This window comes from Malaclemys terrapin, chromosome 1 (genome assembly GCF_027887155.1).
Source record: "Malaclemys terrapin pileata isolate rMalTer1 chromosome 1, rMalTer1.hap1, whole genome shotgun sequence".
Classification (NCBI taxonomy): domain Eukaryota; kingdom Metazoa; phylum Chordata; order Testudines; family Emydidae; genus Malaclemys; species Malaclemys terrapin.
This window is the reverse complement of record NC_071505.1, coordinates 139,085,202-139,229,380: the sequence shown is the minus strand read 5'-3', so window position 1 is coordinate 139,229,380 and position 144,179 is coordinate 139,085,202. Positions and strand designations below refer to the sequence as shown.

Below are 144,179 nucleotides of genomic sequence, written 5' to 3'. Positions count from 1 at the left end.
TACACAGCTGTGTCAGTGCACTTTGTCATACCAGCATGGTCTTAGGAGTAAGCATGCTATTCTTTGGGGGAGTTCCTGGGTATGTTGCTGTGGATTTCCAGTGCTGGAGGATGATTCCATCAGGTCTTAGGGCTTGGCTACACTTGCAGATGTAGAGCACTGGGAGTTAAACTAGCCTTCAGAGACCGCAGCAGGGAAAACGCTGCCGTGTGTTTACACTGTCAACTGCCAGCGCACTGGCATAGTCATATTAGCAGCTCTTGCAATGCCACAAAGAGCAGTGCATTGTGGTAGCTATCCTAGTATGCAAGTGGCTGCAACGTACTTTTCAAATGGGTGGTGGTGGAGTGTGACAGTGTTGTGTGTATGTGGGGGGAGAGACAGTGTATTTTGGGGGGCTGAGAGTGTGTAAGCATGCTGTCTTGTAAGTTCAGACAGCAGCAGTCCCCCCCTCCCCCCCCCCCCCCGCAGCCCTCTCTCACACACACTCACAACAGCAGCATTCCACACTAATGGTTTGTTTTGTCCCGGAGCAGCTAAGCATGCCATCTGTCAGAAACAGAGCTTTGAAAGGGGATATCCACATGCCTGCAGCCAATTTCAAAACAATGAGAAGAGTGCCCACTTGACTTCAGGGAATTATGGGATATTTTCAGAGGCCAGTCACAGAGCAGTAATGCAACACCTCATCCACACTGATGCCGGCGCAGCAAGCTTTATGGAGGTGGATTTCCAGGAGGCATTCCAGCTGCAGAGCCCAGGCGCTCTACATGCCTTGCCAGTGTGGACACCTCAGGAGTTAGGGTGCCCTGGGCTGCTTTAATGCACTCTAACTTGCAAGTGTAGCCAAGCCCTTAGTTACACATTTAGGTCCGGAAACATCCTTCTAGAAGTTTAAACCTCATTTTGTCACCTTCAAGATCTTTCACAATCTCACTCCAGCCTACTTCCTTCCTTTCATCTCTTACTACATTGCCTTCCCACCCCATGCAGCCACCAATTCCAATCTCAATGCCATGTTCATTTCATTGTCCCACTTCTGTTTCTGTCAACGCTGTGTTGTATGAAAGGAACACCTCCATCCTGGTCCAACAAGCTACCATCCTTCTTGCATTTAAGTGCCTCCTCTGACTTCTGTGACAGCTCCAAAAGTGAACCAAACTAAACTTTAAAAAATATTTTAAATTCTTCCTTCTTTGTGGCTTCTGAGTGAATGCCTACTTCTCTGCTTCTGTTTATTAAATTGTGTACTGTTTGGTGCATGGACTATCTTCATTTTCTGTCTTGTACATCCCTTGGCAGAAGGCTGCTGCACCCAACTGCTCTCCTGCTTGGCCAGCCCTGACTGAACTCAGCCTTTTGAATGCTCCCATCACTGGGAGCAGAAGCAAATGGGGCGTGGCTTCCTGCATCCCCAGCAGCTACTTAACCGTCGCCTCACCAGTGTGGGGTTGGCACATCCCATCACACTCCCTCCCGCTCAGGCTCTGATCTGGTAGTGGTCCATCCTCTAGACTCCCCCTAATGCTTGTGAGAAGAAATTGGCATTGACATGCACCTACCCTGGCCGGTGAAGTACCTGAAAGTCATACGGTTGCAGGGAGAGGTACCATCGCATGATCCGGGCATTGGTGTTTTTTACTGAATTGAACCAGAGAAGGGGGTGTGTGTGGTCCATGATAAGCTGAAAGAGGTTTCAGATAGTAATGCAAGGCCTCAACTGCCCACTTCACAGCCAATGCCTCATTCTCAATGGTAGAGTATTCGTATTCCTGGCAGAACAGCTTCCTGCTCAAGTACAGCACTGGATGTTCCTTGCCATCCACAGCCTGGGACACTACAGCCCCAAGGCCCACCTTGGAGCTATCCATCAGGAGGATGAACTGCCTTGCAAAATTGGGATTGTAGCCAATGATTTTAGTTTAGTATCTACTTTCTTGTGATGTTATGATTAATCTACATGTTATATTACATATATTCACTGTATATTAATCAGAGTTGATTTGTAGGATTATCAAAGTATAAGGTTGATCAGCATTTAGAGGAACTATGTAGTAGACATAAGTAAGACAAGCTGAAATGCAAGAACCTGTGGGCTGAGGCCTGCAAGACTTTAGCTTAGCTATTTTAGGCCTTGGAGACATGAAATAATGGTGCAAGTCAATGACTGAGAAATAACCTGAAAGATTATGGGAAAGAGGTACTAATCGGTAATATTGCAAAAGTATAGTTGGGAAGATTAAATTTAAATTATAAAATGCTGTAACCAGAAATATTTTCTCTAACACATGCCTTAACCGCAAGATAAAGGTAGTATGTCAATATTAACAAGAATCTACCCAACCTATAGAATTCGGGGTCCCTTGTGTTTCCAGGGGACACAGAACAACAAGAAAGGGAGGGTTGACACTTTCATGTACATGTGCAGAATGTAGGTATAGACAAACTCACGGTATAAGAAAGGGTGCCCAGAGCAGGAAAATTGAGCTTCCTATGGGAAACTCCAGCAGGAACCACTCCCATATTGATGATCAATCCATAAGAGGGCCAACAGACTCTAACACCATCTAGGAGGATATGAGAATGTCTCTAGGTATAACTGGTACATTATACTTATCTTTAGGAATTGTATATGCTGTGACATTTATAGCTTTGTAGGTAATTTTAATAAAACTACTAAAAGATAGATGCTCTTGTAATTGTATGTGCTATTTGCCTATGGTTTCATGTGTTCCTATGAACTCCAGATGGAGAACGAACAGAGATAACTCTGTTGAACTTGAGACTGTAGCCGCCAGAGCCAAACCCACTGAAGTATGATTAACATTAAATAGAATAAAAGGCTACAGGATGGAAGAGAATAGGCCCCCGATTTAGTCAGTCCTTCAAGGCCTGGAAAGCTCTTTCACAGTCCTCCGACCATGGCATTTTCCTCAGGCTGGTACTTTTTTACAAGGTCTGAGAGGGGGCAGTTATTGTGGCAAAAAATGGCACAAAAAGCCTAAAATAGACCACCAGTCTGGGAAACTGCTGTACTTGTTTCTTGTTGGGGGGACTGGGCAGTTGCTTAAGGCTTGAACCTTGTTAACAAGGGAACGTAGCTGTCCCTACTCCACAGTGTACCCAAGGTACATCACCTCTCTTTATCCCAGGTGACGTTTGGCAGGGTTTGTGGTCACTCTTGCCTTCCTGCATCCAGAGCAGCTCCTTAACACTCACCTCACCAGTGTGGGGTTGATACACCACATCAGGAGTGGCATACTATGGATTTACATAGTGGCATTATGATAGGTTCTTTTTATTATCTATTCCTTTCGCAATGTCCTGTTAGCTTTTTTTGACTGCTGTTGAACACTGGGCAGACTTTTTTCAGAGAACTAGCCATGGTGACTCTAAGATCTTTTTTTGGAGCGGTAACAGCTAATTTATACCCCATCATTTTGCATGGATAGTTGGGATTATGCTTTCCAATGTGCATTACTTTGCATTTATCAAACTTCAATTTCTTCTGCCATTTTGTTGCCCAGTGACCCAGTATTATGCGATCCCTTTGTGACTCTTCACAGTCAGCTGGACTTAACTATCTTGAGTAATTTTGTATCATCTGCAAACTTTGCCACTTCACTGTTTACCCCCCTTACCAGATCATTTATGAATATGGTGAACAGCACTGGTCACAGTACAAATCCTGCTGTTCATCTCTCTCCACTGTGAAAACTGACCATTTATCCCTACCCTTTGTTTACTATCTTTTAACCAGTTACTGATCTATGAAAGGACCTTCCCTCTTATCCCATGACTCCTTACTTTGCTTAAGAGCCTTTGGTGAAAGGCTTTCTGAAAGTCCAAGTACACTGTATTCACTGGATCACCCTTGTCCACATGTTTGTTGACCCCCTCAAAGAATTCTAATAGATGGGTGAGGCATGATTTCCCCTTACTACAAAGGCCGTGTTGACTCTTCCCCAACAAATCTTGTTCATCTATGTGTCTGATAATTCTGTTCTTTACTATAGTTTGAACCAATTTGCCTGATACTGAAATTAGGCTTCTAGTTTAGTATTCTTTTTTGGCCTGCCTAATTATACATTTATACTTGGCTTGCCAGAGTTTATGTTCCTTTCAATTTTCCTCAGTAGGATTTGATTTCTAGTTTTTAAAGAATGTCTTTTTGTCTCCAACAGCTTCTTTTACTCTATTTAGCCATGGTGACATGTTTTGGGTCTTCTGTTTTTTTTTTCCTTAAAAACAAATATTGGGGATATGCATTTAGTTTATGTCTCTATTCTAACAGAATATGGTTCTGTGAAAGTTTCTCCAACCAGCTCTGAGTAAAATGTATCTGCTTATTACCAGCTTGGGAGAGAACTGAATCCATTACAATATATATAGATTATTTTGGCTGATGTTTATGTTACTGCTTATAGTTAGTGATATATGAGAAAAGGATTGAAGGCTTAGTTTGGATAAGCAGGAAAAAGTTGAACTTTTCATGTCTGCAAATCTTGTGAGAAAGCGGGCTTTCAACATTAGATTTCCAGTGCTTTCTGCTTCTGGTTGGGCTGGAAACACTCCAGGAACTATCTGTCTCTTGTATTATTTTGGCATTTCAGGCTAGGATGAAAAAACACAGAGACTGCTGGTGCAAATGATAAATACACTTAATTCAAATGCTGTTTTGCTCTTAGAAATGATAGCACCAATGTCATTGTGGAGTCCCATATTTATTGTGTCTGTGTGATTTCAGAGCAAATTTGCTCTATCTACAAGTACAAATATGCCTTTTTTTTAACTACCAGTCCTGGAATTTCCCCTTGGGATCTGACAGCCAAGCTACATTAATGGACTGAAGTGAATGACAAAATTAAGTTAGAGATAATTATAACATAGGTCAACATTTTCACAAAAAATTATCCAAATTTTTAATTAAAATATGAAATTTTTACAAAAACATCAACATTTTCAATTTCAAAATGTTTCAATCAGCTATAGAGCTGGTTGAAAAAATAGGATAAATTTTTCTAGAGAATGTCAAAAAATCTAACTTGTTTTTTCATTGACATTTGCAAGGACAAGGGGAAAAAAAGAAAGTTGTGAATCTTTAAAAATTTCATCCACCTCTATTTTTAATGATTGTGCTGTTTGAGGATCTGATCCATAACTCCCATTGACTTCAATGGGGTTTGGATCAGGCTCTGAAAGAGTCATTGCAGAAGATGGAGCATATCAGGACCTTCCAATTAAGAGTTTTATGTGATAGTAGTAATTTGTTATAGGCAAAAAACTGCACCTTAGTCTAGGAAAATAAGAATGTTTCTGTGGGTAGATAAGGATTCAGCAGACATTTTCAAATGCATCTTTGAATGCAAAGTGTGAGAGAGATAACAATATCCTGGACAAACCTTATTGAACTAAGTTTGCCATTGTGGATGAGGGATTGTATGTAATTCCATGGAGGAGTGGGACCACAGCTTCCGGGAACTAAGAACAGTGGGAGATAATTAAACAGATTTACCGAGGTTGTAGCACCTCCAGAGAGATACCACCACCTGGATAGTCTAGCAAATACCGATTCAAACTATTTCCGGGGACCAATCGACAAAGAAAGGACTTTTAAATAAATAGTCTCACTTTAAACTGACTTAAAATTTTCTTTCACTCTAGGAAGCAGACAGGGAATTCAGTTCAAGGGATGCCCCAATCCTTAGGGAAAGGCTGGAAGGACTTTGACCTACTGAGGCCCCATAAGACTGGGTGGGCTAGTTCTGAGCAAAAATTGTGATGACCTTGTGACCACAGGAGAAACCTCTGTGTAGTGTTTAAAGAACTGTTCACTGGCCAGAGCCCTTGTTGGAGTTGGGGGTAATAGCTGGTAAGCTTATTAGCAAGCTGTCATAACTATAAAGGGAAGAGTAACAGCTGTCCTGTGTACAGTACTATAAAATCCCTCCTGGCCAGAGACTCCAAAATCCTTTTCCCTGTAAAGGGTTAAGAAGCTCAGGTAACTTGGCTGGCATCTGACCTAAAGGACCAATAAGGGGACAAGATACTTTCAAATCTTGGGGGGGGGGGGGGTGGAAGGCTTTTGTTTGTTTCTTTGTTTGGGAGTGTGTTCGCTCTCGGGACTGAGAGGGACCAGACATCAATCCAGGTTCTCCACATCTTTCTAAACAAGTCTCTCCTATTTCAGACTTGTAAGTAAATAGCCAGGCAAGGCGTGTTAGTTTTCCTTTGTTTTTCTCAACTTGTAAATGTACCTTTTACTAGAGTGTTTATCTTTGTTTGCTGTACTTTGAACCTAAGACTAGAAGGGAGTCCTCTGAGCTCTTTAAGTTTGATTACCCTGTAAGGTTAATTTCCATACTGATTTTACAGAGATGATTTTTACTTTTGTCTTTAATTAAAAGCCTTCTTTTTAAGAACCTGATTGATTTTTCCTTGTTTTTAAGATCCAAGGGGTTTGGATCTTGATTCACCAGGAGTTGGTGGAAGGAAGGAGGGGGGATGGTTAATTTCTCCTTGTTTTAAGATCCAAGGGGTTTGGATCTGTATTCACTAGGGAATTGGTGAAAGGTTTCTCAGGGCTTCCCAGGAAGGGAATCTAATTGGGAAATGGTGGCAGCGGAACCAAAGCTAAGCTGGTAGTTAAGCTTAGAAGTTTTCATGCAGGCCCCTACATTTGTACCCTAAAGTTCAAAGTGGGGATCCAGCCTTGACACAAGCATATAGGTTCTTTTATTGTTTTTAATGTTTTCTCTGAAATGCTTTCACCTTAAGAATGTGTTTGCTTAGAAAGAGCTGTGTGGTAACTTAACTGTGGGCAATTAGACTGTTTACTATCTCTGAGGATAAAAGTAAAGCAGGCTGGCTTAGGCAGTCTGACTTTGCTGGGGAGGTCGCAGTATATGCACAGAACTGTGCAATCCAGAAATATTCCAGTCAGGAGGGAAAAAGATGCACATCTCCATCCAAGAGAGGTGATGGCTGAGGAGACAGGAGCTTAGAGTGGGTGCCCTTGCTGAACCATAGAGGAGGTATACAGGTCCAGTTGCTCTGAACAGTGACACAAAGATCTTGAAGAAATTGCTATGTATTTCTGTACATCGTGACCCTTTACTGTAGATTCTGCTATGTATATTTATTAACTTACAAAGCTCAATTTTGTAGTAAATTTTAGACTCTTTTTGCACTTCTCTAGCACAGAAGAGATTATGTGGCCCTAAGTTGTTATAACCAATCACTGAAGTTTTTCCTTAAATATAAAAATAAAAAAAGTAGTTCAAAGTTCATGTCAAGCTTATCTCTGCTTATCTCCAGAGGAAGTTATGGAATCTTGTAACTAGTTGGATTTAGTGTGCTGGAGGAAGATAACTAATTTCATCCTCTTTTTTTTTTCCCCCCTCAGACTGTCTTATATATGCTCCTCCCCACGCCGTGTCCCACTTTATGACAGCATTATAATAGAAAACTAGGACACTTTTTTAAACAACAAAAATATGATCAGTTTAATCAGGACTAGTAAGACCGGCCCACAAAATGGTGACTTCTATGCACATCTCTAGGTAACAAGCACCATATATATACAATTACTAATTTTCAGCTGGGAATTTTCAGCTGGGAAGAAAATCTGTCAGAAAATGGAGATGATTTATTATGGACAAGATTTTTTATCAGTTTCTGCATGAGCGTGAAGGCAGGGAAGGGTGCATGCAAGGAATGGCCATTGTAGTTCTTGCTCTTCCTTGCAAGCAGCTAGCTGCACTAATCACCTCAAAAGGGGTGGGGAGGAAACAGGTCCATGGTCAGCCAAGGAGGGGAGCACATGTCGCACCTTGTTAAAGGGCAGCATAAAAGCTCCAGTTACCAGGAGCTCCATGAATTTTTGTGCCTCAGTGAGGCACTGAAGGCCACTGAAGAAGCCTCAGTGTCTTTCTCCAGTCTTTCTTATGCTGCTATAACAGGCTTCATCTAAGCAGCCCTCTGCTCACAGATATAGGGTTTTGATTGTTCACAGCCATAGGAGTGGGCTTCTCCAATTCTGAAAGCAGCACAGTCACCGCTATTAAAATCTGGATGTTCTGCAAACCTGAAAATGAAACATACATGTACTGTTGACTATGTAAGTCACATGGCAAAGTCAGAAGTTGTTATTAATGCCCCTAACTGTGCATGCCAGTGACTTACAGGTTAAGGGTTAGAGATGTGCCATCCTCCCAAACCCAGGATTCGTTGATCCCATTACGGAATAATCCGATCCAGTGATAAGAAAATGCTAGAGGCTTTATGAAATCCTGTATGGGTACAATCAAAAATTGTCTTAGTCTCACATCGGTATTTGGACCTTTTACTCTATCATTTTATCGTCTGCTCTTTCTGAGTAAGTGGGCCTCTCGGGGGCGGGGGGGGGAGGGGGAAGAGGGTGCAAACAGTGCCTCTTTATACTTGATGACAGTCATTGCAGACAGAGATATGTGAGGACCTGCTTTTCTAAGCATCAGCTGAACTGTAATTGCAATGTTCCCAGACCCGCGCAACCTGGAAATTGAGATGTTAGAATGGAGTCAAACCAGCTTCTTCCATGCAACACTACAGACATGAAATCAAATATTGTTCTCCTGGTCTCTGACTAATCTGCTGTTTGTAGTCTGAAAAGTCCCCACAATTGAATTCTACCTGTTTTTTCTTGCTGTGTATCTTCAAAAGTCTGGAGCCCTGAGAAGAGCAATAATCTTTACTCTCTTGCCAAGTTCTCCATTCAGTAGAAAAATGGTAACAGTCCTCCTCATGCTGTATCCAGTTTTCTGGGCAAAGGCTGCAGTTGTCTCCTTCAACAGGAAATACATTTTATAGATTGATTTTATTAATGTATTGCTCATGATCATGCCATTTGATAGTGGCTTTAGACCACACCCAAGCCACTCTGAAACCTGCAAGATATTTGCCTGGGGAAGACTTTCATAAAAGTGGTATTGGTAGAAAAAGAAATTGAGCTGATCGGAGATCACTCAAGTCACCTGAAATTTGTCAGTAACACTGACCTCTTTGCTGAAATTACTGACACTCTGGAATCTTTTCTTTGCCTTTCCTGAAAATACTTACGTTTGACACTCTGGAACCCCACAGCTCCCAACAATGTTACACAGAGGATCCCCAGAATCACTGCAACATATCGCCATGGGGAAGATGGAGAAGGAAAATCTAACAGAAAAGAAAGGCAGGCAATAAACAAAAAGACATTCAAGGAATCCAGTGTCACAGTGGAATTCACTGTATCTAGGCTCCATCAGGCTTAACTAACAGCCCCAAAATAACAGGCATTGACAGTATGCAATTATTTTTCTTTCACTGGAGATACTGAGTTGATCCTTTTTACCTTCTCCTTTCACTACACCTCATTTGGGTGAATGAATTGTCAGTTATTCCCAGAGCTATGAGGGCCATAACATTCTCCCCTCAATTCTACAGCAGGAGTGAGTTTGCTGACATTTTAATGATCATCTGAATAGGTCAAACAGATATTTTACACCAATATTTCTGGGGAGGGTGGTTATTCAGAAAGGACAGTTCAAGTTTCACAGCTGTTTGGAATACACAACTGGAATTTAGATGTGTCTTCAGACAAGGTCTGAAATTCTTCCATTATTTTTTGTTCTTTTGGTAAAATAGAAATCCCATTGAAATTACTCGAATATGCAGTAACCATGCAATTTCTCCTGTTATGCTGAGATTGTAGTGAAATGAATCAAAGGTGAACAAAAAAATCCAGAGCAAGAGAGGCCCTAGCTGCTACAGTACCATGAGAGATTTCTGCACGGTTAGGAAGATAGAAATATGCATAATTTTATTTAATAAAGAACAGGAAAGGCACATTTATTCCTCTATTACAGCCTTCCTATATATTTCAATTATACCTGCTTATATTAAATTTGCTTGGGAAAAATAAAAGCTTTTATGAAATGCAAAGGCTTATATTAATTTAATGTTAATGGTTAAAGTTAGAAATTTAAATACCTTGGAGCTATTACATTTTACACCACCTGAAGATCTGCCCCTCAAAATTTTGGAAACAAGGAAGTTAAGATTCACCTACTTCTGCCGATTCACTGACGTTGCAACTACTTTTTAATAAGATAAAAATCTACCTGCATGACTCGTAATCCAAATATTCAATGACCAAATTCCTGAACTGTACCTGAAGACCTCTCAGCACAGATTCTGTAAAGATGGTTTAAAAACTTTTTTTTACTTCTCTGGTCATGGGGCTGTCAGGGCACAGGGCTGGTCCCCAACATAAATAAGAGCAGGCTGCCTCTAATTTTTGCCATCTGCCATTGGGTTATAGAGATGTCCCAGCTATGCCCACACTACTGGAGCCAGGATGTGGATGGAATAGGAGCCACTAGAATTTCTACACCACCACCTGGGAATCCAATTATGCAAGGGAATCTGCCAGGATCTGTATCTATTGGGTTTGGGGTTGATTTGCACTTGTTTGATGCAAAGTAACCCAAACTCACCATAGTGTTGTGCCCTATACAGTATGTGCAATGAGTGAACTTTTCCCTGCCGTAACTTTTCAGTAATTAAACTTTTAACTTTAACATTATATTAACATAATTTTTATATTTAATTTCCCTGATTGGGTGGTGGGGAGGCAGAAGTAAAAAAGAGGGTAGAAAAGAGTGAAAAAAACTGGTTGGGGAAAAAAGATGAAGATCCTAATTTCTCTCACAATTTTTACTGTATATTTCCAAAGTTACATAGATAAAAGTATGCACAACTGTGGAACCCCTTGTGTACACTGCTGCAATTTACTGTATCGCACCCGAGCACTCAATATCCCCAGAGTTACCAGCAAAGGCAGGCACAAGATCCCAAGAGGCAGTGCAATGAGCCTCCACTGTGGTTATGAAGAGGGAGAATCTAACAGAAAGGAGAAGGGATCAAGACAGGCAAAGTGAACACTGTCTCCGATGGTGATCAATAACAGATTACTTCAGCGGAGAATTTAACATAATGGATAGTTATAGAATAGCCTGCCCACTGTGGAAGCTTTTTCCTGACCACAGACAGTTGGTGGTTGGACCGGTAACATGAGGGCTTTTACAGAGAAAAGAAAGAAAACAAGTTAATCCAGACCAGTAATAGCTGACTGGTGGGATACTTAGCCAGGCAGCCAATGAGCATGACTAGAGCAGACAGACATTTTTGTTAGCTTCCGAGTCTGTGACCTCTCCCTCCTATGCATGACTAGTTCATGCATTTTGCATGCTGGGCTATGATCAGCTTCCAGTAACATGCCATTGGCAGGTACATCAGAGGAAAATACTTCAAACTTTCTGAATGCTGACATGTAATATCAAGAACATAAGAACGACCATACTGGGTCAGGCCAGAGGTCCATCTAGCCCAGTATCCTGTCTTCTGACAGTGGCCAATGCCATGTGCCCCAGAAGGAATGAACAGAACAGGGAATCATCAAGTGATCCAACCCCTGTCGCTCATTCCCAGCTTCTGGCAAACAGAGGCTAGGGACACCATCCCTGTCCATCCTGGCTAATAGCCATTGATGGACCTATACTCCATGAATTTATCTAGTTCTTTTTTGAACCCTGTTATAGTCTTGGCCTTCACAACATCCTCTGAAAAGGAGTTCCACAGGTTGACTGTGTGTTGTGTGAAAAAATACTTCCTTTTGTTTGTTTTAAACCTGCTGCCTATTAATTTCATTTGGTGACACTAGTTCTTGTGTTATGAGAAGGAGTAAATAACACTTCCTTATTTATTTTCTCCACACCAGTCCTGACTTTATAGACCTCTGTCATATCCCCTTAGTCGTCTTTTTTTCCAAGCTGAAAAGTCCCAGTCTCATTAATCTCTCCTAATATGGCAGCCATTCCATACTACTAATCATTTTTGTTGCCCTTTTCTGAACCTTTTCCAATTCCAGTATATCATTTTTTGAGATGTGGTGACCACATCTGCACGCAGTATTCAAGATGTGAGTTTACCATGGATTTCTTTGGAGGCAATATGGGATATTTTCTGTCTATTATCTATCCCTTTCTTAATGATTCCCAACATTCTGTTTGCTTTTTTGACTGCCACTGCACATTGAGTGGATGTTTTCAGAGGACTATCCACAATGACTCCAAGATCTCTTTCATGAGTGATAAAAGCTAATGTAGACCCCATCATTTTATATGTATAGTTGGGATTACGTTTTCCAATGTGCATTACTTTGCATTTATCAACACTGAATTTCACCTGCCATTTTGTTGTCCACTCATCCAGTTCTGTGAGATCCTTTTGTAGCTCTTTGCAGTCTGCACTCTATCCCATGACTGCTAACTTTGCTTAAGAGCCATTGGTAAGGGACCTTGTCAAAGACTTTCTGAAAATCTAAGTACACTATATCCACTGGATCCCCCTTGTCCACATGCTTGTTGACCCCCTCAAAGAATTCTAGTAGATTGGTGAGGTTACAAAAACCATGTTGACTCTTCCCCAACAAATGATATTCATTTATGTGTCTGACAATTCTATTCTTTATTATAGTTTCAACCAGTTTGCCCGGTACTGAAGTCAGGCTTACTGGCCTTTAATTGCCGGGGTCACCTCTGGAGCCCTTTTTAAAAATTGGCATCACATTAGCTATCCTCCAGTCATTTGGTACAGAAGCTGATTTAAATGATAGGTTACAGACTACAGTTAGTAGTCGTGCAATTTCACAGTTGAGTTCCTTCAGAACTCTTGGGTGAATGCCATCTGGTCCTGGTCACTTACTGCTGTTTAGTTTATCAATTTGTTCCAAAACCTCTTCTAATGACACCTCAATCTGGGACAATTCCTCAGATTTGTTACCTAAAAAGAATGGCTCAGGTTTGGGAATCTCCCTCAAATCCTCAACCATGAAGACCGATGCAAAGAATTCATTTCTCCGCAATCACCTTATCGTCCTTGAGTGCTCCTTTAGCATCTTGACTGTTCAGTGGCCGCACTGATTGTTTAGCAGGCTTCCTGCTTCTGATGTACTTAAATTTTTTTTTGCTATAACTTTGAGTCTTTGGCTAGCTGTTCTTCAAATTCTTTTTTGGCCTTCCTAATTATATTTTTACACTTCATTTGCAGAGGTTATGCTCCTTCCTATTTTCCTCACTAGTATTTAACTTCCACTTTTAAAGGATGCCTTTTTGCCTCTCACTGCTTCTCCTACTTTGTTATTTAGCCACGGTGGCTCTTTTTTGGTTCTCTATTATTTTTTTTATTTGGGGTATATACTTTTTAGTTGAGCCTCTATTATGGTGTCTAAAAGGCTTCCATGCAGCTTGCAGGGATTTCACTTTTTGCACTGTACCTTTTAATTTCTGTTTAACTAACTTCATCATTTTTGTGTAGTTCCCCATTCTGAAATTAAATGCCACAGTGTTGGGCCACTGTGGTGTTCTCCCCACCACAGGGATGTTAAATTTAATTATATTATGGTCACTAATACCAAGTGGTCCAGCTATATTCATCTCTTGGACCAGATACTGTGCTCCACTTAGGACTAAATCAAGAATTCTCTCTCCTCTTGTGGGCTCCAGGACTAGCTACTCCAAGAAGCAGTCATTTAAGGTGTCAAGAAACTTTATCTCTGCAACCTGTCCTGTGGTGATATGTATGTGCTAGAAGTCTAAATAATAAGATGGGTGAACTAGAATGCCTCGTGTTAAAGGAGGATATTGATATAATAGGCATCACAGAAATCTGGTGGACTGAGAACAATCAATGGGACACAATCATTCTGGGGTACAAAACAGGTCGTGTGGGGGAGGGTGGCACTATATGTGAAAGAAAATGTAGAATCTAATGAAGTAAAAATCTTAAGTGAATCCACATGTTCCATAGAATCGCTATGGATAGTAATTTCATGCTCTAATAAGAATATAACATTAGGGATCTATTATTGACCACCTGACCAGGACAGTGATAGTGACGATGAAATGCTAAGGGAGATTAGAGAGGCTATCAAAATTAAGAACTCAATAATAGTGTGGGATTTCAATTATCCCCATATTGACTGGGAACATGTCACCTCAGGATGAAATGCAGAAACAAAACTTCTCGATACTTTAAAAGACTGCTTCTTGGAGCAGCTGGTACGGGAACCCACAAGGGGAGAGGAAACTCTCAATTTAGTCCTGAGTGGAGCGCAGGAGCTGGTCCAAGAGGTAACTATAACAGGACCGCTTGGAAATAGTGACCATAATATAAGAACACCTCAACAGCCCAACACTGTGGCATTTAATTTCAGAAAGGGGAACTATGCAAAAATTAGGGTGTTAGTTAAACAGAAATTAAAAGGTACAGTGACTAGAGTGAAATCCCTGCAAGCTGCATGGATGCTTTTCAAAGATACCATAATAGAGGCCCAACTTAAATGTATACCCCAAATTAAAAAACACAGTAAAAGAACTAAAAAAGAGCCACTGTGGCTTAACAACCATGTAAAAGAAGCAGTGAGAGATAAAAAGGCATCTTTTAAAAAGTGGAAGTCAAATCCTAGTGAGGTAAATAGAAAGGAGCATAAACACTGCCAAATTAAGTGTAAAAATGTAATAAGAAAAGCCAAAGAGGAGTTTGAAGAATGGCTAGCCAAAAACTCGAAAGGTAATAAAATGTTTTTTAAGTACATCAGAAGCAGGAAGCCTGCTAAACAACCAGTGGGGCCCCTGGACGATCGAGATACAGAAGGAGCACTTAAAGACGATAAAGTCATTGTGGAGAAACTAAACAAATTCTTTGCTTCAGTCTTCATGGCTGAGGATGTTAGGAAGATTCCCAGACCTGAGCCGGCTTTTGTAGGTGACAAATCTGAGGAATTGTCACAGATTGAGGTGTAACTAGAGGAGGTTTTGGAATTAATAGATAAACTTAACAGTAACAAGTCACTGGGACCAGATGGCATTCACCCAAGAGTTCTGAAAGAACTCAAATGTGAAGTTGCAGAACTATTAACTATGGTTTGTAACCTGTCCTTTAAATCAGCTTCTGTACCCAATGACTGGAAGATAGCTAATGTAACGCCAATATTTAAAAAGGGTTCTAGAGGTGATCCCGGCAATTACAGACCGGAAATTCTAACGTCAATACCGGGCAAATTAGTTGAAACAATAATAAAGAATAAAATTGTCAGACACATAGAAGAACATAAATTGTTGGGCAAAAGTCAACATAGTTTCTGTAAAGGGAAATCATGTCTTACTAATCTATTAGAGTTCTTTGAAGGGGTCAACAAACATGTGGACAAGGGGGATCCAGGGGACATATAGTGTACTTAGATTTCCAGAAAGCTTTTGACAAGGTCCCTCACCAAAGTACGTAAATTAAGTTGTCATGGGATAAGAGGGAAGATCCTTTCATGGATTGAGAACTGGTTAAAAGATAGGGAACAAAGGGTAGGAATAAATGGTAAATTCTCAGAATGGAGAAGGGTAACTAGTGGTGTTCCCCAAGGGTCAGTCCTAGGACCAATCCGATTCAACTTATTTATAAATGATCTGGAGAAAGGGGTAAAAAGTGAGTTTGTAGATGATACTAAACTGGTCAAGATAGTTAAGACCAAAGCAGACTGTGAAGAACTTCAAAAAGATCTCACAAAACTAAGTGATTGGGCAATAAAATGGCAAATTACATTTATCCACATTAAATTTCAAGTAATGGACACTGGAAAAAATAACCCCAGTGTGCAGCGGCGGTCAAAAAAGCAAACAGGATGTTAGGAATCATTAAAAAGGGGATAGAGAATAAGATGGAGAATATCTTATTGCCCTTATATAAATCCATGGTACGCCCACATCTTGAATACTGCGTACAGTTGTGGTCTCCTCATCTCAAAAAAGATATACTGGCACTAGCAAAGGTTCAGAGAAGGGCAACTAAAATGATTAGGGGTTTGGAACGGGTCCCATATGAGGAAAGATTAAAGAGGCTAGGACTTTTCAGCTTGGAAAAGAGGAGACTAAGCGGGGATATGATAGAGGTATATAAAATCATGAGTGATGTGGAGAAAGTAAATAAGAAAAAGTTATTTATTTGTTGCCTTAATATAAGAACTAGGGGCCACCAAATGAAATTAATGGGCAGCAGGTTTAAAACAAATAAAAGGAAGTTCTTCTTCACACAGCGCACAGTCAACTTATGGAACTCCTTGCCTGAGGAGGTTATGAAGGCCAGGACTATAACAGGGTTTAAAAAGAGAACTGGATAAATTCATAAAGATTGAGTCCATTAATGGCTATTAGCCAGAATGGGTAAGGAATGGTATCCCTAGCCTCTGTTTGTCAGAGGGTGGAGATGGATGGCAGGAGAGAGATCACTTGCTCATTACCTGTTAGGTTCACTCCCTCTGGGGCACCTGGTATTGGCCACTGTTGGTAGACAGGATACTGGGCTAGATGGACCTTTGGTCTGACCCAGTACGGCCATTCTTATGTACCCAGTCAATATGGAGATAGTTGAAATCCCTAATTATTATTGAGTTTTTTGTTGTAATGTCAGGGTTAAGTTAAGGAAAGTTATTGGACCAAGAGGTTTGACTCTGGACAGTAAAATAACAGCATGTACAGAGTTAGCAGCTTGTTATGTACAGTACCTTTGTTCTTGGTCTTCTCAGCTCTTTGCCCCATTTTCTGTTGAGTAGGAGTGTGAAATTTCAGTTCAGTGTAGTTTGTTTCCTGCTCACTCATTTCTGGTGGACTACAGGATATAATGTTTACACTCTGATTTAGTGGATGGAAGTGGCTGACAACATATCTGTGGGCCTGATTCTCCCCTTTGCTACACCTGTTTCATGTTGGTGTAGCTCCAGTTACATCAAGAATCAGACTCTATTTATTGATCATCAGAGCAGACAAATAATATCAAGACCTATTTCATACCACAATAGGTTGGTTGAGAGAAGCCAGGCATCAGAGAGATGCATTTATCACCTTTTAAAATGTCTGACCTCTGTTTAATGTTCCAAGAGAAAATAATTAACTGAACTGAAATTAAAGTTGTCCATGAATTTCAATAACTTAAGTAAAAACAACACAACTTACAAAATTACAAATCAAAAGATGGAAATTTTACAAAAACATTAGGACAAGAAGAAATTGTAAACAAAGGCAAAACTTTGTTTTAAAAATGCTGAAAAATATATAAATGCAAAGTTAAGGTACCATATTCTGAAGAACTTTGAGTGTAGCTCTATTCTGACAAATTGCAGTGTAAAAATGACACTTTCTCCCTAAAGAGAGAATTTTGCATGTACAGGCTGAGTCATATCTGCTGACTTTAGTAACTAAAATAATGCTGTCTACTTTTTACTCCTGAACCTCAGTGGGTTTAATGCCTGAATATCACATGCTTAAGTGCTTTCCCGAATCCCTTTTCGGAAGCTCTTTAATGACTTAGAAACTTATGGCCCATTGAAAAATCAATTTCAGTGTTTTGAACATTTTACCCAGGGACCCTAATTAATTTAAAGAATCATAGTACTATTAAAGGGAGAAAAGCTGAAAACATCTCATCTAACCCCATTCCTGGATAAGACTCTCCTTAAGAAATTGCAGTAATAAAATGATGAGCCTTGCATCATGCCTTGAAGATCAAAAACCTCACAGAATAGCAGAACAGCAAGGGAAGTTAGAATTTAAGATCTTCCACTGAAACCCTCCCCCCCCCTCCGACTCCCAATGAGTCCATATCTAGGGCTATTAACATAAGCTTCTCAGATGTATGTTGTCTCAGTTTCATTTTGTTGGATCCTGTCCATATTTCTACCCTCTAACTTCTGTTGCACTATTTCTCTGACATCTCTAGGGCTCCAAATGCCTTCCAATTCAATATGAGATGGAAATTTTATTAATATATTGCTTGCATTTTCTTTCAGGTGATTTCATCAGACCTTGAATAAGTGAGGAACTATCATTGATTCTCAGCGGCACTTCACTAGAAACCCACCCCTGATTCAATAAGCTGATGTTTACCATTAGCCTTATTTTTATGGCCCCCTCAGCAAATTCTAGATCAATGGATTTATGATCATTTCTAAATTAACTTGAATGATTTTTTTAAAAACAAGATTTCTTCAAGCTGTGTACCAAAGACTTTACTAATAACTTGATATCCTGATTTTTGGTGGTCTTGTAGATATGGTGGATATGGCAAAAAAAACAAAACAAAAAAACCCAGAACCATTAGCTACCAATACATCCAATACATCATACATCCAAAACCCACTTTTGTGCTGCTTAGATTAAGGGGGTGGGGGGGAAATACAAAAGTTAGAAATAAAGAGAATCCTTTTAAATAAAAATAACGGTTCAGATTTTCAAGAGAGACCAAGAGATTTAGGAGCATAAGTCCCTGTAACAGTGTACTGCCCTTGAGCATGTCCTCTTCTGGTCCTGCATGACTCTGCAGATGAGCTACTCAGCTTTCTCTTGGTGCCTGCAATCATTTTCTCAGACTCAAGTAATCCAAGCAGATACCCCCTGTGTGGGGTCTCCTTTATTAACCTTTTCTACAGAATACAAAACCTCTTCTTTAGCCCCTTGAGTCTAACCTTTCTTCTGGCCCTGGATACTAATTCAGAGAAGTGTCCTCTCCCCAGGTTCAGGAGACCCCAGCCCTTCTTCCTGGAGCCTGGTGAAAATTCAAACAGTCACACTCTCCTGAGATGAGGATTCCACAGCTATTGTCCTGGAGCTGGGTTCTGATACAGGCCAGCTGCAGTTCTTAGTCAGTTTCTCCCCAGCTGGCCCTTTTTTACTGAGTCCTTTCACCTGCTGGCTTGGAGAGGTCAGCAGGCAGCAGTCCTCCTCCTGCTAGAGTCTGCCTTTCATGAGGGAGCAGGCAGTATATATGATGCCCTCCCTCCCAAGGCTGATCCCGGTTGGCTGTGAGAGAGGGGAGTTTTGCCCCACACGGCATTACAAAGCTTCTGCTCCTGGGCCCTTAAAGGAACAGAGGAACTATGGATTTCCCCAAACACTAACTATTTCCCCGGGAGTGCTTCCTTCCTCCCAGTATCTCCCTCTGACACTTCCTAGGCCCTTGTGTATATCCAAACTCCCCAAACCTTGAAGGGCCATACCAAAGAACAAGGGTTGGCTGACCTCTAGTCCCTACTGCCCTTAAAGGGGGCAGACCGTCCCTGCTAGAGTCCCATTGACTTCCAACAAGAATTATGTTCATAAGTCACTTAGGGCCAGATTTTAAAAAGTTATTTAGGCTCCTAAATCCCACTGATTTCAATCTGGTTCTCAGGCACTTTTGAAAACATAGCCCATTAACACTCACTTCCTGAGTTAGTCTGAAGAGAAAAATCCTACAGCAGTTACATTCCCTAACAATGAAAGACCCCACAAGCACTCGGAGATGATACCTGTGGAGGTGTCTTCTGGTCAGTGAGCAGGAGTCCTGGAACAGAACTTTAGGATGTGTACTTGTCTAATCCTGTCTCAAAATTATCGGTGGAGCCAGAGAGCGGCAGTGGGTCAGCATGAACTGAGAGAGGAAAATTATTTGCTCTGCGATGTTCCAGCTTAAACCGCAAAGGAAGTTCTCGCTCTGCTAGTTCGACGGATGTTGCACCTACACAATGTGCTCAGAGAAAAGGATCTTTCATCTTATTGGTTAAAGCATTACTGAGTAGGCCTCAGGCATTAACTATAGAGCTTGGTTTGGACACATACTTGAATTACTGCATTAAACAACTGTGACTAAGAAAAAAATGCTCAGCTTGTGTGCAAGGACTTAAAAAACCTGGTCTTACTCCTCTTCCCTGCTTTACCTCCAGGATGGGCTCTTTGCCAACCAGTTCTCCAAAGCAGGAGCTTCCTGTCTCATTGCCTGGACTGGAGGGAGATTGGGGGTCTCTCTGCTCCATTGAACTTGAAATGTTCTTTTATTTTCATTGGTTTACTTTACCATCAGTGCCACCAGTATCATCACCAGAAAGAGGAGAGGATACAAAACGACTGGGTGCAAGTAGCATTGGCATGAGCAATGTGTGCATGCATGACACTGCATCACGAGCACCAACGTCGCGAGAGACACTGGATCTATTAGCTTCCACTTCAGCAGCCCTAGAAGCTCCTGTATGCATTTTTGACTAGACACTGCAATATTTGAGTCAAGAATGGAAACAGTCACATGACAAAGATTTTAATTTGGGTCAATTGGCAGATTCTGGGAAATGCTGATCATGTGTGACACTGAAATCAAAGCAGGACCCCAAATATATCCCCATACAGCTCTCAAAATGGGGGAAGCCATCTAAAATGATGGCGTCTGGTGGACTCTTGAGACATGTGGATGTGACTTTGGGAAAGGATGGTTTTTTGAGGGAAAAAATTACAATCTTATATCAGTCAATCTGGTTACTGGAGCTCATTAAACATTTTCTGACAAAAATGTGGTTTTATCAAAATGGTGATTTTTTCATGGGAAAATATTGATTTAAACATTTTTTGTTTCAGTTTTCTGAAGTGATATTTCAAAATTATCATTTTGAATTACAGTGTCAGTGGAAGTGTCAGTTCTAAACACAAGGTTTTATTTCTAATTGACATTTTGTTTCCACAGTTTGGGGATGTCAGAATATTTCATTTTTATCCAAAATGTCAACAATTTTCATTTCAATATTTCTGAATCAAAATTTTTTGGAACTTTTCATTTTCTGAAAATTATCAAAATTTCAATTTTTTCTCCCAATTCAGGAAAAAAAAAGAAGTCTAAATATTGGAATATCCCAAGGGATGGAAATTACATTTTCCAGCCAGCTCTACTGGTAACACAAGGTGGGTGCTGAATTCATTTGAAGTAGCATTTGCAATCTCATAGATTGTTCAAAATCCTTGCATTTGTAAGGCAGGTCTGAATGAGCTCTCCCCTGATATCTAGTGATGAGTTGGGGGTGGCGTGGTGGGTGGGTGGCTGGTGGAGTGATTTCAGGAACAGACTGAAGCCTGGTCTACACTATAAACTTAGGTTGATGGAAACTGCCTTAGTTTGACCTAATAATGTATGTATCTACACTGCCAGGTCCCTTCCACCGACCTAACTCACCTGTAACATCACACTACTTACTCCACCTCCATGAGAGGCACAGCACTTGATTAAATGTTGATGGGTCAACAAAGAATCAGTTTAGACGCAGTGTTGTGTAAGTTGTCTGAATTGGCATCTAGGTGTCCCACAGTGCTCTGCTGTGACTGCTCTGGAGATCGTTTTAAACTCCACTGCACAGTAGCCAGGTACACAGGAAACAGCCCCTCCTTGGTTAAAGCCCTGGAAACTTTGAATTCCCATTTCCTGTTTGATTAGCGTGGAGAGCTTGCTAACCCAGGTGATCATGGTGACTCAACACCCCAAACATGCTCCAGCTGGAGTACATAGAAGGTGGTGGGATTTATTGGTCTGTGGGGAGAAGAGTCTGTGCAAGCACAGCTCCGATCCAGCTGAAGAAATGTAGATTTTTATGAAAAGATCATGCAGGGCATAGGGGACAAGGGCTACACCAGGGACACGCAGCAGTACTGTGTCAAAATGAAAGAACTTTGACAGGCAGACCAGACGACAAGGGAGGCGAACAGTCATTCTGGTTCTGCACCACAGACATGCTGCTTCTACAATGAGCTGCATGAGATTCTCAGCGGCAACCTCACAACGACCCCCAAGAGCAGTGTGGATATCTCCTAGATGTCTGAGTCCCTGGCCCCCTCAGGCAACAATGAGGAGGACATAATGGATGAGGAAGAGGAGGAGAAGGAGGAGAATGGGTGACAGGTGAATAGTGGATCCATTTTCCCCAAAAGCCAGGAGCTATTTTTAACGTTGGTCACAGGACAGCCTAGTGGCTGAGCATGATGCCGGGGAAGCAGGCTGGCCTTAGGGAAAATGGCGCCCTGGGCAAACTTGTAGTTTGGACCTTGTGGTTGTGGCTTCCCCCCATTGTCCCTGGCCCCCTTGGGCACGGTGCCCCCCAGTGCCCCTGGTCCCTGTGTGTGCCCCCACATTTCCCATGGCCCCCGTGAACTCCCCAGGTTCCCCATCCCCAGTTTGTCCCTAACCCCTGCACTATGCCCCCTTCACCCCAACCCTGCACTCCCTCCTGCACCCCAATATCTGCACTCCCTTCACTCCTAACCCTTGCATCCCCCCTTCACCCCTAATCCCTGCACCTCCCTCCTGCGCCCATGTGGGGAAACTGACCTAGATGCACGGAGCAGCTGGCATTGCTGCTCATCCCCCCCACAGACTGCTACTCCTCCGCTCTGCACACCCGGGGCGGGGGGGAGGGAGCAAGGAGCGATGTCAGGGTTCCCTGCATCCAGGTCACTTTCCCCACCTGGGCTGCATAAGGAGAGGGCAGGGAAGTGTGTGTGTGTTGAGGGAAGTGTGTTTGTGCCTGAGCGAGTGTGTCGGCGCACTGTTTCTTTAAGAAACCACTCAGGATCAGGAACCTGAAGGCTTGTTCAGACACCAGCACCATCAGCAGCTGCCACTGTGGGCCCAGAGAGGTAGGAGCACAGACAGATTTCCCCCCATCCCACCACCCCAGCTCAGTGGAGACCGGGTACATTGGTGGGGGGAAGGGAAAACCCTGACATCAGCCTCCCCTTTCCCACCCACTCTGCACAGCAGACAGGATACTCCCAGTCTCCTGCAGCGTGGCCAGGGGTGGCTCCGGGGGAGAGGGGGAAGCAGGAGCAGCAGCGGCTGCGCACAGCAGTGGAGCAGGGGAAGGAGGGGCACCCCTGCTTTGGAGGAATCACCTGGCTGATTATCGAACTGCTCCCCTGCAGCTCGGGTCCCTCCGCCCTTGCCAAATGCTGCTGCTTACCTGCATGGCTGCCTCTGTCAGCCCCGCTGTCTCTCAGTAGGTCAGGTGGGAGTCAGGTACCAAACTCTGCACACGACACCCTCTTTGGCGGGCCTCCCTGTACCGCCGCCCAGGCCGTCCACCACCAAAGCTGGCCCTGCAGGGAAGGCAACTTTGGTGAATATGCAATTCCAATCAAACTGTAGGGGTTACATGCTCTTATATTTTATGTTTAATCTGAAGAAAAAGTGAGGTTTGGTGGGTATCTGCTTCCCAGTGACCGTTCCAGCTACGCAAAGGTTGCTCCACGAAAAGACTGTTTATGTGCAGAGGAATGGTCTGGGAATCCTCCATGGAGATCTCCAGGAAACTCTCATGGAGGTACTCTGTAATCCTTTGCAGAAGATTTCTGGGGAGGTCTGCCTTATTTCTTCCACCACAGTAGGACACTTTTCCGCGCCACACCAGTATTAACTATTCTGGCATCATTGTGGTACACAGCATAGCAGCATAAAGACCAGGTCTGTACCCAGATGTTTGCAGCATATGCTCTGTTGCCACCTCTGTTACCCTCAGGAGACTGATATCAGCCAGGGTCACCTAGGGAAAACAGTGGAATTTTTCATTACAAGTGCTCGTACCGCAAACATCAGAGCATGTGATCCACCACCCATGGTGACTTCTGAGTCCCTCAACCATGCTTTTCCTAACATGCTGGTGGTTCGGTTGGCAGGGATTGGCATTGATCTCAGATTCTCCAAATCCAGGGTGACTACTACCAGCAGTGTTAAGGGAAGGGGGGATGGACTTCCTGCGTTATCTTATGGCCGCAAACCCTTGGACAAAGACTGTAATTTGGGAGGCTTAATGCTGGTCCCTGGTCTCAAAGCTAAGTCCATATTGTTAGTCAGAGGGGACATTGTCCACCTGCCCATCAGTGCTCCCAACTCAGGTTTGCCACAAGTTGCAGTACAAAGCCCATTGCCCATGCCCCTGGGCCATACTCACCATGGCAGGAACAGCAAACTGGTTCACTGAATAGCTAGGGATTCTGATTATGTTCTGGCTTGCACCTGAGTGTAATAAGGGGCATGTTTTTTAAATAGCAACCTTGCACTAGACCCGGGCATGCACTGACAATGGTTACCTTGTGCTTTGCATGCCTTACCAGTGGAAAGCTTGGCCTTCAGCATTCTTGTTGTGAGCATTACAAACATCTCGCTCCTTATCCTGCAGTATTTCCAGAACTGAGACAGGAGCTGGTGCATGGAACATTCAAGCAGCTCTGCTGCAAGCCATAGAATGAAACAATTCCCAGTTGCTGCTGGCAGTCGCTCAGAAGCTGAACATGGTGAAGCACCATTTCTGATCCCGAGAAACAAGCACTGACTGGTGGAATCGAATTGTTATACAGTTATGGAATGACGATCAGTGGTAGCAGAACTTTCGTATGTGCAAGATGACTTTCCAGGAAATGTGTGCACTAAAATGAGATAGCTGCAGGGCTGGGGAGAGCACTGCACACATTTTTTTGATTGCTGTGTGGAAGATTGCAATGCCAGACTGCTACCATCAGTGGGGAATAAATTTGGATTTGGTAAATCCATTGTGGGGGGCTGCTGTGATCCAAATATGCAGGGCCATTAATCACCATTTGCTAAGAAGGGTGTGGCACCTTAGAGACTAACAAATTTATTAGAGCATAAGCTTTCGTGGACTACAGCCCACTTCTTCGGATGTAGTCCACGAAAGCTTATGCTCTAATAAATTTGTTAGTCTCTAAGGTGCCACAAGTACTCCTGTTCTTCTTTTTGCGGATACAGACTAACACGGCTGCTACTCTGAAACTTGCCAAATAGTACATCAACCATAAGAGATACTTTTCAATGGTGTTGCAAGCGGTGGTGGATCATGGGGGGCATTTTACTGACATCAACATGGGATGGTCAGGGAAAGTGTATGATGCCCACACCATTAAGGACACTGGTCTGTTTAGAAAGCTGCAAGTAAGGACTTTCTTTCCAGAATGTAAAATAACCACAGGTGACGTTGAAATGCCAATAGTGATCCTGAGAGACCCAGCCTACCCCTTGCTCCCATGGCTCATGAAGCTGTACACTGGCCACGTGGTCAGCAGTGAAGAATGGTTCAACAATAGGCTGAGCAGATGCAGAATGGTGGTTGAATGGGCCTTTGACTGTTTAAAGGAACGCTGGTGCAGTTTGCTTACTAGGTTAGACCTCAGTGAAAACAATATCCCCATGGTTATCACTTCATGCGGTGTGCTCCATAATATCTGTGAGGCAAAGGGTGAGAAGTTTCTACAATGGTGGAGGTGGATAGGCTGTCTGCTAATTTGAGCTGCCAGATACCAGGGCAATATGAAGAGCTCAGCATGAAGCATTGCATCTCAGGGAGGCTTTGAAAACCCATTTCAATAATGAGCCACAGTAATGTGTGCTTCTTCTTGAGTTGTAGCTTCCCGTACTGTTAACCTTGCTGTACCTGCTGGGTATCAGTCTCCAGCTAATTCCCTCCATTTCCTCAGTTTCCCTGTACCTCCCCTTCCCCCCCAGTGTGAAGTAATAAAGGACCTAGACTTTTATTGTACAAACATATTGGAAGTGAAAGATTAAAAAAAAGCATATAACTTTGCACAGTCAATAGAATAAAATTGGGAGGGGAAAATCACAGTTATCTTGTGTGTTAAATACAGTGGCCTTGCCTATCAAAGATCATCGCATGTGTGCCTTTTATTGCGAGTACCCTCCCACCCCGTGTTGAGTGGAAGGGATACAGCATTTTCCCTCTCACCTCCTGGAATATTTCGGAGAGAGGTAGGGGGGAATATGGTGATGCAGGAATGACATTCTCCATGGGCTGCAGTTTAGCCTCAAGGTGTTTCTCCTGAAGGTCAACCAGACACCTCAACATGTCTGTTTGTTCCTTCAGAATCCCCAGCATCTCCTGCTGTATGCCACACTCACTCTCTTGGGCTTCTCTCCTGCTAGCAATATCCATGTCCAGTTTTTCAGAGAGAGAAATTCTCCACACTCTCTACTCGGTGTTGGCTGCCCCAGAGATGTTCATAATTTCATTAAATATGTCATCACACATTCTCTTTCACCTTCTTCTAATCTGGGACAGCCTCTCTGCCGGTGTGGATGATGAGCTGAAGGCTACATTTTCAGCTGTAATACATGCAACCATTGTCAGTAGAGACCCAGGGTCTAGTGCACAGTTGATATATAAAAATCACTCCCCTTATTCCACCGAATTACAAGGCAGAAAATTTTCATTTACACAACATATTCATTGAACTGGCTTGTTGTACCAGCCATGGTGAGTGTGTCCTAGGGACATGGGTGCTGGACAATCTGCATCATTGGATGGGCAACCTGCGGCAGGAGCACAGGTGGGCGGGGGCTAGTGCCACCTCCCCTTTGTAATATGGACATTGTGTGCCGATCAGGGACAATGGTAGACCCTCCCAAATTACAAGCCTTGGCAGAGGCAGCATTGGGGGTGGAGGTGAGGGTGGGAGGGTTGCAGTAGTGAGAGTGAACAAGCAAATTTCCCTTCCTCTCAACACCCCACCCCTGCCACTGTTGGTAGCCATGGCCCAAGGCTTGAAGCGTCTACCCATGCCACCCAAACCACCGACATGTCTGGGAAACCGTGAAGGAGCAGAAAAGTACAATGGGGGTGGGATTACATACACTATTGTTTGCAGTCCGAGCAATTGAAATGAAAACTGCCACCGTCTTCCCTAGGTGACCCTAGCTGATATCACTATCCTGAGGGTAACAGAGGCAGCAAGGGACCAGCTGCTGCAAATCTCTGGGTACAGATCGGGTTCTTATGCTGCTATGCTGTATACTGCGATGATGCCAGCAGAATTGATACTGGAGTGGGGAGAGAAAGTGCCCTACTGAGGTGGAAGAAATAAGACAGCCCTTCGCAGAAACGTTCTGCAATGGATTGCAGAGTACCACCATGAAACTTTCCTGGAGATCTCTATGGAGGATTCCTGGGCCATCCCTGTGCACATAAACAGTCTTTTCCATGGGGCATCCTCTGCTTAGTTGATGTGGCCACTGGGAAGCAGATACCCATGGCACCTCATCATTTTTTATAAAATTAAACATAGAGTATAAGAACATGTGACCCCAAATATTAATTGGAATTGCATACTCACCAGAGGTGCCTTCTCCAGCATCATGGTCAGCCACGATGCTGTTCTGCAACTGGCTGGACTGCTCCGGGGTTTCAAACAGCTCCTGACTCTCCAGGAGAATGGATCCCCCATTCTCCTCTTCCTCCTCCTCATCCAAGTCCTTCTCCTCACTGTTGCGTGTGGTGCCCCAGGACTCCACCTCCTTAGAGGTATCCATGCTGTTCTTGGAAGTTGTTGAGGGGTCACCGCTGAGAATCGCATGCAGCTTATTGCAGAAGCAGCATGTCTGTGTTGCAGAACCAGAAAAACTGTTCACCTCCCTTGTCTTCTGGTTCACTTGCTGAAGTTCTTTCATTTTCACGCACCACTGCTGTGTATCCCTGCTCTAGCCCTACTCCCCCATACCCTCTGTGATCTTTTTGTAGATAGAACAGGAGTACTTGTGGCACCTTAGAGACTAACAAATTTATTTGAGCATAAGCTTTCGTGGGCTATAGCCCACTTCATCAGATGCATGGAATGGATGCATCTGATGAAGTGGGCTGTAGCCCACAAAAGCTTATGCTCAAATAAATTTGTTAGTCTCTAAGGCACCACAAGTACTCCTGTTCTTTTTGCAGATACGGACTAAAACGGCTGCTACTCTGAAACCTGACTTTTTGTAGATGTCTACGTTTCTTCGGCTGGCTTGGAGCTCTGTCTGCACAGACTCTTCTCCCCATGGACCAATAAGATCTACCACCTCCTGTGTACTCTAGGCTGGAACACGTTTGGGGTGTTGAGTGGCCATGATCAGCTGGGCTGGTGAGCTCTCCATGCTGAAAAAACAGGAAATGGGAATTAAAAAGTTCCCAGGGATTTAACAGGGGAGGGGGTTCTTCCTGTGTACCTGCCTGCTGAGCAACGGAGTTGAAAACATTCATCAGAGCAGTCACAGTGGAGCACTGTGGGAGAGATCCTGGAGGCCAGTAAAGTCGACATAAGCAATCACTGTCTACACTGCCTCTTTGTTGACCTAACATCAATTTAAGTAGAGGTAGGGTAATTAAACTGATGCGGCAGGAGAGTTACATTGGCGGAATGGACCTGGTATTTGTAGACACAGACATTATAAGCTGCCTTATGTTGACCTAACTGTGTAGTGTAGACCAGGTCTTAGACCTGGTATAGGGCAGTGTTGCAGTGAAATAGACTGAACAGCCTGCACTAGCAGTGAGGTTCCCCACTACTTGCTGAAATCACTGAGAGCTGGATTAAGTGGTGGAACCTCAGACTGTGAAGTCACAGCAGAGAGAGACAGAGTTAGTGGAGGATGGCAGCTGTGGGATGGCGGTGACAGAGTGAATGGTGATGGCAATGGGCAGTGATGGCAGAGTGAATGATTGCAACTGTGAGCCAGTTGTAATGGTGGCCACAGAAGCTGAGGCATTGTTTGACGCCTTTCCCTTGTTCTCCCCCACCCTGAAGTGGGAGGTGAACTCATATGAACGCACCTCTGAACTCTTGTCTTCGCTGACCAAACAGCAGCTGTGAGTGGGGTGCAACAGAGGGAGAGGTGAGTGGTATGTGACAGGAACATTTATTTATCAGACTTTCACACCACAAGGTGAGAAACTGAGGCAAAAGACACTGCCCAACATACTCTGGGGTTCGTGTTTGCTCATGGTTATATGCTCTCGAATCATGGTTGTGGTGTTTTCCCAAATTAATGCTGTGTTCCTTTTCCCATTTTATTAAAAGTTTTCTTTGCTATACACAGACTCAGAGCTTGTGAGAGGGGAAGTATTGCCTCTTAGAGGTGCCCAGAGGTGGTGTTTAATTTTCCCAGATTACTGGGTGGGGGCTTGAGGTGGTTCTGTATTGTATTGTTAAGAGGAACCTCTGGATATTGAAGTTGGTCCTTGTTGCTGCCACCTCCACCTGGCAGAAAGGTTACACATTTACCTACTCCACCCGCCTGAAAAGGTTTCTTGGGGCTTGTCTATACTTACCGCGCTGGTTAGGCGGCAGGCAATCGAACTTCTGGGTTCGATTTATCGCGTCTAGTCTGGACGCGATAAATCGAACTCAGAAGTGCTCCCCGTCGACTCCGGTAATCCTGCTCGCCGCGAGGAGTACGTGGAGTCGACGGGGGAGCCTGCCTGCCGCGTCTGGACGGCGGTAAGTTCGAACTAAGGTATGTCGACTTCAGCTACGTTATTCACATAGCTGAAGTTGCGTACCTTAGTTCGATTTGGGGGTTTAGTGTAGACCAAGCCTTGGTTTCTTACTCAGACATATTTCTTTGGTGTTAAAGGCAAATCCCTATTTTCCTTTAAAAATGTCCTTGCTCACACTTTCAGAATGTCGACAGTGATTGTACTGGAATGTGAGTAGACCTATCAAATAAGAGTCAATGTAGACACTGCATATAACTATTTTCTTCCCTATATAACAAACCTGCATAATTCTTCTGGATTTCTATATAGCTAATCTAAATTGATTAATCTATCAGCCTCAGTCCTCTTGAGCTGCTGAAAAATAACATGAACAATTCATTTAAGAAAACATACTAAAACTAATAGAATACAAAATACAAAACCATACGATTTCACACTTACCTAACTCTCACATCCCATCATTATTGCACATAGACAAATACAATTATGTTTGGATACGGATTTCAAATTCCTTCAAATTTAAGATTTTTAGTTCAAACCAAATTATAGAGTAGGGCAACTACTGAAATATGGATCTGACCACAGGCCCAGATTTTGAATCTTTCCAAAATACAATCAACCAATTTGCAGAATATATATTTATTCTCATGAAAAAAGTTGACTTTTCCAAAAATGTTTTGAATTCTGGAACATTTTTCATTCTAGGTCAAAACATTTTTGTGGAAGTTTTTGTGTTTTCATTGAAAAAAGATCCCAAAAAAACTTTAAACAAGAACAGAGGTTTTTCCTACAAATTTCCATTTCACAACATTTTCAGTGCAAAAAAAGTTTGACTAAAATTTTTGACCCGCTCTACTACTTTGTGTTTGACTGCCACAAATCATATGCTCCAAATAAAGGGACTTGCATCTTTAGCATTAATCTAACACAGCCATTTCCATGAGTTCCCAAATCTGATCTGCTATTCCTCTCATACCTGCTTGCAAAGTATTTTTTTTTACTTTTTCTTGTGTTGTCTAAATTTATTATTTCCTGATAAAGCACATGTAATACTTATTTACAAAAAACAGTACATAGAGACAGTCAGACAGACAGACACTCCAGAATTTATGAGCTGGGATGCTGTGGAAAAAATGTAACCTTGTTGGTCCCAGGGAGCAGGAGAGTAGGTCCCAACCATGGCAAAACTGACTTAGTCCTATGCTAATGGCCCACACCCAGTATCACCTCCTTTAATCAGTGTTTATTCTAAATTTCTCCATGATTCTAGTGTTTCAGGGCTACCAGGGATCCTTTAGCCCTACATGGGGTTTAGGGTGTCACTTTATCCTGCCAATGTTAATCTTATCTACCTTCCCCGATTTCTGCTGGGTGGTGAGTTAATGGTCTTGAGGAACTAGGGGAATTTTATGGCTGATGTCAGACAAAATTGAATTTCTGATTTTGTTTTGATTGTTTTTTAAATTACAACTTTGCTTTTAGATGTACCCCAAAAAGAAAACAAATAATTAAGTCACTGTTTCTTCTCTCATCTGCACCAAATCTGCCATTTATAATTTGGAAAATATAGGAATACAAAGGAAAAAGAAAAAACAGACTTTATTAGCTCTTCCATGTTGTCTGGAGCCCAGGGAACAGCAAATCTCTTCACGCAAAGGCCAAGTTTTTATTTCAGATGTTAATTGGTCCTTTTCAAGCTGTGCCCGGTTCTTTGGGCCAATGGTGAATTTGTTTCCTGCATGAGAAAATACACATCTAGATTGATCAAATTTCTGTGTAGCTAAGTGTGATTCATTTAGAGACTAGAGTGCTCCGATCCTCAAATCATCCTGAGAAGTCCAGGTAGCATTGCAAAGTCTGATACCCTCTGAATGTTTAGCAAGGAGGGTAATTACTAGAGCTGGTAGAAACATGGGATTTCTGGTTCATGGGAAATTTTGTGGTTTCAAAATTTGTTTTAATTCCAAATCCAAATTATTTGAAATGTACTGCAAAGAGAAATGTTCCCCCCATCCCACAAATGTATTAAAGAGAAACTTTACTTTGCAAAAAGTAACACTCCTTCCAAGTGGGCAGACAGAGAGCCGTCATTTCAATTTTCTGAAGCGAACAATATTTTTTTTTAAGCAAAACTGAATTTTTTTCATGGAATATTTCAGTTTTGCAAAAAAGGAATTTTTTTTCTGGAAAATCATTCTGATGAAATTTTTTTAAACAGCTCTAGCACTTACTACTCTTGAAGAGTTGAGTGACAGTCTTTGTTTTGTTTTGTTACAGTTTTGTTATGTTCTGGCCTTTAGGGATAAAAATGAGGCAGACAGTACCTGATGCAGGGCTCAGAACTTTATTAATTTGCTCATTTCTATATATATTATAAAGAGGATAGCAAACAAATTGTTCCTGACAATGTGAGTTCCCTTGTGATGAGTAACTGTAAAATCTTTTTACTGTGACCCCATCCATTCCTTGAGTTGGTGTATTAGCAGTAGAGCTGTAGAACAGGTAGACCCTGTCCATCATTCTGCTGTGATGTGCTGGGAATTTCAATCTAGAATGGTGGGAGTGAAATCAATGAAAGGACATAGACCAGCCCCTTTTCAGGGACATATCTGGTGGGATATCTCTGTAGAGCTCTAAAGGAGACAAACACACATGATACTTTTCTTTATACAGACCCTGCAGTTGTCAGCTAAAAGGAGCAACTTCCCTTAAACAGCAAAAGGAAATGACATGCACAATACAAACACACACACACACACACACACACACACGATTGCATGCAGATTAGCCATTCTCACCCTGAAGTCACACACACACACATACATGCGCACACACACACACGCACACACACATCTGCTGGTGCTGGGGGTATGCTTTAGGGCACCCATTGGTACTGGGGGGCCTTTGGGGGCACTCACTAGTGCTCCAGGGTGCCCGCTGGTGTTCTGGGGGGGACCACTGCCACTGCTCGGGGGATTGCCCAGGACTGCTGCCACCACTGCTGACGGGGGACAGCCAGGACCGCTGCCACTGCTGGCTGCTCCGGTGGCCCTGGGGTCAGTCGCACCTGCTAGCTGCAGAAGGCACAGACGTTCTGGAAAGTCACAGAATCCATGACTTCCCTGACCTACGTGACAGACTCACAGCCTTACTGATGGGTTTGCCGGTGCAGATACTCCACTAATGTCACTAGTGCAAGGCTACTCTGACCTATTCCAGGCACACAAGTCTGGATCACTTTTCCTCACATCACCACAGGATTCATACATTCACAGATCAGACCATTTAATCTGCTGTGTAATACATACAGGCCATAGGATTTCACCTAGTTACCCCTATATTGAGCCCATTTACTTGTGTTTGGTTAAAGCTTATCTTCCAGCAAGGCATCGGGGCTGATTTGCAGACATCACAAGATGGAGAATCCCCCACTCAACTGGGGCAGGTAGAAGAAGCAGATGGGCAGCTCCAGCAGAAGCTCATCGGTGTCCACAAAGAGCGGATGAGAGAATTAGTAGCTGCTACGAGAGCACAGCTTCAGCAGCAGCCAATACAGCAACCAAATGGCTACAGTGTGTCACTTCCAGAGATGGGGCAGAAGCAGAGAGTGTCCTTCCCTGTAGGATTCTAGAGCAGCCAAGCAGATGATTTAGTTGGGGTTGGTCCTGCTTTGAGCAGGGGGTTGGACTAGATGACCTCCCAAAGTCTCTTCCAACCCTAATCTTCTATGATTCTATGTCAGTTCCAGGAGTGAAACCAGGCCTGAGGGCAGCAGCAGAGCTAGGAGCTCCTTTCAGAGCTATAGAGCAGCAGGGCTAGGAGCTCAGGTCTAGGTGTAAAGCCAGGCTGTGGTGTCTCCCCAGAAGCAGTGGGTCTCACCCTGAAGGACTATGGAGCAGCCCAGCAGCTTTGTCATTTCTGGAGCGGAGCCTGGCCTCAGCTTTTCACAGCAGCAGCAGCCCTGAGATGCCATAATTCTGGCTTTGGAGCTGTGTCATGGCTCCAGCAGCAGTGGAACTCCCAGCCCCCTGTCTGAAGGACTACAGCATAACCCAGTAGTTGTCTTAATTTTGAGAGTGGAGCCAGGCCTCAGTGTCTTGGCAGGAGAGGGAACAACACCATAAAGAGTAGCAGCAGAGCATCCCTCCCTTCAGGGCTGTAGAGAAGCCTGACAATGATTTTAAGTTGGGGGGAAGAAGCCAGACCTCAGGTGTTCCCAGCAGCAGAGTGTATCCCCATGTGGAGCTCTACAGCAGCTTGGTGATGGTGTTAGTGGCGGGGCTAGAGTTGGATCTGGAGTCAGGATCTCTGATGTACATTGGCTGAAGTTACTGGGGGTGCAACATGGAGGCAGGTTTTATGCGCCTTATGAAAGAACCTTATGAAAAAGACTTTCAACAGTGGGGATGATTTGTATCAAACTTTATTGGTTCATCAAAGTACATCTCTGGAGAATGGCTCTTCTCCAGCTCCGCTGTTAATGGGTAGAAGGATCAGATCTAATTTACCAATCAGTGAAGATGAAAGAAAGAAAATCAGATGTGGAAGCAGAAATATTGTTTTGATAAAAGGACCCGTGATCTCCTTATGAAGGGATCCCCAGGATGCAGCCTGGGACTGTGGGACCGCTGTGCCCCCTTAACTCTTTCCAGCCTGGGATCTCTCTCACAATGCCTTGCAAGTGACCAGCAGCAAATACCTCTAAGCACTGTGATCACTCAGCACAACAGCATGTGTAGCCCCACACCCAGCTAGATTGCATGAATGCTCCTAGAGACACTCATGAATCACACAGAGAATTGCACCAGAGCCAAATTCCCCCAGCTCCCAGCACTGTACCTCAGGAATATACTGTCTTTCACTGTTCAAGATGGGCAGTGCAAATTTATTAATTGGTTCACCATTTCAACAATGGAAAGTGGACATACACCAGCCTTTGTCAAACCTGAGCAGATTTGCCACACACTTCATACAAACTCGCTGGTAAAGATAAACAATTAAACAAATTTATTGACTACAAAAATACATTTTAAGTGATATTAAGTGATATGCAAAAAGTCAGAGTTAATTGCCAAAAGAAATAAAATATAAGCACGCAGTCTAAACTCTCAACCCTATGAGACTGGGCAACATCTAGATTAAGCAGTTTTTCTCACCCCACTGGATTAAGGACTGCCTTAATATATAGGTTTGTTCCTTAAACCTGGGCTAGTCTCCTCTGTTGGAGTCTTCAGTCTTCTTCTCAGTGTCTTTGTTGCTTGCAGCATAGGTGGGGGCAGAAGAAAAGTCCCAGTATGTGTTCACTCTGTCTGTTTTATACCCTCAGTCCATGTGCTTGGAAAACACAAGTCCAGACATGTCTGGGGGCATTGCTCAGTCTCCAGGCAACGTTAAGCAATTCCCCTGGTGTGGCCTCATGCAGGAGAATCATTAAATTATAGCTTCCTTGCTGGACAATGGTTGTTGATGGGTTGTTTGAAACTCTGCCCAGGTGTTGGTTACTTTCTTGGCTGTTTCCTCTAGGGAGCTAATGTTTGGCTGATTCCCCAATTTACAGCATGTTTTAGTGACAACCATATAACACAATTCTCATAACTTCATATGCATTAATGATATACATATATGGATAGAGAAATGACTTTCAGCAGATCATAACCTTTCCCCTGATACCTTACAAGGCATGTTTAATATGTAAGATCACAATCATATATAAATGAAGAATATGGGAGTTACAGAGCACTCCCCCAAGATACAGACTGTCACACCTCCCCTCTCTTAACCCAGGTGATAGAGTGTGCCTGAGAAATCACACCTCTGATACTTGGGGCCAACAGGTACCATTAAAGAACAGCTGCATCCAAGATATTATGTAGTGCAGACAGACCAAAGGGACACATTTCAGCATAATCGAAGGGATCTAACAGTAATCCCAGAAAGTTCCAACACATTGACAGTCGATGTAGACTCTGGCATTTCCCAACAGAATGATCATTTATCATCAACAGACAAAGGAGAAACTGGAAAGGACAAGAGATCAACTCAGACACTAATGAAAGGCTGATACTGAGAAGTTCAGAGAGGGAGATTACTCATACAGACTTGGTAACCTTCCTGGAGAAGGAGTATTTGACAACAAGAAGTCTGGTGGCACCTTAAAGACTAACAGATTTATTTGAGCATAAGCTTTCATGGGTTAAAAAACCCACTTCTTCAGATGCATTTGACGAAAATGAGTGCTAAAGACTCACTACAGAGTGATGTGTTGGTAACCTCTCCTCTCTAGATAGTTGACACGTTGGGTTTATGTAAATGTACCAGATGGGTTGAGAATGTAATGTATGTTATTAGATAGCTGTTAGCTGTTTATATAAATATATATAAGAGCTAATTGGTGTTTTTAGGAGGGAAGATGTAGAGATATGTTTGTGGAATATTATAATTTAGAGACGCTCTCTCATAAAGGACGGTATTATGAATATAGGAATTTTGAGATGTGCCCTGGAAGCAGAGGTGGAAAACAGTGTAGCTGTGCACAGCAGTTCACCACAGAAGTTCTCTAGTTTGTTTTATTAAAAGTTTTATTCCGTTTTCATTCACTGGTTTGCTGTTTAGTGAACCCCAAGATCATAACAGGCAGGAGTCACTAAGTGGGTCTGCTGAGAGGGACTGGTGGTGGGGAAGGAGACACTAAGGAAGCCATTATTAGGATGGGGCTGTGTTTGGGGAGGAGGCAGTGAGGAGGTCTGCAGTTACAGGCTGGGGTTTGGGAGGAGACTCTGTGGGTGTTTAATGTCTCCTCCTGGAAGTTCTTCCCAGCCTGTGACAATGCCCATTGGAACCTGCACCATGTGAGGTGAGCTTCTCTCAGGCTCCAGATCAGGCTCCACCCAAGCTGAAAATCCCTGTAGAGGAGTGGTTCTCAAACTTGGGCCACCGCTTGCTCAGGGAAAGCCCCTGGTGGGCCGGGTCGGTTTGTTTACCTGCCACGTATGCAGGTTCGGCCGATCACAGCTCCCACTGGCTGCAGTTCGCCGCTCCAGGCCAATGGGGGCTGCAGGAAGCGGCACAGGCCGAGGGACGTGCTGGCTGCCCATGTCTGCTGGAAAGCAATGCCTTGTATACCATCTGTTACCACCCCGGCTTCAGAAAACAAGAGTCACGTACATTTTGTAAATTAAAAAAATTACACCAAGAAAGTACCTGTGCTGCTGAGTTCTGCTCCAAACAGGAAACTGACCTGCAAGGCTCTGAAACTCTGATAACACTTTGCAAAATGTCAGCATCCCCTAAGTTAGAATAATGCCCCCCAAACCCTGGCAGTATGGAGGGAGTGGCCACCCTGGAGCACTGGTTCTGAGCCCCAGAGCAAACTGTATAAAATGAATGAAATCCAGCCCTGTTGAGGAGCTCAGAAGTTGTTCTGAAACAGGTACAAAGTAGTTTAATTCTTTTATCTGGGTCAATCCCATTTCTACACAAGTATTTGTTTTTGTAAGTATGATGAAATATATTTATAGCCTGCAGTCACAAAAGTCATTTATAGCCTGCCCACAGTCAAAACAGGTATTCATCTTTGTTTAATTTCAGCAGATCAGGACACTTTCCTAACATGATAAAAATAGGAATTTGGGGGCCATAGATCTCTGAAATAACCCTTACATTTTCTATCAGACCAGAAACTTTACAATTTGGGACAGTCATAAGCCTTGTCTACACTAGAAAGAGTTTGCCAAGTGGAGGATCTCCTAGTGGAGACCCAGCTTATACCAGAAAAAGATTTTTTCAGCACCCAAGTGTAAACTAGTCCATCAAACGAACTCTTTTGCTGGTATAAGTTGGGTCTACATGATTTTGTTTTCGCCAGCATAGCTATCAAGCTGTGTCAGTTAGGAGTGTGATTTTCGCCCCCACACTCCTAACCATTATAAGTATACCAGCAAAACTTGTAAATGCAGACCAGGCCTTAGAATGTATGAAAATGATTCATGTCGGCATTTTGCTGTGAATTTTGTGTCTGGTTAGTTTGCAAGACTAAGCCCACAACAGGGGGTAACATTTTCCCAATTTCTAATTTTGGCATCTAAGTGCAGTTCTATCCAGACAACTGACAACATGGGGTCCCATGTCCATTGTCTTACCACTTTCCATAGTGAATTTTTGCAAATAAGATATTTTTCTAATTTCCAAACCTCATAGTGATGTGACACTTATCAAGCTGGGTTCTTACCATCTCACCCATCACGAGTAATGGAGTTCCTCCAGGCCAAACTAGGTCCTCGTTTACACCTGTACATCCCACTGAAGGGAACTAAGAATCTGGAGCACCTCATTTTAAAATGTTTCAGAGTGGTAGCCATGTTAGTCTGTATCAGCAAAAATGAGGTCCTTGTGGCATCTTTGAGAAGTCTCAAAATATGCCCAAATAAACTTGTTAGTTTCATTTTAAAATGGAAACTATCAGTGTGAGAGGGGAATCAGCCAAAAGGAGTGTCTCTGTCTTCTAGTTTCCATTTTAGGGAGGGATTTGAGGGTAGCAGGATAGTGGTGTGGTCAGGGACAGCGGTGGCTCCAGGCACCAGCGCACCAAGCGCGTGTTTGGGGCAGCAAGCCGTGGGGGGCGCCCTGCCGGTCCCTGCGAGGGTGGCAGTCAGGCAGCCTTCGGCGACATGCCTGCGGGAGGTCCACCGGTCCCACGGATTCAGCAGCCATTCAGTGGCGGGTACGCCAAAGCCGCGGGACCGGCGGACCTCCTGCAGGTATGCCTCCGAATCCACGGGACCGGGGACCGCCTGCAGGCAGGCTGCCACAGGCAGCCTGCCTGCCATGCTTGGGGCAGCAAAAAAGCTAGAGCTGCCTCTGGTCAGGGAGCAGGGGTTGAGCACTAATTTTAATCTCATAAAACTGTGCTGTTGAGAATCTGTCTGATTAACCCACACACCCTTCCTCACCCCCAAGACTGCCCTCACTGGGACCTCCCTGAAGTCCTAAGGGCATCTCTCAGTGACACTATTGCAAACTGGAACTCCTCAAGCTTTCTCTGTCACAGCTTTGCCAATGCTCCTCGGTCCTGCCCTACAACCCCCCTGCTATTCAAGTTCTCAGTTCCCCACACAGCTCTGCCAATGCCCCTGAGTCCTGCCCTGCAGCCCTCTCTCCCCAATTCCAGTCCTAAGGTATGATGCGCCAAGTAGACAGCAATTGTGGCATTTTGTGTTTTGTTGGTATGAGGTAGAGAAGAGGAGGATAGGAAGACAGCATGTTATTCTCTTCTGTGTGAAAGGAGAGAAAAGTCTGAGAAGTAGATGAACTCTGATGAAAGAGATCCATTTCACATACAAATGCCACATATTAATTATGAAGGAGGTGAAAGAAGGTACAGGACAGTGTACAACAGCAGTGCAAGTTCACCTGACTAGGATTTTAAAAGTTTCAATGTAGTGACAGTAGCTCTAATTTTGTCTTAATTATTGAAGGTATATTTTACTATCTTCCACCCTTTCCCACCTGGTGACAACAGTGATGTGGGGAATATTGGCTCAAATGAAGGCTCTGACAAATACAAACACGTGCATTTCTGAGTTCAGGCCTAGGTGTCTCTTTGTATTTGCCTCATCTATGATACAGAGCATTCCAGAAATTCACACAGAAATGAAGAGTTTCATGATGTATCAGACACTTACAGTTCATTGGAAGGTGCTGCACCATCCTCCCCAACCCAGGCCCTGTTTGCTCCATTACAGGATAGTCCAATCCAAAAAGAAGGAAGTGTTTGTAAAGTTAGAAAATCCTTACGGGAACCAAAACAAACAAGCGTAACTCAGCTGATAAAAACGGGGAATATTGTTGGCTGGACTTAAGAACACTACTACACTGAATGCAGTTGCTCAAGGAATCAGAGCACATCTTCTGCCTTTAAGTCCTATGTTAAGTTTACCTGCCTGCTGTGTCTAGTCCGGTAGGACAGGATTATATGTTCCATCCTGGTTGACAGGAGTGAAGCATTCCTTTGTGCCTCCAATATGTTTGCAGTGTGAAGTTCAGAAATGGCATGACTGAGGGGAACTATGCGATAGGTCAGAGGGAATTCTGGGCATTTGCCTCCCACACATCCACATTTCCCAATGACATCAGCAAGTATTCCAAAATTGCCATAAGACAATGAATGTGCAGGAGGTTTCAGAGGACACTGGGATATGAACCCACAGTGCAACTTGCTTTTAGTGACATAAAAATGCTTCTGTGTGGGCACAAACACTGACACAGGCACCACAGTGTGAATGCACTCCAAAATATTTTTTTTGGTAGAATTGTGCTGACAAAGCTTATACTGGTGTGACTTTTATGTCTAGACAAATCCTTAGTTCCTTTGAAAACCCTAGCCTATAAGCCCTATTGTTAACTCACATCTAACTTGGTCCACTAAAGCCTTTTGGTCTGTTCTGAGCTCAGAAAAGAACTGTTTTGAACAGCTTTATGCAATTCAGGTCTAGAATGTGTGTTAGGCATGAATGACTATAATTAAACCACTGTAGCTTGCACAGTGTTCATTGGCAATATGAGCTCTGTTGAAGATGAAGGTAGTTGCCAGCAATATGTGCACTCCCATTCTCATCTCCCCTTTCTCTTCCTACTATCAGAAGATTGCCTGGCCTTTTTACAAGGTATCACCCTGTTCCTGTTGTCAAAGTGAGCTATAGGCAGAGGAAGTGGCAGCCCTTCTCAGCTGCTGCGAGATGAAGCAGTAACTGACAGCATTGAGACAATCTTTAGTAACACCACAGGAACAGAAATGGACCTTTAAAACCAATTGTATTATTATGTTTCTAAATCTGAGTTTGACTAAATATTTTCTTAAAGTTTTCCCATTATAGCAGCCATTAACAAATCAATCGTCAACCAGCTCTAATAGAAACAAACTCTGTTAAGTGATTATAAACATAGGACTGGAAGGGACCTCTTGGGTTATCAAATCCAGTTCCTTCCTACCACAGGCAACCCCCCACTCCACATTCATATAATCCTGTTCATCAGTGTATCAAGCTCCATCTTAAAACCAGTTAAGTTCTTTGCCCCCCCACTGCTTCTACAGGGAGGCTGTTCTAGAACCTCACTCCTCTGATGGCTAGAAACCTAATTTCCAGGCTAAATTTATTTCTAGCCACTTTATACCCATTTGTTTATACCCTTGACAATATTTATTCTCTTGTTTAGTGACCGGTTCACAAATCGATTCTGATTTCTGTTGATCTATTTGTTGTTCATAAGTATATGCAAATTAGTTTCATAAGTATTTCTTATCTTGTGGCTTAGTTCAAAAACTGTTGTCAGAGCAGTTGTTCAGCTAATTCAGTATCTTGTCCTTGGCAGCGACCAGGTCCAGATGTTTTAGAGATAGGTGCAAGAAGCCTTTTACTAGATAAACCTGCCTACAGGGAGAATTGCTTCCTAACCCCACCAGGTAATGCAGGATTTATGCCCTGAAGCATGATGATTTTTAATCCTTCCAAAATATATTCCCAATTTGTTTCCCTATGTAATGTCTCTGTGGATGTTCTCATTATCCATGTATAAATCGAATCCTTTTTTGACTCCTCCACTAGGGATGGATTTGGCTCATTGGGTTTGATTGAATCCAGATTTAGTTGTTTTAAATGTGCCTGGATATGACTGAAATGTTCACTTTGTAGATTTCATTTCCTAATATCTTTCAGCCTTCAAATAGTCTGGTTAAATGTTGAAGTTAACACCTCGAGGTAGCTGAGCTGAGCTGAGCTGTGGTCTCTGTTTTTTACAGCTGCTGGCTTTCTTCCAGGCATAGGGTAGAGATTAGCAACTTCCGTTTCACTGTTAAAGCTATTTGCAATGGCCTATACATTTCAAGATTCAATTTACCATTTTCAGAGTTCTGTTATAGTAAACAAATGTTTAGATTCTGTGCAAAACAGAAGAAATTGTGAGAAGAGCCTAAAATTTCAGGTGCTATTGTTTTTGTGTCTTCTACTCTTTTTGCAGCTGGGACTATGACTTGTATATAGTGTATCTTCCCTGCAGGACTGAGCCAAAGATCCAGGAATGACCCAAAAGCCATCACAATGAGCTAAGTGAGTTGCATGGCTAATAGGGAATCTGGTTACCCTGAGGGCCTTCACAGGATTGATCCCAGAGAACATTCAGTCATTTTAGAGCCTAGCAGCTACTCTGGGAAAGGACTCTCCCTTACCTTACCTGAAAGCTTATAGTAGGCCCACAAGTCCCTAAGGCCCTGGACGAGTGAGAGGCAGGAAAGGGCAGGAGAATGCAGCTTGCAGGAAGCAATAGCAAATATCCCAGGAAACATGCTGTCAGGAGATGAAGAGTGTGGTCTGCAGAAGCCAGAGGAAGTTGCTACGAGGTTGCAGGAGAGGGGAGGACTAGGAGTCTCAGCAAGGAGAGGAAAAGAAAGGTGGATCCAGAAATTAAGCCTGAGCAGAGGCAGGAAGGAAAACTGTGCTGGGGAAAGCTTGCAAGGAGAGGAGGAGACTGGCACTGCAGCCAACAGGAACCACATCAGGAGGTGTAGAGATTGCTAGCTCAAAGTTATCGATAAACTAGGCAAATACAATTTAGATGGGGCTACTATAAGGTGGGTGCATAACTGGCTGGATAACCGTACTCAGAGAGTTGTTATTAATGGTTCCCAATCCTGCTGGAAAGGCATAACAAGTGGGGTTCCGCAAGGGTCTGTTTTGGGATCGGCTCTGTTCAATACCTTCATTAACGACTTAGATATTGGCATAGAAAGTACGCTTATTAAGTTTGCGGATGATACCAAACTGGGAGGGATTGCAACTGCTTTGGAGGACAGGGTCATAATTCAAAATGATCTGGACAATTTGGAGAAATGGTCTGAGTTAAACAGGATGAAGTTTAACAAAGACAAATGCAAAGTGCTCCACTTAGGAAGAAAAAATCAGTTTCACACATACAGAATGGGAAGAGACTGTCTAGGAAGGAGTATGGCAGAAAGGGATCTAGGGGTTATAGTGGACCACCAGCTAAATATGAGTCAACAGTGTGATGCTGTTGCAAAAAAAGCAAACATGATTCTGGGATGTATTAACACGTGTGTTGTGAGCAAGACACGAGAAGTCATTCTTCCGCTCTACTCTGTGCTTGTTAGGCCTCAACTGGAGTATTGTGTCCAGTTCTGGGCACCACATTTCAAGAAAGATGTGGAGAAATTGGAAAGGGTCCAGAAAGAGCAACAAGAATGATTCAAGGTCTTGAGAACATGACCTATGAAGGAAGGCTGAAAGAATTGGGTTTGTTTAGTTTGGAAAAGAGAAGACTGAGAGGGGAAATGATAGCAGTTTTCAGGTATCTAAAAGGGTGTCATAAGGAGGAGGGAGAAAACTTGTTCACCTTAGCCTCTAAGGATAAAACAAGAAGCAATGGGCTTAAACTGCAGCAAGGGAGGTTTAGGTTGGACATTAGGAAAAAGTTCCTAACTGTCAGGGTGGTTAAACACTGGAATAATTGCCTAGGGAGGTTGTGGAATCTCCATCTCTGGAGATATTTAAGAATAGGTTAGATAAATGCCTATCAGGGATGGTCTAGACAGTATTTGGTCCTGCCATGCGGGCAGGGGACTGGACTCAATGACCTCTCGAGGTCCCTTCCAGTCCTAGAATCTATGAATCTATGAAAGTTTGCTGCTCAGGCATTTCCACTTCTTGTCCCAGCTGAAACTAAGAAATGCAAAAATTAAACACAAAGTCACACCGATTTTTATGAACCTCAGTAAAACATTTGTATTTTGGATCGAATCTGGGTGAAATCTGGGTGAAAGTTCATGTATGTATTGTACCCAAACTGATTTGTCCTGGGCCCAGTTTCAGTGATGTTGTTTTCATGATGCTTTGTCCCTGGGATCTGGAAATTCACTCTCCATGGATTCTATCAGGAAAAATGCAGGGCCAAATTCTGCTCTCAGTCATAATGTAAATAAGGAGTAACTTCACGGAGAAAGGTGGAGATACTACTGATTTGCACCAGTGTAAATGAGGGCAGAATTTGGCCCAGTGTTTTTCCCTCCAGAAAGATTCTCTAAATCTCCAAGATAAAACTTTCCTCTAGGCCTCCCTGTGAATGCTATGTCTGATTTGAGTTCTCACTCTCTTGAGATTGTGAGCACCTTGGGGCAGGTCTTGTACTCAGCTGTGCACACTGTCAGCACTTAATAAATCATCATCTATCACTGCCCCTATTCCAGATGTGAACAGCTGTTTTGCATTTTCTTGCACATTCTCAGAGCTGAGAGATGTAGCAGAGACCACAATCCATACCGCTAGAGACCCAGAAATGTCATCAATGAAAGGCTTCATCCAAAGTTCTTCTTGTGTCTTTCCCATTCTAAGGGTTGTATACGGAGAAGGCTGGATTCCTGACTTTGATGCAATGTCACTCATAGACAGCACATCCCAGAATCTAACCATTCAGCCAAGCTAAATGCTTTCTCCATCTTCTCACTTTCCACACTTGACTGCCAAATAGGAATGAAGGTGCTTATGGGGTTGAAGATGCTGAAGCCACAAGTGCTGATGTTGATGATGATGCTCATTCCGCCAGTGCTGCTGGTAGTGGGGAGTCCTGTTTGGGCCCCAGCCCAAATACCATTGAAGTCAGTGGGAATCTTTTTGTTGACTTCTATGGCCATTGGAGAGTAAACATGAAAAGTCCCATCCAAGAACTAAAGCAAGGAGGGTATGTGCTTGGACTTCAGTTGAGTATTTGTTTCTGACAGTTACTTAGCTTCAGAATTTAAATAACACCAAGTAGCTTTTGAAGTTAAAACAACAGGTGTTGTCAGTGCTGGTTCAGTCCTCTGAAGAGGAAAGTCTCTTTGTTCTCAGTGCTTTTGGACAAGGGCCGTGCCTCTCTAATCAGCAATATGAGCGCTTCCTTTGCGGTTTCAGCCGGAACATTGCAGAACAAATAATTATCCCTCTCTTGGCTTGTGCTGTTCCACTTATAACAGGACACTCGAACGGTGATATCACACTTCCCATCTCTCTCCCTGTGGGCAAAGACAAGGGAAGTACAGGATTTAAAGTTGTAGTCCAGGACTTGGAGGCCGAGGCTGTGGACCCTCGGACACAAACAAAGCTAATACCAGTTTTTCTCCAGGGACTTTCCTTTTTACTAAGGTAATTGCTATAGATTACATTCGTTGTGTCTGTTTGTACATTAATTTTTTTATTTCCTTGGATAAAGATTAATACAAACTATATTGGGAAGTCTTGCAATTGTAGTCTAGTATTTATTTAATGTCTGAGGTGACATTTTCCCTCCCTTATGGATGGAGGCTAGCTAGTATCAAACAGCACTGGACAAAGCACTTGGAAGGAAAACCAAGTATTGTGAGGTGATGAGGTGAATGGGAGTTGACAGTACTCAGAACATTGCAGAATTGGACTCTGTGGTTCTGATACAGCGACGTACAATGCCTGGGTGGACTGCAGAACACTCACACAGCGAAGCTGAATTTAATGGTGCTCCATGCGAGCATAGTGGTTCACCTGTGCGCTGTACATTGTAGGATAAGGCCATATAAATATAGCTACTAGAGCTGGTCCCCAAAATGGGACAGGGAGGGGGTGTAAAATATTTTTGTGAAAAGATTTTTTTTTTCTTGTTTTGAACATTTTTTAATATAATTAAAACTTCAAAATGTAAAACTGTAACTTTCTTTATAGTTGATGGGAAAATGGGAGAGGGGGAAATGTGTAGGAAAGTTTACAGAGAGAAAAAGAGTTTGCTTCCCTTTAGTCCATACAGTCTAATTAGAGAACACACAGGAGAAAAAGAGGGAAGTGTTCATATGAGATGTTTCTTCTTTGCCTTCATTCCTTTCCTGTGTACTATTTATTTCTAAGATTTTCCTATTTATTTCTGTATTTTCAATGGGTTTGTAAGCCTTAACTATTTGCATGGTTTTGGTCTCCGTTTACCCTGCTTTCTTTTTAATTGCTCTTTCTTTCTTTCTTTCTTTCTTTCTTTCTTTCTTTCTTTCTTTCTTTCTTTCTTTCTTTCTTTCTTTCTTTCTTTCTATTAATTTTATTTTAATCCTACCTCACATACCATAGAGAACAATCTTATCTTGGCCAGAGGATTGGACTCGGGGTAATATTTTCAAAAGTCCCTAAGGACCAGATTTTCAAAAGTGTTTAGACATCTAAAGATGCAGATAGTTGCCCAGTGACATTTTGAAGGTACCTAAGTCCCATGGGAATTAGGTGCTTGTCAAAATCCTATTAGGTGCCCATTTTCAAAGTGACTTAGGCACTTAGGAACCTAAATCTCATTGATTTTCAATGCCAAACTCACCCTTTAAAATGTTACCCTAAATGAATTACAATTAGATTGTAGTCTGTTACACCTCAAATGTCTGAGTCAATGATTTGCTGAACTCTAGCATAGCCATGAAATGTGCATTAAATCAAATTCTAAAAAATTACAGAACTGTGAATACTAGTGATTGGATCCTGTGAGGTGCTGAATGCCCCTTAATCTACTCTGAAATGCCTATGAAGTCAGCAGGAGTTGAAGGAGATCTGCAATTCATCGGACTGGCTATTAAAGCTGCAATTATATGCAATGGAAAACTGGGGATGCAGATTTTTGTTTCATAGCCTCCAGCTTGTGCCTCTTAGGGACTAAGACCAAAGGATCTCTGTAAATAATCATTCTGAATTATTATTCTTTAATGAAATATAGAAAGGAGAGATGGAAAAGACATAGCAATGAAGAACTGTACTCTACAGTCTACTTTACAAGGCTTTGTCCAGTTCAGTTTTAAATTACTCAGGTTTTAACAGGGCTTGCCATGCTACAGAGGAACACTTTATGATATTCAGCATTAATTTTCCCTTTACGCAATTTCTTCTCATTATTGTTAATAGTACCTAAGAAAATGCTAGAGAATTTCTCTTCAGCTTTCTTGCATTCACCCTTCAAATACTTGTCATATGAAGGGACATAGAAATTTTCACACTGGATCAGACTAGTTCTAGCTCAATATCCAGCCCCTGACAATGGCTAGCATCAGATGCTATCCAATGAAGTTTTAAACCATTACATTAGTCATATGTGGAATAATCTGCCCCCAGCACTAGGCTTCATTCTGAGTTCTAACAGAGGTTGGCTTAAACACTGATTCATGAGGTCTAATATCCCTTCCCTAACTTTTGTTGTATGCAGTGTTGTTGTAGCCATGTGAAAGCTTGTCTCTCTCTCACCAGCAGAAGTTGGTTCAATAAAAGGTATTACGTCCCCTGTCAGGACTCTCTAAAATTGTTGTTGCCATTAATTACAATTCTGCATATTCTGATACCCATATAAATGTCCCTTTATGAATCCTTATAAGTTCTTGGCCTCAGTGACTTCCTGTGGCAGTGAGTTCCACAGTTTATTTACATAATATGTGAAAAACTATTTACTTTTATCAGTTTGGAATTTCCCACCTTTTGATTTAATTGAATGTCCCTTTACAGAGACTGAGAGAACAGAATTTCCTGCTCTGCCTTCTCTAGATTATTTATTACTTTATATACTGTTATCATGGTCCTTCTTCTTCATCTTCTTTCTACAATAAATAATTCCAGTCTTTTCAATCTGTCTTCATATGTGGGTTTTCCCATTACCTTGATCATTCTTGTTTTTTGTGAACGCTTTCACAATAGCCTTTTTGGAGATGGGATGACCAATGCTGCACGCAGTACCTAGATGAGGCCAGGCCAGTGACTTATATAAAGGCATAATATTTTTGTATAATTCTCTATTACTTATGCATACTAACATTTTGTTTGCTTTGTTGACCCACAGAGCAGAGGTTTTCATTAATCTATCTACAGTGAGGTCTGGGTCCCTTTCCTGAGGTGATACATTAATTTAGACCTCTGTAAGGTGTACAAGTTGTTTAAATTTTCCCTTCAAATGTGTATTACATTGCATTTACTGACATTGGGTTTCATTTTCAATCATATTGCCCATTTTCCTAGCTTGTTTAGGTCTCTCTGAAGTTCTTCACAATCCTCACTAGTTCTGATTGACCTAAATAGCATTGTGTTGTTTTGCTGCCTCATTATTTACGCCCTGCCTTTCCATGCTATTAATAAACACATTATAGAACATGGGATCTCATACAGAACCTTGAGGCCTCCAATGTTAACCATTTTCCTTGATGAAAACTGACCATTTACTACAACTCTGCTTTCTGCCTTAGAGCCAGTTTTTGATCCATGACTACACTGTGCGTCGCACCCCATGACAACTTAACTTCTTCAGTAGCCTTTTGTGCGGGACCCTCTCTAATTTATCTACTACCTTATTGCCATATTTAAAGAATTCTAAAGGATTCATGAGACATGATTTTCCTTTGCAGAATCTGTTCTGGTTAGACCCTATCAGATCATGATCTTCCAGGTGTTTTGTTGTTGTTTTAAATTATCTTTACAACCAATTTACCAAGTACAGTTATAAGGCTTGCTGATCTATATTTCCCCAGATCACCCATAAAGCCTTTTTCAAATACAGGTACAACATTTGTTACCCTCCAGTCCTCAGAAACAATGTCTGTTTTTAATGAGAGATGACATATTTTTGTTAGGAGCTGCTCAGCTAATCCGTACTTAAGAACCTTCAAAATACTGAGATGTACCATCTGGGCGTGGTGACTTACTGATTTATAAATTATTTGGTTGCTCACGCACTGCTTCTTCTGACAGATCAATCTCTGCAACCCAATCTCTGTTACCAGAAAATAGCAGGTCAGGGTAGGACTCTTGCCAATATCCTCTGTGATTCAAAGAAATCATCTAGCTTCTCAGCAGTTTCTCATCCTTAATTGGTCCTTATAAACTCTGGTGATTCAGAAGACCTACTGATATTTTTTTTCAGGGTTTCTGCTTCTGCTAAACTTAAACAATCTCTTGTTTGTTTTTATACCTATTTGCTATACAAAATTTATTTTGATTCTTCTAATTTCCCTCTTACCGGTTGAAATTTATGATCCTTTTTATTGGCCTCAGTGGGGTCAGAGTTCCAAATTTTGAAGGAACTCTCTTTGGCTTGAATAGCTTCTCAAAACCCACCATGTAGCCATATTGGCTTATTACTTGCCTTTCTGGTTCTTTTTTCATTCATTGGTACATGCATTTTCTGAAATTTTATTATGGTTTAAGTAGCATCCATGCCACCTCTAGGGAGTTTACTTCATTTGTTTTTTCAAGACCCCCTTATTGATTGTTAAAACCACACACAACTTTCATTGTCTTCCATGGAACTTAGGGCTTCTCTGCACTTCTTACATCAAGCTCTTAATTTTTCTTCATCTATCGAGTCTTCCACCCCTTAACCATACCACGATGAAGGAAAGTTACATACTGTAGATATGTCAGATAAGATTTCATTAGATTACAGATGTCTTTTGTTGTATTTTCTCTGAATTTCCTTTAATTAGTGGATATATTTATGGTTCTTAGAGGACCTCAAATTTACACAAAGTATTTTAAGGAGAAGACACAGCACTTCTAGAGTGCTAGAAGGCTGTCTCTGATTCTACAAGTATCAGGAGGTAGCCGTGTTAGTCTGTATCTACAAAAACAACAAGGAGTCCTGTGGCACCTTAAAGACTAACAGATTTACTTGAGCATAAGCTTTTGTGGGTAAAAAAACACTTCTTCAGATGCATGGAGTGAAAATTACAGATGCAGGCATTATATACTGACATACGAAGAGAAGGGAGTTACCTCACAAGTGGAGAACCAGTGTTGACCGGGCCAATTCGATCAGGGTGGATATAGTCCACTCCCAATAACTGATGAGGAGGTGTCAATTCCAGGAGAGGCAAAGCTGCTTTTGTAATGAGCCAGCCACTGCAGAACTAAAATTCATTTGCAAATTTACACAGTATTAATTTGGGCTTGAATAGGGACTGGGAGTGGCCAACTGTATTTTGAGGGTAGCAATCTGGCAAACATCTTCTCCCAACTCACTTTAAATTTTGCAGAAAATTTTTACCTTGGACCAAGTTCTCACCTACTAATTTTAATACAAATCTGCCCTTTTGGTGATTTATGTGGAGCCCCAAAATTGAGTTTATAATAGAAACTAAATTGCAGCTGTAACTAGGTAGGGCCTGCATCATTCCATTATATTTACATTATTTTTTATAAATACAGGCAGTTACTAGTATCAGAAGGAGATAAAGTGTGGCTGCTCTATTCTTCACATTTTCTTATGCCACCTTCATCACTATCTATCTGAGTACCTTTCAGTAGTGCACTAAGGGAGGTGACTAACATCTGTCACATACACTTTGTTCTTTTCTTCTCCTCTGGCCTAGAGGAAATTATGTGAACAGTGTAGTTTGGAGGGTGTGTGAGTGTGTGAGCAGAAGGTGATGTCTGTGATGGTTTAGTTCCTGTGGAAGTTTGCTCCTGAGAAATTTCTGTCTCCTGTATAGACCAGCTTTGTCCTTGTGGTACAAAATACCATTGTGCCAAAGAAGTGGAGTTGTTGGTCCCATGGCCTGATCTTGGAGCTTCAAGCAATCTTTTAGGAATCTGAGCACCATGAGGCTAGAGACTAATATCTTTAATTTGACCTGGTATTCTATAGGGAGCTAGTCCAGTGACTGGAGGACTGATGTTATATTCATGCAGCAGCCTGTGTTGCTGAGGAGACATGCTGCATCTTTCTGTAGTAGTTGGAATGTCCTGCGACTGATGGCTTCATGCCCAGCTAAAAAGCATTGCTAGCCCAGCCAGGAGGTGACAAAGGTGTGTATAACTGAGGCCAAATCATCATCCACCGGGATGTGATGGAGTGGCCTAGCCAGCCATAAAAGGTAGAATATGTTTGTGACGTTGCACCCCATAATGCTTTATAGAAATATGCTTATGAATGTAAATATGACATAAATTGAATATGTTTTATGTTACATATGCCATGTAACATATCTTTGCAAAGGTTATGTTCTATTGAATGTATTCATCTTATTTGTATGCATGTATCATTTTTATATCTTGACAGAGCAAGGAGTAATGGTCTCAAGTTGCAGTGGGGGAGGTTTAGGTTGGATATTAGGAAAATCTTTTTCACTAGGAGGGTGGTGAAGTACTGGAATGGGTTACCTAGGGAGGTGGTGGAATCTCCTTCCTTAGAGGTTTTTAAGGTCAGGCTTGACAAAGCCCTGGCTGGGATAATTTCGTTGGGGATTGGTCCTGCTTTGAGCAGGGGGTTGGACCAAATGGCCTGCTGAGGTCCCTTCCAACCTTGATATTCTATGATTCTATCTGAAGTTATGAGCATTGGCTATATGCTTGTATTTACAGTGTTTGCTGTAGGAAGCACGTAAGGCAAATCTGGTCAACATAGTCAGAAGGGGTTATTCAAGTAATTGGGAGTACTTGGCTAACAATGGTCCTTGATAAACACCAATCCACATCTGAGCTTTCCTGGGAACATTCAAACTAGCATATGGACAATGGCATTGGCCTGTAAAGAACTGAGTCATGCATGGACATGTGACTTGCCCATGTGACTCCAAAACTCCACCTTGTAGCTGTAATTCTACATAGGGGGAGAGGGGTTTCCACCCCTAGAGATTATATAAGCCCCTGGGAAACCCCTCCATTTTGTCTTCAGCTGGCTCAAGAGGATGCCTGAAAGAAACTGGAATAAAGGACAGTAATTAAAGGGGTATGAGTGATTTCTGGACCCAGACTAGAAGGAGGCTAGTCTGTCAAAGAAGCTTATTGGAACATCTCTAAGGATGAGATTTACCTGCATTTAGTTTCCTACTGTATTAGACTTAGACTTGCATGTTTTATTTTATTTTGTTTGGTAATTTACTTTGTTCTGTCTGTTATTACTTGGAACCAATTAAATCCTACTTTTTGTATTTAATAAAATCACTTTTTCACTTCTTAATTAACCCAGAGTATGTGTTAATACCTGACGGGGCAAACAGCTGTGCATATCTCTCTATCAGTGTTATAGAGGGTGAACAATTTGAGTTTAACCTGTATAAGCTTTATACAGGGTAAAATGGATTTCTTTGGGGTTTGGTCCCCATTTGGAGCTGGGTATCTGAGTGCTGGAGACAGGAGCACTTGTTAAGCTGTTTTCAGTTAAGCCTGCAGCTTTTGGGGGACGTGGTTCAGACTTCGATCTGTGTTTGCAGCAGGCAAACATGTCTGGCTTGAACAAGACAAGGTACTAAAGTCCCAAACTCGCAGGGAAAATGGGCTCAGAGGTAGTCTAGACCCATCAGGTGGCAGTCCCAAAGGGGTTTCTGTGACCCAAATCATCACAGTGTTTCTTGTGGCCTTTGCTATGTGGGAGTTAAGTGTCTGTGAGGAATGCAGGAGCACTCGTACTGATCCACTGAGCAGGCTGGCCTGTTACATTGCTCCTGTTCATGTTTATGCTATTACTGGCTTTAACAGCCATTTCACTGCAGTACAAATCCCAATGTTCATCTCAGTTCACTAACCCCATCTCTGGAATTTCTATCCCATAACTCACCAGAAATGAGTGAGCAGTCAGTGAGCTTTGTGGACCTCAGATTTCATACTCCTGCAGAGCAGAAGAGAAAACGAAGACCAAAGCATGCCAGGGTCACAGGTACTGTATATTTATAATCTCCTGAATCTATGTCTAACATTATTCTTTTAGCCCTTCTCAAATCTCCTTCCTGAACTTTATCCTACAAACCCTAACATTATATAGCAAGAATCTGTGTTAGAGATTTTTCTCAAATGTCAGTAAAACTATGTTGTTAGTTTTGTGCCAGTTTGTGTGATATGAAGGTACCCCCAGAAATGAATAGTTTTCCAGATATGGGAAGGAGGTGGCTTTGTGCCTACAAAGCCCCGGAATGCAGCAATTTGATTATGAAGTAATAAACTCTTCTGTCACTGGGTGGTACTCGCCTTTTAAGAGGGAAGAGGGTAGTGCACCTGTGATTGGGTGACTGACCCCCAGGTGGGCTTTCAGAGAAGGCATCTGGGTGGATTGCTCTGTGAGCAAATATTTACCGTTTTGAGTGCCCTGTTCGGGTTTTCCAGAACTTCCGGTGCCCTGAAGCCTCACCATGGAATCTTTCTGCCAGTCGGCAAAGCTTTGGAGCCATCACTCATGAGAAAGGTCTCTTGGACCTGAGGATAACCACTGACGCGGTTCCAGACTTAGCTACATATATGACCCTCCCTCCTGCTCTTCCTTGTGGGCACCTACCTGAGATTTTAGACTTTCCAGCTGTCACTCGCCCTCAGACTGGGAGTTTATGCTTGCAGTCCCTCTGCACCTGACTGCAATTTCCCAGCAGATCTGATCAGGGGCCACCGCCGGCAGTTAACTCTTTCTCCAAGGGCTATAAGAGTGTATTCCAGTTACCAACCAATCTTCACAAAGCAAACTGCATTTATTCTTAGGACAAAAGCATTAAAGAGAAAACATATTAAAAAACAATAAAATGACCTGTATGCATGCTAAAAGCTTACCTAAGATCACCCTGAGCTCCAACCCCAGGCTCTGGTAGATGTCAATTTTCAGACCCCCACAACTGGGTTTGCCCATTTGCTCCCAAGTTCATGTCAGCATTTAAGATCAGAAACCATACCCCAATTGTTTAGTACAACTGTTTCTTTATACTGCTCTGGTCTTTGATTTTCAGTTTCCAAGAACAGGTAAACCCCAGTCAATGGCCCACTCCCCCGGGTGTAACTTCAAAAAGGTGTTTTTGTTGTTGTTGTTGTGGCATGAACCCCTCCCCAGAGATTCCCCAGGAAATCTACTTGACACTTATTAAGTCCAAAAGTCCATACCTGTCTGGCACATTTCATTATAGTCATTTGGACTCCTTATACTTGCCAGGTCTCCCATCTACAACCATAATGCTGCACAAGCTTTGCATACTATATACAGGGGGCTTTGGGGAATATGATACAAAAAAGGAAGCTGAGTTCTCTTAGATGATTCAACCTGAATCTCTTGGCTATTCTCCAGAACAGCTTCTAGATAGGCCAGAGTTCTAGTTGCTGCAAGCTAAGGCATCAGTTTACTGGTGCCCTGCAAGGTTTCTTGTAATAACTGTCTTATTTGCAAGCCTCATAAGAAACAGAAATATTTTTACAATGGTTTATATATAGTTTACAGATAGCAGAAAATAAGAAACTAATATTGAACTCACCATCTCAATATATGCTTTCTGTTCGTCTGCATAATCTAATAGTTACAGCCCGCATTGGGTCAAATCCTGATGTCCTTACACAATTTCACTCAGTTCTTACTAGGCCACTACTGCAGGGAACATTTTTTACAGGGCCAGATTCTAATTCCTTTCCTTATGGGGAGTAATATCTTACCCCACAGAATAAGGTACGACTCAACATGAGTAAGGATCGCAGAATCTGGTCCTCAGAGAATTCAGCCCCTTTCCCTGTTCATCACTTATCTGAGAACAGGCTTAAATTAAAAAAAAAAAGTTTTCTATTTGAAATCATTCAGTATGTGGTTTATGTTCCAATCTTTGAGTTGGTTGTTAACTTAATTTGAAGTGGCTACTGCTTCAAGAATTCACTGTTCATACTTCACTATTTGAGCTATATGAGTTGTCACCTAAGTCACATGGTATTGTTTTTGCTTCCTAATTGGATGACTCTGATAAAGGTCAAATTGGAAATCTGGCACAAATTTTGAACAGTGTGTGTAATTAACCAGTGGAACAGATGACAAAGGAATGTGATAATTCTCCACCATTTGGAGTCTTTAAATGAAGATTGACTCTCTTTCTATAAGATATGACCTAGTTCAGCCATAACTTATTGGTTTTAGAAACAGGAATTACTGTCAAGTATCAGAGGGGTAGCCATGTTAGTCTGGATCTGTAAAAGCAGCAAAGAGTCCTGTGGCACCTTATAGACTAACAAACGTATTACAGCATGAGCTTTTGTGGGTGAATACCCACTTCGTCGTATGCATTACTGTGTGTTTGGTCTATGGCCTGTGTTTTATTATGCAGGAACTCAGACCTGATGATCATAACGTTGCCTTCTAGCCTTAACATCTATGAACTTATATTCCCGCCTACTGTAATGACAATTTCATAGACCTGTCTCTCCATCCTTGCCATCCTTCCATCCATTCCAGATGTCTTTCCTTTCCTATCAGAAATTAGTGAGCAAGAAATGGCCTACTCTGATCTGGAGTTTCACACTCTTTCAAAGCAGAAGAGGCAGCAAAATATTATGCATTATGAGCTGCTGGCTCCTTACTTTCTTTTATCAAAGTGTTCATAGCAAAACATCCTCCTCCTGCTGTAGCTACTGTCCATGGTCTCATATTTCAGAAACAATAAAATTAGAATTTTGTCTACTGTGGCAGGAAATGGCACGTTACTGGGAACTTGCTTAGGTCCACATTGGGCCAGGGCCTGGGCAGAAATTGGGATGTGACAGGTCTGGCCTTCACCAGGAGCAACTGTTTTCTCCAAGTCGTCTCAATTCATGCCAGATTTATTGAGCACACATTCAATAGTTATTATTATTGGATTGGTTTAGCTCCAGTGGTGGGTTCTGGCTTTGGTAGACTGGTGTGGCTGAGAGCTCTGACCTGATCCCAGAGTCTCAGGACAGGGGCACATTCTAGCCATGTTTTCTTTCATTTTCTCTCTCTTATTTCTGTTAGAATTTCCTCCATCTTCACCATGGCTCCTTACAGTGATTCTGGGGCTCCTCTGTCTGGCTTTGCTAGTAACGGCAAGGGTTTGGGTTGCCATGGGTAAGTATTTGCCAAGAAGGCAACAAAACATGATCTGAACCATTATAACTTTTAGAAGGGCTTGGAATGCGGTGTGTAAATGCATGTGTGAGACACTGTCATAGTTTGCATTACTTTGTGAAAAACAACTTTCATTTGGTATTCAGAGCCTGTTGCCCGCCGAGTGTGATTTGAATATTACCTGTAAAACATGTGAGAAGCTGAGATACTTTTAAGGTTGTGTCTACACAACATTTTGGAGCAAGAAGGAGCAAGCCTTCAAGCCCAGGTCAACAGACTCAGGCTAGTGGGGCTTCCACTAATGCTCTACAAATCGCTGTACAGACAGCACTTTGAAGTTACGTTCTGTGGTGCAGCTCCAGCTCTGAAGCCTAGGGAGAGGGGTGGTCCTAAGAGTCCTTCTGAGTGAACACTTGAGTTGATTTGAGACTTAAACTATCTACAGTTTAAATGTGGTTAGAAATGGCATCATGACTAGGACTGGGTGAATTTTTGTCAGTGAATATTTTATTAGCCAAAAAATGCATTTTTCAGGGCACTGAAACTATTCGTGAATTCAGGTAGAATTCAATGAATAATTTTGGCCAAAAAATTGATTTTTTATTTAAGAAAGAGAAATGGTTTGTTTCAGTGATTTCAGAATAAAAAGCTTGAAAACTACTTCAAAACAAAACTCTAGGAAGAACTGAAAAAAAATGCTTTGGATTGAAAAACAACCCTAAAAGGAAATGAAAAGACCCCCCTCTCCCTTTTTGTTGATTTTTTTTCCATTTCATTTTGGCTGCCTATAGATCTGAAATTAAATTTGTTGTTTTTGGGTTTTGTTCCAGGAGAAAAACTGGAAAATATCAGTTCAGGTTGGCACATATTCTGTTAATCAGATTTGAAGACCATAGAGACTGTTTTGTAAATAGCAAAGCAGTGTTACCAATTCCTTAATTACTTTAACATCAAAATAAAACTGAAAACTCCACATTGTATAAATCACATAAGAACATAAGAACGGCCATACTGGGTCAGACCAAAGGTCCATTTAGCCCAGTATCCTGTCTTCCAACAGTGGTCAACGTCACGTGCCACAGAGGGAATGAACAGAACAGGTAATCAAGTGATCCATCCTCTGTCGCCCATTCCCAGCTTCTGGCAAACAGATTAGGGACACCATCCCTACCTATCTTGGCTAATAACCACTGATGGACCTATCCTTCATGAATTTATCTAGTTCTTTTCTGAACCCTGTTATAGTCTTGGCCTTCACAATATCCTCTGGCAGAGTTCTGCAGGTTGACTGTGTTGTGTGAAGAAATACTTCCTTTTATTTGTTTTAAACCTGCTGCCTATTAATTTCATTTGGTGACCCCTAGTTCTTGTGTTATGAGAAGGAGTAAATAACACTTCCTAATTTACTTTCTCCACACCTGTCATGATTTTACAGACCTCTATCATATCCCTCCTTAGTAGTTTCTTTTCCAAGCTGAAAAATCCCAATTTTATTAATCTCTCCTCGCACAAAAGCTCTTCCATAACCCTAAACATTTTTGTTGCCCTTTTCTATACCTTTTCCAATTCCAATATATCTTTTTTGAGATGGGGCGATCACATCTGCATGCAGTATTCAAGATGTGGGCGTACCATGGATTTATACAGAGGCAACATGATATTTTCTGTCTTATTATCTATTCCTTTCTTAATGATTCCCAACATTCTGTTCACTTTTTTAACTGCCGCTGCACATTGAGTGGGTGTTTTCAGAGAACTCTCCACAATGACTCTAAGATCTCTCTCTTGAGTGGTAGCAGCTATTTTAGATCCTATCATTGTATATGTATAGTTGGGATTATTGGTTCCCCCCCCCTCCCGTGTGCTAATCCACAGAGGACATGAGTTGTTACAGCCCATGGCTACTGACATTTCTGTCTTTGGGTATGTCTATGCTATGAAGACTGTACCAGAATAGCTACACTGCTGTAGCTATGTCAGCATAACCCCAAAGTGTAGACATGACCTACTCCAATGGAAGGAGTTTTACCATTGGAATAGGAACACCATCTCTCCAAATGGTGGTACCTACATAGCATTCTTTCATTTACATAGCTGTGTCCGTGCTGCGGGTTAGGTCGGCATAGCTATGTCAGTTAGGCATGGTTTTTTTCACACTCCTAACCGATGTAGCTCTGTTGACCTATCTTTCTAGTATAGACCAAGCATTTACCTGAAGTTGTATCAGCTCATACTTTTAGCTCTGGAGGTCTCCAGTTCAATCTCCACTGTGTAAGCTATGAGGGCAACTGCCACAATTCTTATTGGCATCCTGAGAATGCAAAAAGCAAATGATTTATACAAGTGTATTTAATTTTGTTTTAACTCATTTCTTGTGTTAAGGATTTGAGTTCACCAGGCTTCCCATCAAGTGAGAAGGAAAAATGAGAATACTGTGAAAAACTTTCTGTCTTTGGGTATGTCTATGCTATGGAGACTATACCAGAACAGCTACATTGCTTTAGCTATACTGGCATAACCCAAAAGTATAGATGTGATCTACTCTGAAGGAAGGAGTTTTTCCATTGGAATAGGAACACTACCTCCCCAAATGATGGTAGCTACATAGCTTTCTTCGATTTACATAGCTGTATATGTGCTGGGGGTTAGCTTGTCATAACTACATCATTTAGTGGAATGTTTTTTTCACATCCCTGACTACTGTAGCTATGTTGATCTATCTTTCAAATGTAGACCAAGCCTTTAACTCAAGTTGTAGGAGTTTGTGCTTTTTAGCTCAGAAGGTCTCAAGTTCAATCCCCAATGTGTAAGCCATGATGACAACTGTCACAATTGCTGTTAGCATCCTTAGACTGCAAAAGGAAACCAATCTATAAAAGTGTATTTAATTTTGTTATAATTGTTTTATTGTTTTACGGATTTAAGTTCTCCAGGCTTCACATCAAGTGGGAAGACAGAATGAGGAACTTATCCAGAAACAGGCTATTCTGAAAAACTTCACCAAACTGCAGGAAATCTTGAAAAACTGCATGCAGCAAAGAGGTGATCTCCAAACCAATAACATAGAACTCTCAACTGTTGTGAATAGGGAAGGTATCGATCAGAGCTCACTCTTCTGTTATATCCTTTATGGTAATATTGTTGCTTAATCAGAATCCAGTTCTCCTTGTCCTTATTAACAACAAAAGGTACTTCTGTCCCTCTGCACAAAATGTACAAGGGCCTCATCTAAGTATTAATTACATGGAAAGCCACAAACAAATCTTAGCAAAAATATGGTGTCCATAATAGTGGACATGATCGATGATCCCTGGCTCACTAGCTTCAAAGTAGAGAAACCTGGGCGGCTCCTTCCCAACTTACATCTCTCAATGGTACAAGGGAAAGACACTGATAAACAGGGATTTTGACAAATGCAAGAGACAAATAGGCTGCTGCACAGAGAGACCCTCATTCCCTCCCACAGCGGTGACACTGCGCTAGCTTGGATATCAGGTTTTCATCCTAGTCAACATCATCATTGCCATCACTTTGAAAACCAGGCCATGATGGTGATGATTCATCTGCAGCAGAAGCAAGTTGTTCAGAAAGGCATCTCACTGTTGCTAGCTCCTGCACAATTGCTTTTTGTGAGGAGGACAATGCTGTGCTCTGCTGGTTGTTCCTACGTGAGGATTTCTCCCTCTCTCCTCTAGTGCTCTCATTACCTTTCTTGTTCATTGTAATCTGAATGGAGCTGGATGGGAAACAGGTTTCCTGTCCCATGAGCACTTTTGAGAATTCAAAATTTTCCCAGTTCATGTTGGGATAAAACTGAGACCTTTCAAAGTTTTCCATGAAAAAATAGAGAAACCCCAGAGTAGCCAATAGCCTGGAGTTGAGGGGACTCATGCGGGATGAGGGAGAATCAGGGTTAAGTCCCTGCTCTGCCTGATTCAGAAAAGAGCCTTGACCCAAGTATCCCATATCCCAGGTTATTTTGGGGGCACCCACATCAGCTTCATCCTAGCTGGCAAGACAAACAGTACATTCCCAGGGAGAAATATACACACTAGCTAGTACACGATGACATTCTGTATCACACTGCGTCGTACCCATCAATAGAGAAATATGACGGGTCTATATTGCTCTCTTTTTCAAGGAGATAAATGCAGCTCTTGCCCTGAGGGCTGGATACAGCATAGAAGGAAGTGTTACCATTTTACACATGAAAGGAGCTCCTGGGAGAAGAGTCGAGAATACTGCTCGTCTCACAGCTCCAGACTGCTGAGGATAGAGAACAAGGAAGAATTGGTGGGGAATTTACCCTTTGCCTTATTTTCCTGTATTTTCCAAACTACACCTGCCCAATATTCATCTGCTGGGGAAGTGGGATATGGGTATAAAATGAAAAATAACACTGGCAGGGTAAAATGACCCTCTAAACTGCTTGTGTTGTATTCAGAGCTGTGTCCCCAAGAGACACTGGGCAGATTTTGGGCACCAGAGAAGGAGTGAATGCAAATTTTATCACTGACTTCAGGACTGATTAAAGGGAGTGTGATGTCCTAGCCTAGGGATTAGTGCTCTGCATAGCACGAGGAAAGCAGAAAGTCCATTCCTAGGGTCTGAGTCTCCTCTCACTCCATGGTGAATCAGGACGTCCTCCACTGAATTCAATGAAATGAAACCCATCTGAGAATAAAACCAAGCTTTGTCTCTCTTTAACAGAGGCTGGAAATGCTGTTGGGTTAGTGTTTGTGCTGCTCGGGAAGAGAACTCCTCATCTCTCTCATTAGTGATACCCCTGGCTGATGGGACAATTGTGTTGACTTGTTCTCCAGGGTATCCTATCAGTTCTTCTCAGCGAGGACAGTAGCTGTGATGCTTCCCTGGAGGGGCAGGTGCAGATCAAATTGGGCAAAAATCTCATAAAATCTATGGTTAACTATTTTGGAAAAAATGAGGTGTGATTGGCCAACGTATGGGCATTACGAAACACTGGTCCTGTTTGGGACACATCAACCTCATTCTCATCCCTGGTATCCATATACCTACCAAAGTGGATTGATGTAAATGATTTAGTCTTGTTCCCAAACAGGATTTCATAAACAGACTGGTGTGTTTTCACTGGATTGGACTATTCCGTACGGGAGCTGCTACAAGCTGGATGTGGGAGGATGGCACAGCTTATTCTACTGAGCTGTAAGTCTCTGGCAGATCTAGAAGTTGTTCTCTTGTGTTTTACATCCTTGTGCATTTCTTACAGAATTTGCAGTCTGGCACTGCTACTGAACATATAGAATTATTGTGCATTTTTTACTTCTACAAATTCTCACAGGAAGGAGTGGTGCTAGTTGGATTGTTTAAATCTAAATGAATAAACATAATAAAACAATTGAATAACATTAACAGTGGTAGGTGTAACTCTGTCAGAGCTACATACGAATATAGACATTCACAAATATTCTAAAATGGGACATTTCAAAGCTGAAACACTGACTAAGGGTGATGCCACCATTACACTTAATGAGGAAAAGAAGAGAATACCCTCCTACCCTTGAACATTAAATTGCACAACAGCTGCAGTAAATAGAAACAAGAGGCCTTCTCAGCTAAATTAACAATCTCACACTAAAAAAAATTCCAAATCGCAAAGAAATGCTTTTCATAGCTCATCTTGGAGGACATGTTATTCTGAGAAGTGAAATTAATAGGTAAGACAAGTTAACTCCAATATTTAGGCAGCCAAATGCAATGACACTGTTTGTGATTTAAAAAAATGGCATGGCTGAGTGTTAAATGTAGCTTTCCACCCCAGGTTCCAAGTAAAGAGGAAAGAGCCTGGAGCATCCTGTGCACTTTTGAAGGCAGGAGAAGCCACCTCCTATAATTGTACTGAACAATATCGCTGTATTTGTGAGAAGAGAGCTGCTTAGCTGAAGCCTGCTGAACAACACAAGAAGATCACAGCATCCGTGAGACACATAATCCTGGGATGTTCCAAAGAGAAAGAGAAATCACAACCCCTTCGATTTGCTGTGTTACCATTCAGACTGATGGCTGCAGTTTCAGGTGATAAAACACACAGCAGACTGTCAAGAAGCAGGGCAGAAACCCCAAACTGGAATCTTCTCCAGCCAACCAGAGCACTCCCACCATACTGAATGACTGTCATTCCCACTTGGGTTGATAAGAGTTGATTTCAGAGGCCATTAGTGCAAATATTAATAAATACTTTGTAAAAAAATATAGAGTGTTGTTTGTGCACTGGGTGTTTTATGGAAAAATACAATTTGCCCCAAAGAGCTTACAGTGTAAATTCAAACAAAATACAATCAATGAGGCTCATACAGAGACAAAAGAGGAATGGGAGAGGAAGAGATTCACCATCTTGGTGAATGGGGATTGAGCTGGGGATGTCTAGAGCTAAAAGCCTGAGTTAGAGAAATAATTCCCCAGCTGGCAGCTGTAACACACTCACATACTCTGTGGGTTGGGCACACAGGGGTATGTGTCACTCACACTGAACAAGTATCAGAGGGGTAGCCGTGTTAGTCTGAATCTGTAAAAAGCAACAGAGGGTCCTGTGACACCTTTAAGACTAACAGAAGTATTGGGAGATATTGGGAGATCCCAATACTTCTGTTAGTCTTAAAGGTGTCACAGGACCCCCTCACACTGAACAGAGGGTTACAGATTTTCCCTGAACAGAGAAAGCTTGTCTCAGGCTCACAGCAGTTTGAATCCCAGATCAGCTTCAATTTTATAGCATGTGCAATCTTGGTTATGACCACGGATTGAACAGGAGGCCTCCAGAGCTAACATCATGAGTCTCTACAGCTTGAGATGTGCTTAAACAAATGAGGTGCTTAAATTTGGCACTGTCACCCTGCCTGGAGTGGCGCACAACCATGAATGTCAACCTTAGGGCAGGCTGTCAAGCACCAGGGCAGAGATCCGAAACTAGCTGTGTGTTCTATAATTAGATTTCACAAATCCAGTAACAAGTGTGAACTCCTAAAGCACTATAACTGCCTTACTATGGAGTCACAGACCAGTCCCCTGGGAAATTCCAGTCTATCTTGCCACCCAGGCAACTGGACTATGTGATAATTGATTACTTTATCAAAACCACAACAATATTCAGGTTACTCCGAATAGCAAAGGACCAGTCTTGGAGCTTTGTGCTTAATGTTGGGAAAACAGAGCTGTCCCTCCTCCCCTCCTGTTTGTGCATGTTTGTGGATACTCGTTCAGAGTCCCAGTCTAAATGTGTTTGAAGCTATTCTCTGGAATGTTCACAGTCTCCTTCAGCAACCTGTTCAGAATTTTTTTAACAAGAATTGAAATGACAATTAGAGATGAAGGGCTGGATTCGTAGCTGGTGTAACTTGATATAGAGCCACTGAAGTCAATGAAACTTCACCAAATCATACCAGCTGAAGATCTTGCCCAAGTTGGTCTTAGTTGCACAGGGCCAGGTTAGCCCCTGCTAGCCTCAGGATCAGGGAGAAGTCAGCAGGCCAAGTCCTTCCAATGCTTCCCTCAGGCTTGGGCCCTCTGTGGATCAGGGATCCTGTCTTTTTGCTGGATCAGGAAGAAGGCTCTGAGCCTGTTTAAAACCAGGCTATTTATTGACTGTTGGTCTGTATAGAATCCAGTTTGAACTAATATGTGGCAACCTCTCCACGTAGCTACGATGGGCTAATGACCTGCAGAATTATATTAGCATCCCCCTGCTCCTGGTGCAGTTACATACAATTCCACAAAAGCATGGACACAGCAACATTTTTTATACAATGTACCCAAAAGATATTAAACCTAATTCAATACGATTTAAACTTTACTGAATTAAGTTACCTTAATGCCATAAGGTGTCTCCAGTATAGTGTTAGTCTGAACACTCTTGCACAACCTACACAAGGGAGGGAGGGGGCTTCAGTGAGCTTGGGATCAAGCCCTAAATGTACTTGAATAAGGTCAGTGTAACACTTTTACCCCCTATTAGCTGAATGTCTGGATATATTAGAGCAGCTACTCCAAATATTCAAGGGTTCTGATTACTTAAACTTTGATCTTGTGGTTACTGTACTGTACTGTGTGGTAGTGTAAAGCAAGGGCATAATCTTGATTTGGTTCAACAGATTGAGCACCCTACTAAAGCTTTTATGGGAATGGGGAAAGAGTCCCGGCAAAGCTGTGCACTAATTATGGAATGTGAGGATTAATGAGGTGGTTAAATTTAACATATGATATTTCTGATGATCTGAATATATGATGTAGCAAATCTATTTTTTTAAATTTAATGTTTAAGGCCAGATCCACTATTTAGTAAGAGTGCCTGGACTCCATGTGAGTGTCTAATTTTAACTGCTCTGGCTTAACAATTATAGCTTTTAAATGGTCCCACTGACATTTTGAAGTTACCATGTTGAAGTTGGTGTCTGCATGTGTGAGACGCTGAGCTGCTGCTGTGGTTTCACTGGAGAAGTTTTATTTCATTGTGAAAGCCAATTTAACAGTCACTTGCATAACGGCAAATCTCATCTAATAGAAAAAAATGGTAGGCACTCACTGATAATGCACTAATTCAGTACAATTGCACCTATTCAATACCAGTTACAGCTAAACAGTTCCTGTTTGATGTCCTTTGAAAAGTCTGTATTTCCTGAATAAAGCAATACTTAAGGTCAATTAGTTTACTTAGTGGAAAGTGAACACATTTTTTTGTCTTTGTTTTTTTCTTCCCATTAATTACACAATAAACATGGGAAACTCAAACAGTGACAGCAGGAGAATGAAGACACGATTTACATTCTAGCAATGAAGAATTGATCAAAAATGTCCTATCCTTTGATTTCATCTTCATTTTGGGGGAGGTCAGATCATCTTGTTGGAAAATCCTGGATGCTGTCAATAATAATCACAATGGGTCTGATTCTGTTACACTTCTTGTTAGGAGTAAGTCACTCCATGACTCGTCTCAATTCAATCAACGGAACAAACTGCAGATTAAAAGAATGTGCTTTCATCACGGAGCTCATCGTAAGGGTTTAATCATGGTTAGCTAACACAATGCTGAATGTTTGTTCTTCTCCATATAAACTATGTTCAGCCACAGTTCACCTAACACAGTTACTGAAAACTATGTTCAGATATGGCTAAACTTCATTGTTTAGAAGTCCTGAGATACTTCAAATTATCACTATTAATATTATAATGATTTTATTATTACATATATTTATAGAGCTCCCATCACTGTGGTATCGGATCTGCCAGAACGTCCATGTTGGAGGGTTAACAATGTCACCAACCTGCTGCAAAATGCTTCAGACTTAGGGAAAACAGCCTGCTTCCTGCTCCTGGGCTCAGCTTCTCCCAGCCCACACAGGGCACATGGCCTTTTGTAAAGCAGTTGCCTTGACTGCTTGCCCTCATGGAGTCTGACCCCAGCAACAGGGAACCTAATGAGTATACCCAAAGCTACCACACCCAATTCCAGAAACTTCTGGTTGTGAAGTGTTAATTGTGCATCTGCCTAGCAACAATGACCCAGACACAACCCACTCCTACCCACTCCCCAATAGATTTCCCTATTAGGCCTGTGGGTTACAATAGCACAGCTTGCTAATTCAGCAGACCTCAGTGTAAAGAAAGACTACAGGTACGGTTCAGTGACAAAGGCACTCGGACAGGTTTATTGTTCTCATGGCACAGTACTAGTGTCCTGGGTCTGTGGTTACAGGTATACTAACACACGAGTTCTCTGTGGCAAGGAACAGCTCAGTCTGCAACAGGAATCTCTGCTGTCCCCTAGACCACACAAAGGGTTACAGGGAAGTACCTTGACATTTATAGAGTACAACTTAGGTACCACCTTATGTGTTTCATGACATCTGCTTGTTACTGCCTCTTGTATCTTGCTCCAGGTGTCTTGGGCAAAACATCTCTATTCATCACTTCAATCAAACCATCTTATCTTGTGTTAGGTCAGGATGTACCTGGGCTAATCTTTTGGAATGTGTTCACACACATACCCAATATCTGTTATTTTTTAGGAATGCCTGTGTTTTGGCATCACTAGCAATACCTTTGCCAAGGTCATATATTGGACAGTAAACTTGTAAGCATCTACTTTAATAGATGACCTGATTTTGGTTCCTGGCATGGCCTGACTTTGCTGACTATGGTTCAGGCCTCAGGTCTTCCACCAGGCCTAGTGCTGCAGGCTCTTTTTCTCTCCTACAGACAAGTCCTTGTCTCTGCCCTGAAGAGGGATGAAGAGCATGTTATTGCTCTTACAAACCATGTCATCAACAATATGACAATCCCATTGTGACATACCAGGGTACAATCTAGACTAATGAGCAGCTGTGTCACCCTTCCCCTGCAATCTTGGGTGCCTTACAATGCCTTGCTGAAGGAGTTCCACTTGTGCCTCTCACAAGCAGCCTTCCAGCATGCAACCCACACCCTCCATGTCTGTGTGTAACTGCAGCCTGCCAGATACACTTGGGTTACAATCCTGCTCTCCCCAGCTTTGGTTATACTGCAAGGTGACCCCCAACACACTCTCTGTCTTAAATTTCCCCCCAGAAATGTATGTCCTGTTCTGCCCAACCTTATCATAGACAATAAAAGTTACATTAAGTCAGTTATTTCTTTAATAGAAATAATATACACACAACTTGCCATCCCAAATTGAGTTTTCAAGACACTTAAATTTAAACATACTAGATTAGATAAAACAATTAAACGAGTTTATTAACTATAAAGAGAGATTTTAAGCGAGTACAAGTAATGAGGCATAAAAAGTAAGAAGGTGATACAAGAAAAAATAAAGATAAATCATTATTGGTACCTAACTTAGCAAAATATGTTAAATTCAAAGCAAAGTTTTCTCTACACATGCTTTCAGCGGTCTTACCTACCAAACTTCTGAGGTCAAGACCCCTCCCTCAGTCCAACAGCTGCTTCCTTTATCCTTTCAGTTTCGTGAATGGATGGGCAGAAAGAGAGGGGCGCCTTGATGTGTTTGTCCCGCCTTTTTATAGTTTCAGTCCCCCTCTTGAAAACATTTCCAGCTGGGTAGCAGGATACAAAGAGTCTATGTTGAAGGATGTTCCCTGTTGCTTTTTTCTCACCTGTTTGAGCTTCCTTTGTTTCCCTTCGTTCTTCATGACTCTGTTTACTGCTTAAATGGAATTTAAACAGAGCACACGTTCCTTTGTCTGAGAAAGACCTGTTTGCCAACCTCAGTTTGGAACATATGTTAATAATACCATAAAGTGGAATCTTTTAACTTCACATGAATGGCTGCCACACACATGTTATCAGGATGATACATATCAGCAAAGTATGAGTTTTCAAATGATACTTTACAAAGTATACTTTTGTTCAAAGATTTTTACAATAGTGTGTAGGATGTGAATACAGGGTGTCACGGGGTCACTCATCACACTGGCACCTCCTGCTGGCCATTTATGGAATTAGCTCTGGTCAGCGGGTGTGCCCTCTGGTGGTGGTGGCTCTCCTGTCCTTGTCTCCTCCTGCAGACCCACTGCAGTTCCAGTCTCACTGTCTCTGATTCATGGCACAGCCCTCCGGCCATGTCACAATCCGGGTTCCCCCCTTCTGGGGGACTCCTTCCGGGGGACTCCTTCTGCAACAGTCTAGCTGCTCCTTGCAGCGGCTTGGAAGTCTATAGCCTGGCCGCTTCCTCAGCGGCAAGTGTGTGTGGGGGGGGGAGGGGGAGAGGGGAACCCAAGCCCGCCCACTACTCTGGGGTCCAGCCCAAAGATCCTGTAAACAACAGCTTCCTGCTGGCCCCCCTTTCTTCCTTCACCAGTCTGTCTCAACTCTCTGGGACACTTCCACATACCCCCAGCATCTTTCGTTCCTGCCTCTGGTTCCTTCACAGGGGTGCATTCTGTCACACACATTCGACCTTGAGTCACATCTAGAGTTGCTTATCAACATTGGAAGATGGGAGGGATCAGCAAGGAAAGCTATCTCTTGGAGGTCAGAAAGTGTCGGGATAAAGTGAGAACTGCCTAAAGCCAAGCAGAGTTGGACCTTGCAAAGGGAATTAAAACCAATAGTAAAATGTTCCATAGTCATATAAATAAAAAGAAAACAAGGAAAGAAGAAGTGGGACTAGTAAGCACTGAGGATGGGGTGGAGATCAAAGATAGTCTAGGCATGGACCAACACCTAAATAAATACTTTGCCTTAGTTTTTAGTAAGGCTAACGGAGAGCTTAGGGCTAGTGGCAGGGTAGCTAATGGGAACGAGGATATGGAAGTAGAAATTACCACATTGAGGTGGAAGTCAAATTCACACAGCTTAATGGGACTAAATCGGGGGGCCTGGATAATCTCCATCCAAGAATATTAAAGGAACTGGCACAGTAGCAAGATTTTTAATGAATCTGAACTTGGGACTTGTACCCTATGACTGGAGAACCGCTAATATAGTTCCTATTTTTCAGAAAGGGAAAAAAAGTGATCTGGGAAACTATACACCTGTTAGTTTGACATCAATTGTATGCAAGGTCTTGGAACAAATTTTGAAAGAGAAAGTAGTTAAAGACGTAGAGGTTAATGGTAATTGAGATAAAATACAACATTGTTTTATAAAAGGTAGATCTTGCCAGATCAACCTGATCTCCTTCTTTGAGAAGATAACTGATGTTTTAGACAAAGGAAATGAAGTAGATCTAATCTACCTGAATTTCAGTAAGGCATTTGACATAGGCTTCAGGTTTCAGACACCATCAGCTTAGGCCTGAATAAAGACTGGGAGTGGTTGGGTCATTACAAAACCTAAACCTAATTTCCCCCAACTGTTACTCACACCTTCTTGTCAACTGTCTGAAATGGGCCACTCTCATTACCACTTCAAAAGTTATTTTTCCTCCCTTGGTATCCTGCTGTCAATTGAATTGTCTTGTTAGACTGACCTCACACTTGGTAAGGCAACTCACATCTTTTCATGTATTTATACCTGCTTCTATATTTTCCACTCCATGCATCTGATGAAGTAGGTTCTAGCCCACGAAAGCTTATGCCCAAATAAATTTGTTAGTCTCTAAGGTGCCACAAAGACTCCTCATTGCGTTTGATACAGTTCCACGTGGGAAATTATTAGTTAAATTGGACAAAATGGGGATTAATATGATAATTGAAAGGTGGATAGGGAACTGGTTAAATGGGGGACTACAATGTATCATGCTGAAAGTTAAACGGTCAGACTGGATGAGGTTACTAGTAGAGTTCCTCTGGGATCGGTCTTGGGACCAATCTTATTTAACATTTTTATTACTGACCTTGGCACAAAAAGTGTGTGTGTGCTAATAAAATTTGTGGATGACACAAAGTAAGGAGGTATTTCCAATACAGAGGAGGATTAGAATATCATACAAAAAGATCTGGATGACTTTGTAAACTGAAGTAATAGAAATGGGGTGAAATTTAATATTGCAAAGTTCAAGCTCATGCACTTAGGGACTAACAACAAGTATGTTTGCTATAAGCCAGAGATTTATCAGTTGGAAGTGACAAAGGAGGTTAAAAACCTGTGTGTATTGGTTGGTCACAGGATGGCTATGAGCTGCCAATGAGAAGTGGCCATGAAAAAGGCTAATGAAGTCCTAAAATGCATCGAGTGATGTATTTCCTGTTAAGACAGGAAAGTGATAGTACCATTGTACACAGCACTCGTGAGACCCCATATGGAATGCTGTATGCAATTCTGCTCACCCATTGTGATATGAGTAGCTCCCTGTTATGGACCCAGCCAGCCAGTTAGCTATAAAATCCCTCTTAGTAGCTGTTCTCTACTTACTTTACTTGTAAAGTGTTAAAAGGCTCACTGCGATGCATAGGTAAAAGGAAGTGAGTGGGCACCTGGCTAAAAGAGCCAATGTGAAGTCTAGAACTTTTTGAAATTGAAACAAGACTCCCCTTTTGTCTGTCTGTTGTTGTTCTTGGAGAGAAGTAGAGACAGGGCTGGATCTATGCTGTAAGAAGCTTGGGGCCAGATATGAAAAATCATCAGTATCATAACTAGAAACTACTCATTTGAAATCCCAGATATGTAAGTAGATCAGGAAATGTCTAGGAAGACGTAATCAGGTTTATCTCCTTTTATTTCTTTATGGCTTGTGGACTACTCTGTGCTAGGCCCAGGTGCTTTTGTTTTGCTTGTAACCTTTAAGCTGGACCTCACAAACTATTCTTGATGTGTAATCCTTGTATTTGCTCTTTTTAAATCTAGCGATAGCCTAAGTTTTCAGATGTATTTTCTTCCTTTTGTTTTTTTAAATAAAATTTACCTTTAAAAAAAAAAACAGAATTGGATTTTTGTGTCCTAAGAGGTTTGTGCATATGTTGTTTAATTAGCTGGTGACAAAAAGATGATTTCCTTTGTTTTTATTTCTCAGCATTTCCCCAGGGGGTGCGGTGTGTGAAATGGCCTGAGGGTACTCCACAGGAAGGAATTCCCAAGTGCGCCTTTCTGGATTCTCAAAGGGGTTTTGCACTTGGGTTGTTGCAGCATCTACCCATCCAAGGTCAGAGAAAAGCTGTAACTTTGGAAGTTTAATACAAGCCTGGAGTGGCCAGTATTAATTTTTAGAATCCTTGTGGGTCCCCACCTTCTACACTCAAAATGCCAGAGTGGGGAATCAGCCTTGACACCCATGTGTAAGAAAGATGAATTCAAATTGGAACACGTACACAAAAGAGCTAATAGGATGATGTGAGAAATGGAAAACGCAACTTATGAGTGCAGACTCAAAGAGCTTGGCTTTTTTAGCCTAACTAAAAGGAGGCTGAGGGGAGATGTGATTGCTCTCCATAAATACATCAGAGGGATAAATACCAGAGAGGGAGAGGAATTATTTAAGTTCAGCGCCAATGTGGACACAAGAACAAATGGCTATAAATGTCCATAAACAAGTTTAGGCTTTAAATTAGGTGAAGGTTTCTACCTGTCAGAGGCGTGAACTGCTGGAACAGCCTTCCAAGGGCAGTAGTGGGGGCAAAACACCTAACTGGTGTGTAGCCGATCTGCAGCTGCTAGAAGTAAATATCTCCAATGGCCAGTGATGTGACACTAGATGGGGAGGGCTCTGAGTTACTACAAAGAATTTTTTCCCAGGTGTGTGGCTGGTGGGTCTTGCCCACATGCTCAGGGTCTGACTGCTCTCCATATCTGTGGGTCGGGAAGGAATTTCCCACCGTGTCAGACCCTGTTTTTTTCCTCCTTCCTTTGCAGCATGGGGCATGTTTTAAATTTGCAGGTTTAAACTAATGTATATGGTGGAGTCTCTATAACTTGAAGTCTTTAAACCATGATTTGAGGACTTCAGTCAGAGGTTAGGGGTCTATTAGAGTAGTGGATGGGTGAGGTTCTGTGACCTGCATTGTGCAGGAGGTCAGACTAGATTATCATGATAGTCCCTTCTGACCTTACAGTCTATGAGAAATGCAACATTTGTTAAGTGTATGCAACAGGTTGCCTTTTCTCTTAGAATAAGTTTTCCTGTATAATTATAATGTAGGACTATCAAAGAGTCAGCCTCTTCATTTCCTTGAGGGATAAAATTAGGCACTTCCACCTTTAATCAGCAGGCATGTTCAAAGGGTTCATACTGTTTTCTACAACAGTTGCCAATACTCTCTTAGCCAATCGTCTAAGGACAATGCTTCAAAAGTCCATTGTCTTCTCTTGTTAGGTAAGGAAAAACTTCTGTCTGTGTCACAGTAGGATGTGGGGCAGGAAGGTGGTTGTCAAAAGGGAAGTAGGATGCACCCTTAGTTTTGTATTATATTTGTTATTATATTAGAGTTTGTCAACAACAAAAGGCAGATGGGCAGCCTGTTCTTTTAACAAGGGCCCCTGTGTGCTTCGGCATGAGGAAAATAGTTAGTGAGGCCCCTAGGCCATCGCAAAGTAGCCCTGAACCACTCATCTTCCCCACCATTTTCTACAAATCTTCTCTTAAATCATGCCCTCTTCCACTTCAGCTGTGCCTTTTAATTTCCCCTATGCCCTCTGCATTAGGGCTTTAGTCATCATAACACCTCTGTTTTCAGTAATTTCTCAGGTCCCTGATCTACTGTCTTGTATTATTTAATACTACATAGCATCTATGGTTACAGCCCATATACAAGTAAAATATAAAGTGTTATATAAAAAGAGAAAAATCATCCTTAGGGCCCCTTGAATGTAATTGATAAATAAAAGAGAAAAAATATGCAATTGTTGCTTTGCAGGTGTTGCTATAAAATATCTGCAAGAATGTATTCCCGTAATGTTTCTGTTAATCTTGCTTATTATTTCTGGTAGTCCAATGCCTCATAAAGTGGGAAAGTAATTCTGTATTACAAATGCTTGCCCATGGTAAAGCATGACAGTTAACAAAACTACAAAACTGCTTCACTAAAAATGATTTCAGTTAGTTATCAACATTCCCCTAAAGTCCAGGACAGCTCTTGTATCCCCACTATCCTGTTTTACATGTTAAACCTCTAAAAGTTTATATTTAAAAACTTTATTTGCTATGGTTAAAATCTGTATGTTTGGCAAAAAAGAACATGAGAAGATGAAATTTTAAATTAAAAAAAAAAAACTCAGAAAAGGGATGGGGGTGGGTTGGGGCTGTTTCTTCAAATAACATAGTCAGAGGGATTTCATGCCATCATAAAACCATGGCTTTTGTTTTTTAAAAACTATTTTAGATTATAAAAACCATCAACTGTGGGTTTTATACTACACCCTAAATATTAAAGCTTTCTTTACAATTTACAAGTGATAAGCCTGTAGATCTGTTTGTGTGTGTGTGTGTGTGTTTTGTATTCTGGTCAATTCTTTTAGGCAAAATTATAAAAAGCAAATTAACACAGTTTTTTAAAGATAAGAGGATAAGGGAAATTGGTGTAGAAAGGCTGGACATAACTTTAATGAGGGCCTTTCTACTATTTTTAAAGACAAATGCTAAAGGCTTTATGTAAAAAGAGGTAATTTAGTTCCTGGTACAAAACTAAGAACAAATAAGGATGTCTGCTAAATTTACATACATTTTGTAAATAAAGAAATTTACATGTATGTTCCTTTTGATTGGTGTTTTAAAAGTTTATTTGTTAGCACTTTACTAGATAGAATTCTTATCTTCTGTAAAAAGTGTTATCAACTCTTTTACATAAGCTAGTTTTCTTTTAAGTTACCCTGTGTGAGTTTTGTATAAAGTGTGTAAATCTAAAGCTTTCTTTACAGTTTACAAGTAATAAGTTTTTAGAGCAGTTTTCTTGTAGGCAAAACTTTAAAAAGGAAGCTAACACTATTTTTTTAAAAGGCGGGTGTATTTCTATAAAACAACTTGTGTTATGTACAGTGTTTGTCTTTTCATTCAGTTGCTTAAAGAGATGCATTTTGTAAATAGGTTAGCGGACAAAAGCTATGTCTCTTGGGACATTATGGATGGTTTAGGAAAGTGAAATTCTATGACATGTCTAAAGAATAGCTTCTGATTGGCTCATCCAAGAGTCATGACTTGTCCAAGGCTGACTGTCCTGGAATTACTGGCATTTGACTAGTGGCAGCTGCAACGGTAAGGTGCTTTTCTCTTTTCTCTGCTCTTTGGTCAATGACACAGGCTTTCTTCCCTTCCTGTTGTTTTAAAACTTTCTCTGCAGCTTTCTCACTTTATTTTCTCTCCCTGTCTGTAACAGGCAGAAAGTCTTTCGCTTTTCTTGGTTGTTCTACTGCCTCTCTCATTTTGTGTCTTGTTTAATCACCACCCCTTCCCCCAATGGTCTCTAAAAATGCATGTTCTATTGCTCATATTTAATGCCTTTATTTAAAAAAAAATACAATTATTGCTCTCTATTTTTTTTCTCATTTAGACTTTATTTTAAAATAACCAAAATGCATACAAATTCTTCTTTTTTTTTTAAAAAAAAGCATGTTCTGTTACTAACATTTAATGCCTTTATTTCAAAAGACATACATTGTTTCTCTAAAAAGGTGTGTCATTCAGACTTTATTTCAAAATAACGTCAATGCATAAATTATTTTTTCTCTAAAATGGCCTATTAACATACTTATGTCTTCACACTTTATTCCTCTTCTTACTAAACTTTATTGAAAAGGGCTTAACTGTATAAAAGCCTATTTTTTTCTGAAAAGAAATTATTTATTCTTCTAATCTTAACATTTTTTAAATGGCTCTCAATGTGAAAACACACACACACACGCACACACACACACACACACACAAGCAGTCCTAATGTTCTCCATAAAAAAAATTAAAAAATCAAAATGGCTGCCACACCAATAATGTACATGTCCAAAAATGAGATCAGAGAGTGGGACATAAAGCAAAAAAGGGGGGGTGTAGAAACATGTCATAATTTATATGGGGATGTCATTTGAAATAATTACTTGTGAGTCCTAATGGCCCAGCCAATCCATGAGGAAGGGTCAAACCAGCTGGTATATAGGCTGCTAATGAAAGCAGCCACTCCAGTCTGCTCAACGGCGCTACCTTGTTGGGGATGCTCCCTGTTACCTGGTAGTTCTGACTGACTACTCCTGCTCCAACTTGCTGCTGCCTCTGCTTCAGCCCATGCCTATTCCTGTTATGGTTCCTGCTCCAGCCTATGCCCTAAAACCATGAGATAGATACTTAACTTTTTCAAAAATGGTAACATTAATAGGTTAAAGTGAATCGACGAGCAAATCAAACCATTTTATACCATAGTACCACACAAAGACACACTATTGCTGATGTCTCTTGAGTGGCAAAATGAGTTTCAGAGCAAGATTTGAAAACATAAAAACAAAACACACTTTCCCAAGTAGAACTTTCTTCACATTATTTTGGAAGGCAAATGTTTATAAACAACAATGTTTTCAACCAGGACTGGGAGCCGAGAATTGTGACCATGTCTAGTCTCTTTGAATGGTTCTGCGTCTGTTCACCAGGGGGGAATGCTGAGGCAGAATGGCTTGTGGACCAACACAGTTGTGTCTCCAAACAGGGGTCGCAGGAGTCATTAACTGCTGTTTTCTCAGAACTCCTGCAGATCTCGCATTGTCTTCCTGGTTGGCTGGAGGTGTGTGTGCAGATGCAGAGGTCCTGCTGTAGGAGCACCTGGCTGGCTGATGAAGGAGCAGCAGGAGGAGGCAGTGGCTGATGAGAGGCCCAGTAACAGGTAGGTGCTGGACTCTGTCAAACACTAGTCCAATTAGCCAGTCCATTAAGGTATGTTCTCATTCTTGATGCCATCTCTCATCCTCTAGGAACTGGTCCAGAATTCTCTCCTCTTGCTGCAGAGAGTACTCTTAAACTGCTCCTGATTTTTCTGCTGCACACCTGCAAGCAGGTCCCCAGGGCCCTTCTACGCCTTCCTCTGCCCTCTCTTGGGTTCTGGTCCTGCCCTCTTGCTGGGGTGGTTTTAGTTTCAGAAGCTAAAGTATCTGCAAAATCAATGAGCATGAAAACATTTTATGTTTGGCCTTGGGAAAAGACTTGATCCTCCCCCTAATAACATAACTGCTGTAGAAGGCCAAAATGTTGATACTTTTAAACACTCAAGAAATGTAACTCCCTCTACACTGGGTACCCTGGTTCTCAGAAAGCTGCTACAGCCCATAAGGAAAGACCAGCTGCATATAATGATGATACAAAAATTAGTAGTTGTTTTAATCATTTAAAAAGTTCACCCTCTCTCAAGAGGTTGGAGGATAGTGTGGAGATTCCTTCCAAGGACTATGTTACCAATTTCAATTTTCTTCTTTAAGACTGGACACCCTCTGGAGGATGGTATTTCAAGTACCTCAATGGAAAAAGGAAGTGTCTTTTCAGTCTTCATTCTGTGCCAGGGAAATGTTTCTGAGAATGGGTACCCCACTACATATCATTGTATGGAGGGATCTGGTGATCTATGAAGGAGGTACAAACAGATTTGCACACCCCAGGAATCTAAAAGACCAGCTGGAGCTCATGCTGCATGAAAAACTTGCTGGAATATGCTTCCAGGACTGGGAGAAGAATGGAATGTAACTCAACAAAATTCTGAACTAGGATGGAGAGATTTAATGCAAAAGGAGATAGGTATCATGAACCCAGTCCCTGCCTGCCTCTAAAAACCTGCCTTTGTGCCTGTCTATTGGCTGCAAAATGGACAGGAAAGTGGAGACATATGGCAACTTAAATATCTTTCCTGGGATGCATGCGCATTGTTTCAAATAATTTTTTTAGATAACTTTAATGGAATGCTGCATTGTTCTCTCTTCCCACACAAAAATGGAGCTGCTACCCACCCACTTGTCCTGATCCACTCACCCTTGGCAGCCTTCTTCTCTGCCAGGAGACAAAGATTAAAGCAGGGCGAGTCACCTCAACCTCTTTAACTCTCCAGGGACCCAGGAGAACACTACAAACATTTTCTTCTAACAAATTCTAAGGAATGCTGCACTGTTTTCTCTTCCCCTTTTAGACCAAAGCTGCCCTCTCCTCCACCCTGCTTTGCCTGGCCCCTGAAGCCTGCCTCTCAGCTGGGAGAGAAAGTGTGAAGCTGTTACAAATGATCCAACTTCAATAACTTCCCTGGGACACAGCAATGCAGTACAGACATTTCCTTCAGACACCTTTAAAGGTGTGGTGAGCTGTGTTCTTTTCCCCCCACCGGGACGAGACCCACTCCCAGGAAGAAGCTCTGGGATGCTTGCTACCCCAAAATGCTCACTGTCTTATAGGCAATTGAGGAAAGGACAGATACAAGACTACACAGATATTTTGAAACACCACTTAGGACCTAGTGTAGACTCAATTTAATACAGTTAAAACAGATTTTTGGTCAGATTTGGGTTGAGGGAGTGTTGCTACCTCTAAACCCCATCTGCTCTGGACCTCAAATAGCTAATCCAGTTATAAGGATGTTAAAATACATCTGCATTAGTGGTGTTTCAAATAGAGTTAACTGACATTTTTTAAAAACATATTTTTTCATGATTAAGACAAGGTCACTGAGGGGGAACCAATCCCACAAAGCCCAATGGGGTAATCCAAAATCCCCAAATAGTCAGCTCCCCTCCCCTGCAGCAACAGGGCCCAGATCTGCTCTGGTGGCTGCTGGGAGGACAGGTGGCTTTTTCCCTGGCTCTGATGGTTGCTGCTCTTACCTCTTCTGGAGGCTGTCTGCAGATTTATGTAGAAGTCACTGCATCAGTTACACTTGGCTCACACTTCCATCCTTTTCTTTGCAACCATAAGAATTAGGAAAATTCATATCTTCATGAATGCTTAGACTCTGATCCCAGCACAAAACTCTGGGAGCTGTGGTCCTGGGCATATTACATCTGTGCCTTAATTTGGCCTTCCCATGACTGTTTCTCTGAGGGGGAGTGAAGCCTGAAAAGCCAAGCAAAGCCCACAGGATAATATTTTGAACATCTATGCAATGTGCTGTGAGTTATGTGACATTTTCGTATCTCAAATGGGGAAAATTTGGTTTGTGGGTGAAGCCTGGAAGAGTATCACTAATTTTGTTTTTTAATTTGACTCCTGGTCATAATGATGCTTTAACCCCATGAAGATGAAAATCCTTTTGCTCTGAACACTTTGTGAGGGGGCAGCTCAATTCAAACCAGTTATGTGCAAACTTCCTGTGCAGTTGTAGCCGGAACACCACAGCAAATAATTTTTTCCTCCCTTGTTTTATGTTGACTCTCTACTAATACAATAGACAAACTCTCTCTCATATTTTTATGCCATACGAAGATATCGATACGTCTATTCCAGGACTCCAGCCAAGGATTTCTGACATCCACACAGGTATCATCACCAAATGTCTTAGTAGCTTTTGTTATTAGACTAGATAATTGAAGTAGGTTGGCTTTTAACTCTAAGTCTTCTCTTTTCTCTTATAAATTTAGTACAAGTGGTTATAAACATTACTATTGCATTAATCAGCATTAACATTAGCATTTAGTATGGGCTGTCTTTGCAGCATGTGAATTTGCATTTATGTTCCTTTTGCCTTCTGTAATGTATTTGGTTGTTTTAATATTAAACACCAAGGGTAAACATTTTCAAAAATGGCTAATAATGTAGGCACTTTTGAAAACTTTACATTGAAGCTATAAGATCTTTTCCAACCCAGGAAGGCAGTCTATGGAGCAGATCTTGAGTTTAGCAAAGCATTGTTTTCAAACATTCAAAAAATCCTATTTGAAAAATAAATTGAAGCTGGTTGAGAAATGATTCCAGTCCTACTGATTGAAAAATGGGTGAGGGTCCAAAACTAAAGTGTGATGACTCATGTCAGTGTATTAAATCAGGAGTAGGTATGATTTGGGTTGCTGTAGATAAGATTATACTGAACTGGATGATATTCTGAACCCTATAGAAGTCAGAGAAAAAAATACAAAAGGACCTGGAGAGGTTAGAAATAAGGGCAGGAAAAGGGGCAAGGTACTATTTTTATGCAACATAATCACACTCATGTTGCTTCTCTTAGCAGTTTTTTGAGAAGAACTCTGGTGGTCTCTGGCCCAGGAGTTTTTGGTATAGGGTGCCCACCTTAAATTGCTCTTATCATTTTGGTGGAGCCTGGGTTTGTTGACCTTCAGGGGATGGTGCAAGACTCATCTTTTTATTCTTGCATTTTCTGAGGATGTAATATGACACATTGCTTTCCCAGAGCTGGAGCTGGGATGATGATTTTGAGTTTTGCTCTCTATCATAGAATTGAGGGTGTTAGAAATTATGTAGTGAGGATCTGGCTATGGACAATACCAACTATAGGTAGCATATTTTAATTTTTGTTGGTAATAGGTTTGTACAGATACAATTGACTGGAACTTACTAAGCAATTCTATTCCAACTGGTGATACACAAGTAGAAATAGACCAGTTCCCTCTGTCTGAGCAATATTGGCTCTATGGGGCTAAAAGGAATTTTTAAAAAAATTCTAACTTATTTTTGACACTAAGCTAAGTCAGTAATTATGATCTGAGTATGCACAGAGTACATAACTGCTGGATAAGGGGGTATCAATTTTACATAGTTACTTTTTCAGAGTAGCATCTCACTTTAAGTTTTTCTGGAGTCTGTGCTCCCATATGTCACACATGCAGCGCTAGAAGAGTGCTCTGTGCTGGACACTCCCCAGGCTGCTGTGTGGAGTCCCAAACCACTGGACCAATGAGCTCTGAAGCTTCCTTGGCTATCAATAGAGTGCAGAAGTGTTTCCCCTGCTGGCTTCTCTGGCACATCTCGTGGGTATAGGCTGTCTGTTATCACTTCATGGAAATGCAGCCATATGGCCCAATTAACATAGGCTCCTAGGACCAGTGCTGACCTCCCCCCTTCCCCTCGACTCTCCTGTAGCTTAAACATATTCTCTCGCAGAACTCTAGCCTTCTGTAAAAATAACAAGGAGTCTGGTGGCACCTTAAAGACTAACAGATTTATTTGGGCATAAGCTTTCATGGGTAAAAACCTCACTTCTTCAGATGCATAGAAGAAGTGAGGTTTTTACCCACGAAAGCTTATGCCCAAATAAATCTGATAGTCTTTAAGGTGCCACCAGACTCCTTGTTGTTTTTGTAGATACAGACTAACGCGGCTACCCCTTGATACTTGACACCTTCTAGCCTTCTGGGCGTTCTGATTTACAGTTTTAACTCATCACAGACCCATCGGCTTCATAAGAGATTCTAAACACCATTACTCTTTACTTAGCTAGCAAGAGACATACACAGATCATGGCAAAATAATCATTTTGTCTACACATTTCCCTGCCTCAGGTTCCTCACCACTTGGGAGAGCAATTTGGGCAGAGCCCTCTGGGCTGTCCGGGATCTTTGTCGCCTGCACACAGTTTCTCTCCGGAATCGTGGATTCTTGCTCCCTCTCTCTCTCTCTCTGTTCCAGGCCACTGGACAGCTCTCTTTGTTTGACCTTGGCTGGTGCTGCAGGTAAACAGGACGCCTTGCTACAATAGCAGGCCCCTCTCTTGTTCTCTCCTGTCCAAAGCTTACTGTTCCTTCTCTGCTGTATGAGTCCCTCAAGTTTATATGTCTCACAACCAACACCTGATTCTTTTGTTCTGCTGCTGGGGATATCCCACTCTCCAATCCCAAACCCCTGCAAAGAAGTTTAAGCAAACTGGCTTTTCCCAGTCTTCAGCTATCCTATTTTTTTGTCTGGACCAGGTCTGTTCACTGCTTAATAGCCCTTAGTAACTGTCTCTTTCGAAGACAGACTTGTAGGCTCCATTTCCCTGTGTTGCCACCCATGGGAATTTCTAGCCAATGTGGAGGTAAAAAGAGAAAAGAGAGGGCAACCAGCACCATATTCAAAATTGCGTTTGCTGCTTGATAAACATACATACAGAGACCACAAAATCTCAGATAAAAGATGTACATTGACAGATTCCCAGACTGTCACACCACACTTTTCAAGTGGGATTTTAAAAGACATTTGGGAAAATTCACTTCAATTCACTTTGAATTCCAGTGGAAGCTGGATGCTTAACTCCATGAGGCCCCTTTGAAAACTTTGTCCTTCAAATATATTTTTTAAAGATTAAGTCAAAAACCTGACTTTCTAATGTTTGTTTTTATAAACCTTCAGTGTTAATGAGTTGATTTTTTGTCGTTTGTTTTGTTTTTAATTTCATTTTTAAATTACTAACATGTATTGACAGCTCCAGTTTGGGAAATTTTATTCTCTGGAAATATAAACAGAGGTCAGACATTAGAACAGCAATTCCCAAAGTTTTGAAAACTGAGTCTCCTTTCAACTATATTTCCACACTGTATTAGAAAAAGTGATAAGAAATTCACACTGGACTCATTGCTCTAGTATATGATTTCTTTTCATCACAAGAACCTTTGTTGGCTTTTCTAAAAGACAGCTCATTTGTGGCATAAAATAGGTACTGGTGCTCTTTGTTTGCTCTGATGGGAGTTTCATAGATATGTCATGTCAGTTATTCATCATATCCCATCATCTATCTCAATACACTTGAGTCTAAACTCTCTGTTCTATAACCCACTAGAAATGAGTGAGCAGGATGTGACCTATTCAGAGCTGAAATTTCATAGTCCTAATGAACAGCAAAGCAGACAGAGAGCTGAGAAAGCCAAGAATGAAGGTACTGTGCTTTTAAAGCTTCTAATTCTATATATGCTGGTGTTTTACTGTAAAGAATCAAACCTCTTCCTCCAATAACTAACTTTCTTCTAGTGTGTTTGTTAGAGGGCTGTCCCTTCACCCCCTCCCCTGGTTCTTGTCACGCAGACAGCAAGCAGCAAAAGACCAGAAGTCCGAAGTGCAGACAATGAAATGTTTATTGGGGTTAGTTACCAAGCAAGCATATTCTGAAGCCCTTCACACCAGTCGGGCTTATCTCTATACGCCAATAGAGTCTGTTCCCCAGTGTCCCCCTTCCCAACTCTGATGCCGGAGAGCGTTTACCCCGTGTCCCCCTTCCCAGCTCTGACAATGCAGAGCCATGCCTGTGTCCCTGTTCCCATTCTCTCCCCTCTTAGCAAACATGATTCCAATTTCCCTTCCTCCCCCCACTTCCTGATCGACCCCAGTTTATATAGTAATATTCTTAGCTATACCTTAACCAATCATTTTACTGAAATTTTACTAACCAATCTTAACATATTCTAACATAATTCTCTAACCAATTATATCCCACTATCCTCATTAACTTACACCTAGCAAAATTAATTATACAGCAGATAGAAACAATTAGAGAACCAGACAGATTAACAATAGAAAAGTGGGGGGCATAGAGATAAAACAATACAGAAATGAGGGTTTCATAATTGCAACCATTGATAAGTGATTTCTTTGCCAGACAGGATGCTATCAACTAAATTTTCTTTAACCATCTTAAGATTTGTTTCTTTATCTGGTGGTGATGGACATAGAATCATAGAATCATAGAATATCAGAGTTGGAAGGGACCTCAAGAGGTCATCTAGTCCAACCCCCTGCTCAAAGCAGGACCAATTCCCAGCTAAATTATCCCAGCCAGGGCTTTGTCAAGCCGGGCCTTAAAAACCTCCAAGGAAGGAGACTCCACCACCTCCCTAGGTAACGCATTCCAGTGTTTCACCACCCTCCTAGTGAAATAGTTTTTCCTGATATCCAATCTGGACCTCCCCCACTGCAACTTGAGACCATTGCTCCTTGTTCTGTCATCTGCCACCACTGAGAACAGCCGAGCTCCATCCTCTTTGGAACCCCCCTTCAGGTAGTTGAAGGCTGCTATCAAATCCCCCCTCATTCTTCTCTTCTGGAGACTAAACAATCCCAGTTCTCTCAGCCTCTCTTCATAAGTCATGTGCTCCAGACCCCTAATCATTTTTGTTGCCCTCCGCTGGACTCTTTCCAATTTTTCCACATCCTTCTTGTAGTGTGGGGACCAAAACTGGACACAGTATTCCAGATGAGGCCTCACCAATGTCGAATAAAGGGGAACGATCATGTTCCTCGATCTGCTGGCAATGCCCCTACTTATACAACCCAAAATGCTGTTAGCCTTCTTGGCAACAAGAGCACACTGTTGACTCATATCCAGCTTCTCGTCCACTGTGACCCCTAGGTCCTTTTCAGCAGAACTGCTACCTAGCCATTCGGTCCCTAGTCTGTAGCAGTGCATGGGATTCTTCCGTCCTAAGTGCAGGACTCTGCACTTGTCCTTGTTGAACCTCATCAGGTTTTTTTCTGCCCAATCCTCTAATTTGTCTAGGTCCCTCTGTATCCGATCCCTACCCTCTAGTGTATCTACCACGCCTCCTAGTTTAGTGTCATCTGCAAACTTGCTGAGAGTGCAGTCCACACCATCCTCCAGATCATTAATAAAGACATTAAACAAAACCGTCCCCAGGACCGACCCCTGGGGCACTCCGCTCGAAACCGGCTGCCAACTATACATGGAGCCATTGATCACTACCTGTAGAGCCCGACGATCTAGCCAGCTTTCTATCCACCTTACAGTCCATTCATCCAGCCCATACTTCTTTAACTTGGTGGCAAGAATACTGTGGGAAACAGTATCAAAAGCTTTGCTAAAGTCAAGAAATAAGACATCCACTGCTTTCCCCTCATCCACAGAGCCAGTTATCTCATCATAGAAGGCAATTAGGTTAGTCAGGCACGACTTCCCCTTGGTGAATCCATGCTGACTGTTCCTGATCACTTTCCTGTCCTCTAAATGTTTCATAATTGATTCCTTGAGGACCTGCTCCATGATTTTTCCAGGGACTGAGGTGAGGCTGACTGGCCTGTAGTTCCCCGGATCCTCCTTCTTCCCTTTTTTAAAGATGGGCACTACATTAGCCTTTTTCCAGTCATCTGGGACCTCCCCCGATCGCCATGAGTTTTCAAAAATAATGGCTAATGGCTCTGCAATCTCACCCGCCAACTCCTTTAGCACCCTTGGATGCAGCGCATCCGGCCCCATGGACTTGTGCACGTCCAGTTTTTCTAAAAATCCCGAACCACTTCTTTCTCCGCAGAGGGCTGGTCACCTTCTCCCCGTACTGTGCTGCCCAGTGCAGCAGTCTGGGAGCTGACCTGGTTCGTGAAGACAGAGGCAAAAAAATCATTGAGTACATTAGCTTTTTCCACATCCTCGGTCACTAGGTTGCCTCCCTCATTCAGTAAGGGGCCCACACTTTCCTTGACTTTCTTCTTGTTGCTAACATACCTGAAGAAATCCTTTTTGTTACTCTTAACATCTCTTGCTAGCTGCAAATCCAAGTGTGATTTGGCCTTCCTGATTTCACTCCTGCATGCCTGAGCAATATTTTTATACTCCTCCCTGGTCATTTGTCCAATCTTCCACTCCTTATAAGCCTCTTTTTTGCGTTTAAGATCAGCAAGGATTTCACTGTTTAGCCAAGTTGATCGCGTGCCATATTTACTATTCTTTCTACATATCGGGATGGTTTGTTCCTGCAACCTCAATAAGGATTCTTTAAAATACAGCCAGATCTCCTGGACCCCTTTGCCCTTCATTTTATTCTCCCAGGGGATCCTGCCCATCTGTTCCCTGAGGGAGTCAAAGTCTGCTTTTCTGAAGTCCAGAGTACGTATTCTGCTGCTCTCCTTTCTTCCTCGTGTCAGGATCCTGAACTCCTGGTCACTGCCTCCCAGGTTCCCATCCACTTTTGCTTCCCCCAGCAGTTTCTTGAGCTGTGAGTCGCTGTGAATGGCCAGCTGAAAGTGGCATGGGGAAATCCGACGCTTCTTGCTGCGTGCAGAGACTTCCCCAGCAATTCGTGAGCTGAGACCAGTTAAAAAACAGCAACTGGAGAGAACCACTCACATCAGGCCAAATCCATTGTGTGATGTTGCACTCTCTATGATTTTATGAAAATATGCTAATGAGTTACATAATATTTAACTGGAATATGCTTCATGCAAACGGTCTCTTGTAAGGTATCATTACAAAGCTTATAATCTACTGAGTGTGGTCATCCTATTTGTATAAATGTACCACTCATGTATCTGAAACTAGAAATCTGAAATAGAACTCTGAGGGCCTATTGTAATGATGCAAAGTGTGGGCCATTCATGGTGGTTTGGAATCTTGATGACTCCCATTAACCAGGACAATCGTCTGCAGATGGCTCTCTTTTACTTGTAAGTCTCCCTGTATACCTGTGTGCTGGCAAGTGGGTAATGTTTTCCCTTTAAAAAGGTGATCAAAGTTTATGTGAACCCCTCCAGGTATTTACTAATTTCAGAAAGCCTGATTCTAGTATCACTTATACTGTATAAATCTGATATTACTCTAAACGAGTCCATGGTTTTATAATGGGGGAACTAAAAAATAACAAAACCAAACCAAAGAAAACCAAAAGAAGAAAACCAAAAGAAAAACCAGGCCCATAGGCTTTATCCTTCATGTGTAATGGATTAAGTTTTTCTGTCATGAGTTTGTTCTTTTTTCTGTTTTCACAAAACATGCAATCCACATCAACTTCACTATGGGAAAAATGTTCCTCATCTTCAATCTACTGGGGAAATGCCTGAAAAAAAACACAGAAATCACCTCCCAGAATCCACCCGATGTAGACATTTATGCTCCACCACGTCCTTTGGTCTATAAGGTGCCACAGGACTCTTTGTCGCTTTTTACAGATCCAGACTAACACGCCTACCCCTCTGAAACTTGACACCATTTAGACAATTTCTAATGTAAATTTCTTAATGAAATGATTGAGTTCTATCTTTCTAGGCTTTTATACCATATTATCAATGTAGCTACCTGACCAACGGAATGATCCCTTAAAATTGTAGGCTAGTAAAAGAGGAAGTTAATTCACAAAAGAAGACCAGGCATTTTAACTGCTTTTATTAGACCATACTGATGCATTTGCAAAGAGCCTTGCAATCAAGTGAATGTCATTTCTCCCAAATCTGGGGTGGCAGTCTCCCCTTTGCTCTGTTCTCACTTAAGAGAGACAGGAGCAGGGGCAATCCTTCTCTTGATGGCTCTCCTGCCATTCCTCTTCTTGGAAGGTAAAACCACAGGCTGATTTAAGTGCAGGACTCCGCCCTGAGAGATGGTGACACCTCCCAGCAGTTTCTTGAGCTCTGAGTCGCTGTGAATGGCCAGCTGCAAGTGGTGTGGGAAAATCCGACGCTTCTTGCTGCGTCCAGCGACTTCCCCAGCAATATCTACAATCTCATGAGTCACTTATTGAAGCACCGCGGCCATATATACTGGGGCTCCAGCTCCAATACGGTCTGCAAATTGTCCTTTGCGGAGCAATCTGTCTATGCGACTGACAGAGAACTGCAGACCAACCCGGGAAGAACGGGTGATTTTGGCCTTAGGGTCTTTTGCGGTTGAGGTCTCACCAGAGTGCTCAGACTCAGACTCAGACTCAGCCTCAGTCTCAGACATGTTGCAGACTTCTAGTGTTCCAGCAACACTTGGCTTGACTTTCTTGGTTTTCTTTTGTTTTCTTTGCTTGGTTTACCTGAGTCTTTCCTGAGGAATTGGCCTGCCTAGCTTTTTTCTTGACTTGCTTGGCTTCAGTGGATGTTTCCTTGCTTGGCTCCACTTGCCTGTGTCTTTCTTTGCTTGGCTTGCCTGACTCTCTTTCCTTGTATTCCTGGCTCTGTTCACTTGGTTTTCTCGCTCTTATTTTGCCTTCTTTGATTTCTTCCTGGTCAGGCCTGATTATGAGTGGCCTGACAAAGTGTGGCTTGGCTAAGCCACCTCTTGAAATCAGCAGAGTAGTATGCTGACCCTGTCTGAGCCTGCAGCCTTTTATAACCTCAGTGCAGACAGAGAAAACATCCTTTCTGATTGGTTGTCTGAGAACCAATGGGCAGCTACTTCATTTGTTACCCAAGCCGGAGGGGATATGTCATCCTTTTATGACATCATTCCCATTCATTCACCCACCGTTTGTGTGGGATTTTTAGTCAGTGATATCTGCTCTTAGCAAAACTCCTCCTGTAACGGCATGAAATAGGCTTTGGTTACATTTTGAAAATGAGATGCCTTAAATTAGGCACCTAAATAACTTATAAGTGGCCTGATTTGAAGAGGAGCTGAGCACCCACCGCTCCTGTTGATTTCACTAGGAGTTTTGAGTGCTCAGCACCTATGGCAATCAGGTCACTTTTAGTTAGTTGCTTAAATTTGGGTTTAGGGGCTGAAATTCAGGCATCCTAAAGTTTGAAAATATTGGGCAGTTTCTCTGGAGCCCTTAACTTGGTGATGCTTCCCGTCTCTTAGAGAACCCTCATGGCACCCAAGCCCATGGTAAGGGTTCTTTGCCATTCCAGAAACCCGAGTGTTCACCATTAGTCACTCTCAGGTTTGATTAGCTGCTTCTCTTGTTCGTGAGCTATTTTCTGAGACCGGTTTAAAAACAGCATCTGGAGAGAATCCCTCACATCAGGCCAAATCCATTGTGTGATGTTGCACTCTATCTGATTTTATGAAAATATGCTAATGAGTTAAATATAATGTAACTGGAATATGCTTCAAGCAAAGGTCTCTTGTAAGGTATCATTACAAAGCTTATAATCTACTGAGTGTGCTCATCCTATTTGTATAAATGTACCACTCATGTATCTGAAACTAGAAATATGAAATAGAACTCTGAGGGCCTATTGTAATGATGCAAAGTGTGGGCCATTCATGGTGGTTTGGAATCTTGATGACTCCCATTAACCAGGACAATCGTCTGCAGATGGCTCTCTTTTACTTGTACGTCTCCCTGTATACCTGTGTGCTGGCAAGTGGGTAATGTTTTCCCTTTAAAAAGGTGATCAAAGTTTATGTGAACCCCTCCAGGTATTTACTAATTTCAGAAAGCCTGATTCTAGTATCACTTATACTGTATAAATCTGATATTACTCTACACGAGTCCATGGTTTTATAATGGGGGGACTAAAAAATAACAAAACAAATCAAAAGAAAACCAAAAGAACAAAACCGAAAGAAAAACCAGGCCCATAGGCTTTATCCTTCATGTGTAATGGATTAAGTTTTTCTGTCATGAGTTTGTTCTTTTTTCTGTTTTCAGAAAACATGCAATCCACATCAACTTCACTATGGGAAAAATGTTCCTCATCTTCAATCTAGTGGGGAAATGCCTGAAAAAAACACAGAAATCACCTCCCAGAATCCACCCGATGTAGACATTTATGCTCCACTACGTCTGTTGGTCTATAAGGTGCCACAGGACTCTTTGTCGCTTTTTACAGATCCAGACTAACACGCCTACCCCTCTGATACTTGACACCATTTAGCCAATTTCTGATGTAAATTTCTTAATGAAATGATTGAGTTCTATCTTTCTAGGCTTTTATACCATATTATCAATGCAGCTACTTGACCAACAGAATGATCCCTTAAAATTGTAGGCTAGTAAAAGAGGAAATTAATTCACAAAAGAAGACCAGGCATTTTAACTGCTTTTATTAGACCATACTGATGCATTTGAAAAGAGCCTTGCAATCAAGTGACTGTCATTTCTCCCAAATCTGGGGTGGCAGTCTCCCCTTTGCTCTGTTCTCACTTAAGAGGGACAGGAGCAGGGGCAATCCTTCTCTTGATGGCTCTCCTGAAATTCCTCTTCTTGGAAGGTAAAACCACAGGCTGATTTAAGTGCAGGACTCTGCCCTGAGAGATGGTGACACCTCCCAGCAGTTTCTTGAGCTCTGAGTCGCTGTGAATGGCCAGCTGCAAGTGGTGTGGGGAAATCCGACGCTTCTTGCTGCGTGCAGCGACTTCCCCAGCAATATCCACAATCTCATGAGTCACTTATTGAAGCACCGCGGCCATATATACTGGGGCTCCAGCTCCAATCCGGTCTGCAAATTGTCCTTTGCGGAGCAATCTGTCTATGCGACTGACAGAGAACTGCAGCCCAGCCCGGGAAGAACGGGTGATTTTGGCCTTAGGGTCTTTTGCGGTTGAGGTCTCACCAGAGTGCTCAGACTCAGACTCAGACTCAGCCTCAGTCTCAGACATGTTGCAGACTTCTCGTGTTCCAGCAACACTTGGCTTGACTTTCTTGGCTTTCTTTTGTTTTCTCTGCTTGGTTTACCTGAGTCTTTCCTGAGGAATTGGCCTGCCTAGCTTTTTTCTTGACTTGCTTGGCTTCAGTGCATGTTTCCTTGCTTGGCTCCACTTGCCTGTGTCTTTCTTTGCTTGGCTTGTCTGACTCTCTTTCCTTCTGTTCCTGGCTCTGTTCACTTGGTTTTCTCGCTCTTATTTTGCCTTCTTTGATTTCTTCCTGGTCAGGCCTGATTATGACTGGCCTGACAAAGTGTGGCTTGGCTAAGCCACCTCTTGAAATCACCAGAGTAGTATGCTGACCCTGTCTGAGCCTGCAGCCTTTTATAACCTCAGTGCAGACAGAGAAAACATCCTTTCTGATTGGTTGTCTGAGAACCAATGGGCAGCTACTTCATTTGTTACCCAAGCCGCAGGGGATATGTCATCCTTTTATGACATCATTCCCATTCATTCACCCACCATTTGTGTGGGATTTTTAGTCAGTGATATCTGCTCTTAGCAAAACTCATCCTGTAACGGCATGAAATAGGCTTTGGTTACATTTTGAAAATGAGATGCCTTAAATTAGGCACCTAAATAACTTATAAATGGCCTGATTTGAAGAGGAGTTGAGCACCCACAGCTCCTGTTGATTTCACTAGTAGTTTCGAGTGCTCAGCACCTATGGCAATCAGGTCACTTTTAGTTAGTTGCTTAAAAGTGGGTTTAGGGGCTGAAATTCAGGCATCCTAAAGTTTGAAAATATTGGGCAGTTTCTCTGGAGCCCTTAACTTGGTGATGCTTCCCGTCTCTTAGAGAACCCTCCTGGCACCCAAGCCCATGGTAAGGGTTCTTTGCCATGCCAGAAACCCGAGTGTTCACCATTTGTCAATCTCAGGTTTGATTAGCCGCTTCTCTTGTTCGTGAGCTATTTTCTGAGACCGGGGTTTAAAAGCAGCATCTGGAGAGAACCCCTCACATCAGGCCAAATCCATTGTATGATGTTGCACTCTCTATGATTTTATGAAAATATGCTAATGAGTTACATAATATTTAACTGGAATATGCTTCATGAAAACGGTCTCTTGTAAGGTATCATTACAAAGCTTATAATCTACTGAGTGTGGTCATCCTATTTGTATAAATGTACCACTCATGTATCTGAAACTAGAAATATGAAATAGAACTCTGAGGGCCTATTGTAATTATGCAAAGTGTGGGCCATTCATGGTGGTTTGGAATCTTGATGACTCCCATTAACCAGGACAATCGTCTGCAGATGGCTCTCTTTTACTTGTAAGTCTCCCTGTATACCTGTGTGCTGGCAAGTGGGTAATGTTTTCCCTTTAAAAAGGTGATCAAAGTTTATGTGAACCCCTCCAGGTATTTACTAATTTCAGAAAGCCTGATTCTAATATCACTTATACTGTATAAATCTGATATTACTCTAAACGAGTCCATGGTTTTATAATGGGGGAACTAAAAAATAACAAAACTAAACAAAAGAAAACCAAAAGAACAAAACCAAAAGAAAAACCAGGCCCATAGGCTTTATCCTTCATGTGTAATGGATTAAGTTTTTCTGTCATGAGTTTGTTCTTTTTTCTGTTTTCACAAAACATGCAATCCACATCAACTTCACTATGGGAAAAATGTTCCTCATCTTCAATCTACTGGGGAAGTGCCTGAAAAAAAAACAGAAATCACCTCCCAGAATCCACCCGATGTAGACATTTATGCTCCGCTACGTCCTTTGGTCTATAAGGTGCCACAGGACTCTTTGTCGCTTTTTACAGATCCAGACTAACACGCCTACCCCTCTGATACTTGACACCATTTAGACAATTTCTGATGTAAATTTCTTAATGAAATGATTGAGTTCTATCTTTCTAGGCTTTTATACCATATTATCAATGTAGCTACCTGACCAACGGAATGATCCCTTAAAATTGTAGGCTAGTAAAAGAGGAAGTTAATTCACAAAAGAAGACCAGGCATTTTAACTGCTTTTATTAGACCATACTGATGCATTTGAAAAGAGCCTTGCAATCAAGTGAATGTCATTTCTCCCAAATCTGGCATGGCAGTCTCCCCTTTGCTCTGTTCTCACTTAAGAGGGACAGGAGCAGGGGCAATCCTTCTCTTGATGGCTCTCCTGAAATTCCTCTTCTTGCAAGGTAAAACCACAGGCTGATTTAAGTGCAGGACTCCGCCCTGAGAGATGGTGACACCTCCCAGCAGTTTCTTGAGCTCTGAGTCGCTGTGAATGGCCAGCTGCAAGTGGTGTGGGGAAATCCGACGCTTCTTGCTGCGTGCAGCGACTTCCCCAGCAATATCCACAATCTCATGAGTCACTTATTGAAGCACCGCGGCCATATATACTGGGTCTGCACATTGTCCTTTGCGGAGCAATCTGTCTATGCGACTGACAGAGAACTGCAGCCCAGCCCGGGAAGAACGGGTGATTTTGGCCTTAGGGTCTTTTGCGGTTGAGGTCTCACCAGAGTGCTCAGACTCAGCCTCAGACTCAGCCTCAGTCTCAGACATGTTGCAGACTTCTAGTGTTCCAGCAACACTTGGCTTGACTTTCTTGGCTTTCTTTTGTTTTCTCTGCTTGGTTTACCTGAGTCTTTCCTGAGGAATTGGCCTGCCTAGCTTTTTTCTTGACTTGCTTGGCTTCAGTGGATGTTTCCTTGCTTGGCTCCACTTGCCTGTGTCTTTCTTTGCTTGGCTTGCCTGACTCTCTTTCCTCTGTTCCTGGCTCTCTTCACTTGGTTTTCTCACTCTTATTTTGCCTTCTTTGATTTCTTCCTGGTCTGGCCTGATTATGACTGGCCTGACAAAGTGTGGCTTGGCTAAGCCACCTCTTGAAATCACCAGAGTAGTATGCTGACCCTGTCTGAGCCTGCAGCCTTTTATAACCTCAGTGCAGACAGAGAAAACATCCTTTCTGATTGGTTGTCTGAGAACCAATGGGCAGCTACTTCATTTGTTACCCAAGCCGCAGGGGATATGTCATCCTTTTATGACATCATTCCCATTCATTCACCCACAGATTGTTTGGGATTTTTAATCAGTGATATCTGTTCTTCGCAAAACTCATCCTGTAACGGCATGAAATAGGCTTTGGTTACATTTTGAAAATGAGATGCCTTAAATTAGGCATCTACATAACTTATAAGTGGCCTGATTTGAAGAGGAGCTGAGCACCCACAGCTCCTGTTGATTTCACTAGGAGTTTTGAGTGCTCAGCACCTATGGCAATCAGGTCACTTTTAGTTAGTTGCTTAAAAGTGGGTTTAGGGGCTGAAATTCAGGCATCCTAAAGTTTGAAAATATTGGGCAGTATCTCTGGAGCCCTTAACTTGGTGATGCTTCCCGTCTCTTAGAGAACCCTCATGGCACCCAAGCCCATGGTAAGGGTTCTTTGCCATGCCAGAAACCCGAGTGTTCACCATTTGTCACTCTCAGGTTTGATTAGCCGCTTCTCTTGTTCGTGAGCTATTTTCTGAGACCGGGGTTTAAAAGCAGCATCTGGAGAGAACCCCTCACATCAGGCCAAATCCATTGTATGATGTTGCACTCTCTATGATTTTATGAAAATATGCTAATGAGTTACATAATATTTAACTGGAATATGCTTCATGCAAACGGTCTCTTGTAAGGTATCATTACAAAGCTTATAATCTACTGAGTGTGCTCATCCTATTTGTATAAATGTACCACTCATGTATCTGAAACTAGAAATCTGAAATAGAACTCTGAGGGCCTATTGTAATTATGCAAAGTGTGGGCCATTCATGGTGGTTTGGAATCTTGATGACTCCCATTAACCAGGACAATCGTCTGCAGATGGCTCTCTTTTACTTGTAAGTCTCCCTGTATACCTGTGTGCTGGCAAGTGGGTAATGTTTTCCCTTTAAAAAGGTGATCAAAGTTTATGTGAACCCCTCCAGGTATTTACTAATTTCAGAAAGCCTGATTCTAATATCACTTATACTGTATAAATCTGATATTACTCTAAACGAGTCCAGGGTTTTATAATGGGGGAACTAAAAAATAACAAAACCAAACCAAAGAAAACCAAAAGAACAAAACCAAAAGAAAAACCAGGCCCATAGGCTTTATCCTTCATGTGTAATGGATTAAGTTTTTCTGTCATGAGTTTGTTCTTTTTTCTGTTTTCACAAAACATGCAATCCACATCCACTTCACTATGGGAAAAATGTTCCTCATCTTCAATCTACTGGGGAAGTGCCTGAAAAAAAACACAGAAATCACCTCCCAGAATCCACCCGATGTAGACATTTATGCTCCACTACGTCCTTTGGTCTATAAGGTACCACAGGACTCTTTGTCGCTTTTTACAGATCCAGACTAACACGCCTACCCCTCTGATACTTGACACCATTTAGCCAATTTCTGATGTAAATTTCTTAATGAAATGATTGAGTTCTATCTTTCTAGGCTTTTATACCATATTATCAATGCAGCTACCTGAGCAACGGAATGATCCCTTAAAATTGTAGTCTAGTAAAAGAGGAAATTAATTCACAAAAGAAGACCAGGCATTTTAACTGCTTTTATTAGACCATACTGATGCATTTGAAAAGAGCCTTGCAATCAAGTGACTGTCATTTCTCCCAAATCTGGGGTGGCAGTCTCCCCTTTGCTCTGTTCTCACTTAAGAGGGACAGGAGCAGGGGCAATCCTTCTCTTGATGGCTCTCCTGAAATTCCTCTTCTTGGAAGGTAAAACCACAGGCTGATTTAAGTGCAGGACTCCGCCCTGAGAGATGGGGACACCTCCCAGCAGTTTCTTGAGCTCTGAGTCGCTGTGAATGGCCAGCTGCAAGTGGTGTGGGGAAATCCGACGCTTCTTGCTGCGTGCAGCGACTTCCCCAGCAATATCCACAATCTCATGAGTCACTTATTGAAGCACCGCGGCCATATATACTGGGGCTCCAGCTCCAATACGGTCTGCAAATTGTCCTTTGCGGAGCAATCTGTCTATGCGACTGACAGAGAACTGCAGCCCAGCCCGGGAAGAACGGGTGATTTTGGCCTTAGGGTCTTTTGCTGTTGAGGGCTCACCAGAGTGCTCAGACTCAGACTCAGACTCAGACTCAGACTCAGACTCAGTCTCAGACATGTTGCAGACTTCTAGTGTTCCAGCAACACTTGGCTTGACTTTCTTGGCTTTCTTTTGTTTTCTCTGCTTGGTTTACCTGCGTCTTTCCTGAGGAATTGGCCTGCCTAGCTTTTTTCTTGACTTGCTTGGCTTCAGTGGATGTTTCCTTGCTTGGCTCCACTTGCCTGTGTCTTTCTTTGCTTAACTTTCCTGACTCTCTTTCCTTCTGTTCCTGGCTCTGTTCACTTGGTTTTCTCGCTCTTATTTTGCCTTCTTTGATTTCTTCCTGGTCTGGCCTGATTATGACTGGCCTGACAAAGTGTGGCTTGGCTAAGCCACCTCTTGAAATCACCAGAGTAGTATGCTGACCCTGTCTGAGCCTGCAGCCTTTTATAACCTCAGTGCAGACAGAGAAAACATCCTTTCTGATTGGTTGTCTGAGAACCAATGGGCAGCTACTTCATTTGTTACCCAAGCCGCAGGGGATATGTCATCCTTTTATGACATCATTCCCATTCATTCACCCACCGTTTGTGTGGGATTTTTAGTCAGTGATATCTGCTCTTAGCAAAACTCATCCTGTAACGGCCAGAAATAGGCTTTGGTTACATTTTGAAAATGAGATGCCTTAAATTAGGCACCTAAATAACTTATAAGTGGCCTGATTTGAAGAGGAGCTGAGCACCCACAGCTCCTGTTGATTTCACTAGGAGTTTTGAGTGCTCAGCACCTATGGCAATCAGGTCACTTTTAGTTAGTTGCTTAAAAGTGGGTTTAGGGGCTGAAATTCAGGCATCCTAAAGTTTGAAAATATTGGGCAGTTTCTCTGGAGCCCTTAACTTGGTGATGCTTCCCGTCTCTTAGAGAACCCTCATGGCACCCAAGCCCATGGTAAGGGTTCTTTGCCATGCCAGAAACCCGAGTGTTCACCATTTGTCACTCTCAGGTTTGATTAGCCGCTTCTCCTGTTCGTGAGCTATTTTCTGAGACGGGGGTTTAAAAGCAGCATCTGGAGAGAACCCCTCACATCAGGCCAAATCGATTGGGTGATGTTGCACTCTCTATGATTTTATGAAAATATGCTAATGAGTTACATAATATTTAAGTGGAATATGCTTCATGGAAACGGTCTCTTGTAAGGTATCATTACAAAGCTTATAATCTACTGAGTGTGGTCATCCTATTTGTATAAATGTACCACTCATGTATCTGAAACTAGAAATCTGAAATAGAACTCTGAGGGCCTATTGTAATTATGCAAAGTGTGGGCCATTCATGGTGGTCTGGAATCTTGATGACTCCCATTAACCAGGACAATCGTCTGCAGATGGCTCTCTTTTACTTGTAAGTCTCCCTGTATACCTGTGTGCTGGCAAGTGGGTAATGTTTTCCCTTTAAAAAGGTGATCAAAGTTTATGTGAACCCCTCCAGGTATTTACTAATTTCAGAAAGCCTGATTCTAATATCACTTATACTGTATAAATCTGATATTACTCTACACGAGTCCATGGTTTTATAATGGGGGAACTAAAAAATAACAAAACCAAACCAAAGAAAACCAAAAGAACAAAACCAAAAGAAAAACCAGGCCCATAGGCTTTATCCTTCATGTGTAATGGATTAAGTTTTTCTGTCATGAGTTTGTTCTTTTTTCTGTTTTCACAAAACATGCAATCCACATCAACTTCACTATGGGAAAAATGTTCCTCATCTTCAATCTACTGGGGAAGTGCCTGAAAAAAAACACAGAAATCACCTCCCAGAATCCACCCGATGTAGACATTTATGCTCCGCTACGTCCTTTGGTCTATAAGGTGCCACAGGACTCTTTGTCGCTTTTTACAGATCCAGACTAACACGCCTACCCCTCTGATACTTGACACCATTTAGCCAATTTCTGATGTAAATTTCTTAATGAAATGATTGAGTTCTATCTTTCTAGGCTTTTATACCATATTATCAATGTAGCTACCTGACCAACGGAATGATCCCTTAAAATTGTAGGCTAGTAAAAGAGAAAGTTAATTCACAAAAGAAGACCAGGCATTTTAACTGCTTTTATTAGACCATACTGATGCATTTGAAAAGAGCCTTGCAATCAAGTGAATGTCATTTCTCCCAAATCTGGGGTGGCAGTCTCCCCTTTGCTCTGTTCTCACTTAAGAGGGACAGGAGCAGGGGCAATCCTTCTCTTGATGGCTCTCCTGCCATTCCTCTTCTTGGAAGGTAAAACCACAGGCTGATTTAAGTGCAGGACTCCGCCCTGAGAGATGGTGACACCTCCCAGCAGTTTCTTGAGCTCTGAGTCGCTGTGAATGGCCAGCTGCAAGTGGTGTGGGGAAATCCGACGCTTCTTGCTGCGTGCAGCGACTTCCCCAGCAATATCCACAATCTCATGAGTCACTTATTGAAGCACCGCGGCCATATATACTGGGGCTCCAGCTTCAATACGGTCTGCACATTGTCCTTTGCGGAGCAATCTGTCTATGCGACTGACAGAGAACTGCAGCCCAGCCCGGGAAGAACGGGTGATTTTGGCCTTAGGGTCTTTTGCGGTTGAGGTCTCACCAGAGTGCTCAGACTCAGCCTCAGACTCAGCCTCAGTCTCAGACATGTTGCAGACTTCTAGTGTTCCAGCAACACTTGGCTTGACTTTCTTGGCTTTCTTTTGTTTTCTCTGCTTGGTTTACCTGAGTCTTTCCTGAGGAATTGGCCTGCCTAGCTTTTTTCTTGACTTGCTTGGCTTCAGTGGATGTTTCCTTGCTTGGCTCCACTTGCCTGTGTCTTTCTTTGCTTGGCTTGCCTGACTCTCTTTCCTTCTGTTCCTGGCTCTGTTCACTTGGTTTTCTCGCTCTTATTTTGCCTTCTTTGATTTCTTCCTGGTCTGGCCTGATTATGACTGGCCTGACAAAGTGTGGCTTGGCTAAGCCACCTCTTGAAATCACCAGAGTAGTATGCTGACCCTGTCTGAGCGTGCAGCCTTTTATAACCTCAGTGCAGACAGAGAAAACATCCTTTCTGATTGGTTGTCTGAGAACCAATGGGCAGCTACTTCATTTGTTACCCAAGCCGGAGGGGATATGTCATCCTTTTATGACATCATTCCCATTCATTCACCCACCGTTTGTGTGGGATTTTTAGTCAGTGATATCTGCTCTTAGCAAAACTCCTCCTGTAAGGGCATGAAATAGGCTTTGATTACATTTTGAAAATGAGATGCCTTAAATTAGGCACCTAAATAACTTATAAGTGGCCTGATTTGAAGAGGAGCTGAGCACCCACAGCTCCTGTTGATTTCACTAGGAGTTTTGAGTGCTCAGCACCTATGGCAATCAGGTCACTTTTAGTTAGTTGCTTAAAAGTGGGTTTAGGGGCTGAAATTCAGGCATCCTAAAGTTTGAAAATATTGGGCAGTTTCTCTGGAGCCCTTAACTTGGTGATGCTTCCCGTCTCTTAGAGAACCCTCATGGCACCCAAGCCCATGGTAAGGGTTCTTTGCCATGCCAGAAACCCGAGTGTTCACCATTTGTCACTCTCAGGTTTGATTAGCCGCTTCTCTTGTTCGTGAGCTATTTTCTGAGACCGGGGTTTAAAAGCAGCATCTGGAGAGAACCCCTCACATCAGGCCAAATCCATTGGGTGATGTTGCACTCTCTATGATTTTATGAAAATATGCTAATGAGTTACATAATATTTAACTGGAATATGCTTCATGCAAACGGTCTCTTGTAAGGTATCATTACAAAGCTTATAATCTACTCAGTGTGCTCATCCTATTTGTATAAATGTACCACTCATGTATCTGAAACTAGAAATATGAAATAGAACTCTGAGGGCCTATTGTAATGATGCAAAGTGTGGGCCATTCATGGTGGTTTGGAATCTTGATGACTCCCATTAACCAGGACAATCGTCTGCAGATGGCTCTCTTTTACTTGTAAGTCTCCCTGTATACCTGTGTGCTGGCAAGTGGGTAATGTTTTCCCTTTAAAAAGGTGATCAAAGTTTATGTGAACCCCTCCAGGTATTTACTAATTTCAGAAAGCCTGATTCTAGTATCACTTATACTGTATAAATCTGATATTACTCTAAACAAGTCCATGGTTTTATAATGGGGGAACTAAAAAATAACAAAACAAACAAAAAGAAAACCAAAAGGACAAAACCAAAAGAAAAACCAGGCCCATAGGCTTTATCCTTCATGTGTAATGGATTAAGTTTTTCTGTCATGAGTTTGTTCTTTTTTCTGTTTTCACAAAACATGCAATCCACATCAACTTCTCTATGGGAAAAATGTTCCTCATCTTCAATCTACTGGGGAAATGCCTGAAAAAAAACACAGAAATCACCTCCCAGAATCCACCCGATGTAGGCATTTATGCTCCGCTACGTCCTTTGGTCTATAAGGTGCCACAGGACTCTTTGTCGCTTTTTACAGATCCAGACTAATACGCCTACCCCTCTGATACTTGACACCATTTAGACAATTTCCTATGTAAATTTCTTAATGAAATGATTGAGTTCTATCTTTCTAGGCTTTTATACCATATTATCAATGCAGCTACCTGACCAACGGAATGATCCCTTAAAATTGTAGTCTAGTAAAAGAGGAAATTAATTCACAAAAGAAGACCAGGCATTTTAACTGCTTTTATTAGACCATACTGATGCATTTGAAAAGAGGCTTGCAATCAAGTGAATGTCATTTCTCCCAAATCTGGGGTGGCAGTCTCCCCTTTGCTCTGTTCTCACTTAAGAGGGACAGGAGCAGGGGCAATCCTTCTTTTGATGGCTCTCCTGCCATTCCTCTTCTTGGAAGGTAAAACCACAGGCTGATTTAAGTGCAGGACTCTGCCCTGAGAGATGGTGACACTAATTCTTCCCTGTTTGTGAGCAGCAGGTCAAGAAAAGCTCTGCCCCTAGTTGGTTCCTCCAGCACTTGCACCATGAAATTGTCCCCTACACTTTGCAAAAACTTCCTAGATTTTCTGTGCACCGCTGTGTTGCTCTCCCAGCTGATATCAGGGTGATTAAAGTCTCCCATGAGAACCAGGGCCTACGATCTAGCGACTTCTGCATATGCCAGAAGAAAGCCTTGTCCACCTCATCCCCCTGGTCTGGTGGTGCATAGCAGACTCCGACCACGATATCACCTTTGTTGCTCACACTTCTCAACTTTATCCAGAGACTCTCAAGTTTTTCTGCAGTTTTATACCTGAGCTCTGAGCAGTCATGCTCCTCTCTTACATACAATGTAACTCCCCCACCTTTTCTGCTCTGCCTGTCCTTCCTGAACAGTTTATATCCATCCATGACAGTACTCCAGTCATGTGAGTTATCCCACCAAATCTCTGTTATTCCAATCGCATCATAGTTCCCTGACTGTGCCAGGACTTCCAGTTCTCCCTGCTTGTTTCCCAGGCTTCTTGCATTTGTGTATAGGCACTTACGATAACTTGCTGATCGTCCTGCTTTCTCAGTATGAAGCAGGAGTCCTCCCCTCTTGCGCTCTCCTGCTTGTGCTTCCCATTTCCCCTCTTACCTCAGGCATCATACCATCCCCTGCATTAACTTAACTTAAATAACTCCTCTCCCTCCCTGGTATTTAGCCCTCTGATGTATTTATAGAGAGCAATCATATCTCCCCTCAACTTTATTTTGGTTAGGCTAAACAAGCCAAGCTTTTTGAGTTTCCTCTCATAAAGTAGGTTTTCTATTCCTCGGATCATCTCATTAACCCTTCTCCACACCTGTTCCAGTTTGAATTCATTTTTCATAAACATGGGAGACCAGAATTGCACATAGTATTCCAGATGAGGTCTCACCAGGTCTCCCTTGTATAATGGTACTAACACTTCCCTGTCTCTACTGGAAATACCTCGCCTAATGCATCCTAGCACTGCATTAGCTTTTATCATGGCTGCATCACACTGATGGCTCCTAGTCATCCTGTGACCAACCAATATAGCCATCTTCCTCTGTCGCTTCCAACTGATAAGTCCCCAATTTATAGCAAAAATTCTTGTTTTTAGTCCCTAAGTGTATGACCTTGCACTTTGTACTATTAAAATTTCATCCCATTTCTATTACTCCAATTTACAAGTCATCCAGATCTTGTATAATATTCCAGTCCTCCTTTGTATTGGCAATACTTCCCAACTTTGTGTCATCTGTAAATGTTATTAGCACACTCTCACTTTTTGTGAGAAGGTCATTAATAAAAATGTTAAATAAGATTGGTCCCAAAACCGAACGCAGAGAACTCCACTAGTAACCTCTCCGCAGCCTGACAGTTCATCTTTCACTATGACCCATTGTAGTTGCTCCTTTAACCAGATCCTTATCCACCTTTCAGTTCTCATATTAATCCCCATCTTCTCCAATTTAACTAATAATTTCCCATGTGGAACCATATCAAATGCAATGATTCTTTTCTATGGGAAGAGCAAACTAATCAAAGCTGATGTAATCAAATAATTTTATGGGACACTTGGTGGAGATTAAGCTAGAGACACACACTAACGGAAATGTTGTTAAACTATGACTACTTGGAAATTTGCACAAAATATTAATGCACAAAAGAATTTAACATGATGACATTGGAACAAGATAAACTCATCAATAAGGCCATATCTACACTAGAAATGGTTTGCCAGTATAGATATACCAGCAAACTGTGCTAAGTAGATGCAGCTTATACTGGCAAAAAGGTGATTTTGATGGTATAGCTTATAACGGGTCCCTGAGCAAATTAAGTTGTATTGGTAAAAACACTTTTTTACCAGTATAACTGTGTTTACACTAGGGTTTTAGTCAGTAAAATAATATTGCAAAAATCACACCCCAAGCTGACATTGCTAAACTGCCAAAAGTTTCTACTGTAGACCTGGCCTATGGAGAGAGAGAGAGAGTCACAAATTCAAGAGACAAAAAGGCTTTACTACAGAAAGACCTTCAAGCTCACCCCTCTCCACAGCACTAACTGGCAAAGTGCTACTTTGTTTATCTATACCATCAACACTATCATTTAACAGACAATTTGAAAACCATACCCTATAGATGACTCAGATGTAGAAGAAACCACATGTTCAGATATAATAACAAGCTTGCATCTTCATCTATTTCCTATGATTAGACTAGATCATTTCCCACCTCCCGTTCTACTCAGATGGGTTTCCTAATCCTTGATGTCTTTATTTGCCCACTCTGACTAAAACAAGGTTGTGGTTTCCTTTCAGCAGATTGTTGTGGTTCGCCGCTTGTAGAAGAGCTTATTTGTGAGAAGGACAATGCTGTGCAGATATTTCCCATGTCACAATTGTGCCCTCTCATCTGAATGGCCCCCTAACAATTTTTTTTTAGATGATGCTATTTAGTTTTGCAGAATCCCAGCTTTCATTTGTAAAAAGTCTGTCTATTATTATGCAAAAAGAAAAGGAGTACTTGTGGCACCTTAGAGACTAACAAATTTCTTAGAGCATAAGCTTTCGTGGACTACAGCCCACTTCTTTGGATGCATCTGAAGAAGTGGGCTGTAGTCCACGAAAGCTTATGCTCTAATAAATTTGTTAGTCTCTAAGGTGCCACAAGTACTCCTGTTCTTTTTGCGGATACAGACTAACACGGCTGCTACTCTGAAACCTGTCTATTATTATGGTTGCAAAGAAAACCTCAAAAGATGCTAAAGGGACGGGGAGGGATAGCTCAGTGGTTTGAGCATTGGCCTACTAAACCCAGGATTGTGAACTCAGTCCTTGAGGGGGCCATTTAGGGAACTGGGGCAAAAATCTGTCAGGGACAGTACTTGGTCCTGCTGTGAAGGCAGAGAACTACACTCAATGACCTTTCAAGGTCCCTTCCAGGTCTAAGGTATATCTCCATATAAAAACAATTCTGGAAAAATAGCCCTGAAAGGGATGAGCTACCCCATTCCTCTCAGTGAGGTGTTAACTCAGATGCCCACTGATGATAATTTAAATGCTAACTGTAACTATTTAATTCCTCATGTAAGAAAGGAGAGGGGGGGTCACAAATCAGCACAATCTGCCTTGAGAAACAGCTAATTCTGGTGCTCGACATGGCTGGCATTTCAGAGATAATACTTTTTAAATTCCCCCTTGGACAAAAAGGAGCCATGCCAAAGAAGCCTAGGAGAGCCTATGGGTATATTCAGGCCCCACTGAGGAGGAGCCCAGTGGAGCTCAGAGCATGATCATATTTTGAAAACAATCTGTATAAGTGGTGCCTCATTTTGATGACTAACATGGAGCAAAACTTATTCTTTGTGTTGAGCTTGGGATAGTAACACTACCCTTTCCCCCAATTTAACAGAGATTAAAAATCTGTGTAGGTTATATATTATGTTTTTGCACATGGTCTGTTAGCCAGGTTACAAAACCACAGTCTTTTTCTTTTACTAGCCAAGTAGTGCTTTACTAACTTGCGAGCTCCTCAAATACCAAAATAAATCTAAAGAAAATAAATATTTCTCTTAGCGGACTTATAGAGCAAAAGACAATTGATTTAATAAAGGTCACTGTAGTTTCAGTTTTATGTGGCACAGTTTTTGTTACTTTATTGTTAATTTAAGTTCTCCAGAATGAAAACCCCAACAAACAGCATGAATTATTGCATAACCTCACCCAACTGCAGAACACTCTGGAAATCTGCCATCAGCAAAAAGATGATCTCCAAGCAAAGAACACAAACCTCACAAATATTGTGAACATTAAAGGTATCAATTGAAGCTCACTATTCTGTTATAGCCATTAGAGTAACATTTTTGTTTCATTAGAATCTTCATCCCCCTTGTCCTTATTAACAAAAGAGCTTTCTCAGGTTCCTTCTCTCCCTGTGCACAAACTGCCCCAGGGCCTGAGCTAAGTGTTAATAGAAAGGAAAGACACAAAAGAATCTTTGCGGGAAGTGTTGGGCACCCAGCAGGGGTCATACTCAATGATCGTTGGCTCACTGGCATCAGGGTTTTGAGACATGGGCGTATCCATTCCCTATAGGCATCACCTGATTCCTTCCTGTACCTTTGGGAATTACAGGAAATCACCGAAATAATGACAAACTAATCATAGATGAACTGGTCATATAATTGTATGGGACACTTGGTGGAGAATAATGAAGTCATGCACCCTCTTAGGGAAAGTCTGTTAAACTATGGACACTGGGGAAGTTGCAACGGGAATGCGTGCACAGCAGGACCCCAAAATGATGGCACTGAAACAAAATAAACTCACATATAGACAGAAGAATATGGCAACAGACAAATAGGCCCAGATATACTGAGCACCTTGCATCCTCCTCAGCCAATTCCTGTGATTAGACTAAAGCATTTTCTACCTCCTCTCTGCCCCAACAGACCCCTGTTCCCCATGCCCCATGACTTCCCGAATTTCCCACTCACACTAAAAAGGCTGCTGTGGTTTCCCTGTTGCAGAAGCACTTTGTTGTGAGGAACACAATGTGTTGAGCTTGTGTTATGCCTTGCAGTGTTGCTTTTTGTTCATGTGCTTGTTTGTTTGGTGTTTCTTGCTGCCTTTCCCAGATGTTTTTTTTTTTTTTTTTTTAATTTTTCTTAATCTCCTCTGTTCATGACCCACAAACCACTGTACAAAAAATCATGTTCAGGATCTGTGTAGAGTAGAGGACCAGGAGAGAGAGGATAATGGAGAGTAGAGATTAGATTTTTGTCCTTGTCCTTGTCTAGATTAGATTTTTTGGTTATGTGGTGTTCATTGATTTTAGCAGACACATCCAAAAACTGTAGTCTAGACAAGATCATTGAGAGCTTTACTTGAGTCAGTAAGCAGCCAGGTGCAGAATCTTGAGGACTTCAAAGAGAAGATTAACTCCTCCCTTTCTTCTGTCCTCTTCTCCCTCCCATGTACCCTGAAAACATCTACTCCTTCCACCAATCAATTCTTTCATCAATTGATTCCTTCCTTCTTTTGTCTGGTATTATTGTTAAATGTTTTCACTTTGCATCTTTTCTTCTGAACCTTTTACTTAGTGGATTTCAAAGTTGCACTCAAGATTATACTTCTAGGTCTCCTTCCTTCCTTCCTTCCTTCCTTCCTTCCTTCCTTCGGGACTGTCTATAAATTATATAATGCATTAGGTAGGTGAGTCCTTATTTGTACATGTTTTTCCAGTGTTACAAGGGAGTGGGTGGGTCTTGAAAATCACCCAAAAATGTCATGTAATTTATGGACAGCTCCCTCCTTCCTTCCAGTGATTTCTCCATCTCTTTTGATAAGGCATCAGATTTTTCGGGTTCTCTCATCCAGTGCAACATGGCTCGTTTGGATTTCATGGTAGCAATGTTGTGTGCTTTACCTCTGAGTTACAGCAATATTTTAATGGATTTTATCTCTATTTAGGTTTTTTTTTTTTTTTTTTTTTTGAGCACATCCATGTGCACTCCTGTTACTTCATTCTACCTAAATCTCTACCTGTTTTCCTTGCTACTTAGCTTGGATATTGGCAGCACCAGTATATCTAGTTTTGATTTCATTGGAGTGATGATGACACAAAACTGGAGTAACAGAGTGGTGCATCAGCCCTTAAGAACTGACAGTCTTTCAGTCTCTTAAAATATTCTCTGCCTCCACCCCAGAGATTAGAAATCAAACTAAATTGTCAATTGTTTTTGCATATGTTCCATTTTAAAACCATCCAGTGCTCTTTTTAATATCCAAGTAGCGTTTACTATTTTGCTAGCTCCTTAACTACCAAAAAAATCTGAAAAAATAAACATATCTCTAAGCAGACCTATAGAACAAAAGGTAACTTATAAAAACTTACAAAATTTACAAGTGGTACAGTATGTGTGAATTTATTCTGAATTTTAGTTCTGCAGAACAAAACCCTCAACAAGCAATGTGAAATTGTGGACAATATCACCCAACTGCAGAAAACACTGGAAATCTGCCACCAGCAAAGAGATGATCTCCAAGCAAAGAACACAAACCTCACAAATATTGTGAACATGAAAGGTAGTGACTCACGTTCACTATTCTGTTATAGCCTATAAAATAACATTGGTGTTTCAGTAGACTCCTGGTCACTTTGTCATTATTAACAAAAGAGCTTTCTCAGGGTTCCTCTCTCCCTGTGCACACACTGCCCAAGGGCCTGAGCTAATTGTTGTTAACACTGAAAGCCACAAAAAAATTCTATGCAAAAATGTTTGGAATCCAGCATAGGTTAAACTCAATGATCCCTGTCACTCTAACTTCAGGGTTTTGAAACACGGGCATATCTTTTTTTAATGTATGTCACCTAATTCCTTCCTGTTCCTTTGGGAGTGTCAGGATGTGACCCACAAATGACAAACTGACTCATGTCTCATTCATGTCACCTATGTCATATATGATGTTTCCTTCCTCCCTGGGTGCTCTCATTTCCTCTTTTGTTCATGGGGCCCACAAATAATTGCAATTTCTGTGACCATTGATAATAGCAATTCACTGACGAGACTGGGTCAGCATTTAAGTGGATCAGCATTAAGTCAGCACACTAATGGGATGTAGCATACACCTGTTCAAAATTTCCCCCAAACCCCTGATCAAGCTCTTCCATTCTAGGACTATGCTTGCAGACGCACATGCCAAGGACAGTGCTAAAAGGTGGCAGATGAGAGAAATCCTGGAGTCTTTCTTTAAAAAAAAATTAAGTTGCAGGCTTATGCCCAGTTTTTCCTTTTCACTATTTAATGGAAAAATCTTTATCATTCCTGATAATCTGGGGATGTATCTCACTTGCACCTGCCCATATGTTGGACCTTTGAGCAGACAGTGACTCTGCAGTTCGGCCTCTTCTCTGTTACATTGGTTGCACGTATGTTCTTCTCTGGGGCAAATGGTGCCTGGCCTAGTTCCATTAATGGTGCTAGCTTCCTGTCAGTAAGGAGGGCGAGGCTATGCTGGACCAGGGATGATTCTGCATGTTTGTTTTCTAATAGTCCCAAATTCATGGTCAGCATCAGCTGAACCTGAGACACACAGACTCAGCAGCAGAATTAATTACTTTTATTTTCAAATCACAGACTTGTGCCACTTGAAGACTCTGTTCCAGTATAGAATGGTGGTGCACGAACATGCCAGTGCAGCTAATACGTTATGACCCCTCACATGAAACTGCATCACACAGAAATGTGATGGATCTATAATGTCTCTTTTTCAAGGAGATAAATGTAGACCTTGCCCAGAGAGCTGGATACAGCATGGAGAGAAGTGTTACCATTTTTCGAAGGAAATGAAAACATGGCACAAGAGTAAAGAATACTGCTCTTCTTGGGGATCCCTACTGCTTAAAATAGAGAACAAGGAAGAGCTGGTAGGGAATTTACCCTGTTGTTTTGTTTCCTGTATATTCTAAACTATACCTGCCATATATCCCTGTGATGGGGAAGTAGAATATGGTTATAAAATGAATGGTCCATGTTGTCAGGATAATGTGACCCACTAAACTGCCCTGTTTTGTTTTCCATGCTAAATTTCCTAAGAAAGCTTGACCAGACTATGGGCACCAGAGAAGGGAATGAATAAAAATTCTAAAACTACCTGAAGGGCTTAAAGGAAGTGTGATGATACCAGGTCTAAGGTTTAATGCTCAGTACAGCTACTGAGGGATGGATGGGGGTGTGGCGAGAGACCAAAATGTATTTCTAGTATCTCACTAACAAGGCCCAAGAGAAAGCTCGTGCTCTCTGCTCACTGAGAAGAGAGTGTTTCTTCTCCTTCCACAGTAATTCCCCTAGATAATTAATGACGTTGTAGAAGCAGTTTCCCTAGAGAGTCCCCATCAGTTTTCCCCAGCCAGAGGGAAAGTAGGCAGGATGAGTGGGAGGAAGGAATTACATTTCAGAAATATTTTCTGTAAAATGTACTGAAAGGTCTTCTGGGGAAAAAGGAGAATGTGTTTGGCCAACATCCGGGGACCTCAGCATACTGGCTGTGACCATGACTCATTAGCTTCCCTCCCATCCCTTATATCCACACACTCATACCGGGGTTTGAGCTGATTTGCTTTTGTTTCCACACAGGATTTCATAAAGTCTCAGGCCTCATTTCACTGGATTAGATTATCCCGTATGGCAATGGGTCATAGCTGGGTGTGGCAGGATGGCACAGCCCACTCCACTGACCTGTAAGTCTCAGGCACACCTAGAAATGGTTCAGTTTTTTTATATCCTAGTGTATTTCTTACCAAATTTTTACTATGTCAATGGGAAGGGGAATAAAGATTATTCGATACCCTAAAGTAGGTCCCACAGCCCTGACACACCTGGGCTGATGTTTCCTCTAGAAAGAGGCATTGAGTCAGACAGTGGCATGGCTTTTGTGGGGAAAGGGCTGGTTTAATCCCTCCAAGGGGTTTCAGAGACCAAGCCATCAGGTTCAGCTGAGTCTAGGTAGGCTCAGAAAGATCATATATATGGGCTGAGCTCCTTCTTGGAAATAGAGAGTGGGGTTTGCTGATTGGAAGCAGGACGTGGGTCTCTGAACACATTTGACTTGTCCTACATATGTTTTGTTTTGGTTACAGAGCTGAGTTTTTCTTGTTGAGAGGATTTTTTTGTTTTGTTATGTTATGGATAAAAATATGAAGATTCAGACTGAGCTATCTGGATCCATGATTTCAAAGCACAGACTTTTTGAAGGACAAATAGAGTTATCACTGATTGAATTTCCATCAGAGTTGTTTATAGAGTTTCTAGAAGTGCTGTTAATGAATGTTCCAAACTGAGCAGGATTTAAAGGGTCAAAGTAATAAAGTCAGATGACACATACACAAATACATTACAAGAATATTGTTCTGCTTGTTCTGGGTCCTGAATCATACCAAAGCTATTTCTTTCTTTGTCTATATCTGGCATCTACCCTCAAGATTTAGGCACATCAATTTTATGTTTGTTTGTGATTTCACCAAGTCTGGTATGTCTGACAGTAAAATGTTTCTTTTAAAAGTTTTCCAGTAAAGATACAAGAGCCTGGAGAAAAATGTGCACTTTTCAAAGCTGGGGAAGCCTTCTCCCATAACTGTACAGGCCAATATCGCTATATTTGTGAAAAGAGGGCTACTCAGAAAAAGGCTCCTGAACGGGCACAAGGAAGATTACAGTATCCATGGCAATCATAACCGACGACATTCCAAAGGGAAAGATAATTCACCCCTTGAGTTTGCAGAGTTGTCATTTTCAGTGAGGAGCAGCAACTTCTGATGATAAACCATGTCCCTTTCAGAAATTTCCACAGCCAACCAAAACACTCCTACCATGCATGCGGATTTATCAAACATGGCTGGGAATGGCGGAGTTTATTTTAAAGATCAATTAGTTCACCATGAAGATAAGAAACTGGGTTTATTTTTATTTTATTGCATCCCATACTCCCTATGTCATAAAGTTCTGCATTTCTAATTCCATGTTTTGTTTTGTTTTGTTTTTTGCCTCATGATAAATGGTTGTTTTCTTTTAACACTGAGTTTGCAAGATCAACAACCAACCAGGGAAGAAAGTAGATGGGATAATCTTGATTTTAACCAAGTGTAAGCTGCACTTAGATTCCCTCTTACATTCACAAAAATCACAGTGGTTTAACGAAAATTGATTTATAATCACTTTAATTAAGCTTGGAGCACGATTCACAAGGGGACCTAAAGAGGGCAGTTAAGCACCTAAGTCCAACATTTACGCAACACCAGCATTCACTTCCCCCCCATCCCCAATGCTTAGCTTCTGCCTAATACTGTAGGTGCCAAAAGGCCTCGGCACCTAAGCTTCCACCAGTAAGGCCTCCAAGGCACCTAAATTTCTGCAAGGGGGCATGTGCAAAGCCTAATCATTGGGCTATTGGGTATTCTGTTTTCTCTCAATCTCTCCTATTGGACTTGTTCCACTTTCTATTAAACATTTATTGGCCAAGAAAGAGAATGACTTCATAGCCCAGTGGTTAGGGCACTCACATGGGAGACTCAGGTTCAGATCCTTGTTCTAAATCAGGCAGAGTGAGGATTTGAATGAAGGTCTCCTAAGTGAGAGCTTTAACTATTAGTTATAAGGAGGGTACCACCTAGCAAGCAGTGCTAGAACCAGAACGGATCTCTGGTAGTGAGAGGTCTCCCACCAGCATAATTAAACCACCCCCCATGAGCAGCGGTAGCTATGCTGGTGGGAGAGCAACTCCCGCTGATACAGCGCTGTCCACACTAGTGCTTTTGTTGGTGAAACTTATATCGGTCGGGGTGTGTTTTTTCACACCCCTGACCAGCAAAAGTTTTGCTGACAAAAGTGCCAGTGTAGACAAAGCCTTAGTGACCAGAATGCTGGCCCAGCTTTTGGCTCCCACCATTCTGTCACAGTCTGTTAAACTACATTGATCTGAAAAGTGATTTTCGTTAAGCTGGTGCAACCAGACTAGGCAAGATTGACCGAGCTGGGAAAGACATGAAATGGGGAAGTTGGTACTTATATTAAAATGATAGGGGGCAGGGTACCTTCATTTCCCACGTGGGAACTAAGTATGCTGTTCCACAAATGTTTCAAAGGATGGAGTGCACTTCTCTGATGTGGGGCAGATATTTGGGAGCTAACTTTCTGGTCAGCTGGACAGCCTGGGAATCCAGCCAGTGCAGGGAGCTGACCACTCAACTCCCCAGGTGGGGGTTAGGTGGGTTGCCAGGGTGCCTGGAAGCCAAGGGAGCCCCAGCTCCCAATCTCCCTGCCAGGTAGCTCAGAAAGCCCAAGAAGCCCTGTCTCCCAAGCTTCCTACCAAGCAGGCTGCCAAGGAGCTATAGAGCTTGGGGAGGGAGATGGGTGGGGAAGCTGGCAGGAAATGAGTCAGGCAGGCTGGCCAGCTTGCTACCTGCTCACCTGCTGGGTTTCTGTCAAAAGTTTTGATGGAATCAACATGTTCTCACTTAACAATGAATCCTCATTTTCGGACAGAAATGTGTTCTGCTTGAAAAAATTTGACCAGCTCTGTATAAAAGTTCTTCCTTACCTCATTAGGGTGTTGAAAGTCTAAATACATTTAAGGTTATGAGGAGCTCAGATACTATAGTAATGGGGATCATATAGGTACCTTATATAGATGAGTAGGGGTTGGCAAGAGGGTGTACGTAGTGTAGTCAGCAAGCAGTTCCATTCCATGACTGCTTAGGCCAGGCTAAACCTAGGTGTTAAGTGCTGCACAAAGGAAGCCATTTTCAGTGTACAAAAACAAATGTTTATTGGTACTACATAGAGCCTAGGAACTCTGAAACACATGCCTGAGTGCCATATACTGGCATATTACCTCTTAACTATTTACATATGTACAGATATAGATCACTCCGGTAACAATACAGTCCTTGTGTGGAGCAGGGACTTCTTGTCTGTGTTGCAAGAGGACACAGAGTGGGTGACAAGCAGCCCAAATAGCATTTCCCCCAGAGTGGAGTGTCTCTATCCCTTCCTCTCGCATAGCCCTGGGCATGTAGGAGGGAGATATAGGCAGTTCTAGTAGCAGCATCTCAGTGTCCACAATAAGGGCATGAGGGAATTAGTATCTGCAATGAGAGGGCAGCCATGAGAGCAAATCAGTAGCTACAGTGCATCACTTCCAAAGTTGGGGCAGCAACTGAGCCCTCTTCCTCACAGGACACTCAAACAACCAGCAGTTATGTCAGTTCCAGGGATGAAACCAGCCATGAGGGAAGTAGCAGAGTGTGTATCCTTTCAGGGCTGTAGAGCAGCGTGACTAGGATGCCAGGTCTAGGGTATTAAGATAGGCCTCACGGTTTCTCGGGAGCAGCACGAGCAGAGCAGCAGCAGTCATTTATGTCTCCCTTCCTGCCGCGCTATTTACCAGCCCAACAGTGAGATTAATGCTACGTTTGGGGCTAGGCCTCATGGTCACTGCAGCAGCAGGAGACCACTCAGAGCTGTGTTTTGGGTCAGCAGTGATGTCAGTAGTGGGTGGAACTAGGTTTTGGTGTTCCCCTGCATAGCTAGCGGGACTCCTCTCCCTGCAGGGCTATAGAGCAACCCAGAAAGAGCGTCAGTTGGGGGAGCCAGGACTCATGTGTCCCCAGCAGCAGCTGATTGTCCCTCCCTGCAGGCGATAGAACAGCCTGGCCAGGTACTAATTCTGGGGTGGAGCAGGTCCTGAGGAAAAGAAGCAGCAGCAGCAGCAGTGTCCCTCTTGCAAGGCTTCAGAACAGGCTGGCAATGATGTTAAATTTGGGGCTGGAGCCAGGCCTCAGGTATCCTCAGCTGCAGAGAGTGTCCCCATGCAGAGCTCTACAGCAGACTGGTGTTAGTGATGGGCCTGGGGCTGCAGGCAGGGTCCCTGATGTGCACTGTCATCTAGTCCATCCCCTTTACATACACTGGCGCAAGTCTGTGTGCAGAGAAGGCCTTAGATTCATTTATGAAGTTGAACAATTGCACATTATTTAGTAAAAGTGCCTAACTAGTTTGGTTTGCAGATGCTGTTGCTTGATAACTGTAACATTTAAACTGATCTAGTTAAGCTTTTCAGTGAACACCTTGAGGCTGTGTATTAGTGTCTGTGAGAAACTGAGCTGCTGCTGTTTCAGTTCAGCTATTTTTTTGCAGGGCGGGTCAAGCAAGATAACACATTTATTAAGTTGCGGCAGCTCTTTGCAACGGAAGTCTCTATAGTCAAACCCACTTGGTAGCCATAATCTTAATGGAAAATCTCACTTCAATGGGGGGCTGGGAAACCTCTGCACCCATTTTGCAAAAACTCTGTACAGTTACGCCAATTTTAGATTACCACTAAACATTTTCCTGTTTACTGTCAATTGAACTACCTTTATTGCCTGCTACAAATAGTGATATTAATATTGATTACCCAGTAGAGTGGAAACTGAAAAAAAATGCTGTTTCTTTTCTTTCAGAGAAGTATACTATGTGATTCTATGTTCTCAGACTAGTCTCATGGTTTATTTCAGGTTTATATAGTTACTGTATATACTATGTCACGGGGAGATGGGAACAAAAACTTGATCTTCTTTTGTAGAATTGAATGAAAACTACATCCACTTTGCTTATTATGTTTTCACCTAGAGGAAAGTCAAATCACTTTAGAAAACAATGGGTAATGTTAATTCTAAATCACATAATCTAAAATAGAAGTCATTCTCTCTTTCTCTCTCATCTGTTAATTAGATCTGGTCAAAATAACAATTATATTCTGCAAAACAATTTGAAGGAAATGAAATAATGTTCCCAGTTTTTTTGTGGTAGTGTGGATTTTTTTGTTTTTGTTTATTTAAATAAAAAGTTTTCTTTTTGAAATGAAAACGATTCTCCCCCCGGGTTTCCATTCTCCCCTTCTCCAGCATTTCCAGAGGAGAAAGAGGGACAGGGAAGAAGGAAGAATATTAATAATGAAAACCAAAAGTTTTCAATTCAATTTTAAATGACAAATTTCATTTTGAAATGAGAAATTTTGAATGATATTAAATTTTCATGAAAAATGTATTGTTTGAAGTGGGTTTTGTAATTTTCAAAGAACAAACTTTGATCACTTCTACTTTTAGTCTTTAAAATGCTCTGCAAAAATTGTATACAAATCTTAAAGACAAGAAGAGCTGTAAGTGCACTACTGAAAGTCAGGCCACTTGGTTAGGTGCCCAACTGTAGGAAACCAAATATTGAAAATATTGGCCTTAAAATCTTCATAGAACAGAAATAATTGGGAAAAGTCTCTGGAGTAGATCTGTTAAAGAACCTAAGCTTTGTCTACACTTAAAATTTAGGTAAACATCACTACTTTGGTCAAGAGTGTGAAAAACCACACCCCTGACTGACATAGCTATGTTGACATAATTACCAGTACTTGTGGCACCTTAGAGACTAACAAATTTATTAGAGCATAAGGATGCATCCGAAGAAGTGGGCTGTCGTCCACGAAAGCTTATGCTCTAATAAATTTGTTAGTCTCTAAGGTGCCACAAGTACTCCTGTTCTTTTTGCGGATACAGACTAACACAGCTGCTACTCTGAAACCTATAATTACCAGTGTAGATACAGCTATATCAATGAAAGAATGATTCTGTCAACATAGTCAACTTCGTTCAGAGAGATGATGTTCCCATACTGTCAGTGTAGGCTGTCTCCATAGTGTAGACACAGTCTAAAACACCGCAATTGTCAGTGTTGCAGCACTATACTTTTAAGGTTCCTTGCCAACTAGTGGAATCCACATCGTCAAGTTAGATGTCCAGGCTCTCTATGCAATGTGTATGGAGAGTTAGGCACCTAAGAATGGGATCCACAAAAGCCAACACACTGATTGGGGAGCTAACCAGTAGGAAATGCCAAGGAGAGGGTTGTGGCCTAAATCACATCTGTGAAAGGACTTTAAGAACCTACAGAATTAGGAGGCATCTGAGCAGGGATTTTGAGGATCTCAGTGGGATATAAATGTTGGACTTAGATTCCTAAAATAGTAGTTAGGTGTCTAGGACCTGGATCTATAAAGTTATTTAAGCATTGCTGCTCTCAGCACTTAGGAGTCTACATTCCATTGAGAGTTGATGGTATTTAGACTCCTAAATCCCTTTTGAAATGATATTTAGATTGCTAAATCTGTTAGGTATTAAAAATCTTGGCCTATGCCTTTTTATGGACCTAGCTCTGAAATACTATTTAATCTAACTGCTTTTCATTAATGACCTCTTATCAATTTCTGACAGGTGCATTAGTAAACATGGCTATGATCCAAGCCAACTGAAGTCAGTGGGCTTCTTTCTATTGACTTCAGTGGGTTTTGGGTGAAGCCTGAAGTGAACAAACTAGAAAAGCAGTGATGATGCAGTAAATGAACAACATACACTCTTTACTCAACTAGTTACCATTATTTATAGTAATACTTCATGATAAATGTTCTAGAGAGGCTCCCGTTTGTTTAAGCCCTGAGATTTAATCTATTTCTTGGGGAGGACTCTTGCACCAGAAGGCACCACAATCCTTTTGAGAGTTGTTGGAGAATCTGTGCAAAAAAACAGTGCTTGCCTCGTAGGACAGCCAGTAATTTATCAGGGAGGTTACATAAACATGAGATCATTATCATGCCTAGACATTTCTGGCCTGGAATTCTCCCAGATACATAGTTTCCTGGGGAGTTTCCTGCAACAGGCTGGGAACTTCTCAAGTAACCTGTCTCCCTTTATTTATTTTTCTAGCTGAAATCAGGAAGTTCAGGAACTGCCAAATTAAATGAAATAAATGGCACTGGATCAGAATCAATGTTTGATTACGCTTCTAATTCAGTGAACACTGCTTGTGTTTTATAATACCTGTACCTGTCACTAACTAATAAGAGCCTAGTCAAGTAAATACATTACACTGTAGCTAACGGACCTGCAGTCGAAAAGTGTATATATTATGACATATGAAACCAAAGGGGTAGTAGATATTTTAGTGATGTTATTAACTGCCTATTATATAGGAGGGTAACTAGCTTTAGAACATAACCACAGTGTAATTACACAGTACTGGCACCCTATATACTGTGTAATTACAGTCACTGGTGTAACCAAAAGATTGGCCTGAGTTTGAGTTTTGGGCAAAGTTCCAAGCCTTTTAGTATTCTATTCAAACCAATCCACGCTGTCTCTAATTTCAGTGAGATTATTTTCGTGAGGATTTTCCCACACCATGTCTGGGATCAATCAATCAGCTTCATCATTCTCAGTTTCTGTCCTGTGTTCCTACAGTGAGTCACATGGCTGAGAGTATTGCTTCCTCCCCTGTCTCCTAACATCCTCCATAAGAAGCATCCTCATGAGTGAAAAACAAGGTTTCACTAAGGTTTTGTTTATACTACAGAATTTTGTTGTTGCAAATTATGCTGCCGTACAGCCCCTGTTGTAATTAAATCGCTGTTGCATGTCCACATTATGCTCCTTATGTCGGTGGAACACATTCACAACAGCAACTCTTGCATCAGTGCAGAGAGCAGTGCACTGTGGGTAGCTATCCCACCATGCAACTGGGCACATGGTATTTTGGGAAGGGTTTGTGTGAGGCTGTATGATTGAAACATGACCAGTTATAATAATTAATATTGCCACTGTTAGTCGATTGCAACACATCTTGTAAAAAGTGTATCATGTAAGGTGTCAATGGAAAAATTATGATTTGCTGGATATGATTACCCTATTTGTATGCATGTATCATTTTTGTATTGGAAGTTATGAATATTGACTAGGTATCAGTATTTCAGATGTGTTTGCTCCTAGACTAACACCCACCAGGTAGTTTACATCCAGTCTAATCAGCACATTGTGACTGGACCATTCAAGTTGATGGCCCATTAACGAACACAGTGAGCCACAGAAGAAGCTTATCCCTGCTCAGTGACCCTTCCTGTGGACACCTTAGCCAGAATAGGGGTAATGGCTGCCTCTATGACTCATCATAGCACACAAGGGCATGTGACTTACTCATGTGATCCTGGACTCCATCTTGTACCAGTACTTTCCCACAAACTAAAACTGAGGGCATTCCCTCCACATGAGAGAAATTATAAAAGGCTCTGGAAGCATCTCCATTTTGCCACTTTCCTGCTCTGATCTCTGGACTACGGACTTACACTTAAAGGAGCATTCCAGCTAATGGACTGAGGACCTTCCAATATTTTGGAAATTAAGTTACCGGAAACATTACAAGCCAGCAGTTTATTCCATCATTGCTTCAAACCTGATACAAGAACTGTGCAATGAGTGTATGCATTTGTTTTCCTTGACCATTATAACTTTATCCTCTTTCTTTTCTCTTATAAATAAACCTTTATATATTAGATTCTAAAGGGTTGGCAACAACGTGATTATTGGGTAAGATCTGAGTTATATATTGGCCTGGCTGTGTGGGTGATCTCTTAGGATTAGAAGAACCCTTTGTTTGATTCAATTGGTTTTAAATAGCCACTCATCATTAAGTCCAGTGTCTGCGTGGTGAAACAAGGGCTGGGATACCTAAGGAGGCTGCATTTCTGAATTCTTGTTAACCAGTGTGGTGCCATAGAAGTTTACTTTTGTTACTGGCCTGGTATATTTGATGGAAGAATAACCACCAGATTGAGGTGGGTGTGCCCTATTTTTCAGCAGTTTGTCCTGAATCTGGTATTCTCGGCTGGGAACCATTGAGACACAGTGACAGTTTGCAATGCCTTATGGGGCAAGTACAGCATCACATGATGAAGGCTTCTCAATCCCATCATTCCATGGGCATCCTACTAGATTGCCAGCCACTTTTCAACTGTCCTGGTAACCTGCAACCCAGCCATCTCTGTCTGAAAGCATGGATCCTGCACTGCTGTTCAGTATTGTGCTGTGTGTTATGAACACAAGGCTGTAAGAGAATCCCAATGGGGGACTCCTTAGCTGGGGGTTGCCTTGAAGGAGCATATTAACACTGAGGCACAGTGATGTGTGTTCTGTTGTGTGCTGAGCCTGGCATTGTTTGTTTGTACCATGATATGAATCTTGTAATGATTTCTGTGTGTGCCCGAAAAGTAACACATTTTAAATCACTTTTTAAAGTAGCACTCGGTAATATGACCAAACTGACAGCTCTGAACAGTAACACAAGAATCCCACAGAAGTGTGTGTAGGTGGAGGGGGAGAGTGTCTGACAAGGAGTGTGTGTGTGAGAGAGAGGCAGAGATGGGGTGGGTGTGGGTGTCGGGGGGAGAGTGAGTGTGTAAGCACACTGTCTCATTGAGTTCAGACAGCAGCCGAAAGCAACCAGTCCTGAGGCAGAAGCTGGTACACAGACAGCTGGTGTCCCCCTGTCCCCATCACCCCAGCTCAGCAGAGACCGGTACACCAGCAGGGGGAGGGGGACACCTCAATATCAGCCTCCACCTCCCTCCCTGGCTCTACACAGCACAGCAGGAGTCTCTTCCCCGCACCCAGCAGCAGCCTGCCGACCACGGTGGGCCTAGTGCCGGGAGAGCAGGATTCTGCATTAATGTTTAAATTCTGTAATTCCCTCTGAGTTCTCCCACAACGTCCTCTCCCCAAGAAGATCCATCCCCTCCCCTGTAGTCCAGGCAGGGAGCTGACATGCTTAGCTGGGCAATACCTATGTGATCTCTCCATGCTGAGGAATTTCAAAGCTTCCTGGGGCTTTGAAAGCGGAGGGGCACATACCTGTGTAGCTGGATGCCGGGCAGCGGAGTTCAAATCAGTGGGCAGAGCGGTCATGGTGGGCATTGTGAGATACCTCCTGGAGGCCAGTTATGGTGATGTAACAAATGCAGTGTCTACACTGATGCTTTGTCAATATAACTTTCTGCAAAAAGCTCCATGCCTCTTGTCGAGGTGGCTTTATTTTGTTGGCAAAGCAGGAGAGTTTTGTCAGTGGGAGGAGCATTGTAGTGTGTACACTGTCACTGTTTTGTCGACAAAAGTTGCCTTTTGCTGACAAAACTGTGTAGAGTAGACAAGGCTGAACTCTAAGATTCCTCCATTGTAGGAGCAATGTGGTGGCTGGGTTGGGTTCCTGCCAGAGGTGAAAGTGGGCTGGTATGGGCTGATACAGCGTACCGGTAAGAAGTGGCCACTGATACAGGCCCTTATGCAGCCAATGTACGGGTCCTTATGATTTAAAAGGGCCCGGGGCTCCTGGCCACCACCACCGCTACCGTGGTAGTGGTCGGAGCCCCGGGCCCTTTAAATCGCCACCGGAGCCTCAGGTGGCGTGGGCCGGGCAGCGCGGAAGGGCTGCTTGGGGGAGGCTGACGCCACAGCCCCACCCCTTACTCCTGAGGCCCCTCCCCTTCCAGGCTCCGGGCCCCGTATTGATAAGTCTTCTATGTTACTTTCACCCCTGGTTCCTGCTTTTATCCCCACATCACATTCTGGCAGCATTTCCCACCATCTGCCCACTTACCCAAATCAGAGACTGTCTTTGTCCTGTGCCTGTTTCTGCTATTGACCTAGGCACTAAAGTGACTAGTAAAAGGAATGAAAGAGACTATGAGGGTACTGATACTGAAACCATTAGTTTCAGAGACTCTTCTGATGTTGATTCTGATTTTGCTGACACCAGTGCTGCTCCCACTAGTTCTTCTAGTGACAAAGTTGCTGTGCCCATGGCAATTACACCTTTTGTTGTAGGGTTTTTATATGGAGGGTTCTGACAGAGACTAGGGAAAAATTAAAAGATGAAGTGGCAGAGAGGTTCCTCTATCTCCTTCTGTGTAGTCAATACGTTACAGAAGTCCTGTTTTAGAGGACAGAGAGGCAAAATGACCATCCTGAGAATGAGAAAAACTGTATTCTAAAAAATGTTTGGACACCAGCTAAGTCTTTGGTAGACAAATTGCTTACTGCAGAAGTTCAAGCATGTCAGTGGCTCCAGCCAGGCTTTGAAATTAACACCAGCGGCCTCATTAGTGATGCTTTAACCCAAACAACTGAAAGTCCCTTTGTTCTGAGCGCCTTGTGCGGGGGCAGCGCACTTCACCTTAGCACAGTGAGAACTTCCTGTGCAGATGCAGCTGGAACATCGCAGAGTAAAGAATTCTCCCTCTGCCTCAGCTCACATTGACCATCTTCTCAGAGGATAGACTCTCAACTCTCTTCTTTCCCCGAGGACATCTATGTAGGACTGACTACACAAGTGCACCTCTTAAAGTTCTGTTCCAGAAATCCACTTGACAGACCTCTGGACATATATACAGGTATTGTCACCAAGTTGTCTTTGGGTCTTCCTTGTTAAAGTAGGTAATTGGTTTACTATGATTTACCTCTCCTGTCCTGTTCATGATATGAGTGGTAATTGGATTCAATGCATTTATAACTTTTGTATTTTTTAACTCTGGTAAAATTTAGTACAAGTGACAAACATTTGGGATGTAATATTTTGAGCAATCCCTGTAGCATTTTGCTTCTGCATTTATTGCTGTGTGTTCTATGTCAATCTATTACAAATATACAAAATCACCACCAACCAGGGAAGGAAAGGAATGGGATACATATATTGATTTCAGAAAACTCTTTGGTAAAGTCTCAAGAAATCTTATTGAAAAGTTACTTCAAGTTAGAAGTAGCTTAGAAATCAGCATTGTCTCTTGGACTGAAAGCTTGAAGAGGGACCAGGAACAAAAGCTAATAAATACAATATATTGAATGCAGGGTATTCAGCTAATGCTGGGTAGAAGAAATCGGTGATTAGTTTTCTCATTATTTATGTGGAGGAGGGTGTAACTAGCATGTTAATAACATTTTCAAATGATATTAAAAGAAAAGGTGTTCTGAGCTCTAGCGGAGTTAGAGAAGTCATATAAAAGAGTTAGAAATATAGACTGGGCCCAACAAAATGAAATCAAGACAAACATTTTATTCCAATACAAAATATGTGCACCTGAAATCCGTGAATTCTTGCTGACAGTCCTTAGATATGAATTGTGGAGAACATGGGCTAGGCATTTTTGTTGTAGGGTTCTTGCCCTCTCACTCAAAGCTTGAGTTCGTTGACTATTGCGACATGAGGAAAAACCAATCTGAGCTGTTTTGGGTCTGCAGGGTGAGCAGGAGTAAAAAGTATGAAACCTTTTTTTGGTAATAAAGACAGCAGCTAAATACACACAATAGAATGAATTGGTTGGGTACATTCCATTTTTACACATTTTTGGAGAGTCCGATCATCCTTCACAGTTGTGTTTTTTGGTGGGGTGTTGCAGGGAATCAGGTTGCTTTATTTCAGTTTTCTTAAGGTTTATTTGGCTTTAGCTATTGATATGTTCTAACAGCTTTTCTTTTCAGCTTAACTAAATTTTCTGGAAGCAGATAAAAATGATAAGAATTACCTACTGAACGCCCTGCTCAATATGAAATTTTAATTCTTCTCAATATTCTGGCTCCCATAGACCAATCTATTAGGGCATAAAAAAAGGTTGTAATTTATTTGTTTGTTTGCTTTTTGTGACAGAAATACACAGCTCTGTCATGTCAATTCCTCATTCAACCCCATCACCCACATGAGTCCACCAAAGAGGAGTCTAATTTTTCTATCCTATATCCCCCCAGAATGAGCGAGCAGAAGGTGACCTACTCAGAACTGAAATTTCACACTCCTACTCAACAGCAAAGCAGACAAAGAGCTGAAACCACCAAGGACAAAGGTACCTTGCATTGCAAGCTGTTGATTCTATACATGCGGGAGTTTTACTTAGGACCACATTAAAACATAGGCACTAGAGGCCCATGCCTAGGATCCCAGTCTCCTGGAATTATGTGATTACATTAGAATCCCAGCTTTAATTAAAAAAAATGCTAGCCCTCATGTTTGTGAAAAAAGAAAAAGGCTTAAAAATGTGAATTGGCCATAACCAATGCACTTACACCTGTCTGAATCTGCAAAGAGCTCGAAACAATGACTCTGAGAAGTTTGAGCTGCCCTATTCATCTCAATGGGGTGTAAACTTCCAGGCCCACTGCTCATGGAAGATGCACTCCAACACCACCCCTGCCGTGGAATCTACATGTGCCAGAAAAGAAAGAGTGAAGGAGGGCTGGACAGCCCATCTAAGCAGATGCACCCTTGTTGCTGAGGTTAACATTGGGAACTCCCTCTGAAGCCACCTTTTACTATTCTAAAGAGAAGGGGGCTTCTGCTGGTAACCTGTCTGTCTGAGAAGGGAGTGGATTGTCCTGCTACTGCTACTCCAAATGAGCAGTGCCACATGGGGGTGGGAAGTTGGAGCTGGAGAGGTAGGGTGACCAGACAGCATATGTGAAAAATCGGGACGGGGGTGAGATGGGGGGGTAATAGGAACCTATATAAGAAAAAGACCCCAAAATCGTGACTGTCCCTATAAAATCGGGACATCTGGTCACCCTAGGAGAGGGACCCTATGTTGTGGTCTGGCCGTACTCACCATAGTCAAAATTCTTCATCCACTATCTGTCCATTTTTTCTAGTGGGGTATTTCAGGAGTTGGAAAGTTCTATGTTTGCTTTCTATTCTGCTTGTTAATGTCATGTTACTGGGAGACTTGGGATCCAAATGCAGGAAATAATCATGCAGATGTGGAGAGTTCACAGACTTACCAGCCAAAAAGGAAGTCTGTTTTCCCCACCACTCATTGGTTGTCAGAATTATTGAGCATCTAATTAAAAGAAACTCTTATATTGTAGGTTGCTGTATTTCACATCCACCTCACTGCCTCACAGCATAAGCCAGCTGCTGGGGGTTAGGAAGAAACTTCCTGTATGGGCAGGCTATTCCATAGTAGTCCATTATTGGGACACTGTCCTCTGAAGAACTGATGTGGGCCACTCCTGAAGACAAGACAGTGGACTAGATGGACTATTGGTCTGATATTCTGTGGGAATTGCTGGGTGGGTTCTGGCTTTGAGAATCTGCCGCAGTCTGGACAAGCCCCAGTCTGACCCTAGAGCCTCAGGAGAGGGACTCAGTTTGCCTGTCTTTGTTCTTGCTCTCTCTGTTAGATTCTCCTTCTCCTCTGTGGAGGCTCTTTGCAGTAATCTTTGGAATCCTCTGCCTGGCTTTGCTGGTAACATCACGGTTCTTGGGGGCTCTGGGTAAGTACTTTAGAGAAGACACTAAAACCCAAGTTTTCAAAAGTGGACACTGATTTTGGGAGCCTCAGTTTTTGAGTGACCAATTTGATCCACCTTGGGCCTGATATTTCAGTTGTGCTGAAACTCATCTCTCCCATTGATTTATGACACTGGTAATGAAATAGATTTTAATCTCTGGGTCAGAAATTCAAATCCAGGTCACTTTGAGAGGGCACAAATTGTTGCCATCTGCTGGCAATTGGATGTGAAATGAATCATTTATTATTAGCATTGTGGTAGCACCTAGAGACCCCACTTCATTTTGCTAGGTGCTATACAACTCTATAACAAAAAGACAGGCTCTGCCCCAACAAGCTTACAGACCAAGTATAAGACTATACACAACAGGTGGATACCAATGAGCAGGTGTCCATCTCAACAACCAGCACCACAGCTGGGGGTGATTATCTCCATGGTTCACAGTCTCTGCAGGAAGACTAAAATGTGAATAGGTCATGGAAACAACTCCTCTCTCATACCAAATGGTGTTCTCTCCAAAACAAAGAGGAGGCACATCCATGGGGCAATGTAGTGAAGCCAGCAGTGTTGGTACCAGTGCTTTACCTGTGCCACAGATAAACAATGATGACCCATGCTGTTCAGGTTGGCAGTTTGTCATCTTTCAGTAACACTACATTTACAGAAGGCCAATTCAGACAAAGCTACTAAACCTACAGTGGCATAGGGGTCCCTGGAGATCCCATCTAAGAGACGGAAAATACTAGTTCGCTGATCACTGCTCATGCTATGCTACTCCATACTGTGTAGTATGAAAATCTTTGTGGTGACTGAGAACTCTGTAGTAACAATTTGATGGCTCCCCCTTTATTGTGGCCCTCACTGGGCACGTTGTTGCTTGCCAGCCTCTCCTACTTAAAAGGAAACCTTTCTCCAGTATTCCCTTAACTCTCTCCACAGATAGACACAGCATGTCTGAAATCATTTCCTATTCTCCCCACAAATGGCAAGGTATGGAAGTTCGGGGTAGGTGTGTCAGGGGAGATCGCACATTGAACATTGGCCTTTGCATTCAGGGTGCCCAAGCATATGGCTTCACAGGAGACCCCAGCTTTCCTTGCACAAGCTTTGAAAGTTAAAAATATTTTTAAAATTAAAGAAGAATCTCATTAGTGTAATTTTTTAAATTATTTCTTTAACATCAAAAATAATTGGAACTGGAAATAAACTTACATCTCTTTGTCCTTCTATCTTGCAAGCCATTGGGATGTTATTTTCCGATTTTCCATCTAGTAAGCAGATGGCAGCAAAACTTCAGCCAGCAACAGGGAATTCTGGAAAATCTTACCTGCCAGCAAATTATCTTGGAAAACCAAACTCGTGAGTTAGAGGAAATCCTAGAAAATCTCACATGGGAGAGAGATCATCTTCAAACCCAGAATATTAACTTCTTGCAGTCAAAAGGTTCAGGACCTTGCCTTTGGCAGACAACTTCCCTCTTGTATTTAGCTTGGTAATTTTCAACAGAACTTCTGAAAGGGCATGGAAAAAGTGGAAAAATTAGTTATTTTTTGTTTCTAAAGTTCCCTCATTTTTTGAAATTCAAATTTTTAAAAAAATCAACTAGCTCTAATGAGTATGTTTTCTAACCAGAGAAATATAACCCAGCTCACCCAATCCCCAAGTCTCTGCTAGACTTGGTGGTGGTGATCAGGAGCCAGCTACTGCTCCCTAATCCTGGTTTTACACAGGCCCCAGCCCTGGGGGAGTTAAAGACATCTTGGGTTCTGTGGCCCCTCCCATTCTATTTCCAGGTACATACCCTGTGCCAGGGCTTGAACATGGTGTTTACCAGCAGGGGACTCCCTCACTCCATGGATATCCCTAGAAGCCAGTTTCCACCCTCTTGTACTACCAGAGAGTAAAAGAGAGCAGCGTCTACACCATGGTCTGATTCTAATAGCTTCCAGCACTTTTGTAGTCCCGGTGTTGATATTTTAGATTAATTAGAATGCTTTACTTTTGCATAGGAACAAGGAGAATCTGTCAATGTGCTCCTTGCGTACACTTTCTTCAAGGAAAGGGCGAAACAACTGATAACATACATAAGGGCCTACATTTTTCATTGGCATAACTCTATTGAAGTCAATGGTATTTTGCCAGCAGAGAATAATCCCATTATGTGTTGCAGGAAGAGAATTGGATGAAAATGAAGAAAAATCTTTTTTTTTTTTTTAATATTATAAAAACTCTTCAATTAATTTTTCAATTAATATTATTCTACCTACTCCATACAGGAACATTAAATATTATCTCAACACAGAATTCTTAATCAACACCAGATGCTAATGAACAGAGAGATTGAGGGGCATTTTGGGAATTAACTCACCAGTTGTTCACCTCTTAAGAGCAGCATTCAAATGCTGGATTTCTAGTCACAAGTAATATGAGTTTGTTGCAAATAGTTTCTCAGTCATTGTGGCCCTTATTAAACAAAGTATTTGAAGATGTGGGTCAGTCCCATTAATTTCAGTGCAATGTAAGCATGTGCTTAGGAGCTTTGCTGCATTGGGGCCAAACTAACGAAGGGTAGGTCCACACTTAAAATGCTACAGCAGCACAGCTGCGCCACTGTAGTTCTTCAATGAAGACACTGCCTCCGCCAACAAGAGGGGTTCTCCCATCAATGGAGGTAATCCACTTCCCCGAGAAATGGTAGCTAGGTTCTTCCACTGACCTAGTGCTGTCTACAGTGGGGGTTAGCTATGCTGCTCAGGGATGTGGATTTTTCATACCCCCGAGTGACATAGTTAAACTTTCTAATTGTAGATCAGGCCTAAGAATGCTGTAACATGTTCAGCTTTGCTGAACTGGGGACTCTGAATGCAGTAAGTTCTGTGTGCTTCAGTCAGCTATTTGTAGATGCAATTTCAGCAAATTCAACATTTCCCAGACTAAAGTGATTTTTGTGGAATTTTCCATTACACATTTCAATGGATAATTCCAAACCAGCTCTACAACTTGCCTTATATAATCTTGGCATATTGACCAGCTCACAGTTTGTCTCTCTCACTAGAAAGGGAGTGAAAACTTGTAAGGGCAGCCTGGCGTTCTGGGGGAGTGGGTAATTTAAACTTCACTCTTTCTGCTTCAGCCCCTCACTCCTCCCCTTCCAGCACACCGAACTGCCTCTCTTCACTTCCCATAGCCACAGGATGCCTCCTCTTCGTTCTCCTGTCACAGGGTAGCTGGTCAGGGTCAATAGACCGGGCCTAGTGCCCCGTGTCACAGTAGGTGAGCCTAATCCTGCCAATTAGAAGGGTCTGGGGTACATCTGGGACTATAAAGAACTGCTAGAGGCCAAGCAATGGAGAGAGTGATTGGGCTAGGTAGTACCTATGGATGGAAAGTCAGGGTAGAGTGGAGCTAGCTCCTGCAGTGAGTCCCAAAGGAAAGGACTAAGTGCTCAGGGAGGCAGCCCTGAATCTACTGCTCCAGGAAGGGAACTGAGCTGACTAGAGCTGGGAAGCTGCCTGGTGCAAGGTGCTGGAGACTCTGGGGGGGGGGTGGCCCTGAAGCCTGAGAACAAAGAATGAGTTAAAAGATGATTTTCTGTTTGTTTATTCACTTGTGCAAGAGAACAAACCTGCTTAGAAGAGACCTGGCATAGCTGAACATACTTGTCTGATAGCTGGAGGAGGTGGGAGAAGTTTCTCATGGTTACATCCTCCCATTAACTTTCCACCCCTTTACTCATACGTTATGGGGTAGGGAGTGTTTGGCAGGACTCTGTCCATACTGTAAGCATGAACCACTTCTGTAAGAGAGTAGTAGACATTTTGAGAGTGCTGTCTGCTAGTTACATCAAGTATATGAGGACATATGGTGTCTAGACTGTACCTGTTCCTGGTGTATAGTGTGTTAAGCAATTTTCCAAGGAAAACGACACAATCTTAGCTAAGTGCTAATAACTAAAGCTGATCAAAAAATTTCCCTCCACCATTTTGTGATGGATAATTGCCTCTCTTCTTAACTGTTTGCAGTAATGTAGCTGTGTTGGTCCCAAGATATTAGAATGACAAGGTGGGGAGGTAACATCTTTTAGTGGCACATGAGTCTTTCATTTGGGGAGGCTACATCCAGGAGAGCCAGAAGCTCCCTAGAAGTGGGGGGCCCACCGGCGCCCAGAGCTGTCCCCGTCTGCCCCTCCCCCAAACCACGCCCAGGCTTCTTCCTCCCCCCGAAGACCCACCTGCCACTCGCTCAGGGAGCAACAAAAAGTTGGGGGCAGGTGGGTGTGGCAGAGGAAGCAGCAACAACTGCAGGAGGGAGGAGATCCCATAGGGGCAATGTGGGGAGGACAAGAGAACAGCCATGGTGCAGGATATGACCAAACAATGGGGCGAAGACAGAGAACTGCACCAGGGGTATGTGGAAAGGCAGGTAGAGGGATGAGAAGGCCCAACATCCCAGTGCAGGCTGATGTAGGAAGAGGAAGGACCTTCGAGGGAGAGCACATGCGCCAAGGTCCACATGCACATGGGCAGGAGGAGAAACACTGCAGCTGATTAATTAAAAATGGTGGGGGCGACGGACCTGTCTGGTTTTAAGATTAAGTTGGATAAGTTTATGGAGGGAATGGTTTAATGGTAAAACATAGTAGCCAAGGAAAACCAAGCAATGGTACATGAATAGCATAATGGCCAACAAGGGTCAGGCTAGAGACTCTTGCCTATATGCTCGGGGTATTACTGATCGCCATATTTGGGGTCGGGAAGGAATTTTCCTCCAGGGTAGATTGGCTGAGCCTCTGGAGGTTTTTCGCCTTCCTCCGCAGCATGGGGCAGGGATCACTAGCAGGAGGGTCTCAGCCGATTGAAGTCACTAAAACACAGGATTGGGGACTTCAACGGCAGAGTCCAGGGAAGGGTCTTGCGGCCTGCAGCATGCAGGGGGTCAGACCAGATGATCATAATGGTCCCTTCTGACCTTAAAGTCTATGAGTCTATGAGTCTATGAAGGGCGGGGGAAGGCAGGCAGGATGTGCAGCACTGGAGGTGCCAGGAGGACTTCATGCCACTCAACCCTCCCCCCAGCAGGGGAGGGGCAGATCGAGGGGGGGCAGGGCCATGGTCCGGGCACCGGTGCTCCCCCCACTTTAGGTAGCTTCTGGCACTTCTGCTCACAGGGTGCAAAGATGGAGGGCCAATGCACCTCCAAAGGGAAGTAACCCACATCTGGCATTTCCTCCTGCATGGCCAGCCTTTTTTATTTTGAGGAGGTTTAACCTCTTATATGTGCTGCCCATAATCTTTTATTGGACCAACTCCTTTTGGTGAAAGAGACAAAGTTTCGAGCTACAAAGAGCTGATATTTAAGAAGAAGAAGAAGCTGTGTAGCTTGAAAGCTTGTCTCTTTCACCAAAGAACAGAAGTTCGTCCAGTAAAAGATGTTACCTCACCTAGATTCTCTCTCTCTTGTTAACAGTTTTCTCAGAATTACAGATTTATTTGAAATGTTTCATTTTTTATGAAAAATTATAAACATTTTTTTAATGTGCAATCATTTCCCTTGTTATCTTGCTATCTGTTCGTTTACCCACTCATTTTCCCTTTTAATATTTTTGCCACTAAAAATGTGGGAGAGAAGGGGAATGGGAGAGGGGGAATAAAAAAATTCTCAGGAAACTTTGAAAAACGATTTTTAAAAATTCTAAGGAAAATAAATTGGTATTTTTGACTATTAATACTAGACATTGTAGAGTCAGAGGGTAGAGTATCAGGATCAGCTCTCAGGTGGATTTGTTGGAAAGAGAACCCAATCTCTAACTGACTCTCACTCAGATCTGACTCTCTTCACATATATTTTCTCATGAAGGAGACAAGTGCATCATTTGTCCAAAGAAATGGATACAGCATGGGAAGGACTGTTATGAAGTTTCATCTGGTATAAAATCTTGGTCTGTGTGTAAAGAATATTGCTCTTCCCTGGGCTCCAGACTGCTGAAGATAGACAACAAGGAAGAGCTGGTAAAGTCTATTTCATTTCTTTAGAATTCCTGTATATCCCAAACTACAAATAATTGATTTGTCAAAGATGGGAGAGGAAGAGGTTATATAATGTATTGATGTGTCTGATTGTCATATGATTTTATGGGAAAATACATACCAAATCTACAAATTTGACTGATACAAACAATAAAATTGTCCTAACCACCCAGGGCTCTTAACTTTTCACTCTCCATTCATCCCTCCTTGATAGCCTTGGAAAATAAGATTTGTCTTGATAACAGTAGCTTTTCTAGTCATGATATGGACATTGGTATGATATGAGTCCCTAATCCATACCAGCTGTATCCTCAGTTCCAAAGGGACCCTTAGCTAATCTCGTGTATTGGAGAAGTGGAAATAATTTAGAATTATCACTGACTTAAGCAGTTAAAGGAATTGAGAGTATGGCTTCACCGGAGTTTTAACACAAGTTATCTACACTTGAGTTATTTCTCTTGAGTTAGCCTACCTGGAGTGAAAGCAGACACAATCTGAAATAATACTGGAGCTGCTGTGTTCACACTAGCACTGAACTTCCCTATATGTACCACCAAGACTTCTGGGGGTGTATCCCATGATTCTTAGCACTGCAGTAAATTGAGTTTCTCTGAGTTCTTTCCCAGTGAATTGTGGGAGAACTTCTCTGTTCTTTCTAGGCACATGGGAATAATTGTTCTCTAATGCCTTCCCACTAGCAGTATACAAGTGGAGCTAGCCTGCATCCGCACTACAGAGTCATAGAATCATAGAAGATTAGGGTTGGAAGAGACCTCCAATGACCTGCTCAAAGCAGGACCAACACCAACTAATCATGTTAGCCCCGTGAGGTGGAACCACTGTACCTTTAATGTATTCCTTCATGGAGAGGAGGGGAGGTACACTGAAGAAAAGTGTCTTTATAAAACAAACCCCCAACATTATGGCTCCTTTTCTGGGTATAAGGAATTTTGTGATTGGCCAGCTGGCACTCTGACCTACATAGAACATTAGACCTATTCCTTTCCTTCGAATCTATATAACTATAGGAAGGGCAGACACAGGGGACTGAATTATGTTTTTTTTTCAAGAGGTGGTAAAAATTTATTTCCAAATTTTTGAATAAAACTATTTTGTTTGAAAACTTTCATTGACATTTTTCAGTGAAAAAATGTGAAAGAAATTTTTTTAGTTTTAAATTGAAATGTTTATTTCATTTTTTTAAACATAACAAAAATCAATTTTTCAGTGTTCTGATTTTATAGGTTTTCTGCTTCCCCCCTTTCCTCAATCTGTTTTCCAACCTGGAAAGTGGGGAGTAAAGCAAAAAAAAAAAAAAAGGGTATTACTGTAGGGGGGAGGTTTTTCATTGATTCTCCCTCACCTTCTCTTTCCCTCTCACTTCTTCCCCACTTTTTACATGGTGGAAAAGGAAAAATAAGACAGTGATGAGGGGAAAAGAGTAGAGATGTGGGGAGGGGGAGATAAAAATCTGGAAACCACTAATCAAAAACCAAACTTTTCAGTTGTCAAAAACTAAAATAGAAAATAGAAAAAAAATGTAGCGAGTATTGAAGAATCTGTGGGAAACATTTTGATTTTGGTGAAACTGAATATTTTATGGAAAAAATTATCAGTCAAATTTCTGCCAGTTCTACCGTATTTTTGTCTCTCTCTCTTTTTTATCCTCCATAGGACTTCATAAAACCACTGACAAGTTTTCCTTACTGGATGGGATTATTATATAATAAAACCAAAGGCTACTGGCAATGGGAAGATGGTACTGCTCTCACCACTGATGTGTAAGACTTCGCTACTATTTCCCTGTGTATTTATTGTAGAATCTTTACTGGATGCAAACACCAAGGGGAGAGCCAGTTCTGAAGTCTTACCTCAGAAGTGTGTGTGTGTGATTCACTGGATCAGGACTGCAATCTAGCATAAATCATCCTGCTTCTTAGTTTGTGCCTAATAGCAGAGAAGAGTGGAATATTTCCTAGACAGAACTGACTGAATGAAAAACTTTTAATCTAAAATGGCCTTTTAAAACATTTTTTTTCAAAACACCTGTCTTTGAAAATGTTTGCTTTTTCTGATACTTTTAATCAAAACTTTCTATGGCAATAGTTTTTTGTTTTTTTCTTTTTTGCTTACACTTTTTTAAATGTTCTGAAAAATGGGGTTTTGGTAAACACATTTTTTTTCAAGAAACATTCTGATAACTTCACCAAAATTTTTGAAAATCCCCAAATGGATTGGCTTTGAGCCTGTGAAATGGAAACAACTTTGACTTTTTCCCTGATTTCTCCCTCCCTTCCCCAACTTTCGTCTTGAGGTTCAGGAAACAACACAGGGGTTTTTTTGTCTGCCAATAATTTCTAAGGAAAAATATATTGTAGGTACAATTCCACTTAAAAATTTTCTACATTATTTTTAGCTGAACATTGAAAGGTTGTGCAGGTCAGGTCTGTGAAGTGTTGGAAAAAGCACTGTTGAATACCAGGGCCCAAATAACTGGGGATGCTGGAGGTTAGGAACAAGGGGCATTAGTATCCCTCTGCACTGTACTTCACTCTAGCCAACATTACTAGCTTATTGTTCTCATAACCTACCTTCCATGTTTTTTAAAAGCTACTCTGCTCATCACAATTATACCTGTGTTATCATGGTAACTATTTATGATTTTTGATACGTGACTTGTCTGGCTGACAGTAAAATGTCTCTTCATCCCAGGTTTCCAAGTATGAGAAGTTACCATGGTCCATATTATTGTGCAACACTGAAAAATGGAAAAGCCTTGGGCTATTCTTGTGGAAACCTAAACTTCTGTATGTGTGAAAAGGGTCTGTTTAGCTAAAGTCTTCTGTAATGGCACAAGAACGTACATAGGATGTATGAGGTCCTATTTTGGAGCATCCAGATGCTACTGTTGCCTATATTTATAAGGCTCCATCTTGTATGGTGCTGAATATGGAGTCCAACTTAAGTCATCCAACTCCAACATAAGTTATTTAAGTTCTGAGCACTCTGGTCCTGTTTCAGCAGAGCACAAAACAGGACAGGGTCCCTACTATGCTGTTAAAATTGTCTGCTGTGCTCACAGAAAGTGCTTGTAGGCTATTATAGAAGGAGATGGCTCCTCTTTCAGTAGGAGGAGCAATAACCACACTCCACTTCACCAACCAGCCTTCTGTTCTTGGCCTTGCTGCTGCTATTGTTCATCGGTTCCAAAATCCAGACCAGCCTCCAGAATGTGACGCTGCTGTGGAGCCAGCTTGAGGCTACTCCCCCCAGGATTCATCCATCTCACACGGAGGATCTTTTATCTCCTGTTGCCAAGATATCATTTTTTAGACAAAAACTCTTTTTTTTTGTTTCTAATTATGATTGTATTTCTCCTGTGCCAAGAATATTTTTTTTACCCATGATGTCCATATTTGATGACTTACTATTAAACAACTGAAACAATGTTCTAATTCTTTTGTAATTACTATTTTGGCTTTGGTCATGGAAGACAGGAAACATTCCAGAAGACTTGAAAAGGGCAAATATAGTGCCCATCTATAAAAAAAGTAAATAAGGACAGCCCGTGGAATTTCAGACCAGTCAGTTTAACTTCTGTACCTGGAAAGATAATGGAGCAAATGGGGGTAGGGGTGGGGAATGAAGAGAGGAAATTCTGCTGCCCAAGATTAGAAATTTCTAACCTTTCAGAAGGAATAGTGAGTTTGGTGATCGCTCATCCAAGTCCCAATGTATTTACACCAGAAAATGACTACATCATTTGATATGATTAGCAATGTGTGCACAAGAAGTACCCTGGGGCTGGAGTACAAGAGGGTCCTGCAGTTTAGAACTTATTTTCAAAGGCAGAGCTGGGGGTGGGGAGAGTGGGGTAACTTTCACAACACAGCATATTCTATAGCTGATGCTAGCCATGCTATTAGTCCCCCACTTTCATAAACATCAACCTCAATCTCACATGGTTAAACAGCTCCTGGCTCCCAGCTCCAAATGGTCCCAATGTTAACACTCTGATTATTATTTTATCACCAAGTGATTTGCACAACTAAGGACTGCAAAACTGTATCTTTCAGGTTTCAAGTCAGTGAAATTTACTATGAAGGGGACTGTGTGGTTTTGGAAGATGGCAAAGCCCAATCCTATGGATGCATATATCATAATTGTTGTGTTTGTAAGAAAAAAGTGCTTAGATTGAATCTGTTTAACCAGCACAATAAGAAACCTAGAAATGATGGAATCATACTCTAGAAAGTCCTTTGCAGAAAGAGAAATCTTGGAATAATCAATGTCCCTAGATTTTGATTGAGACACTAATTTACACAAGCTGAGGATCTTGCCCTGTGTTTACTATTAGTATAATTTACCTTTATTTCTTCCTTCTTTACTTTGGTCACAGAAAACTGTTGATGAGTTTGTTATGGAAGGAAACAGGACTTGGCCATTCACAGTGGGGAGCTAAACCTCACCCATTTGGAACATTCACCAGCCAGTCAGGGTGGTCAGTTCAAGTGACTGAGGAATCTTTTAGATTAATGAAAGTGTCAAGTGGTTAGATCAATGGAAAGGGCTCAATTTCCTGCTCTGCCACTTTCTCATGGCCTTAGGAAAATTATTTAATTTTGTGTTTCATCTTCAAAATGGGGATACATTATATTAATGCTAAATGCTGTATAAACATACCACAGAAAGGGACCTGCTGGCTCAAAAGGAGTAAAGGTCATTTTGTTGTCCCTAGGATCTGGCTAAGGTTGGATTTCCCCTCCAGGGAACAGGGAACCTGTAATGTGGGGTCTCACCTTCTTTACCTCTCCTTCTGTAGAGGAGGGCTGCCAGCATTAGGACATACCTCCTTTTAGAGAGGAAGAAGTGGTTAAGGAGCTCCTATCTGGAACAATTCTTTTCACCCCATCAGGTAGTGCGGTTGCTGCTTCTAAATGAAGATAGGTCACAGCCAATTGCCTCACAAGGTGGAAAGAATTATTGAACTTATGTGACTAAACCTGGCTTCTGGATAGTCAAAGGGGGACTGTGAAGTCTCCTGTTCCTGTGCTTGGGTTAAATAGAAGCTGGGGACCAATCGGTATTCCCTGCGATCCACCAATCAGATCCCAGGACTGCAGTCTTCTGTCAGAGTTTGGCTGCTTTTCTGGAAGCTGTTAAGAGGTTGCAGTGCGATAAATCAGGGCTGATTAGTAACTGAGAGACCTGTGGGCTAGTGTTCAAGACTCGTGGTCCGTGACAAAGGATCAAGGAAAAAAGATAATGGAGAAACATTTGGTTATAATTCAGGCAAAGATTGGGGATCATTTTTCTTGTACCCAAACCACTTCATCCCCTTCCAGAGAATTGAAGTGGCTTGGCCATTGTGACACTCTGGCATCCTAATATTCACCACTGTCATATACTTAGGATATGTTTTGTACAAAGTGTGCTTTGTGAGGTATCATTCTAAAAGTCTTAATCTGCCAGACATTAATATCCCATTGGATTGTATGTGCTGTCATGATATGTGACGTTATGAAGTTCGGCTATGTATGTGTTAATGAAACATGTTGAGAGGTTGAAAACATCCACAAGCAACCTTTCAGGTACAACAGTACAAAGGCCAAACAATGTTAATGGCTCACTGAGGAAATTCACATAGGCACAAGGATTACCCCAGGAACAGTGTACAACAGAAACCTCTCAGAGATAGCACTACACAGTGGGAACTGTTTGACCCAGGTCACAGCAAAAAGAGCTTTCCAGCAAGTGGGAAGAAGAAGTAAAAGGGGGAAAATGACATCATGATCGTACCTCACTGTCTCTACAACAACACACCCAGAAACACACCCGACCCAAGGATTTAGATAAACAAGGCTTTAAAAATGGCAGAAAATGGTGGGCAGTTTGGAAGGAATTCAGACATAAGACATGCACTTTATTAAATGGGCTGGAGGGACTGACTTATAAAGAAAGACTGAAGAACTAAGTATGTGTAATGAATTTTGTACAAACCATGACTAAAAGGGGATGTACAATAACTGTTTAGAAATATTGAAAGTGTATCAGCATCCAAGAGAGAAATAGGTTTTCAGGGTGGTGTGAGGTTGTAGAACTAGGTGTAAAGGGAGAGAATTAAGATAAAAGAAAGTTTCCCAAGGTAAGTGGTGGAAATCCCTCTGCAAGAAACATTTAAAATTAGACTGGATAATGCACTAGACAGAATCCTATGATAAACATGTGAAAATATAAGCTCAAGTCTGAGTTCAATGCAGGATTGTTGTATTGACCATGTGCATGGTGGGGAGAGGGTCTCTGTTTCACCAGCCAGGGAAGGGAAGCACTCTCCAGGCCCAAGTCCCTTTTTATCCCTTCTTTATTGTTTATAAATGTGGGAACAAACAACATGAGAAAAAATATCTCAACTGAAACCACTGCTCATAATCCCCAGAGGCTTCCCTGACTCAATCAGCCAGGAGGAAAGAGAACCGCCTTTTCCCTGTGACCCTGTGAGCTTCCTGTTCTCCCCTGGCATGTGAGAGTCAGGGATCCCTTACCCATTCCAGTCTGCTGCATAATCCTTGTCACAGATTTCCAAAGGATGAAATAAATGACATTAATATGGGACTGAAATTTTGACTTCTATGATTCTCTGCAGCATGAGGCCACATTCTGACCTCATTTGGACTGTGAAAATCTGCAGTAACTTCACTGATTTTGGAGCACAGGTCCTATTAAAGACAGTGGAGTTACACTGGTATAAAACAGGTGGAGAATCATACCCAGAGCTGATAGAAACCTAAGGAGAGAGCAGAGAGGGGCACCCTTTGTAATGTTGCATATTTGACATGTGCTGTCAGCATTTCCCCCAGCACAGCCATCCCTGTCAGCAAGAGGAGGGGGCCACAATCCAGTTTCCACATTAACCAGAAATTGTCTGATGGGGCTTTTTTGCTACTGTCAGAGCTAACCGCTTCCCCTCACTCTTGAGTTCTCCAGCATTAGGCACCAGACTGTGTCCAGCCTCTCTCCACCCCAAAAGCAAATGAAATTGTAGTTCTGTGTTGGGGAGCACAGTTAATCTCCACGCCAGTTTCCGGTATTGAAAAGCTGAGTGTAATAAGAGGAGACATAGCCGGGGAAATGAGATTGGACATAGGAGGGACAGGGGGGACGAACACAAAGAGGAGCGCAACATACAGTGCTAGTAATGGGAGACAGGCTAAACAACATATATTAGGCTGTTTGTACACCAATGCGAGAAGCCTAGGTAATAAAATGGAGGAATTGGAGCTCTTGGTCCGAGAATTGAAACCGGATATCGTAGGAATAACTGAAACGTGGTGGAATGGCAGTCACGACTGGAATGCAGGTATGGAGGGGTATGCGCTGTTTAGGAAAGACCGGGATAAAGGTAAAGGGGGGGGGGGTGGCATTGTATGTCAATAGTGAATTAAGCTGTGAAGAAATAATAGTGGATGGAATAGATAATACAGAGTCCGTCTGGGCGATACTCAAGCTGGGTAAAAGTACTACTAGAGCCTCTCCGGGGATAGTGCTTGGGGTGTGCTATAGACCGCCGGGATCGACCCAGGATATGGATAAGGAATTGTTTAATGTATTAAGGGAGGTAAATACTAATAGAAACTGTGTAATTATGGGGGACTTTAAATTCCCGGATATCGATTGGGGAACAAACGCTAGTAGCAATAATAGGGCTCAGATGTTCCTAGATGTGCTTGCGGATCAATTCCTTTATCAAGTGGTAGCTGAGCCGACGAGGGGGGAGGCCATTTTAGATTTGATTCTGGTAAGTAGTGAGGACCTTGTTGAGGAAGTGGTAGTGGGGGACAACTTGGGCTCCAGTGATCATGAGCTAATTCGCTTTAAACTAAATGGAAAGAGTACCAGAATTAAGTCAAAGACTAGGGTTTATAATTTTAAAAAGGCCAATTTTAACAAATTAAGGGGACTGGTAAGGGAAGTGGATTGGGCAAACGTATTAAGGGACCTAAAGGCAGAAGAAGCCTGGGATTACTTTAAGTTAAAGATGCAAGAGCTGTCAGAGGCCTGTATCCCCAAAAAGGGAAAAAGATTACTAAGCAAGAGACTTAGACCGAGCTGGATGAGCGACCGGCTGAAAGGGGCGATTAGGAAAAAACAGAAAGCGTACAAAGAGTGGAAGAGGGGAGGGATCAGTAAGGAAACTTACCTTAGCGAAGTTAGAGAATGTAGAGATAGAGTGAGAAAGGCCAAAGGCCAGGAAGAGTTGGACTTAGCGAGGGGAATTAAAAGTAATAGCAAGAGGTTTTACAGCCATATAAATAGGAAGAAAGCAAAGAAAGAAGAAGTGGGACCGCTGAAGACTATAGCCGGAGAGGAGATTAAAGATAATCTAGGCATGGCGCAATATCTCAATGAATATTTTGCATCGGTGTTTAATGAGGCCAATGAAGGTATTAGGGATACTAGCACCGTTACAGAGGGGCATACGGGATGGGGGATTACCGCATCCGAGGTAGAAACAAAACTAGAACGCCTTAATGGGACTAAGTCGGGTGGACCGGACGATCTTCATCCGAGAATATTGAAGGAATTGGCGCGGGAAATAGCAGGCCCATTAGCGACTATATTTAATGAATCTGTAAACTCGGGGGTAGTCCCGTTAGACTGGAGAATAGCCAATGTAGTTCCTATTTTCAAGAAAGGGAAAAAAAGTGACCCGGGTAACTATAGGCCTGTTAGTTTAACATCAGTAGTGTGCAAGGTGCTGGAGAAGATTCTGAAAGAGAAACTAGTTGAGGACCTTGAAGTTAATGGCAAATGCGATAAATTACAGCATGGTTTTACGAAGGGCAGATCGTGCCAAACGAATCTGATCTCCTTCTTTGAGAAAGTAACGGACTTATTAGATAAGGGAAATGCGGTGGACCTAATTTACCTGGATTTCAGTAAAGCGTTTGATACAGTACCCCATGAGGAACTATTGGTTAAAATGAAAAACATGGGGATCGATATGAAAATCCAGAGGTGGATAGGGAATTGGTTAATGGGGAGAATGCAGCGGGTCGTATTAAAGGGTGAATTGTCGGGTTGGAGGGAGGTTACTAGTGGAGTGCCTCAAGGTTCGGTTTTGGGACCCATCTTATTTAATCTATTTATAACTGACCTCGGGACAGATTGCAAGAGTGGGCTGATAAAGTTTGCGGATGATACGAAGGTGGGAGGAGTTGCAAACTCGGAGGAGGATAGGGATACTCTGCAGGGAGACTTGAATGAGCTTGTGAATTGGAGTATTAGAAATAGGATGAAATTTAATAGTAAAAAGTGTAAGGTTATGCACTTGGGGACGAATAATAACAATTTTAGTTACAAGATGGGGACGCATTGGTTAGAAGTAACGGAAGAGGAGAAGGACCTAGGGGTCCTTGTGGACCGCAGGATGACTATGAGTCGGCAATGTGACGTGGCGGTGAAAAAAGCCAATGCGGTCTTGGGATGTATTAGGCGAGGTATATCTAGTAGAGATAGGGAGGTCCTGCTTCCGTTGTATAAGGCGCTGGTGAGACCTCATTTGGAGTACTGTGTGCAGTTCTGGTCTCCAATGTTTAAAAAAGATGAACTCAAACTGGAACGGGTGCAGAGAAGGGCGACTAAGATGATCAGAGGAATGGAAAACCTGTCGTATGAAAAGAGATTAGAGGAGCTTGGGTTGTTTAGTCTGACAAAGCGAAGGCTGAGGGGGGATATGATTGCTATCTTTAAATATATCAGAGGGGTTAATACAAGGGAGGGAGAGGAATTATTCCAGTTTAGTACTAATGTGGACACGAGAACGAATGGATACAAACTGGCCGGGGGGAAGTTTAGGCTAGAAATTAGACGAAGGTTTCTGACCGTCAGAGGGGTGAAATATTGGAACGGTCTTCCGAGGGAAACGGTGGGGGCGATGGACCTGTCTGGTTTTAAGATTAAGTTGGATAAGTTTATGGAGGGAATGGTTTAATGATAAAACATAGTAGCCAAGGAAAACCAAGCAATGGTACATGAACAACATAATGGCCAACAAGGGTCAGGCTAGAGACTCTTGCCTATATGCTCGGGGTATTACTGATCGCCATATTTGGGGTCGGGAAGGAATTTTCCTCCAGGGTAGATTGGCTGAGCCTCTGGAGGTTTTTCGCCTTCCTCCGCAGCATGGGGCAGGGATCACTAGCAGGAGGGTCTCAGCCGATTGAAGTCACTAAAACACAGGACTGGGGACTTCAACGGTAGAGTACAGGGAAGGGTCTTGCGGCCTGCAGCATGCAGGGGGTCAGACCAGATGATCATAATGGTCCCTTCTGACCTTAATGTCTATGAGTCTATGAGCAGAAGTTATCGTAGCTCTAGAGCTCTGGAACGCAGCTCTGTGATTGTGTTATCGCAAACCATTCTTTGTCAATGGATGTTGTTGATTTGCCCTGTGTTCAAGGAGATGTGGTCTTTAAGTCATGTCTTGCTGTGGGAGGAGTAAAGAAGGTGATATCTGAATTCTTCTTTCCCTTCTGAAACCTACTTGTAACTGAATAAAATACCATTTTCTCTCTGCTTTGCTTGATTGTGACAGTCAACATCATAAAGTCATGACTTAATTGTCCACATTTATTTACCATCTCAGAGTCTTAAAATTATTCCCGTCCAGCAGAGGCTTTCATGAGCTGCAAAGGAATTCCACTGAGCATCCAAGAGGTTGAGGAATCAGTTTTTGAGAAGATGACATTTAAAAATGCTCTTTAAAAAACAGAAAAAAAATGGTCTCTATCTAGAAGAGTGTAATATTTAGTGGCTTGTTTCCACTGAAGTCAACTGGACTACAGCTAAAAAGCAACAGAGAGTCCTGTGGCACCTTTAAGACTAACAGAAGTATTGGGAGCATAAGCTTTCGTGGGTAAGAACCTCACTTCTTCTTCAACGGGTGCAGAAACAAGCTTTAAATCAAGGAAATAGCACTGGATTTAATGAGTTTGCAAATAGGTGTTGTGGATCACGGTTCAATTTGTTTTGAAGTATGTAAAGTGAAATTTTACATTTCAAGATTGTCATTAGCAGAATGCATGAGTCAAGGTTAACCAAGGAGTATGTTGTCTTAACTGGATATTTCCATAACTTTTAATGCTTAGTTTTTTTAACTGTAATATTCTGATTATATAGTATGCGTAAAGGGTTATATAAGTCACTTGAACACCTTTAAGTATAACAACACTTTTGGGTCAGATATCGGGTATTTACAAATGTTGGTTGATCCCAGTACACTGACAGACTACTACAGACCATTGTACTGTGGGACAAAACCTTTTAATACAAAAGTCCTGCCATGCCCCACATACTACAATGATAGTTTTATAGCTCTATAGATTGTAATTAGAGCTATTCACCTTGTCAGTGCAATGAATAAAATTCACTATTTCTATGCTATAGCCCACTAGAAATAATTAGGAGGTGATGACCTACACAGAACTAAAATGCCGTAATGCTTCTGAGCAGCAGAGACAAAGGACTACGAATCCCTAGGGCAAAAGTACTGTATGCTATAAGCTGTGGACTCCATATTTATTGGTGTTTAACTGTCCATAGTCTAACACCTTCCTTGAACTGTATAAGAACATTAAAAGCAAAACTCCACATAACTCCACAGGACTTAAATACCCCAAATCAAGGCACAAAATGGCTAAGATGCCACAAGCATTATTTAACCTGGCTTCCTTGTACATTCTTTATATTGAGATATAAAATTAATTCCTTAGAAATAAATTCAGAGCAGTGCTATGTATCCATGTAATAAAGGGAATTGGGCCAGATTGTTCCCAGCCGCTGTATGAATGTTTGAGGGGAAAGGACCATTGGCCACCTCAAAGTGGATGGAGGGGGAAATACAACTATGGCCTTATCTAGCCGCCTCCTCCCAGACCCAGCGCTAGACATAAGCAAACTAAGCAGTTGTTTAGGGCCCCAGCAGCTCCATGGGTCCCCCATTCACTTTTTGTTATAAAAACTTTCCTGTTTTAGAATTAGGGGGCACAAAATATTCCTGTTTAGGGCCCACAATGGACTAGCACCATCACTGCCTCCCCCACTAGGTAATACAGGGGAGCAGCTCCATCATCGTATAAGATGGTGCAGTGAATGCTCTCCCCTTGCATATATGAGAGCTCATGGAGGGACTGTTCCCCAGAAGACGCAATCCCCACCCTGACCTCCTGCTGGGGGGCTCCACACTGTCCCAACACAAGGCAGTTCATAAAAGGCACAGCTGAGTCCTTAATGTTGTTTTAAGGTGCCCCTGAAGGTGAAACTCCCCAGAAGGAAGGGTGAGCACTTTTTATTCTTCCTAGAACTCTTTTTTATGTGCCTCCTTTTCCTTACCCCACCGTTATTTGTGTATGCAATGCTTGCAGTGAATGAATAAACTATGCAGTCTTTCATAAACTGCTGCATAGAAGCAGTTTGGTCCATTGCACAGGGCTTCAAACAGACAGACAGGAGCGTTGGGTTCTATTCACTCTCTTGGTAAGCCGGGGCAAAGCACTTCACCTCTCTCTGTTTCAATTTCCCCATGTGTAAAAATGGGGATAATACTTTCCCACTTTTTGAACACGCTACAGTTGAAAAGCTCCATGTAAGTGCTGCGGTGGAAGGAATATACCTTAATGGTGTTCTGCTAGGACCCCAGAGCACAGTTCTGTTTCCATTACATCCCACGTAAAAAGTCTGCCTCCTTACTAAGGCTTTGTTAAGGCTAGATCCTGCTCTCCAGGTATCTTGACCTGTATAACTTTGAACAAGGCAAGAGTTTTCATTCCATAGTTCAAGAGCCCTGACAACTCGTTCTGACACAGCTGAATATGTGTGAGGGTAGTGGGAGGTAAATGAATACTTGTGTGTGGTCAAGCTGCATTTTATTAAAACAGAGAACATGAATGGCATATGCCTAGTTTGGGGTTTAAAAGCATTTCCCTCTGCAATTCTGTACTTCTCCCCTCTCTGTCTCTCAGATTCTTCTGCTCCAGCTCCTGCATGGGGGGTCGTAGCAGGGATTTTGGGGATCTTCTGTTTGGCTTTGCTCAGAGCAGTGTGGGTCTTGGCTGCCAACATTAAGTCTGAGCAAAGTAGATATTGAGAGACAGGCTCTGTGCTGGTGTACTCCTTGTGTAACTGCTGGAGAGTAAATCTCATGGGGTGTAAGTCAGTGAAGAACTGCAAATGATTAGCTCTTCTGAAAATCAGGCCACTTATATAGATACCTAATTGTGTCTTTATGGGGCAGGGCATGGACACTAGCTGAATTCTTTCATATTCTCACCTCCCAACACACATACACCCAAACCCATGGTGAAAACAGCACTTCCACTGGCTTGTCTTCTGTGCTCTGGAAACACACCCTTTGCAGAGTCTCCGGGGACAACTGCATCTTACAAGCCTCTGGCATAACAACTCCAGCTGGCCACATCACCTAAGAGCCAGAATGGGTGTAGGGGCCTCCAGAACAAATATGAAACACTGACTTTCTGCTGAATGCCTGCTGAATCGTGAATTTTGGGTCTAAATCACTGGCTTCAGCCTCATGGGCCAAAATACATCCCCTGATGTGAACATTCCTCTGGGCTGATACTCTCATTGAATTTCCTGTCCATAGTGTAAGTGTCCTTGTCTTCCTTGCAAAGATTCAAGAGATTTTCACTTTCTTCCTAAGTATCTGATTTTTCTACTTTGGAGTCTAACTTGGAAAATGGGATTTTTCTGCTTTGTGGTCACTGCAAACATCACCTCTGTTCAACCCATATGATGGAAACCAGGAGGTTTTAAATTGCTATTTTAAGTGAATCTTTATAGAGTCAAGATTTTCAGCCACACAGTTTTTTCTCAGGGGTTTTATGTTCAAAATGTTAATTTTAAGATGACTTTTAACAAGAAAAAGTACATATAACATATCATGGTGTCCTAACAATATAATAGACACTCTGCCTGATGGCATAACTGTCGGTAGAACTTGGCCCTTTGTTTCCCTATAAGGCATAATATATTGATCTCTAAAACTGTGCTGCAATTTACTTTTAAATGGTACATTATATTGTTATATTACTTTGGTTTTAAGTTTTTCAGCTCTCCCTTGTACCACATAGACCAGGGGTCAGAAACCTTCGGTACATGGACCATCAGGGTAATCTGCTGGCGGGCCGCGAGACATTTTGCTTACGTTGACCGTCCATAGGCATGGCCGCCTGCAGCTCCCAGTGGCCGCAGTTCATGGTTCCCAGCCAATGGGAGATGCGGGAACCAGCAGCCAGCACGTCCCTGCGGTCCACGACTTCCTGCAGCTCCCATTGGCCGGGAACAGTGAACCGTAGCCAATGGGAGCTGCGTGGGGCCGAGCCTGCAGATGGTCAATATAAACAAAATGTCTTGTGGCCTGCCAGCAGATTACCCTGATGGGCCACGTGCCAAAGGTTGCTGAGCCCTGCTCTAGACGCTGACCCCTGCTCTAGACTAAGCATGCCCAGTCCTTTCAACCTTTCCTCATAGGTCACATTATCATTTTTGGTGCTTTCTTCCGGACTCCCTCCAATATGTCCACATCTTTCCTAAATGTGCCACCCAGAAATAGACTCAGCACTGGAGCTTGGCCTCACCAGTGCTGAATACAGAGGGACAGATACACATACAACACTCCTGTTAATACACCCAAAAATGATATTAGACTATTTTGTAACTCCATCACATTGTTGGCTCATATTCAATTTGTGATCCACTTTAAACTCCAGATCCTTTTCAGCAGTAGCACTGCTTAGCCAGTTATTCTAAAATCTGTAGTTGTGCATTTGATTATTCTTTCCTAAATGTAGTACTTTGCACCTGTCTTCAGTGACTTTCATCTTGTTGATTTCTGACTAATTCTCTAATTTGTCAAGATCATTTTGCACACTAACCCTGTCCTCCAAAGTGCTAGTAAGCCCTTCAGGACTGCTCTCATCTGCAAATTTTATAAGCACACTTTACACTCCATTATCCACATCACTAACAAAAATATTAAATAGTGTTGGACCCAGGACAGCGAACCATTGATAACTACTCTTTAAGTACAGTCTTTCAACCAGTTTTGCACTTACCTTATACTAATTTCATCCAAACTATATTACCTTAGCTTGCTTATGATAATGTCATGTTGAACTGTATCAAAAGCCTTACTAAAATCAAAATATATAAAGTCTACAGCTTCCCTTCTATCCACTAGGTCAGTAGCCATGTCAAAGAAAGAAATTAAGTTGGCTTGACATGATTTTATCTTGACAAATCTATGTTGTCTATTATGTTTCATCCTATTATCCTCTAGGTGCTTACAAATTGATTGTTTAATAATTTGTTCTAGTATCTTTCCAGATATCCAAGTTTAGCTGACTGCTCTATAATTCCCCTGGTCCTCTTTGTTCCCCCCTTTAAAGATCGGCACTATGTTTGCCCTTCTCTGGACTCCCCCTGGAGTTCGGAAAGATATTTCCTAATGGTTCCAAGATTGCTTCAGCTAGTTCCTTAAGTACTCTAAGATGAATTTCCTCAGGCCCTGCTCACTTGAATACATCTAATTTATCTATTATTTATCCTGTTCTTTCCCTGTTTTGGCTTGTGTTTGTTTCCCCTTGCTGTTAATATTAATTGTGTTTAAGTATTTGGTACAATTTATGTATTTAGTGAAGACAGAGGCAAAATAGGCATTAAACACCTCAGCCTTCTTGATATCATCTGCTATTAGCTGTCCTTTGTGCTAAGTTGAGGACCTACAATTTCCTTCATCTTTCTCTTGCACCTAATGTATTTACAGAAACACTTTTTATTACCTTGTATGTTCTTTGCTTGGTATAATTCATTTTGTGCCTTGACCTTTCTGTTTTTGTTCCTACATGCTTGTGCCATTCTTTTGTACTCATCCTTCACAGTTTGTCCATGCTCCTTTTTGATATTCAGTTTGTTAAAGAGCACTTGATGGGGCCATATTTGCTTCTTCTTATCTTTCCTTCTGTAATGGGGTCTACAAAATCCTTACTGAGAACAGGCAGAAGGGGGACAGGAGCCTCTCCTTCCTATAGGCAAGCAGGCTGATCACACACCCATGCAGCTGCCACAACTGCCAATCACGGAGGCAGGGACCCACAGCTGCAAACAATAGGGAACACAGGGCCTGCTATAAAAGGAGAGAGCTCAGAGAAGGAAGGGAGGCAGAAAGGCCTGGACAGTAAAGGAATAACACCCCTGCAGCAGGCTGCCTCCAGAAATGCAGCCCAAAGGGATTGAAGCAAATTGTTCAGCCTAATTAGAGGCCAGGAGCCAAAAATTTTCCTGAGTAGTTCTATGATGTTGTGCTGTTGTACTTTTAATATTGTCTCTTTGAGAAATTGCCAGCTTTCCTAAACTCCCTTTTCCCTTAGATTTTCTTCCCATAGGGTCTTACCTACCAGTTCTCTGAATTTGTTAAAGTTGACTTTTTTAAATCCATTGTCCTTATTCTGTTCCTTAGAATGCTGAAATCTATCATTTCATGATTCCTTTCACACAATTTATTTTCCACCTTCAGATTCACAACTAATTCCTCCCAGTTAATCAGACATTTTAGACTTTACTCTATGTTCCTGGTTACTTTCTCCATTTTCTGAAACAAAAAGTTGTCCCCAATATATTCCAATAAGTTATTGGACATTTTCACATTTTCCATATTACTTTCCCAACAGATGTCTGGGTAGTTAGAATCTCCCATTACTACTAGGTCTTGGGTTTTGGATATTTCTGATATCTGTTCTAGAAATGCATCATCCACTCCTCCTCCTGAAATGCTGGTCTATAATAGACCTCTACCATGATATCACTCCAAGTTTTTTTTCCCCTTTTATGTTCAACTAGAGACTTTCAGCTGATCTGCCTCTTAACTCCTTCTGGGCCTTTGAACATGTGTATATATTCTTGATATATAATGCAACACCCCCTTCCTTTTTTCCCCCGGTTGTCTTTCCTGAACAAGCTGAACACTTCTGTATCAATATTCTAGTCATAAGATTTCTCTCACCAAGTCTTTGATGACAGTAAATTCAAAATTTAGCTTATATACTAATACTTCCAATTCTCATTGTTTAATCCCCATACCCCTTACATTTGTGTATAGAGTCCCTCACAGTTATCCCTTTTGTTGCTTCTATGAACCTATTGTAATCTTCCATTTCCCACCCCCAACAATAAGTGATCTGTTAAGGTCATTTTGTTATACCTGTGGACTTTTGTCACCTTTTAAAGACCTCCTCGCTAAGTGGATAAATCAGTGTACAAAGACTCTTTTCCCCTTCTTGCTCAGGTGGACCCCATCTTTTTCTAGCAAGCCTTCATTGTGGAACAGCATCCCATGGCCAAGGAAGCCGAAGTTTTCCCATTTACTGTCACAGCAATGGATTCATCTCCAGGATGTGCATGTCCCTGCCTAGCTCCTTACCCTCAATCGGGAGGATGGACCTGTGCCCCGACTCCTTCATCCTTGATCTCAGAGCCCTGTAGTCATTGTTAGTATCATGAGTGTCCATGTAGATGAGCAGCATGGAGTAGTGGTCAGAAAGACAGATGAGCCTTGGCAACCTTTCCATAAAGCCTTGAAGGCTAAAGCTCCAGGAAGGCAAAACATGTCCCAGGACATCATGTTAGATTGGCAGATGGATGCCTCTGTTCCCATCAGAAGAGTCCCCGGTCACCACCACCCCATGCCTCCTCCTCTTGGATGTGGTGGCCATGAGTTTCTCAGCTTTCGGTGCAGGTGGTTTCTCTTCCTCAGCCATTGGGGTCTTCTGATCACCTCCT

At 42.2% G+C, this 144,179-nt stretch overlaps 3 protein-coding genes across 3 annotated transcripts; all 3 read left to right on the top strand.

Annotated features, from left to right (window-relative positions):
* Positions 1–44,303: 44,303 nt before the first annotated feature.
* LOC128843690 (natural killer cells antigen CD94-like) lies at positions 44,304–61,406 on the top strand. The gene is made up of 8 exons (XM_054040729.1): positions 44,304–44,376; positions 49,850–50,010; positions 51,764–51,859; positions 54,923–55,015; positions 57,941–58,057; positions 59,157–59,308; positions 60,096–60,199; positions 60,816–61,406. The coding sequence occupies exons 3-8, from the start codon at positions 51,766–51,768 to the stop codon at positions 60,931–60,933; spliced, it is 678 nt and encodes a 225-aa protein (XP_053896704.1). The 5' UTR covers positions 44,304–44,376; positions 49,850–50,010; positions 51,764–51,765; the 3' UTR covers positions 60,934–61,406.
* Positions 61,407–76,802: 15,396 nt separating this feature from the next.
* LOC128843699 (C-type lectin domain family 1 member A-like) lies at positions 76,803–105,863 on the top strand. The gene is made up of 6 exons (XM_054040741.1): positions 76,803–76,841; positions 80,074–80,169; positions 101,288–101,431; positions 103,560–103,703; positions 104,894–105,045; positions 105,755–105,863. The coding sequence occupies exons 2-6, from the start codon at positions 80,076–80,078 to the stop codon at positions 105,860–105,862; spliced, it is 642 nt and encodes a 213-aa protein (XP_053896716.1). The 5' UTR covers positions 76,803–76,841; positions 80,074–80,075; the 3' UTR covers position 105,863.
* Positions 105,864–118,765: 12,902 nt separating this feature from the next.
* Positions 118,766–143,546, top strand: LOC128832807 (C-type lectin domain family 7 member A-like). The gene is made up of 5 exons (XM_054020470.1): positions 118,766–118,859; positions 120,190–120,286; positions 121,577–121,743; positions 126,157–126,308; positions 143,502–143,546. The coding sequence occupies exons 1-5, from the start codon at positions 118,766–118,768 to the stop codon at positions 143,544–143,546; spliced, it is 555 nt and encodes a 184-aa protein (XP_053876445.1).
* The last annotated feature ends 633 nt before the right edge of the window (positions 143,547–144,179 follow it).

Bases quoted from the DNA above. Each gene is read 5' to 3' on its own strand.
- LOC128843690 (XM_054040729.1), top strand. From the start codon at position 51,766: ATGAGTGAGCAGTCAGTGAGCTTTGTGGACCTCAGATTTCATACTCCT. The intron at 58,058-59,156 runs GTGATCTCCAAA...CTCTTTTTCAAG, and splicing joins AAACTGCATGCAGCAAAGAG to GAGATAAATGCAGCTCTTGC. The intron at 60,200-60,815 runs GTAAGTCTCTGG...TTTCCACCCCAG, and splicing joins ACAGCTTATTCTACTGAGCT to GTTCCAAGTAAAGAGGAAAG.
- LOC128843699 (XM_054040741.1), top strand. From the start codon at position 80,076: ATGAGTGAGCAGGATGTGACCTATTCAGAGCTGAAATTTCATAGTCCT. The intron at 80,170-101,287 runs GTACTGTGCTTT...TGTTAATTTAAG, and splicing joins TGAGAAAGCCAAGAATGAAG to TTCTCCAGAATGAAAACCCC. The intron at 105,046-105,754 runs GTAGGGAATTTA...GTTTCCACACAG, and splicing joins TAGAGAACAAGGAAGAGCTG to GATTTCATAAAGTCTCAGGC.
- LOC128832807 (XM_054020470.1), top strand. From the start codon at position 118,766: ATGAGCGAGCAGAAGGTGACCTACTCAGAACTGAAATTTCACACTCCT. The intron at 118,860-120,189 runs GTACCTTGCATT...TCTCTCTGTTAG, and splicing joins TGAAACCACCAAGGACAAAG to ATTCTCCTTCTCCTCTGTGG. The intron at 126,309-143,501 runs GTAAAGTCTATT...TTGTGTATAGAG, and splicing joins TAGACAACAAGGAAGAGCTG to TCCCTCACAGTTATCCCTTT.